Source organism: Athalia rosae, chromosome 4 (assembly GCF_917208135.1).
Source record: "Athalia rosae chromosome 4, iyAthRosa1.1, whole genome shotgun sequence".
Classification (NCBI taxonomy): Eukaryota; Metazoa; Arthropoda; class Insecta; order Hymenoptera; family Athaliidae; genus Athalia; species Athalia rosae.
The window spans coordinates 3,651,818-3,795,996 of NC_064029.1; the positions used below are offsets into that span (position 1 = coordinate 3,651,818).

The window sequence follows — 144,179 nt, forward strand, 5'->3', positions numbered from 1 at the left end:
TCGTGAATTATAAACGAGAGAATAAATTTAATGATTAGGAAACTTAATGAGTATCGATGACCCCAAACAGGCACATGTAAGAATCGGAATAGTTCGGATGTCGGACCGTGGACCGATCGAAGATGTTGAAAAAATTATTAATCCCGTGAGGTTGTCAAACTTGTAATTCGAAAATTTTTCGATATACTTCTCGTCTATCAAACTTTGAGAGAAGATGAATGAACGGACTCGACGACGGTCATTGTACGGAATATCGCCTTAGAACTGTCGAATGGACTAAAAAATGTCGTCAATTCTGTAATTCTGTCGCAGTGGGTCAATGAGCGCTCAGAGTAATGAGGTGTATGAGGTGTAATAGGTGACACTAGAACAATGAACGGAGATTAACCGGCACACGCGATGAGACTAATGCTTCTGATAAAGAAATCTCTAACGGGTGTGAGTAATGCAATTCGAAGGTTTAAAAATCACTTTATCGAGAAAGGCTTCAGATATCAATCTGGATTTAGAATTTTTTTATTTTTTTTCTAATGGATTATTTAAATACCCCATATTGCCCCGCGTTCTGCATATACTTCAGTCGCGAAAACTTCGCGTTAATGCTGTCCTAGATTTCTTTATCAGTGGCACGGATGAAATGACCACCTGTGGTTATAAAACTGTATTAAACAAATTCTATTATTTGCCAATTAGAATCATAGTGAATTCATTAATTGGAAATTCCGATAAAACAGTTAGCGAATCAACTGTGTGTCTCGGCAACGACGGTCTCGAGTCTTCCTTCATTGTCAGTCGACAACATCGCGTTCTGACTGAAAAATAATTATAACATCGAACAACAATTTATCAACGGATGTAAACGTTGCTCTGTAAACTCACATACATCTTGCACCTTCGACGAGATGAATCTCGATAGAGCGCAAAATAATACTTACCTATTGTTAGCAGAGATTTAGAAGCAGAGATAACGCAGAAGAATTAAGACATATCGATTGGTTTTAGTCGTAGACCAACTTTGATTCATTGCAATCCATGCATGGGTCGAAATATTCGAATTTCTCAATTCACCAGCGAACCCGAGCTTTGCTGGAGTTAGTGTAGCCAGCAGGGTAGCGCTTTGTTGTGAGATGTCACCTTCCGGGCTGAGCAGAGGTGACGCACCACAACAAACCGCGCGCCCGCGGCTACCTAACTCCAGTTGTAAGCTCGGACTCCCTCGTAGACCGAGAAATTCGAATATTTCGACCCATGCATGGATTGCAATGAATCAAAGTTGGTCTACGACTAAAACTAATCGACATGTCTTAATTTTTCTGCGTCCAACAGCAAATAATTGATGATTACTCGATCGATTGCATGAGTAGATGATTTTGTATTCGAGATTTGAATTTTGAAGCTGATTATGCGTGTAACAGAGCTGATTATACTCTTGAAAAATTGAAAAAAAAATTGATTTTTGAGCAAAAAATAAATCATTGTTTTAATTGGGTTTAATATGCTTTTCTGACGTATTTTGACCTCAGAAATCCAAATCTGGAAGAAAAATTGACCTATCTCTAAAATTGACCGAATTATCGCCAATTTTCAGCTTTTTGGGCTCAAAAATAAAAAATTGATTTTTTAATCTATCTTGATGTAATTTGAGCTCAGGAATTGGAATCCGGAGGAAAAATTGATCTATCTGCAAAAATGAACGAGTTATCCCCATTTTTTCGCATTTTTTACCATAAAAATGGAGATATCTCGAAGGGAAAAAATCGTAGCTCAATTTGGACAACGGATTCGTGTTTCTGAGGTCAAAATACATAAGAAAAGTGCCATACGATCAATTTTAAAAAATAAAAATTTTTGGTCAAAATTTGAAAAAATCGTAAGGGGTACCCCTTGGAAAAATCTCAAATTTTGGGCAAAAATTTTTATTTTTTAAAATTGATTGTATGGCACTTTTCTTACGTATTTTGACCTCAGGAACACGAATCCGTTGTCCAAATTGAGCTAAGATTTTTTCCCTTCGAGATATCCTCGAATTTGTACCAAAAAATGCAAAAAAATGAGGATAACTCGGTCATTTTTGAAGATAGATCAATTTTTCTTTCGGATTCGTATTCCTGGGCTCAATTTACATTAATAAAGACTAAAAAATCAATTTTTTATTTTTGACCCCAAAAAGCTGAAAATTAGCGATAACTCGGTCATTTTTGAAGATAGGTCAATTTTTGTTTTGGATTCGGATTCCTGAGGTCAAAATACGTCAGAAAAGTGTAATACAATCATTTTTTAAATTACTTTACTTTTGGCCCAAAAATCAATTTTTTTTTGGCTTCTCAAGGGTAATCTAACGTAAAATCAGCTCAGGAATTCAAATCTGAAAGCCAAAATCATCTGCTCGTGCAATCGATCGAGTATTCATTAGGTGGAAAAATTTGAGAAACGAAGAAACTTGAGAAACAAACTGTCAAATATTGAATCTTCGAAAACTTGAAACTTGGAAATATATGATTAAAGAATATTGATTGATTGAAAAATGGTATGATAATATCTATGATTACGATTATGCGCTATGAATGAGTATAATTTACGTATCCGCTTTCTGGTTTTTTTATATCAGCAGACAACCACGTCAATTATCTGTCAGAGCAGAACATCTGGGCGACGAAAATTGAATCTGTCAAAATAACGAAGTTCCCTTGTTATTACTGCGGCGAACTTCATACTAAAACAGATCGCTTTTCGTCATCGCGGCGAACTTTATGTTGTAACATTGTTATTTGAATCTGAACATTGAAAATCTCCTCCCTTGCATTTGTTTTTGGCACAAGATTTTTCGATTTATATAAAGGGACATAGAACATAAACAAAAAAAAAAACACACGTTCGAGTTGGGTGTCACGAGTAAAAGAGAATTTTTCAGGGATTATTTTTTTTTCATAGCAGATGGGATCTGGCAGAGTCTTCTTAAAGTACATACACGACTTGAAGTACAGAGGCTCTACTTGCTGGCGTTTTGTACGATGGAAAATGAAAGTGAAACGCCATGGGTCCGAGTTCCAGTTCCCCACTTTGACGCCCTCAATTTCTGGGCCTTATTCCCGCGTCGTTCCGATTTCACTTTCCCTCTCAGAAAACTGACCTGACCCAACTTCGATTTCTATCTGGCTCTCCTCACTGTCCTTCTTTTCCAGGCAGATCTCTCCTTGGAGGTTGATCGCGTCCTCAACGTCTGAGGTCAGGATCAGGCTCACTTTCGCTCTCGGTCGTTTTACCCATAGTAAAATCACTTTCGATTTCACTCTCGAACGATTTCTACTCACTTTGGCTCTTCGGCGTCATGAGCGAAGTCGAAGGTTCACTTGTGAGTTTCTGCGACTCGAATCACCGTTGGAATCATCTGGAGAATGAAAGCATTGGATTGTCCGTCGAAAAACAAATTCGTCGAAATATTTTCAAGTTCGGAACAGTTGACGAAGATGGTAATTTTTGGCACCGAAAACCAATCTGCACACGAGGGCAGTACGTGGTTCACCCTCCAACATAAATCAGCTGGACACAATTGGGACACTAAAACCATATCACTATCTAGGTTCAAATTTGGCTGGGTTGTATATTTATAATGTTAGTCTTCGCATTATGTTGAAGAAAAATATTTGTGTAGAGTCGTTCCATTATCTAACATTTTTCAATTACGACATTAATTAAGGTAATGCTCGTTAATTTAATTTAATAATACAAAGCATACAGTTTAAAATTTTTTGCCTCACCTTCGGTACTCTTTAATTACCAACCAGATAATGTAAGCCAGGAAATCTTGGAACTCCTGTTTATGACGACGCGGATACATCATTGCCGCTGTTAATTGCGGATTACCAACGAGTCAATGTATGATTGCGAATGATCACATCTTGAGTCAGATGTAAACCTCCTCCTCTAACTGAATACAAGGGGAAAATAATGAAACATCGATGTCACACTCACGCCCGTAAAATTGCATGAAAAAGGAATGTTGAATTATATTGCCCGATCATACGCGATAGATGAACCGTTTGCATCTGGTCGGAATTGAAGAGAAATTTCTATGGATTATTTGTAGGATCAACAACAACGCTGATTGTCAACCGTTCCATGATTCGATCATCTGGTAACAGCGTGAAGCGAAACAGCGTAATTTCGAACGGAGGTGATCGCACCACCTGTTCGAATAAACTTTTGCCACTGAATGAACCATCGCGGAACGATACGGTGGAAAACTACGGCTCACATGTTACGACAGTGAGTGATCATAAATAAAAAACTAGGATGGTGACGATAAGAAGCCCCACGCAAATATGCGTCGAAAATAAGAACGGTATCTTTTCGTTGACGTAATTGGTATCCTCATGCAAATCGGCATACCAATGGCGATTGATTGTGACGGTGGTGTACATCCGGGATATCTGAGCCGTCTCGTTGGTCTCATCCCCTTCTAGAAAATATCAAAGAGAATTATGAATTTTGCATCGTCCAGCATTTATGAATTTTCAGCATGTGATAGAAGACTTGATTGCATGTGCGATAGCATTGTCAGGCGACAATACCTCGAACAAAATAATTATTTCTAACGAATTTGATTTCATCATTCATCCCGGATATTTGCAACGAAGTTCATAAGAAAGTATTCTCAGTATGGTTACGGTTTGTATTTGATATGCAAAAGATGTGCGTCACTAAGGGATTATTCGATAAAGATCAACTGACTCACAACAAAAATAGCAATAAATTTTTTAAACAACCAAAAATCTACTAGGGTAAATATGATTTTAAGATACGAGATAACGACAATAGGTATATATAAGGCAGATGCGCGAATTCTGGAACATTGTGAGATCAAGATTTGCTACTGGTAGTAGTGAAACTAAGTGAAACGCACGCATGATAGTCACACAACGAATATGAAAGGTATAGTTTTACTTAGTAATGTGGATACTCGATTTCCAGATAGTTTGTTGAATCTTCATTTCGGTATTTTTATCGTCAATTCTAGTGCTTGGCGCCCTCGTCTTAGCGGTGCTGATCGGTGCCGCTTTTGCTGCTCCTCGTTGGGAGGAGATACAAGAAAAAATACAAAGAAAAATTGCCAGTGTAACGGACAGTGAAATCCAAGCATGGAAAGAAAATCCCTCTGCACTGAAAGAATTATACAAGAGTAAATATGCCGAGTTGCGAGAAGCCCATGAAAACCATAGCGACAAGGATGATGATGACGACGATGATGACGACGACGACGATGACGATAAAGAAAACCAGTCTCCGGAGCAATCTGACGATTCTAAGGAGAAACTGAACGCCTCTGAAATCCGACATTGGATCAAAAGCCAGTGGGAAATATCCCGGAAACAGGACTCTACCGAAGACTCTAAACAATCTGCTGAAAAAGAAGAACCAAAATCAATTGAGGAACCGGATACCGTGGAAGATGCGTCCGAAGAGCGAAGTCGAGAATTGCGGAAAGAAGTTGCATTGTCTAGACAGAATCCGATAGCTCATTGGCAAAGCCGTATTGAAGCTGCTAAACGTCATAGCGAGGCAGCGGCAAGAGCAGAAATCGCTCGACAACAAGCTCAACGTCCTGATGGGAGAACTGTAGCTGAGAACGGTCGGCTCAGAGCTATCAATGCCAGGGTGACGGAATTGAACAATGCAGCATCCCTCCTCAAATCGATTCCAACGACTCACTGGCAAGCTCGACCCCACGTAGTATCGACAGCTGTCTCAGCAAATGGTGACGGGTCCGTAGCAAATTCCGAACCAGCGATCACCAATCCGAAAAAATTAATCATATCTCAGTCGCAACCAACATCGAAAACACTAGAAAGCACCAGTGATTTTGTCCCTACATGGTCGAGTTGGAGGAAATCTTCGACAGGAAGGGATTCAACAAGTTTCGTTGCTGATTTAAGTGCCGCTACATCTTCAGCTGCATCACCAAGTAATGATGGGACCCCAACTTACGCATTTCGACCGATAAGTGCTGCAACAAATCTCGGATCTCCAGCTTCTTCATTTCCAGCTGGTTCCAAAAATAGAAGTTGGAGATTAGATGGAACAGCTTCACGATCTCCAACCGTAGTGACTGATGTACGCCCTACATTTTCTGCAACAAGAGTTACTCCTGGAGAATCTGCAAGTACAAGTTCCGGTGCCTCGGCAGCTCCATCTGCACTCGCAATCGCTAGTGCTGGATCTTCAGCGTCTGCATCACCAGTAATTCCTGTGCGATCTACCAGTTTAGATTTCGTTGCCTCCGAATCCCAATCTGCAACTGTAGTCGCTGATATTGGATCCGCATCTGCAGCACCAGCTCTCACCGTAGGATCAAGCTCGAATTCATTCGCCACTGCTTCTCCATCTGCATCTATAGTTGCTGATGTTGGATCCGCATCTGCATCGCCAGCTTTCACCGTGGGATCAAGTTCGAATTCATTCGCCACGGCTTCTCCATCTGCAACCGTGGTCGCTAATGTTGGATCCACATCTGCATCGCCAGCTCTGACCGTAGGATCTAGCTCGAATTCATTCGCTACTGCTTCTCCGTCTGCATCTATAGTTGCTGATGTTGGATCAGCATCTGCATCGCCAGCTTTCACCGTGAAATCAAGTTCGAATTCATTCGCCACGGCTTCTCCATCTGCAACCGTGGTCGCTAATGTTGGATCCGCCGCATCTGCGTCACCAGCTATCACGGGAGCATCAAGTTCAAATTCGGTTGCCGCTACTTCATCATCAGCAACCGTAGTCACTGGTATAAGATCTTCATCCGCATCCCCAGTTGTCATAGGAAAATCGAGTTCAAATTCATTCGCCACGGCTTCTCCATCTGCAACCGTAATCGCTAATGTTGGATCCGCATCTGCATCGCCAGCTCTGACCGTAGGATCAAACTCAAATTCATTCGCTACTGCTTCTCCATCTGCATCTATAGTTGCTGATGTTGGATCAGTATCTGCATCACCAGCTTTCACCGTGGGATCAAGTTCAAATTCATTCGCCACTGCTGCTCCATCTGCAACCGTGGTCGCTAATGTTGGATCCGCATCTGCATCACCAGCTTGGACCGTAGGATCGAGCTCAAATTCGTTTGCCATTGCTTCCCCATCTGCCACCGTAGTAGCTGATGTTGGATTCGGATCTGCATCACCAGCTCTGACCGTGGGATCAAGTTCAAATTCAGTTGCTGCTGCTTCTCCATCAGCGACTGTAGTAGCTGAAGTTGGATCCGCCTCTGCATCTCCAGCTGTTGCCGGAGAGTCTAGTTCGCATTCAATTGCTGCTGCTTCCCCATCTGCCACCGTAGTAGCTGATATTGCCTCTCCATCTGCAACTCCAGCTGTTGCCGGAGAGTCAAGTTCACAGTCGGTTGCTGCTGCTTCTCCATCAGCGACCGTAGTAGCTGAAGTTGGATCCGCCTCTGCATCTCCAGCTGTTGCCGGAGAATCAAGTTCGAATTCAGTTGCTGCTGCATCTCCATCAGCGACCGTAGTAGCTGAAGTTGGATCCGCATCCGCATCTCCAGCTGTTGCCGGAGAGTCCAGTTCGAATTCAGTTGCTGCTGCTTCCCCATCTGCCACCGTAGTAGCTGATGTTGCCTCTCCATCTGCAACTCCAGCTGTTGCCGGAGAGTCAAGTTCGAATTCAGTTGCTGCTGCTTCCCCATCTGCCACCGTAGTAGCTGATGTTGCCTCTCCATCTGCAACTCCAGCTGTTGCCGGAGAGTCAAGTTCAAATTCAGTTGCTGCTGCATCTCCATCAGCGACTGTAGTAGCTGAAGTTGGATCCGTCTCTGCATCTCCAGCTGTTGCCGGAGAATCAAGTTCGAATTCAGTTGCTGCTGCTTCCCCATCTGCCACCGTAGTAGCTGATGTTGCCTCTCCATCTGCAACTCCAGCTGTTGCCGGAGAATCAAGTTCGAATTCAGTTGCTGCTGCATCTCCATCAGCGACTGTAGTAGCTGAAATTGGATCCGCATCCGCATCTCCAGCTGTTGCCGGAGAGTCCAGTTCGAATTCAGTTGCTGCTGCATCTCCATCAGCGACTGTAGTAGCTGAAGTTGGATCCGTCTCTGCATCTCCAGCTGTTGCCGGAGAATCAAGTTCGAATTCAGTTGCTGCTGCTTCCCCATCTGCCACCGTAGTAGCTGAAATTGGATCCGCATCCGCATCTCCAGCTGTTGCCGGAGAATCAAGTTCGAATTCAGTTGCTGCTGCATCTCCATCAGCGACTGTAGTAGCTGAAGTTGGATCCGTCTCTGCATCTCCAGCTGTTGCCGGAGAATCAAGTTCGAATTCAGTTGCTGCTGCTTCCCCATCTGCCACCGTAGTAGCTGAAATTGGATCCGCATCCGCATCTCCAGCTGTTGCCGGAGAATCAAGTTCGAATTCAGTTGCTGCTGCATCTCCATCAGCGACCGTAGTAGCTGAAGTTGGATCCGCATCCGCATCTCCAGCTGTTGCCGGAGAGTCCAGTTCGAATTCAGTTGCTGCTGCTTCCCCATCTGCCACCGTAGTAGCTGATGTTGCCTCTCCATCTGCAACTCCAGCTGTTGCCGGAGAATCAAGTTCGAATTCAGTTGCTGCTGCATCTCCATCAGCGACTGTAGTAGCTGAAATTGGATCCGCATTCGCATCTCCAGCTGTTGCCGGAGAGTCCAGTTCGAATTCAGTTGCTGCTGCTTCCCCATCTGCCACCGTAGTAGCTGAAGTTGGATCCGCATCCGCATCTCCAGCTGTTGCCGGAGAGTCCAGTTCGAATTCAGTTGCTGCTGCTTCCCCATCTGCCACCGTAGTAGCTGATGTTGCCTCTCCATCTGCAACTCCAGCTGTTGCCGGAGAATCAAGTTCGAATTCAGTTGCTGCTGCTGCCCCATCTGCCACCGTAGTAGCTGAAGTTGGATCCGCCTCTGCATCTCCAGCTGTTGCCGGAGAATCAAGTTCGAATTCAGTTGCTGCTGCTTTCCCATCTGCCACCGTAGTAGCTGATGTTGCCTCTCCATCTGCAACTCCAGCTGTTGCCGGAGAGTCAAGTTCGAATTCAGTTGCTGCTGCATCTCCATCAGCGACTGTAGTAGCTGAAGTTGGATCCGTCTCTGCATCTCCAGCTGTTGCCGGAGAATCAAGTTCGAATTCAGTTGCTGCTGCTTCCCCATCTGCCACCGTAGTAGCTGAAATTGGATCCGCATCCGCATCTCCAGCTGTTGCCGGAGAATCAAGTTCGAATTCAGTTGCTGCTGCATCTCCATCAGCGACTGTAGTAGCTGAAGTTGGATCCGTCTCTGCATCTCCAGCTGTTGCCGGAGAATCAAGTTCGAATTCAGTTGCTGCTGCTTCCCCATCTGCCACCGTAGTAGCTGAAATTGGATCCGCATCCGCATCTCCAGCTGTTGCCGGAGAATCAAGTTCGAATTCAGTTGCTGCTGCATCTCCATCAGCGACCGTAGTAGCTGAAGTTGGATCCGCATCCGCATCTCCAGCTGTTGCCGGAGAGTCCAGTTCGAATTCAGTTGCTGCTGCTTCCCCATCTGCCACCGTAGTAGCTGATGTTGCCTCTCCATCTGCAACTCCAGCTGTTGCCGGAGAATCAAGTTCGAATTCAGTTGCTGCTGCATCTCCATCAGCGACTGTAGTAGCTGAAATTGGATCCGCATCCGCATCTCCAGCTGTTGCCGGAGAGTCCAGTTCGAATTCAGTTGCTGCTGCTTCCCCATCTGCCACCGTAGTAGCTGAAGTTGGATCCGCATCCGCATCTCCAGCTGTTGCCGGAGAGTCCAGTTCGAATTCAGTTGCTGCTGCTTCCCCATCTGCCACCGTAGTAGCTGATGTTGCCTCTCCATCTGCAACTCCAGCTGTTGCCGGAGAATCAAGTTCGAATTCAGTTGCTGCTGCTGCCCCATCTGCCACCGTAGTAGCTGAAGTTGGATCCGCCTCTGCATCTCCAGCTGTTGCCGGAGAATCAAGTTCGAATTCAGTTGCTGCTGCTTTCCCATCTGCCACCGTAGTAGCTGATGTTGCCTCTCCACCTGCAACTCCAGCTGTTGCCGGAGAGTCAAGTTCGAATTCAGTTGCTGCTGCATCTCCATCAGCGACCCTAGTAGCTGAAGTTGCCTCTCCATCCGCATCTCCAGCTGTTGCCGGAGAGTCAAGTTCGAATTCAGTTGCTGCTGCTTCCCCATCTGCCACCGTAGTAGCTGATGTTGCCTCTCCATCTGCAACTCCAGCTGTTGCCGAAGAGTCAAGTTCGAATTCAGTTGCTGCTGCTTCCCCATCTGCCACCGTAGTAGCTGATGTTGCCTCTCCATCTGCAACTCCAGCTGTTGCCGGAGAGTCAAGTTCAAATTCAGTTGCTGCTGCTTCCCCATCTGCCACCGTAGTAGCTGAAGTTGGATCCGCCTCTGCATCTCCAGCTGTTGCCGGAGAATCAAGTTCGAATTCAGTTGCTGCTGCTTCCCCATCTGCCACCGTAGTAGCTGATGTTGCCTCTCCATCTGCAACTCCAGCTGTTGCCGGAGAGTCCAGTTCGAATTCAGTTGCTGCTGCTTCCCCATCTGCCACCGTAGTAGCTGATGTTGCCTCTCCATCTGCAACTCCAGCTGTTGCCGGAGAGTCAAGTTCGAATTCAGTTGCTGCTGCATCTCCATCAGCGACCCTAGTAGCTGAAGTTGCCTCTCCATCTGCAACTCCAGCTGTTGCCGGAGAGTCAAGTTCGAATTCAGTTGCTGCTGCTTCCCCATCTGCCACCGTAGTAGCTGATGTTGCCTCTCCATCTGCAACTCCAGCTGTTGCCGGAGAGTCAAGTTCGAATTCAGTTGCTGCTGCTTCCCCATCTGCCACCGTAGTAGCTGAAGTTGCCTCTCCATCTGCAACTCCAGCTGTTGCCGGAGAGTCAAGTTCGAATTCAGTTGCTGCTGCTTCCCCATCTGCCACCGTAGTAGCTGATGTTGCCTCTCCATCTGCAACTCCAGCTGTTGCCGGAGAGTCAAGTTCGAATTCAGTTGCTGCTGCATCTCCATCAGCGACTGCAGTAACCGTCATTTCACCTGAACCAATCTCTGAATCCGTCTCTACTGTAGTCACTGTCGTTCCCGCTGAACCAATTGCTGACGCTGCCTCCACTGCAGTTGATGTCGTTGCCGCTGAACCAATTGCTGACGCTGCCTCCACTGGAATCACTGTCGTTGCCGCTGAACCAATTGCTGATGCCACCTCTACCGGTATCACTGTTGTCGCCGCTGAACCAATTGCTGACGCTGCCTCCACTGCAGTTGATGTCGTTGCCGCCGAACCAATTGCTGACGCTGCCTCTACTGCAGTTGATGTCGTTGCCGCTGAACCAATTGCTGACGCTGCCTCTACCGGTGTCACTGTCGTCGCCGCTGAACCAATTGCTGATGCTGCCTCCACTGGAGTCACTGTCGTAGCCGCTGAACCAATTGCTGACGCTGCCTCTACTGCAGTTGATGTCGTTGCTGCTGAACCAATTGCTGACGCTGCCTCCACTGGAGTCACTGTCGTTGCCGCTGAACCAATTGCTGACGCTGCCTCCGCTGGAGTCACTGTCGTAGCCGCTGAACCAATTGCTGACACTGCCTCCACTGGAATCACTGTCGTTGCCGCTGAACCAATTGCTGACGCTGCCTCCGCTGGAGTCACTGTCGTAGCCGCTGAACCAATTGCTGACGCTGCCTCCGCTGGAGTCACTGTCGTAGCCGCTGAACCAATTGCTGATGCCACCTCTACCGGTATCACTGTTGTCGCCGCTGAACCAATTGCTGACGCTGCCTCCACTGGAGTCACTGTCGTTGCCGCTGAACCAATTGCTGACACTGCCTCCACTGCAGTTGATGTCGTTGCCGCTGAACTAATTGCTGACGCTGCCTCCACTGGAGTCACTGTCGTTGCCCCTGAACCAATTGCTGATGCCACCTCTACCGGAGTCACTGTTGTCGCCGCTGAACCAATCGCGGAATCTGCCTCCACTGCAGTTGATGTCGTTGCCGCTGAACCAATTGCTGATGCCGCCTCTACCGGAGTCACTGTTGTCGCCGCTGAACCAACTGCTGACGCTGCCTCCACTGGAGTCACTGTCGTTGCTGCTGAACCAATCATTGAACCTGCCTCTACTGGAGTCACTGATATTGCCGCTGAACAAATCGCTGAACCTGCTTCCGCCGGAGTCACCGTTGCTGCCGTTGAACCAACTGTAGCACTTGTCACCCAGAATGCAGTAGAATCACTTCCCACTCCAGCCGCTGAAATCGCAGGAAATTCTGCAGCCAGCTCTAGCTCTTCCGTTGCTCAACCTGATATTCTCGGAATATCTTCTACGAACGTAAGTGTTCTCAGCTCCGGACTAACTATCGCTTTAGCCACAACCATTGCTAGTATACTAGATCCATTAATCACTGTTACGCTAACACCTGCGAGCATATTTGACCGTAAAAACGTTACAGCTGATAGTGTAACGGAAAGGATCCCTGAAGCCTCAGTACCAGCAGGTCAAGTCTCAGCTCCAGATACAAACAAGGCTAGCCTCGGAACAAGTCCATCTATGGCAGACTCCAAATCCACACCTGAGGCACCAAGATCAAACATCAATAGTCAGGACTCACAAAGAAATTACAACTTCACATGATATTGCATAGGTCAAGTTTGAACAAATAATTAAACTGAACCAAATATAATCAAATTTGTTCGTATCAATCCTGGACTATTTCCAATATCTGAAAACCCCCGACTTAACGACACCCGAAATACTCAGAATATTTCTTTTTCTTGTTCAATAGTAATTAAATATCATTTATAATTCCTGCTATTTATTTATCGGTTCTATCGTAATGTATATGTTGTATCAATTAGAATAATAAAAGCATGCTTCATGTTATTGCGTATAGTGTATCCCGATTAATCTCCACCGTAATACGTGAATATTTCTTTCCTATCCCTTGCATATTTTATCTAGTCGCAAAACTGGTCGGGTCCATCATTCCAAAAATTCATTTATGAGTGAAAAATGTTGGGTGGAATTGTGCTATTGAATATCGTGCTAGGGGCGTTCTAGGGGTGCCCTGTTGTTGTCACGATTCGAAATTTCCCACGTATGTTGGTTTGCCTTTGAAATACTAGAGTGCGGTACAGTCTCCAGAACCATCCCTGCTTACCGACGAAACAAATGGCAATGGTCCATCATGATCTACCTCAGTTCTCGTGTTTGCCGTCGTTTTAACATTGCGGCTGCTGGTGCAATTGAGTCTTGAGTTGCGATTGTGACTTCGTTTCTTTATCGTGTTCCCACACGAAGCACCGAGAGTGTGCATCGTAATTTCAGTACGTACCCATCCAGTTTCATATAAGGAATATGGTGCCGTGTCAGTCGTGGCACAAGAAGTAGCCGCAAATAAGCAGCCTGCAGCAACAGCAGTGACAGCAACAACCTAGCAACAACAAGATTTAAAGAAAGTTATTCAGAAAAAACGAAGGAAGGAAGCAACGGTTAATTTCGTGTCGCCGGGAACTTATCTGTAATATTATTCGTATTCAAGATAACAATATTCAGTCCACCTGAACTCTCGAAAGTTGGGTTTTTAATTTTGAGGAGTCTGAATTCTGATACAATTGGAGTCCTGTTTCGTAAATTCACAGTGGATATCTTTAACCAGTTTGCAACTAACGTCATCGATATGTCAAAATCCGCGATTCAGCCTCTCGCTCTTATTTTAGGTACTTAGCCAATAAACCGTGATTATTAAAAACCCATCGTCGTACACTTCATTCAAGGTAAGACGTAGAGCCGGATCGGTTAGACGAGCCCTTGACAAATAAACTGAACGAAATTAATTGAAAAAAAAAAATTACACCTATTCCCATAAGCATGCCCGATAACCTACTTAGTACGTTGACGATAAAACATAAGTATCAAGAAAAAAGATAAAAATCCATCAAGTGTATAATATCTGTGAGTCCGAAGTGAGGACAAGTGTTTGATTAATAAAAATTATTCATGAAAAAAAACAACAACCAAAACACAAATTTTCAAGCAAAAGATAAAAGGACGAGGTAAGAGAGCGGAGTCCAATTTTCTCATTTGTAAATCCTTATCAAGGTCGTTTTTTAACATTAAAAACTACGCTCATGTATTAATTCCATAAATTATCATTTTTATAGATTTTATAGAATTCTAGTTTACTTGCGCAACTTGGGTATATTTAAAGAGATTCTTACCATTGGTTTGTTTACAACCTTCAACCATACCCCTCTCCTTGTCCCTCATTTCTTGCCCATGACCTAGCTAGTCTTATTCATTAACCGTTGGATCAAAAATCACCGGATTCGGATTAAAATATTCGTCCTCGTTACAATCAACGTCCGCGCTAATGTATTCATTTACTGCAATTGCAATCCTTCGATCTTTCATATCATAGCCACGAAATGAATAACCCGAATTAACTTCAAACGGATGATATTACTTCTCCCCTGATCGAACTAATTATCAATTTATTGATCAATCTAATAATAATGTTTCTGTCTTTTCTTTAGTGATAACATATTTCAACGCTGCACGGTCCCTTCGATTCTCATACGTTGAACAACGATAAAATAAAAATATATAATTAAAAAAGTTATTATTAAACAATAAAGCAGAGAGATAGAAGGTAGACGTTTGTAGTGAGTGATATAACAGGGGATATAAAGTGACAATAATGTAAAATAAGCGAACCTCTCACAATTATACTCGTTTTACTCTTGCTCCTAATATTCGAAAAAAGTAACTGGTAAAAAGAAAAAAAAAATAATAAGAGACTTTCCTGTCGGTTAACAAGTGTACGTATATCGTTTCAAAAATGCCAATGGTTTTTTTGGACCGTCTGCCGGTGCCAAGCCTGCGTGTCTACACGTCAATAAGTGTCGCTATACTATCATGTTCGGTATATTACGCTGCTCAAATCGTCAAAGATCCTGGATGGCAAAATCATATGTCCAATACTTTGGTCGTTGGTGAAAATGTAACAGCCGATAACGCCTCCGTCGTGGACACCAGAAGCCTCGGTCTCTACATGAGGGAACTCGTGGCCTGCATGGTTCAGGAGCCAGGATGCATCTGGGTGAGTAATCGATCGGATCATTCCATCGAAATATTCGTCAACTTTATCCTGGACCGGTAATTCAACCTCTCCTTCGACGACGCCACGTGAGATTGCGCCTGCAAAAGTCGGCGGATTTCGACCGCTCGAATCTTTGGATTTTTGTCGCTTGTTCATTTTTTCAGTAATTCATTCGCTGAGCACAATTATGTCACATGACGTTACGCTGATTTTAACGATCATCATCGCCTGGCTTCGACAAAACACGCGATTAACTTCAGAATCTCCGATGACCCACGTCCACCTCCTCGAGCATTTCATTTTATCATTTTCTATCCTCTTCCAGCCTCCAATATGAGTACCAAAATTAAACATGAGTGGTCCACATCAATCGCAAATCAAATATCGCGTCTGTCGTGATTAAATGAAATACGACGTTAACGTTACGTATATTTGAAATCCGCAATCGAGCGAGAAAAATTCGAATTATTGCCACTCTCGAGTTGAATGCGGAATAGAGGCGGTAGGAGAATTGATAAAATAAACGAATGTATATCACCTTGCCGACGATTTCGTTCAATTTTCGCCCAGTTTTTTGTGCCAAAGAATAAAGCACATTTTGCACATAATTGCGTCACGCTGCAGCACAACGCGACGTATGCAGTTACAAACGTATACATATTCCAAATATTTCATTACGTAAATACGTTGAATCTTTGATTCTTCGCACATACAATGGACGAACATAGCTATCATATCTCGAAACGAAATTTCATGTTCACTGTACACGTATCTCTTCGATTATGTCTAGGCGCCCACCGCAGTGTAATGGTTATTAGTTATAGTTGACACCAGTTACCGTGTCACTGCAGATACGGTTTTTAACTGGTGTCAATTTATTCATATACGAGAATATTTGTTCACGCGATGACTTTTCGCATGTATATTCGCACCGCCGATTTTCTACGTACGATAAATATAAATAGTCATATCGTGTATACACGCCGAAACTGCGAGACGAAATTGAAACCACGTTTGTACGTAAATTATGGTTACAAATTATGCTAATGTACGAGTGCCTCGAAGAGAAAAAATAAAACGTGATGATAATAATTGAACAAAAAAAAAAAAAAAATATATAAAATAAAAAAACCTTCACATTATTTTAACAGTTGTATCAACTCTCGGTATGGAACGACTGAATAGAAAATACGATAATGATTGCAAAAACGGATGGGCGAAAAACACGCATCATATTGTACCGATTTATCTTCTTTTTGTTTTTCATTATAAGTACAAACCGGTCATATATGATTGATTTAAATTATCGTACAGGACGCAGGGTCAAATGTAACGCGATAGATGATAGCGGATTTCTTTCCATGGACGCATCTAGTATACGTACGCAGCATGTACGAGGCCGAGAAAACCATAGAAATCTGATTGTAAGGATCATGAGCCGACCCATATTCCATCCGCTACGTACCGTACTCTCGGTGAAAACCCGTTTGCGATAGAATATATACCGTGTGTATTAGTATATACGTGTAATATATACGTGTAGTATGTAGGGGATGTAAGCGGTAGGGGATCAGCCTTGGTCCAGTAATACACTTTCTGGCAAGCAAGCATTTTACCGTGTTTATATAGGTATACGGTATCCGTTAGGTACGTAGGTACATAGGTATATACACGCGATATGTATAATATCAAGTGTGGACATACTCTCGAGAATCGATGTTTGCAGATTCTTCGTATGATATATACCGACGGAGAATATGAAAACGACAATCTGAGGTCAAAAAAAAAGCGCAGGAATTCATTCAACTTTACGGACAGAATCGTTAGCGAACGAGTCACCTTACACGTCAGCGTCTCGATACATTCGTCACTGCGAATCTCAACTCACCGATTCCTCTGTATAGGAAGCACGGTCCGACAATCGAGAAAAAGAAACACCTGTGCTGGCGCCCAGATTCTAAAATTAATTAGTCCTCGGTAAATTTGATAAAAACCAAAAAAAAAAAACGATTCGAACGATTGTCGCAATTGCAGCACCTGCATAGGAGCTTCGATTTTTTCAGGATACGTATAATCGAATTTGGCCTTCTCGTTTGTGACTCATTTGTATGCCTATATATAATATCTGGCACAGTCCTTGCCCTGAATTTTGGATAATACAGCTTTTCTGCAGAAATTCTGCCCGGTATCCCACCGCACATTCCGTAGATGGAATCGCGCGGAGCCTGCGTGTACATTCCATCGACAACTTATGTTTCATTTAATTTTTTGACAACTTCGTTGATTGTCCGTATATTATAGCTAAACGATGGAATCGAAAAACGGAATCGAACGTATCGCAAATGTTTATCAAAACGTCGGCGCTGTGAACTTGGCGTGAGAATTGCAGCGCTTTGATACCAGAGCTAAGAATAGAGCCGAATGACATGACTGGACGCAATTTATACAAGTGCAAATTAACTATTGCCATACGTATCACCGGCTGCAGTGCGTAATTACGACCTACCTACTTATTATAACATTACATGTAGATAATGTGACCGTACTATGTACATTTTAGTGCAGTAATGAAGTATAATTTATACATATACATCAAACGTTGAATTATTCCATCGTTGCGTAGCGTTATCCAGGATTTTCAAACATAATATACCCGCTACACCGCAAGAAAATTGTTCAGCGTTACCAAACAAAAAAAAAAGAAAAAAAAAAGAAGGAAAATCAAATCCCAATCACTGATCAGTAGTTGCTCCGATCATTTTCATAAGAAAAAAAATGCACGTTTTTGAAGTAGATCTGTCGGCTCCATTGATGCTGACCTATAGACTGCGATATGACCAGAATCAACGCAGATTATAGTATGCAAGTTTTTGCGATGCATTTTTTCTATACATATATGGAGCGATAACGTCTGTTAATTATCATTCAATAACGTACTCGATGACGTTTTCTTTCATTACATTTTTCCTCGATTATTAATTGTCAGACAATTAATTTTCTATTCTTTGTCTCCCTATCTTTCAATCGACTAATGAATACCTGCCACGGCAAAAGCGGCGCGCTGGTTTAACGATTACAGGAACGTTATTGTCGTCAAGTTTGATAAAAAATGCGATATAATATACACATGAAGAATGAGAAAAAAAGTGATGAATAAAAAGGAATCGACAAAATCTGGTGAAAAACAACGTATAAAGTGCGAGGGCAATGAATTCAGGTGGGAAGGTGAATGGCATCGGTAATTGAGCTTAAACGATGCGCAATGTTCACCGTATCTGTACTATATACCTTATGCATCCCCGACCTCCGCAACGTTGATATTTTACCTGCTATTATACAGGCAGCAACCTCCTCCTCGTTTCATCGTATGGAATTTATAATACCGGACGACACTGCATGCACGGCGCAGCTCGTACGTTTAATTCGATGGTTACTCCATTCTCGGAACATTCGCATCGCATGTAACGCGTGTGTCAACGGCACCGTGTACATCGTAAATGAATAACATTATTATACTTTTTATCGTTGCTCGAATCGCGTACATAATTCAAATCAATCGTACACGCTATTTAAGTAAGTACACAACTTTTTCGCATATCTTTTCTCATTTATAACCGAGCATTTTCGCAATGAAACGTAGTATATTGTATAAAAATGTGTCGTATATCCAAGCATATACAATAAGTATTGCGCTCGGTATTTTTGCGATTCGTATTCTACGTGTGTGAAAAAATGAAAATAACTGGCTGAAAAAAAAAAAAATTAATTGCATCCGCGTTATGTTATTCATACGTGAGAAAACCGCGTTGAGGAATACGCGTTAATAATATAGGTAATCACGCGAAACCCCCTTCGGTATATAATGCAAACGATGTATAATTTTTCTGTAATCAAGTCTCTGATACTAATTGAATAAATTTTAATTCAATTATAATAATTGTAGTTACCGCAGCCGGGGCACATGTGCCGATTTTTATGAACTTTATTGCCCGTGCATATTATGCGGCGATATTGCCGGTCAGAAGCCCCACGTTTATTGAATCACGTATAGACGGGGTGTCGCTTGAATTTCGTACGTCACGTTGCCCTGATGCGTTATACTTGGAGATATTTTTTTCGAACGGTACACCCTGTACACCGCATCGTACGTTACGTAAAAATTATATTCGACTTTTCGATTCACGTACACGCATCAAGTAGCTCGATTGTAAAATATCATCGATCCAATTTCATTGCCGGGCTAAAAGTGAATATCGAGAATTATTTTTGGATAAGAAAAAAAAAAAAAAAGAGAGAAAAAGAACAGAAATACTCCGATTGACAATGTCACGTCTGATTCAAGCGCTCGGATCGAGTTTCGGTCGCTGAATATTTGATCTTGTCCGCGAGTCGACGTCGAGCCCTTGGAAGCTGAGAAAAGTAAAATTTCTGAATGGCCTTGGCCGCTCGCCTTTCGTACACACGTCGCGGTTCCGCTCGTATCAATCATACATTACGCGGTTAGATTCGCGCGTTATTTATATACTTTTTCATTATATCAGCCGCAGTGTCCCCCCGACGAAATTTCAAGTGCAATTTATAACTGCACACGTATAACTGGGTTCAAGCGAGTACTACGACGGAACGGACGGAATGACGCAGATTATCTTACACACGGCAGCCACATCGATTACTGCATATACACGTGCCGTGCGATCACATGCATAAATTCAAGCTCTAATACCGTTCGTGGATAACAATAAGATCGGTCAGGTTAAAGAAAGGCACATCGATCCGTTCTGCACGCATTTGAATATGGTCATGCGACGTGTACCTCGATAGAGGTCATGTGTTGCGCGGTGAAATAAAAATGAGATCAATTTTTTTTCCTCCTTTTTCACGTTCAATTTTTTAGTTTTTTCCCCCAATTGTCGACAATATGTGCGGTCTGATGTCACGCGATGAGTGTGACAAGAGGATGCCGGATACGCGATTGAAATGACTCACGTGAGAAACGGATGAGAGGTATAAAATGAGAAAAGTGTTGGCCCAAGTTGCAAGCTCAGCGTTGTTCTAAATGCAACATTAGCAGAACTTCGATACGAAGTTCTTATCGCGATAATCCCTATCCTCCACAGAAGGTGCGAAATAAGCGTAAAAAAAGAAATAGGGATGAAAGCCCCAAAACTGCTGCCGGTCGTTGATTTTACTTTTACTGGGTTACACACGTTTCACGCGCGCTCTTTTGAATGATTCGATTTAAATAAAATTGGAAAAAAGAAAAAAAAAAAAAAAGAAGTGACGAGAAACTCAACGTGCAAAATGAGTTCAAGTTGCCGATAAATCGAAATGAAACGCGGAAGTACGTGTCTACGTATGTAAGTGTATAAATTCGGGTGGAGATATGAGCTAGCTGAAATTGATAAAGCAAGAAGAAATCTTTCACGTGTTATAATTATATGGCCGTGTGATTTATTTGGAGAAAGGAATCGCGAAGTGCAAGGGGACAAGATATTTTTCATCCGGAAGGCGATTATACGAGAATATAACTTGCAATTATAAAATAATGCTACTGCAGTTCGCTATGGGTGATGGTTGAATTTATCGCGACAGCCGCTTCTCTCGCAATGTTTTATAGACTTCGGCAAATCGAAAGTCACGCGGATTTGAAGTAGCAGAAGTGAAAAACATGCATATAAATTACTCGAAGGTGAAGATCTCCACCAACAATTATTTTACGTATTTACGTATAAACTCAACTGCAGTCACGCTGATGTAAAATTTTCACACAGCTATTCGAGTTTCGATTAACTTTCATAGACATTAAATTAAATACCTGTACAAAATTTTTTGTCCCTGCAGTTTTTAAATATCGAATAGCTAGACGTATTCGTATCGATCGATAAAATTCATAACTCGAATCAATTTGACGACGGTAATAAATTATACCCGTAGTTATTTTATTACATATCGAGTTCCGTTGTACGTTCTGCAGCAGGCAGGCGCTTAAACTTTCCGCATAACGTGCGCGTACAGCCCTGACCGAGGCGACGTACTATTATACACGTAATAATTCAATATCAACGAGTACGTGTGTATATGATGTACGTTCGCCGAAGTATACGCGATGATAAGGAGAAAAAAAAAAAAAATTCTTACGATTCATCCGATTCGAAATATGCGACAAAATCAATTTTTCATTATCCTCTTACGTTCGATTAATTTTATTTCTAATCTAAACTGATCGTAGGTGCAATGTTTTTTTTTTTTGTTCTCAGACGCGTAACACGGTTTGCACTGAATAACTTATCTATGATCGATATCGTCGTGAAGTTGAATCATCGCCAATGCGATCGCTGATGTAAATGATCTCTATGTTTGTTATTTGCGGTTGTGACGCCAAGAAATTCATATTTATGTATATATACAATCGGAAAATCGCTACCGTGATATCCTATCACCGATTGATTGCTCGGGATAGCGAATAAAATCAGTATACGAAGATCGCAGTGATTATGATGATCGCAGTTTTTGCAACATTATGTCTTTACGCCACTCGATTTTTCTTCTCTCTTACACAGACCCTGATAAACATGGCGTACTGCGTCCTGATACTAGTTGGAAAATCCATCCAAAAATTGGTGTTCGGAGAACTCCGAGTATCCGAAAGGCAACACCTGAAAGACAAATTCTGGAACTTTGTCTTCTACAAATTCATCTTCGTCTTCGGCGTACTCAACGTTCAATACATGGACGAGGTCGTTCTCTGGTGCGCCTGGTTCACTGCGCTCGGATTTCTGAGCCTCCTCAGCCAGCTTAGCAAAGATCGCTTCGAATACGTGAGTATATTAACAAAATAAGAACCAAACTTCGCTGGCCTTCGTATTGTAATTTTTTTTTTTTCTTCTCTTCTTCCATTCATTTGTACGACGAGATGTGCGTGCAATATTCATTTTTCTCTCACTCCAATTAACAGACTCGTGTATACCCGTAAAGTAAGAAATACATATGCATGTACCTCGTACACCTAATATTTATGTATAACGTGGTCCCCGACGCTGCGTATGTTTCGAAAAAATCTTTGCTCAAGAAAACACGTGTAACAAAAAATGAACAAAAATTCACCGAAACGAATATCTTCGCATTGTCTAGACCAGGAACGCCGGGTCGCAAATTTTTTTTTCTTCCATTCTGTCGTTTGCTTTTTTTTTTCTGCACTTCTAATTAGCGGGTTATGTACAGTGTTACGTGAATTCCCTCAGACATTTCGCGGCCGCTCAAGGTTAGATGAATTCACCTTGCCTACGTAAATCCCTTTAGCTACCACGATCCAATAAGAACTTCAGGGTTATAACGCGCCAACGACCAACCGCGGACGACAACGTATATTTAGCACGATTTGATGACGCGTGTTTATCGGACTTGCAATATACTTATCGCCGGTTATTTTATACCAATTGCAGGAATATTCTTTCAGTTTATTTTTCCTTTTTCTTTTTTTTCTATAGTCAAATTGGAATCATAATCGTACCTCTGTTTTCCAGAAAATTTACCTGTAATTTCGGTTCACCTATTCTCACACATGTTTTCAGACATCAACATACAGTATGTAACTTGAAACTTTATTGAAACTTTCTAGTTTCTAAGCTTACGTGTAAAGAAATTTTTATTTTCACTCACGTATGTATAAAGAATTGAATAAAAATCATCTTATTTTTGAAATATTTTTTCACTCACATTTTTAACGACAGGAAGAAAAATGAACAAAAATTTATACTTTCACTTTCTTTTTATACATGCATTTCTACATAAATATACACGTGAACCGTTTTGACTATTTTGAGAAAGGACGCGCTCTACGTTTAATGATATATGCAAAAAAAAAATGTTAACGATAACGTACCTGCATCAAAAATATTCGCTAAGATAAAAAACGAATGTATAGGTACATAATTGCGATGTACATTTGCAACCAACACTATATGATTCGTTTTATACTGCGCCAAACGTACAGCATCGTTGGTTGGTCGGTCGGTCGGTTGCTGAGACAGTTCTCTAGATATGAAATTCCGTTAATAAACGTGGTATAACTGCTTGCCAATTTTTGCGAGCGACTCGCAACAGCGATACGTGCATAATTCTATATGCAAACTTTGCAGCACATTTATCGACTGATTCGTAAAAATGAAAACAAATATTGCACGAACGTACAGTGCAAACGCTACCAATGTATGGAAAAAATTCAATTTTCAATGCGGAGATACGTACGGATTTTTTTCTAGAGGATCTTCGATCGAGCACCTCGTTTTAATTTTCAGCTCTCATTTTCTCCGACGACGCCTGGATGGAGTCATGTACGACTTCTGGGTCTCCTGACGGCTATCCTCGCGCTCTCGTCCTTCATGCTGTTGATGTGTGTTGCCGCTGGATTCTTTTTCGTCTCCTTCAACACCTTCGCTTTTATGGCGGCCGAGGTGAGCAGCTATACCTCTGATTTATTTCATCCACTTATACAGCAAACTACTGTCATATATTACAGATACAAGTATATAGATACAACCCACCGAACCGATGCTATACATATGGTATGTGTCTGTATCATATCTATTTCTGCAGCGCGTGTACCGCTATTTCACAGACCGCGAACAATGCTAGAAAAAGAAAAATGAAGGAGAAAAAAAAACGTTCCATTCGAGGATTGTATGCCGATCCGCGATCCCATTACGGATTGAATAGTCGCATTATATGTATAATGTATGTGGATGCATAATATAACGTACCTAGATTGAATACGTGATGAGTAACACCCCTAAACACCGCTAAATGATAATAATTGGACAATCCTTATGGCATCGTCTACCTATTTATCCAAACTCTACACAGGTGGGCGAAGGCTCGTTTTCTTCTTTCTCGATAGCCATGTTCGAATTTATCCGCGATTGTGTTGAACATAGGTATGAGGTGGAATTATTTTCCAAACTATGTATCATCAAGTTTCGTTGGTTTATTCGGAAGAATATTATTCTTGGTTAAAATTTTGGGATTTTTCAAATTCTCGGTACTTTATTATTTACCGCTGGTGACGAATATTTAGAAATTTTTTTTACACCACATGCTAGGATATGGTTGGTTTTTACCATCGATGTAACGGGGAACGCCCGGCGCTACACCGCGCGGTGTTTCCGAACATCTACGATGAGTAATGCACATGCGGTAAATGTCAGAACGTGATCTCAACATCTCGTAATTGATGATGGAATATATCAACGGATAAGGAAAATATAAATAAAAATTGCTACTTACGATTGGAGTTTCGGAAAACGCGATGATCGGTAATTCGATTGCAGTTTATGTACCGCTCTACGTACCTACATACAAAAATAGAGAAACAATCGAATCGGGGGTTTGCTTTTAAATTTTGGTCGGTGATTAGATCGCTTCGCTAATCAAATTTGAATTGTAATTTATTCAGGTTCAATCTGCGATCGATCGCGGGCGGCACAAATTCATAAATTCAGCCCGAATTCAATGACCAGGTTGAATCAATCGCGGTCCAAACGTACCGTGTCCAGCCTCGAATAAGAGCATTTATAAATACGCTGGTCTGAACGTTGACTAATAATACACGCGAATTTTACCTGTAATTAAAATTCAAATAATATCCCTTGATGTGGCGATTGAAGGTCGCGAGTTAAATTTATTCATAGTTTGAACGATTAAAATATTATAAACATCGCGAAAATATATTATTCCACCAAGCGCGGGGAAGAAAATTTAGAAGGTTGCGGCCTTGATACGCCGAATATATAACTCTGAAAAATCGAAAAGTTCCTCATGAGGCTGTTTTTACCATTTATTTCACGATAAATAAAAAGCATGAACGCCTATGTACATTATTCTCTCCGCGAGCGAAGAACAAAAAAAAAAAAAAATCGAACGTTATAACTCCGGAGTTTTAGATCGAATTTCAATGCACGCGACGTCGTTTCCTCTCTACTCCACGTACTCCCGGATAAGCTTCTCGCGATTTTACTGAACATAAATTTCTCGGAATAAAATAACTACCACCCGAAAATCGGTCACCGAAATAAGTAACGGGATAATAACGGTATGTTATGTCCGTGAACACGAACGTCATTATATGTATAGTAGAATGGAGCCAGAAGATACATATACTTTTCGTGTATCGAAGAAAGTAACGATAAAAAAAGTAGTAATTACCCGAAACAGTCTCAGCGACCATTGAAGAGGGAATTATTCGAGGGGTAATTGTCTCCGAATACCCGTTACGCGGTATCTTACAAGAAAGGATTGACTGTATAGATTTCCTTTCTAACGATTACAAGGAGCTGCGAATTAACGCGAAAGTCGTCTGGTTTTTCGTGCATAATAAATACGCGTTCCGTATCGATGTGCATATTTCATTTGACGCATTAAATTTTTATCGGTCACGGTATACCGATAGGCGCAAATGTGTTGCACGTATTAGAACGATAGGGTTTATAATTACACGTGACCGCGATAAACTCTCAATTTCTTCGTCGTTTCGCGCAAAATTCAAGATAAAAAAAAAATCCTCCAATTATACGACGCGACGACCGTGATCGCACAATAATTAGTCAACGTGATTTAGGCCGATAATTATTATTCAATGAACTGGAGATTACCGGCTCGTAATCTTGATCCATCATCGTCATATATGAATAAATTGTTTTATTCTGGTCGTAGTGACACATAAAACGTCTGTTGCAACGCAACCTTCGTCGTTATCTTATCAATCGCGTCTGAAAAATACCGTTGCAATAAATTATTATATTAAATGTACCTCACCGAATGGTGTTTGAATTTTTCTTCGTCTCAATTGATGATCTTGGTTCGGTAACTATACGTTTTACCCGTAAATTTTTGTGACGATTTCAGTGCATTTTACTTGGCGTTCGTACGATACACGTAATGCTGCGTTACGCTATTCACCTCTACGATACAAGAGGAGCGGGTAACACATCTCCACGTTCGTGGGATAAAAGAGGACCGTTGGCTTATTACACGGAATTGACATCGGAGTTGACTGTACTAGCGGTGGACTTCTTACACCACGTTCACATGCTACTTTGGAGTAATATATTCCTCAGTATGGCCTCCTTGGTAATCTGTATGCAGCTCAGGTATCTTTTCCACGAAATTCAACGCCGTATTACGAAGCATCGAAACTATCTCGCGGTTCTGAGCCACATGGAACAAAAGTAAGAAAATTTCTTTCATTCGTCGTTCAATGAAAGACACGAGGAATAAAAAGACACACGCCCCGACTTTATTATTCATTCGTCATTTTAAAACTCGTTATTTTCTTCTTCAGCTACCCTATGGCGTCGCAAGAAGAGTTAGCGGAAAATTCTGACAATTGCGCTATTTGCTGGGAGAAAATGGAAACCGCTCGCAAACTACCGTGTGGACATTTGTTTCATAATTCCTGTCTTCAATCTTGGCTCGAACAAGACACGTCGTGTCCAACTTGCAGATTGGCGCTTAGCATGCAAGCCAACCACAGAGAAAATGCTCCGGAAATACCGCAGGAGTCTGCAACGCCTGCCAGACGAAATGATAATCACTTTTTCCATTTCGATGGATCCAGATACGTCTCATGGCTACCGAGTTTCTCCGTCGAAGTAACACACAATAGAATACGGGGCGATATATCAACTCTGGCTCACACTAATTCGCAACTCGACGCGATGGCGAGACAGGTGAAAATGGCTCTGACTATGACTTACCTGAGCTGAGTATTTTCAAATATTCCGATTACTGACCACGATCGTTTCTCTCGTTTCAGGTCCAACAACTCTTCCCCTATTATCCCCGGAACGTGATTCTCGAGGACTTGAGGGTGACTCGATCCATCGAAATAACGATAGAAAATATTTTGGACAGCAGGCTTCTGCCTCCGCATCATGTGATCGAGGAACCCGAAGCCGAGCCGGCAACCCCAACGCAAATTACAACAGCTCATATCACGCCCTTCCCTTTGATACAGGAGGACTTGGATCCCAGATTTGACATACCGGCCGCGGATAGGTGAGCTAAATTAATCTGGACGATTTTTTCTTCTTCTACCATACAATACTGGTGCCGAAAATCAAAGCTTTGTCATTTCAGTGGAGAAGAGCCATCGAATCTTGGTGGCCGTTTTTCAAAATCGTCGATAGAGCGAGAGCGTATATTACTGCGTAGAAAAGAGCACATGCTGCTGATGGCGCGTCGAAAATATTTTGAAAAGCATCCTCAGAATGAAAAATCTCCAGAGGATTCGTCCGTGGTGAATTCCGCGAGTCTTACATCTGAAATCAGCGCTTCTAATAATTGAATTATTATTTATAGTTAGATCATGGATCATACTGTTCATGACTAATGGCTAGATTGTGAACGGTCAAGCTCAAAGATTGGTCAAACCGAATAAAATCGAGGCGAGTCAGCTCCCGTGACGCTGTTTTTGCCCGAAGTTTAAGAGAAACTGAGCTATGAAATGTCTCATTATGCGCAAGGGCTGTTCAACTGTGCAAAGTGCTTTTAACTTAAGCATAGAACGAGTAAAAACGTGTCACTTATTGTGCGTGACTGATACGATACCTAGCTTTATGTGATTCCCTGCTCACAGCATTTCGTGCAAAATTGCGAATCAAACGGAATTAATGATAAAATGAATGGCGTGAACGTCCACAGAGCGAATAACTTCTCTCTGAATTTGATTGAGATCGAATCCGTGAAAAACACGATTATCGCATCAGCGGCTTTATCATCATTTACTACTTTTCATTAGATTGCGATCACTGTTGTTTCTATTTCCTAGTTTTATTATTATCACCATTATTAATATTATTGTTATTTATTTCATATTGGTTCACGGTTGGCAAGAACAAAAGTCAATGAAAGGTCGTCTAAAATCCGCATTAAAGAGAAACTCTGCTGCGCTTTACTTTTCATGTTCGAACTGCATGATTACTGTGCTGCTGCTATTTGAACGGTGTTCCTGATTCGATATGATTAGTAGTGATAATCATGTGTCTTATGGGAGCGTTCGATATGCAGCGATGATGGTCGTCATTTTTCCGGCATTATTCTACGTTGAGAATTATTCGTTTCTGTAATATTTCCATGCATATCGAAGTAACGCGATAAAACCGCTCATTGATACTACAGTTGACAAAAAGATAACAAAAACCCAAACTACTCGTGTCGCGAATGAGCTGACTCTCGTAGATAATAGTACGTGGAAAAATGAATCATTAAATTGACAATATCTGTGCGAAAATTTAATTTTTGATGCAAGTTTGTTAAAGAAGAATGAACAAATAATTGAGGATGAACATGAATGGAAATAAATATATGATTAACTCCAAACAGTTCAGTCGCGCGAATAGAATAACTAATTACGTAAAGGTTTGAGATCGTGGAGTTTATATGATATAAAGCAAGATTATGTTACCCTATTCGTTCCTCGTAGTTTTAAGATGCGGACATGGTTACATGTAGTTGGGAGCTTTTCAGATATTCAAGAAATAATTTTGTCTCACTGCATTCGACTGCTTTAGCAAGTCATTTTTACAGCAGAGTTACGTCGAAAGCATGACCTTTGTTTTTGAGCGATAAATCTGCAATCGATAACTGTGTACCAGATATGAATGGGAACAGACGCATATCGTCTTTCCAAAAATTGATAACTATTGTAGAACACGGCGATGTAGTCCTGAGTAACATATTCCTTAGCTTTTTAGTATGCTATTTATTTTATTGACTAAGAGAGATTTTTAAATAAAATTAGGAGTTGTGTGAATATGTTTTTTTTTTTCAATGCTGGGGTTAGAGCTTTGAAGACTCCTAGCTTGTTTTTGTGATATAATTAAAATCTACTATAATAAAACGATCGTCTGTGCATAATTTTCGTCAAATATTTTAATCGGAGAAAATTAAATGTGACCCGGTAAATTTGAAAATAGATATTTTTTAATAGTGGAAACGTGTCTGGTAATTAAATAACCAATGTTATTTCCTGAACTAGTATAAAAATATTCTAACTATTTATTTTTAGACCTTGTAAGTGATGAATAACTTGAAAAGAAAAAATAGTACCTAATAACATTAACAATAATCATCATCAATGAAATGAAAGTGTAACTAATTGAGAACATGTTGTTAAAATACGACTGCTTGTGTATGGCTATAAGCCAATTTAAAAATTTGGCTCTATATGCCAATTTTTTAAGCAAACCCAATGTACTATTGTTGCTCGATATCTCTATGCGTATTACTTCACTCAAAGCTTTTAATTGGCAAAAGCTTCTCAACAACAAGGCGGTTCTCTTTCATTGTCAGATATTTGGTTCTAAGTGCTTGTTCTAATTACGAAATATATTTTTAACAATGTACCAAATTGTTTCTACCGCATCGTTGACATGAAGCTTCAAACGATCTGGTTGTCAACAAGTTTACTGATAAACTCACAACTTTACTCTGGTTATTGTACATCAATCCCTTTAAGGTGTGTTGTAAATATAAATTAATTTGAAAACTGTCAACATTTATTTACTCTGAATTTCCCAACTGGCAGACAATTCACAAAACTTTTCAGAAGGGAATCAAACAAAAAAAAGGTAGTGATGAAGAGTTACCAGTAAATATTAGGAAATTTTATTCATTCGGCGATTGTCATATTTGACAATTATTCGAATTGATGATGAGGATTACTGTTGAAGAATAGAATCATGTAAATTGAATAATTTTTTCACCCAATGAAGTTCATCACTACGATGTGCAGGATAATATGGGCAAATATGAAGTCTGCAAATCCTCTCTCCGGACTGATGCCATGGAATTGACTTTTGTTTTGTGGGTTTACTTGCAGCCGCAGGCAAACTGAAATAAAAAGGAACAATCTCTCAACACTTGCAATACGTACACAGGAGAAAACCTAGAGCGTTTAGGTTAACCTCAAAGTTAAGTAGACCGAAACAATAACCAGATTTTAGGGGTACAAGTGAATAAAAATAACATGAAATGAGGTTCATACCGCCAAGAACGAAGCTTGAAACACAGGAAATAAAACCGCTGAGAAAACTGTTGAACGGAAAAGTTCCGACAAGACAACAGTAGACGAATTGGATGACGCCAGTGAGGAATATATACAATAAATAGGCGTCGATGATCTTCAATTTCTTCGGCGTGTTCTTAGAATACTCTTGCCAGAATTTACCCAACACAGCGATTACGGACATTTTCAATTCTCTTTTTGAAACTTTGTGGAACAATATTTCTGAACTGACGCGTGGCAAGCCGGCACACAACTTGGAATCAGAAACCAATGATCAGGGCAGTGATCAGAGCCAACGAATTCAGACTATCAGAGCCCCCGGACTCTGTCTAGGTGGCGCAAGCGACAGCCAATCAGCTCATTGAGCATGCTTATGTGGGATAATTCAAATTCAACTTAAGAACACTCATTGTCAGGCCTTCAGCCAACACTTGGTCAGTTCCTGGTCACGAACCCATGGAAAGATTTCTCAAATGAGGCATAGATATCTAACACTCATAATTTCAGTAACGAAGGAACTAAATTGAATTGAAGGAACTGAAAGCCATAGTCTGAACTTTTGCGCTCTCTGAAGTCTGAAATTCAATCTGCTGAACAAGAACTAAATGTAGCTACATCTGAACCCCATCGAGATATCTTAATTTTTTTGGTTTGCAAAGCAATAACTCGATCATTTTGAAAGGACAATTCGATTGGCAGATTTGGTTTTCTCAGCTTGAAGTGCATATAGGAAAATATAACGGCATGTAGAGAATTCTATTGAAATCGATTTAATCAAACTACGAATGGATTTTTGTCGATTTTCGACCGAAAAAATATTTCATTTTATATGCTATTCTTATGTATTTTGACCCCCGGAACCCGAAGTCACAAGTAAAATTGATCTATCTATAAAATTAGAAAAGTTATCGCTGATTTTTCACTTTTTGGAGTAGAAAAATGGAGATATCTCGATGGAAAAAAAATCTTAGCTCAAATCCACTCAACTCCAGCTAAGCTCGGGCTCCCTCGTAGACCGAGAAATCCGAATATTTCGACCCAAGCATGGATTGCGATGAATCAAAGCGGGTCTACGACTAAAACCAATCGATATATCCTATAATATTTCTGCTCCCAACAGCGAATAATTGATGATTACTCGATCGATTGCATGAAAAGATAATTTTGGCTTTCAGATTTGGATTCCTGAGCTGTTAATACGTGAGATTACCCTTGAGAAGCAAAAAAAAAAATCGATTTTTGGGCCAAAAGTAAAGTAGTTTGAAAATTGATTGTATTACACTTTTCTGACGTATTTTGACCTCAGGAATCCGAATCCGAAAGAAAAATTGATCTATCCCTAAAATTGACCGAGTTATCGCCAATTTTCAGCTTTTTGGGGTCAAAAATAAAAAATTGATTTTTTAGTCTATCTTAATGTAATTTGAGCTCAGGAATCCAAATCCGAAAGAATAATTGATCTATCTTGAAAAATGACCGAGTTATCCCCATTTTTTCGCATTTTTTGGTACAAATTTGAGGATATCTCCAAGGGAAAAAATCGTAGCTCAATTTGGACAACGGATTCGTGTTTCTGGGGTCAAAATACGTAAGAAAAGTCTCATTCGATCAATTTTAAAAAATAAAAATTTTTGGTCAAAATTTGAAAAAATCGTAAGGGGTACCCCTTGGAAAAATCTCAAATTTTGGCCAAAAATTTTTATTTTTAAAAATTGATCGTATGGCACTTTTCTTATGTATTTTGACCTCAGGAACACGAATCCGTTGTCCAAATTGAGCTGCGATTTTTTCCCTTCGAGATATCTCAATTTTTTTGCTCCAAAAAGCGAAGAATCAGCCATAACTTTTTTAATTTTATAGATAGATCAATTTTACTTTTGAATTCGGGTTCCAGGGGTCAAAATACAAAAGAGTAGCATATAAAATGAAATATTTTTTTTTGGTCGAAAATCGACAAAATTCTAAGGGGTACCCCTTTGGATTTCTTCGATTTTTGGGCCAAAAATGAACTATTTTCAAAATCGATCGAATAGCGCTATTCTGAACTAGTTGGAGCCCATGAACACGAGTCTGTCAACTCCATTGAGCTACGAATTAATTCCATTCAAACATCTCTACTTTTCTGCTATAAAAAACAACAAATTGGCAAAGGCATTCTTCAATCAGAGCTCTCGTCTTTGAGTTACGGATTTTCGGAGAGTCACGATTTTTACAAAAACTAAAATTTTCTGATGTCTGTGTTTTTTTTTCCCATGTATCTGAATGCATATCATTTTTTGAACTTGATGAAACTTCGTCAATGCCTTGAAGGGTCTCATAAATTATGCTCAGTCCACTAATTCACGCCAAAAGTCAAGACTTTCAAGCTAGGATTTATAAACAAAATCCATGGCCACAAAAACGTCTTGAAAATTCGAGATTTCATCTTCTAGCGGGTTGCGCTCGAGCGCTCTCGATTTCGTTCGTACTGCAACCGCCGCGCGGCGTAACGCCTCACGCCCTGCGCTCGCACCACGCTCAGCTTTCTCGCACCAAAATCCACATCTATAAAACATTAGGGTAATGTACTCCGCACGGAGTTCGGTGTCGAGCTCCGGCTCACCCAATCAAAAGGAATGAAGACTTCACTTCTCCCACTACCCAATTTTTATACGTGCGACAGACGTCTTGACCGCCGGCACGTGCCAGAATTTAAACAAAATTTATGGCTTTTTAATAGGTGATGAAGTGTGAAATCACAGCTTTGATTTTTTTTCTGCTCCCATTGTGGGCAGGTGTCAGACGAGCTGTCAACACCTGACGAAGATGTTGTTCACACCTCGTAAATTACCCCTTTGATCCTCTCAAGTGGCGGCATTCCTTGCAGTGATTTTTCCGCGAATTTCTATATGACCGTTTAGGGAAGTAAATATGTACAAATGCTGTACATGCTTGTATAGTTCAGAGTACACTGAAAGAATTCATTACTGTCACGTATAGCCACACTAAAGCATACGTCTGTAGTTCAGAATCGGAGGCCCCAAGTGTACAGGATATAAAAAAAATTTAGAAATTTTTTTTTTCGTACATTACGCTATAGTACATCATGAGAGGGGGTGACAGACATCATTCGGTAATTTCCGAGCTCACGATAGTCAAAACAACTTTTTTGTTTCGAAATTATTAATATTTGAATTATATCTTCGTATTAAATTGAGCAGTTCATCACCAACACTTGTTGTTTCGCAACTAAAAAATGGAGATATCCTGATTGGTTCTAATCTCAGCCTAATTCAGTCAATTGGTTTAATTTTCGGCCTTAAAATCAAGAAACATTCCTTGGAGTACCCTTACGGATTTTTTCTTGGACATCAACTTTTTAGAATAGAAGCTGGAAGATATTAGAATTTCTACGATTTTGGAGCTCGAATTTACATCTTTTCCAAATCGTTTGCGTAACCCGTGTCCGTCGTATTTTAAATTAAGTGATCACTTTTTTCAGAAGAAAACTTTCCTATTTTTGAACTACGGATATAATTAAACTGTGTTTGGTAAAGTATTATATAATAGTTATTCATTGAATCACTGACGGATACAGGAACCATACATCGTTCTCTTGATCAGCCTATCGCTATGGTAAGTTACTAAGCGCCAGTGGGTAACTACATAGGTATTATATGTATGTATACTACCCTTAGTTCCCAAAGCTGATATACGTAGTATATAACACACAAATACAATTCATTCTTTGTACGTACGAGGATAGAACTAGATTAACCTACATGAAAAAAATGGATATTGGGATTTTTGCGAACTTGTACTCTCGTGTAAGCAGCGATTTACCATTTCAGAGTTACTATTTTAAAATTTGCTCAGCAATACTGAAAACGTCTCATGAAACCACGTTGTACATCAATGTTGACTGACTTCAATCGATTTCCTCATCTGTATGCTTACGTGAAATATGGAAAGTACAAGTGCTTCGTCAAAAAACGCCCGCCTCGTGATTCCTTGATTGATTTCGATATTTATGAAACTATTCTTCTATTTCATTGTAAAATTACTATTTGGTAAACCTAACATACGTTATACAATTAATAATGCAAAGTTTTTGTCTTTCACAGCTCACATGGCATCAACTTGACGCTCATCATTTTTCCTTATAATCGTCCAGTCCATTCACTCATCGCAGATTCTATAGTAGCAATTGATTGTTTGCTCGTAATCGTCAAGTCCGTTAAAGTCAAATGTCTCGTGGAACAGACTTTCGACGTGTTTAACATCAAATCGGGAACCACTCCCCCGCGATATCGGAAAACGACGTTTTAGAAACGTCGTTTAACTCGAGGTACTTGTTGTCGGCGGTGAGGCAGAGAAGCTTGTCCAATTGCTGTCGTAACACCGTAAAAGTTGGCCGATCCCTAGGCTTCTCGATCCAACAGGAAAGCATCAGATTGTATCTAGATTTGAGAAAAAGACAACGCGTCGTGGCGGCAAAATCGCTGTAGCGAAAAATCTATAAGTATTTCTAATTCATCGGACTGGAACTTACAGAGCAGCGCTGCAGTTTGGCGGCCGTTCCATCCTGTAACCGGATCGCAATCGCTTCAGAATTTCATTAGCTGGAATCCCCGGATATGGACTACTTCCCAGAGTGACGATTTCCCACAGGAGGATTCCAAAGGACCAACTGAAGCGGTTGATAAAATTATTGAGAATTAGAAAAATGATCCCTCAGAACGTACTCGAGATTCAGTACTCACACGTCACTGTACGTGCTGTAGACCTGATGTGTGAGCGCCTCAATGGCCAACCACTTCACGGGAAGTCGTCCGTTTCCCTGTTTTTTATATACATTCTCTTGATAGATATCCCTGCTCAGTCCAAAATCTGATATCTTGACGGTACGGTCCTCGCAAACGAGCACGTTTCTTGCCGCTAGATCACGGTGAACGACTCTATTCGACGAGAGAAACTCCTACAGCAAATCACACGTGAAATCTATCAATTGGTTCGATATAGGATGAGATGAAAGAAATCTCTTACCATTCCCGTGGCAATCTGACGACCGAAATTTAGAAGATCGGTTACCGTGACCGTCTCGGTGGCGTTGGAAGAATCTAAGCAAACAGAAAGAACGTGTAATGGAAATGTATATTTTGATTCGGCGGATCTTTAAGAATTTTTTTCCTCGCTCACCTTGATCGAGATCGTAGCCACGATTTGCTACAGAACTCGTAACGCGAACATCTTCGCTCACTGCTGTATGAAACGATATCGTGCAGATTGTAAGTTAAAATTATTATGGCAAAAAAAATTAAATGCATACGCATATATACGTACGAGACGAGGATAAATCCTTCTTTCGTTCATCTCCGACCGGAACTCCGTTGGGGCTAGAGGAAGGCGGGGTCGTTTCGTAGCGATTTCTCGATGTGATCACCGACACGGTGGCTTCTTCGTGTATCTGTAGACCACGATCTGGATCGTTAATACCGGGATATCGAGTTTCCACTCCCATGGTGTTTTTTCGAAGACTCACCGCACGCAAAAAAAAAAGTAAATCACCCTTTGAGCAGAATTCCACGATTAAAAAAGGCCGCGGTTTTATCGTGCAGCACCCCACCAAAGAAACGATGTTCGGATGCTGGCCGACTGACTTCATCATTCTTATCTCGCGTTCAAAATCTCTGAGATCCTCCGCGCTCGGATTTTCTGTGATAAAAATTGATGAATTAAAGAATACAAACGTATGATTGTAAAATCGATCATTCGTCACGGTGTACACTCGGGCAGACATACCTCGGAGCATTTTTACGGCCACATCCGTGTAGTGTCCACGATTATCTCTGAGACTTCCAAGCCTCACGATCCCGAAGGCACCCCTCCCGAGAACCCGTTTGATCTCCAATAGTTCCGGATCAATCTCATACTCGTCCATTGCGGTCAGCAGACTCTTGACTATATGGAGGGTGGAGGCATAGATATATTGAACTATACGCTGCTTTACTTACAGAATTACGTAATACCCCATGATTCGCTCAACAGGTCAATATATCTGTGGTGGAGACAAGGGGAGACGACTCGTGTGGGACTTTGAATATTTTAACCCTGAATTTCAAAAGTTTCTAAACATTAATTTTTCTTGGCGTTCTATTTCTACGCAGACGATTGCGTTTACTTTGAAAACGAATGTCCCCGATCATTTGAAAATCATGTTCGTCATTTGGAAAAAGACAGATGATTAATAATTGAGGGAAATTGATGAGCTATTCACTTGGCAGATATGTTTACTCATTTTCATTTTTGTTTCTTGAATTGACTTTAAACGATTTGGAAAATCGATTCGAGGATATTTGAATATTTGAGGAGGAAAAGTCCTGATTAATGTATAGATATCGTGTTTTCGCAGATATCGTTGACTGAAGATCAGATTTTCAGTCAACTGGAAAAACTATTTTCCAAACAATAAAATATCCACGAATCGATTTTCCAAATCGTTTAGAACCTCTACCCTCCATACTCTTAACTCCAACTACGAATGGCTCTGGATCTCCGACGTCCTTTATCATCTCCCGAGCCGCATCCTTCTGATCTGGACTCTGATAAGGAGCGATCAGATGTCCTTCCGTTATATTCTAATCGTGATGAAAATGTTTTGTTAGAAAGAAAAAAAATCATTACCATCTGTGGCGGGCGGGCGACTTGTGTAGGGAAAAGGCGTACAAAACGGCCTAGGCGGGTAAAACGATATCTATTCTTTTCAAAACCGTAAACAAAGATTCGATGATTGATTTTGTAACTAGTACATCATTTCGTGCGCCTCTCCTCTACATTATAACTAGGATCACCTTGAAATTATTCGATCTCGTTTCCCTAACATTCCGTCTCCCATGCCTGTGATAAGCGCAAGCTACGGTCCCGACAACGATTGCCACGATTGCCAGTAGGGTCATCACGATGGTCCCGGTTTTCGAGATGATCAGTTCTTTTGAATTACCACAATTAGATTATTTTCAATCTGCAGATACATCAGAGTAGTTTAATCTAATTCATTTCCTCCCCACACATAATTATATAAATAACCGATAGTTGGTATACCAATAATCTTTTATTTCGAACGATTACCTCTTGACACGTTCGTAGATTTTGGCTCCGCGCGAAAATTTGCCCTTACATATTTGCCGAGTCCGCCTGCGGACGAACCCCCGATGGCCACGTCATATTGCGACGGAATTTGGACCTCCGTAAAAATTGCTTCAGTCGAATTCTACGAGATGAAAATTTTTTGTGGACATTCGCACACGTACGCTCGACGATCGAACGAAAAGCAACAAAACAAATTGTGATTAACTTAAAAACTCACCCCGGAAACATTGCACGTCAAAAGATGTCCCGAAATAATGTCTATCGGGTGAAGATAGACCACGAAAAAATCGGGTATTAATTTTGGTTCGTCCCACGTCACGATAACGTTGTAAGTATTATTTCCCAATGGTATCGCCTCTGCGTTCAGACCCGTCACTTCAGGAGGTGCTAATCGCAGAGCACATGTATATTATTGTATAATTGCAGGTGACTTATGAGAACATAATTTATAACGTTTGATATCAGATATTGGGCTTACCGCACATGGTTAAATTCCCATAAATTTCTAAACACGTAGGTGTGCGTACGATCATCGACGTTTTGGTGCTGGTCGAACTACTCCGAGTCAGCGCCGCTGCCTGTATGGTATATTCGACGCCAAGTTCTAAGCCCTCGAAATTCGCTTCGAAGATCGTTGGCTGATTGACAAAAATTCACATATTCTTAACTCTAAGTTTTTCTTTTCATTAGAGATACGAAAATTACTCGGTTACCTCCTGCAGCGTTATCAATTTATTGATATTCACGACGGTTCGGCATATCACCTCGTAAACGCAGCTTCGTTCTTGAAACAGGAATAGAAAAAAAAATAAAAGATTTACATAAACGTACACCTTCGCGTTATATCTTATCCGTAACGTTTCTCGATTGGATAACTTACCTTTGTTCGGTGTAAAACTAACTACTAATCTCATACGCAGTGGATTTTCGGAATCGACTTCAAGGCTTTTTTGCGATACTTGTTCAACGCCGCTAGGTATGTAAGCGTCTGGAATTATACGAGCGTATTCATATAGATATAACGAGTCCGATACCGTCGACGAAAGCTTTTCAGAAAATGAGATATTATTTCAAGGATTATATTTGCGAGTGTGTTGCACGGGCACGGTATACCTATGTACCTTTCTTAGTCTCGATCCAGTCGGTTTCTTCGGGCTTAGAGAACCCGTCGATGAAGATGCGATGTAAACGAAATTGATAGCGTGTGCCTGGCGACAAGCCCGTGATCGATTCCTTGGTCAAGTTAGTCTATAAAAAGAAATATACGATCTCGTCTCCAGTCAATCTGACGAAATCCTTTCTTTTCTTTTTTTTTTTTTTTTCTTTCAAATCACTCTTAAGAAGCGAAAACGCGTAAAAAACACTCGATTTTTAAAATATGACGCTCTTTATGCGACTGACAAATGTACATTCATACTTACTATCAGCGGATCACTCCAGTTTCCAAATTTCATTCGTCGATCTATAATGAATAATCCAGGACTATGAGTGATAGCGATGTATTCCACGTCTTGACATACGAGGGTAAAATTTGCCTGTGCTTCTTCGTCGAGCGCTGACGACCGATCAAAAAATTAATATAAATATTAACTGCGCGTGATTTTTCGATCGTCGTAACAAAAAAAAAAAAAAAATTTCAAAAATCTTCTGGACGAGTGTAACCGACGGTATAAAACGAACGAAGAGAGGGAAACAACAAGAAATTCTTTTATTTCGAACTCTGCCTGTTTTTTGCCCACGAACGACAACATGGTTCAGATTCAGATCGCGACGACTCGCCATAAAAAGGAAACGGTTTAACAAAAAAATGCCGGTGGTGGGGCTTTTTAATACGACAGAACGATACGCTCTAAACTCGTAGAATGTAGGACATTTGTTAACTCGTCACGTAGAACCGCTTCCCGAAATATAAGTGAGTGCGCGAACGTCAAAAACTATGGCATATGATTAAACACGGTGACTGATTCTCAACCGAAAGTCCGACTCGTCTGATAAATCCCATTATGCTAATATTTCACGTCTACATAGGTATGTTTCAGGCCAGTCGCCCGATAATCCTTCCTTCCGAATACTTTGGTTCAACGTACCGCGCCTCTGTCCAAAGAATTTTCCAAGATTTGTTCGATATTTATTTTTTTCATTTCACCTGCACATTCAGCGATACGAAACGAGTGATTTTTTATACGAGGTAAATCGATAGACAGTTCTTACCTTTGATATTTTTTGGTTTCTGGGTACAATTCCTCATACACTCTATCTGAAAAATATTAGAAGTGCATTGGTTCGATTGAATAATTGTTTGGTTTGAAGGGAATGTTTTTTTTTTTTTTCCAGCGATTCCATTAAAACGCAAGGTAGTAAATTTTCCTTTCAGTATTGAATAAAATACACCGCATTCTTGTTGTTCAAATTAATGATGCGGACTTTAGATTCTATGGAAGCACGTGCTCCGCACAGAAATTGCTGTTAAAAGGTCGTTCAATTCGGTCATGGCGTGCGATAGGTATATATTCGTATAGTCCGATTATTCCGCTATATCCAAATAAGTAAGAGTTAACCACGTAAGATTTATAATAATGACGGCGGAATATCGGATAGGAATACAACTGCACCAAAACCGTTGATTATTTACGAACGAATATATGTTTATAAAATATAACTGAAGGGCGTCGTACAATAAACTATACATATAGTTTACTCACATCCGTTAAATACCCGTATACGCTATATAACTAGTGAGAAAACGTGCTACTACAGCGGCGTCTATTTTAATAACGCAACACCGAGTATAATATTTTATGTAGATGCGGATACATAGGTATTATATACCGTGTACATGTATTATTATACCATATAGGTACGCTATTCCTTAGCTCGCTCGTTCTTCGATTCATATTTATTCATCGAAATTCAATCCGTCTACGCTCCCATAGCCGACAGCGTCGCGCGAATTTTTATTATTATCACGATTATCATAATTTTCAGTATTTTTTTTTTTTCTTTCGATATTTCCTTTTTTTTACTCCTTTCATTTTGCTGTTCGATTTGGTTTAGTTATTTTCTATTTTACTTTGTTTTTAATTCTCTTAAATATCATTATGTAGGTACTTGGGCGGCGGTTGCTTCGAAATCTCGACTCGATGGTAAAGTACATTAGGGTATATAAATAAAGGGTATATATATATATAGATTAGAAAATTGTAATAAAATTTCTGATCCAATATACATATATTATAATATGGGCTCGTGATCGTCGTTCAACCTTGCTAAATTTTATTCACAGGGCGATATAATTCAACGCAGGGTCCGTGATGTATACGCATCAACATGTACACCTATTTAATACATATATATGTGTACAAATATCGTATAGCGTGTATTTGACTTTATCGATTTTGTATTCGTACGAGAAGCTGATCTGGATCGATATACGAAAGAGTCTGATATATTCTCAGGCTGTACAGAATAAATATATTGTTTTTTTTTCTTCTTCCTTTTTTTATATCCCCGTCGTTCATTCTTTCGTTCCCATGAACATACGTGTACGAGGCATTTCACGCCAAATCGACCGACCCGCTGCCACCCTCTGGGTAATTGTAATTTTTTTTCGTTCCTGCAGCTTTGTACATACATTGCAATGGTGCGAAAAAATGAACGATATTGAAAAATAAGAATTCGATAACTACTCTAGAAAAAGTTTCTTCATTAAAATGAGAATTTTTGTAACCATTTCGCGATTTCAAGTAAATCTAATATTTAGAGGTGAATTTAACATGGATTGCTCATTTGGGTTGAAAATAAGTAAGTCGAAGAACCACGTGCCCCTTTGTTCTCCGTATGGCAACCGCAAAAAATATGTATAGGATGTCCGCAGTGCCGTGATAAAATGCCGTAGTTTTTTACGTTCTATATTAAAGTCGCTGAGACAATAATTTTTCAAGATTTTACAGCTAGGGGATGAATTGTTGAAATTTTGCAAAGCACTGCACAAGATTTGCACAGGTATAAAGTACAGGTACACGATGAAGAACTATTCGTGAATGTATCAAAAGTCGGCTCAAAGTTGACTTGAAAAATATTTCATTCAGATCAAATATAGACGAGCAGCAGCAAGAACTGGCAGTCGATGATTTCCGATCTGCAATCGAATGGATCTATGTTCCCCCAAAGCCGTTGCGCGCGATAGCTACTCTCAAAAAAAAAACCGACGGTTATTTATGCGTGTGCGTTAAATCAGATTGTGTGCCTAAATGCCGCGTGCGAATGGGATCACCTCGGGCTAGGATGTGTGTGACATCCAAGAAAACGGCAGTGAAAACCGGGAAAAAACTGCATCGACCGACTCAGAATTTTTACCGTAGCTGCAGAGATTACATACACCTTGTTCAGTTTTATTCATCTCGTGTACAATGTGAATACAAAAATGTAAATAACCCGATATGGTGAACTCAGATAAGGCGATACATATGTAAAATGTTTGAAAACCGGTGAAATAACGCTGTCGGTCATACAATAAAATATCCTACAAACGACTCGAAAGAAACAAATCCACGTCACGAATTTATGGGATCGACGTCGGTTTCGATCTATGACATACAAGATGATCAATATTCTATACCGATCTCCACAGTTTGCGATAATCAAAAGACTCCGGAGTGCATCCTGTTTTCGTCTTTCAACGGTTGAAAGACCCTGCAGCAGAAACCAGGGTAAAGGGTTGTTGAACCGACGCCATTTTGAGGTCCCTGACTGCGATGTGCAGAGCACACAATAGAAGATCAACCGCTTACGGTGATGTAATCGAACGAGAAATGAGTTGAATTCTTTCAGGTATTATTACATAAGTCACAAATTTCTATTTCCTTTTTTTCCTCCCTCACAAACGATCCGTTGATCGAATGTATTCGGTGAGGTCCTCCGCGTCAAAATACGCGGATCTTCCGCCTCAACGGTTAATAGAAGATAACGATTTATTCTACATGCAGCAAAAATTCCAACTACCCGATACGATCGTTTCTTCTATCCGGCAACTGGAGCTTCAATTTCTTCTTCGACTCTATGAAATTTTTCATGTACAGAATTATTACCCTGGTAATTAATAAATCAGATTCAGCAGCTGCCCCTGCAGTGCGAGTGACAGTGACACGAGCAGCTTCTAATTGTCTCTTACGTGTCGTTACGAGCAGCTACGAGGTGGTAGTGAAAGTCCATTTGCAGAGGGGCGGAAATTCGCGTCCGTTGGAAATACAGACATAGTTATAACGGAGGTTTGAAAGCTCGAGCTTTCAGTCAGTGAGAAGTTTGTGAAAAAGTGCTCTGGATATATGTGTTGCATAACTTACGTCTTCACATTCCAGAATACACGTGGCGAGTAGCAAGGCGTCGTCAAAAGTCAATTCACAAAACGTAACGGCCACCCCCTGGAGAACGAGGAGAACGAATGTTGCGAACCAACTCATCGTCGTCGATTTAAAAGATTGCATTTAAAACGATAAAAATCGGTTCAGTTTCAGAGAGTCGAATTACGCGTGTATCGTACTCGGCGATGAAACCACAACCGGCTTCATAATGTTCGTAAGTCCCGAAATTGTCCTGCGCTTAACTTCTTCTTTTTTTATTGTGTGGTTAACGTCGTCCGAAGGACGATCAAAACTAATGATGTTTACAAACACTCGATAATCTACCACAGCCGATAGATAGATATAGATCCACGAATAAGTTTATTTCACGATGAAAACCGGCGATGGTTTCGAACCAACGTAAGATTACCCTCGATAACAGCGACTATGGAATATAAGCTCGGAGACGAGACGTTTTTCAATTCCGCTTATTCCGCACATTTCATTCGAGAATCAAAAAGTGTAAAACTGCAGCGGACGCGGTTTATTTGCGGCCGTCATCCGCAGGGTTTCATAACGAAAAAAAAAAAAAAATAGAATTGTGGGAAAATAGTTAAAAAAATTCAATAGCGGATCGGCTGCACACGCTAGTTATTCGATAGTACAGTTACTGCCGTCGTGATTGTGCGAATTCGAAATGGAAATAATTCACTGTTTGAGAAAAACGATCCGCAGCGGCGAAATGATCCGAGGTTTGAAATTATCTAACGAGAGAGGACCGCGGGAACTGCGCCACGCGTCGGTTGTTCTGATGTTGACAGTTGTAAAAATTGAATAAAAAGAACTGTTCCTCCTGCTGCAGAGACCAGGAAGAAGTTGGCGAAGCGACTGCGCGTAGCTGGTACCCAACGTTGGTGGTACCATACGATATGAATCCGAGATGGAAGTGGAAATGTGTGCCGTTTCAACAGGTCGCCGTAAGTCGCAGTTCGCCTTTTGTCGCATGTATAATCTCCCGACTCAATAACTCTTATAACTGACATGAGTCAACAACACCTATAGTTTCTGTAGGGTAATTGAAACTTGATTCGACTTTGCTTGTATTATTATCGCCTTTTAACGCGCCCCTTGTCACTGAACTCCGGATAATAATTCATGGCAAATAATATGCCGAATAAATCCCTCCAATTAAAATCAATCTGCTCGCGTAATATCGAGTCTAGTAATACCTATCTGAATTATTTCTACTCGGGAAGTTTTTCTCGATCCTTTTGCTTATTGTTCGATTCATTGATATAATCAGTGGGGAGGACTATCGTTCTCAAGTACAGGATACCGATTTTCGCGAGCTTCTGTAATCGCCAAGTTACTATTTTAATCTATCGCGCGCCTCTGCATTTTCTAAGTGAATTCGCGACCCGCATTTTTATGGCGTGTAAGAAACCAAGTCTGACCGTCTGGTTTTGCGTCTGACATTGGTAGAGGATCGAGCAAGGCTATGCGCGACGCGGGGTCTTTCTTTGGAGCTTCTGGCGGGGAATGCGGATGCCGGTTAGAGATTCGAAGGAAAAAAAATAGGACGCTATGGAAATAAAAAAAGGTCGACATAGTCTCGACGGTCTAGTAATTCTGACGTAACGGCCTTTCATGGTTTTGTATAGGGGAAACCGAAAAAAAAGAAAATCAACGGTGTGGCCAACGAAACGTTGTTACGACATCCGAACCGTTCCGAACGTCGGCCTTCAAACTCGTGCAAAAATCCTTCTGGGAACGATCGCGAAATTTAAAACTCTTGGGTCAAAACTTGATGAAAAAATTCATGAAAATTGCCAGGCTCTACAGAACCTTTTTGCCTATACATCGAAACAGGTTCTGGTAGACGATCTGTTGAACATTTATTGGGTTCATTTAAAAACCATACGTAGATTGTGAAACCTTCCCTCTTGAATTCGAATCAGCGGGAATTTCACTGTTCGAATAATTGAATGACATTTTCGCTGAAAAACCAACGACGAGTGAGAATTTCACTGGTTGGTTCGGTGACGAAATTTTTCGCTGAAAGAAACAGCGACTAGTCGCTGATTCTCAGTGGTGTACCTAGAGCTATTTGGATCAGCGAGTATTCGCTGATAATCAGCGCGATTTTGCTGTTTCGAATTTAGAGACTTAACAATCTTGTAGAAAACGAAGTATCAGTAGTTAACCGGTAGTTTGGTTGAATTGTTGTTTTGAACATCGGTGATTATCGATGGAATTTGATCAGCCCTTGAGAAATAGTAGGTTCTCCATTTTGCCGGTAACAAAATACGCGCGATACGTTGCATATTGCGTTGAGGATGGTGCATTAAAAAAATGAAAAAGCTTGTGGATTATGTATTTATGATTTATTTAGGGAATGATTTTTCCATAGTGTGTAAAAGTAATTCATCGGGAAGCCGACGAGCTGGTGTGGCGAATGCGGACTCTGCGACTCTTCATGAAGTCGATCCATGTTTGAGGTTACGTCCATATCTCCTTTCATCCTTGATCCGTGTGACGATTGATTATTTCGAGTAATTAGCGTTTATGTAATGGAATAATATTACTAGAAAGAACAAGGTAACCCCAAGGATGTTCGAAAAAACAGCCAACTGGACGTCGGTGATCATCTGAAAGCAAAAAGCCCTTACGGAATCACTTTTGGAAACGTGATAGTTAGAGACATTAAGATTGATGATTACGACATTCAAATACGCCGGATTTTTCGTCATCTTGAAAGGAATAAACCGGCAATAACTCCGATATCACAATTTCATACATACCTTGCGCTTTTCTTTGTTATTTGCAAAGTATTTCACAAAACGTCAAGAGCAAGACACGTTTTATTTACGTGGCATGCGTACATTCGTGGAACTTACGATATGCCCAAAAGCGCACTCACACGATTCATCTAGATACTCGCTGAGTGAATGAGAGCTTTTTTGCCCCGTCGATAAAGATGCGGGTGACTTAAACGCGAGACCAGAACGCGGTTTTCGCGGTTGATAAAACGAATAATGTTCCAAAGTTGCCTTAAACAACGATAGATGACAGTCAGAGTATGCCACGACAAGTAGATATTAATTAAAATGTTCCTTGTTTTTTTGCCGCTAATTAGACAATTTTCCAGACAAGAGAAGCTGGCGGAATAAACGACACGTGTTTAGACTCGTTATTACATCCTGTCTTGAAGATCGTCGCCTAACACTCTAATTTGATACCATTAAATTTACTTATGATAACGGAAAGTTAATATACCTATCTGTTGATGTCGAATTCGCGCGATAACAATTATTAAATTAGGTTCCTTCGATTGAGATAAATTAGTTGTTATCATCGCCAGAAAATCGTTTGAAATAACATAGAAATAGAAAATTTGTTCTTAATTCATTTTATCATTTCTCCGACCTGTTCGTAACGGAGATCGGTCAGTTCCGATAAAAGAAGGTCTTGTTATACGGTATTGGCCACCGCCTTCAAATAGCCTTAATGGGAAGATAATGTCTCACGGTGGACTGTGGATACATGAATTTAAAAATCCTCTACGTTTCACGTAACCCATTCGTACAGACTTATTCCACGTACTTATAAATATACCACATCAATGAAGCGATCATCGTTAGATATGCAAACGATTGTACGGCAGCCTATACCTAACATCGAGAATCATACGACCATCATCACTGCACGCTATCATTTATCTTTTATTTGCATAAAACAACGATTATATATATATATATCAGCTACATATGCGACGACTGTGGAGAACAATGCCGATGTTGTGAATCTCCTAGAATTTCACACGTCATGTTTGTGCAAACGCTAAAATTATACGCGATCGATGATCTTCTTCGACGATCCCATATCTATATGTATCAATCATCGTCGTTTTGAGGCAACGCGATCTTGATCTGCAGTAAAACAAGCCACCACATAGCCATCGACGAGATGAACTGGAAAAACCGATTATTATACCTTTGCAATAATGTGATCACCTCACTCGTTGCCCACCAATTATAGTTCCTCGCTCATCTGGCATGATACACGTAGGTATACCGTACGTTCGTAAACGGGGTGTATTTCACATTTTATGTTTTTAATTCCGAGTTCACAGTAATACCGATCGATCAACGATATTCCGTGAACGGAATTGAACTCTTTTTTATAACGACGTCTGCGGCGAGCCCCGGTGCACATTAATCACGTCGGATAATTCGGAACGAAGCATACGGTATACCTGTGATTTGGTTGTCGGCTGCCCAATGACAAATGACAGTTTTTAGAGGAGTTCGTACACGTTAACAAACTCGCACACTTAACGGATATCATTTTACCGCATCTACTTCGAAGCGAGCGATACAACTCGGAATATAATACCCTCATCAATATCCATACAACGAATTTATAAAACCGTTGCAGCTCAGTAATTAACCGCGAAACAATTACCGTGTGACTATTATTATCCTTGTTACAATACTCACGTCGCTCAGTGTTCTTCTTTCGATCGTGAAATTTCCCCCGACAACCAGTTCAACCTTCTTCACGTATATGGTATCGATGAATAAAAGTACCTTACGGATGTACAGATAAGCTTATGCATCGATCGTTTTCAAGAATATTCTTTCATCAATATATTACAAGATTTACCTCCCTAGCGTTGTCTTTCGATAATTTGTATGGCTGGAGTTCGAGGAGATCGTTTCTCAGGGCGTGCGTAAATTCCTCGATCATACGGTCAGCCGAATTGATAAATCCGTAGTAATGTATACCGAAGTATAGGATGCACACGATGAATCCGAGAAATTTTGGAGTCAGTACGGTGTGATGGGGACTCTGCATAGTCAGAAATAGGGAAACCGCGCAATAGCCGGATACGAAGAGGCAGAGGTAGTTGGCGGCGTTGTAAATACCGTACAGGTAGTAGACTGAAGATGAAAATTTCTCCATCATCGCGTAGACAGCGATCCATAATTTTCGGTAACTTTTGATGTCGACTCTCATCGGATTGGCCGCGAGTTCCTGAAAGGAGACTAACAAGATATCGAGAAACCGAAAGAACCGAAAGACCGAAACTTACCCTTTTCATGTTTTCTCGCAAGCTTCTCACCGCGCATGCAAATGCGTTACACTGAAGAGACCACCACACGGCAAAAACGGTGTACAGCGTGAGTTGGTGGTAAAAACCGACGGTTTCCTCGATCGTGAATGTTCCCAACAAAACCGTTTGAGCAATCGGTGTTACAACCGCCATCGTTATACCAAAACTCTGAATAACGATAAATTTAAGCCTGTAATCAAAGTTTATCGTTCTTCCGCTTGCGGATATGAAGTCTTCCTGCAAAATGAATATATCGTATTTTCATTTTTCCTCGTGTCTCGCGGCGCACGTACATGCAAATGGAAATAAATATTCGCTGTCGTGCGCTTTCCGAAGCTCCAAAAATAAGCACCGCCGATCATTCATCCGCAACTTACGTGCGATATATAAGTTATAAATTTCTAAAACCCGAGGGAAAATAGAAGAATAGAAAAATAGTTTACCTGATATCGAGTCCACATCGTAAGGTATTCCGCGATCCGTTCGCAGGACGGTCAACTGACCAGTTGAAAAAACCAGTGGAAAGACAGGGTGAATATGAAAATCAAATTGAAAAGGTACTGGTCGAACGGGAGCTCGGGATTCCAAAAGTCGACGATCTGAAACGGGAATACGTGGCGGGGAAATGCGGTCAACTCGAAAATAATCAGCGATTAAACTCGTGCGCACCTTGATACACATGGAATAAGTGACCCCACACGAGGTGACGAAGTAGACGAGAATCGAATAAAATGTACCGCCGGATATCCATCGAAATTTGTAGACTCCTGAAGAATATTATATGCAAAAAGTACATTACTCGCGCGTATACGCGGAGCCGGTCGGATGATCGAAGTAAATTTATTAATACATAATACGCTCGCTGACACACACACACACACAACCGAGTCGATTATACGTAGAGTTGAACCGCGAGTGCACATGCGGAGAACAATATAATCGTAAAAGCTTTGACGAAGTGCGTTGAAGCCGTTCGATTTCGTGACTCGAAGCAAAACATTTTTTAACCGTAACGTGTCTCGACGGCGCACACCGAGCTTACAGACGCTGCATTTTATTGCCGACTCTAATACATGTGTAAATATAATTAGGATCAGCTGACGATAATTTTATCAACGGAGAAAAATAAATGGGCTAATATAAAAGTGCGATCCACTTTGAAAACGGTGTTGTTAAAAACAACCGCGAAGTTACCACCGGCTACCGTACACGTACATCATAGATAAGCTATTTCAAATCGAACCTTGCGAATCTCTCGAGATCGGAAATACGCCGACGACGTATAAAATCATCAACAAAACTGCGGTCGATTTGTGATAGGCGTCCGTTGCGACCACCCGTTTCGACATCTTCATCGCGATTGTCGGATAAAGTTCGCGCCCGTCGTTGTGTCACCGTGCAGGAGGCGATGAACGACGTTAATATTTAATGATAGACCGATGCGCGATGTTCCTTAATTACGGGGCGCTTAAGCGCGGTATAGTTATAGTCCGCGACTTCTAGTTTGTGATTAAAAACTCGTCAGTGGATTATTACAGCCGCTGTCAAAACGTCTCAATTATTCGACTACCAGCTATAGGTATTATGTGCGCGCGATGAACGTCCGCGTAAAGTGTACTTTAAGTATCGAATTATTGGGCAAAACTCCCGTTCCACTAATTGCCGAAGCTATTAATAATTATTTTACCTTTACAACGAGCAGAAAGAGTAAAATTTTTCGACGGGTTCGAATCGCCGTATCAACCCCACTTCGCAGCCTCGTTTTTCCCCCCCTCCCCCCGTGTTCGGAGATGGAAGTTTCTTGTAACTTGTTTCGAAGAATTCAAGTTTATTCGCAGTTGCCTTCAAACGCAGATAACGTCTACATTTTGTGATATTATATTCCCGTCATAGAATGTAGCCGACAGGAAACGCGCGGTGCGTTCCGGTCAGGAAATGAATTTTCCTCGGAACCCCTGGGCTCTTGTGTGTGTTCCCGTTTTCCCATCGCGTAGTTCCCGATCGGCTAGTTTATTTCATTTGTTACCGCGGTATCGCAAATGAAAGTTTACGAAACCTACGCTATTTTACGATAGAATTTTGTCAGGTTCTCGTGGACTCGGACGCTGCTACTTTTGTCCAAGATAATTTCACACCTCTGCTGGAACGTTCGAAAAAAATTCGGGCGTATTGAAAAAATCTGAAAATTAATAAACGCCGGAGATATTTTTGGTACGAGCGGCAGTTCCTCTCTTCAAAGTTCTACCAGGCTTTCCGTCGTCGCCCCGCGTTGCGTCGGCTGTAAAACTAACAATACGGATGCAGCGGTGCAAGGGGTGTCACGGTGGGTGACGACGGGTCGGTCGGTCGACGGGCATTTTACATTTGCAATTTTTTTCTCTCTCGGTTTTTCTTCTTCTGGTTTGTTTTTTTTTTCTTTATTGCTTTCTTTTCGACTCTTGTTTCACGCTACATATAACTATATAGAACGCGACGTCCCGTTGCGTTGCTCCATAAGTTGCAGCGAGTCGCCCCTCCCCGGGTCTTTTTAGCCGGTCGCCTTTCGGGAACCCGACTTCCGTTCGCCTTTAAAATTTCAATTACCCCCCCCCCGACCTCCCCTGCCCGCGCTTTTTTACCTCCATATCCATGCGAAATTGATCATTACCGTAATTCGTTTTATCCATTAATTATTTAATTCGTTTACCTTTTTTATCGTAAAGTTTGAGGCGCGCACAGGTGTAGTAGCGGTACTAAAACCTGGAATTTTTGTGTCCGACGATTAAACAAACGTACCCGCGATGTGGATAAAACCGAGCGGGGTAATGTAACGTAATACGATTCTACCTGTATGTAAATCGTAGGTGTGTATCGCACCGCGGTTGTACACGCTGCGCCAGCCAGATTCCATCCGAACCGTGAAGAGTCTGAATATAAAAATGAAGAGTAGAAAAAAACTAAACGAAATAATAAAAGAAAATGAAAAAAAAAAAAAAAGGAAAAAAAAGGAACGAGTCATAAACTGGTAAATAGGTTGACCCATTTACCTTTGCTTATCGCACGGCACGGCGAGCAGCAACGAACGATGATGATTCACCGCCGCGAGTCGACGGTGCGGACGGTGGAGGCGGAGGCGGGTTGCTGACTAGTGAAAAAGGTATTAAAACGAGAACCTGAGTCAACTGAACTTGCGGACGGACGCGTTACAGTGGACCGTTTGTTGAAGCCCTCCGAAATTCCCTTCCCACCACCTCTCTTCACTTTCGTTATATCCCTTCGCATCATCCGCGCATCTCTTCTCTATTTTCTCCCCCTTTCGCGGAGGGTAACGACTGTTCCACGTCCATCTTTTGTCTCGGCACCTTCCCATACCTACTCCTAGTCGGTCCGTATCGACTTGTTTCTCTTTTTGCTCCAGCGTTATACATCTAATAACTATGAAATGAGCATTACGTACGAGCTCGTATACCTTCGGAAACTACGCGACCGACGAGAACGACCGGCAACCGATCTTACTCATCCGTGAGGAATTCATATATATACGTACGTATAATAGAGAATACGCTCGACAAATTTGTACATCGCATTCCTGACGTCCGACGGGTGGTTTGATCGATGTCCAAGGCCCCTCGTAAAGCTCTACGAAAGAGACCTACGAGGATACCCGAAAACACCCCAGGCAGGGCGTGGAGACGGTGCCCACGTCGTCCTTTGTACGACCATCGACAACGAGAAGACCCTGAAAATCGAAACGAAATCAATTCCCGATCCTTCACTCGAATCCGCCGCACGCGAATTTCACATCCGACGAGCCGACCCACGCCAGATATGAAAAATCAAAAACGAACGACGTACCATCCCCGGAAAAAATGGAAAACCATTTCGAGTCATCGTCGTGATGATTTTTTTTCCGTCCCTCCAGTTTCGCTGAAATTTTATTTCCGATTCACTACGGAGCGGTGTCGTCACGCCTACAGAATTTGTCACCGGTTCAGTGATCCCCCCTGTTAAATTATGCTGCAACGGGAGGATAACGCACAATACGTACGTAACGCATGCTATAGGTATATATCGCACGAAATGCACCAAACGTCCCGTGTGTATTGGAATTAATCTAAGCTTTACGACGCCAGAAAGTATCTATACGGTACAAATCGTAGGTATACCTAGGGGGTGACTCGTCGGCAATCGGTGAAAGATGACGGGGTAAATCGTTGTTACAAGCGTGAAAAATGACGGGGGTAGCCGCCCGGCGGCCCGCGGAGTCCCGGACGCGCCGAGGTGAGAGAAGAAACGAGGAGAGGGGGACGGTCGAGAGAGCGGAGAAGCGATGGAGTTCGAGCCGATATTGCGAGCAAAGGGCGCGCAACGCTCGACGAGGGTGTACCGCGGACCGTGCAGGCGCGGGGTGGCGCGAGGAGAGCAAATTTTCCCGTCCGATGATTATGAATAAAATATCCTAATGGATGAAGTTAACTCTGCAATTCCGCAGCGGCAGCGGATACGTCTAGAAAACTTTTTCCCATACACACACGCGGACACGTGCCTCCCTCCGTTCGACCACCCTTACGAATATGACGTACGCAAATGTGTACAAAGTTATCGACGATTATGAATTTTTTAAAAAAGACAAAGGAATCGATCATATCGAGTATTTATGGAGCGAAACGATACTCGTCGCGCAAGACGAACGGTAGGAATGACAGTATACATTATATGTGTCAACCGCAGCTGGAAACCTATTCTCGTTTAGGAGCGTTCGTTATCGCACGTTTTTATCGAGCGTCGAAGGTTGTAGATACAACGGGGAGGACGTAGTCCACAGAAATGGGTATCTTGTGGCGAAAAGGCGTGGCTTTGTCGAGAGGGAGAGTGGAGAAAATTTGTGAAAAATCACACGGGGGTATCGAACGTCTTCACGCGCCCATAAGTCGTCAATGTATACGGAGTTGACGGGGTTTCGAGTCGCGTGGGTCTTGTAGGGCCCGAGCACGGCGTGGAATATTTACGCTCTCTCGTCTCTATGTGTACATGTAACACCGCGACGATATCTCCGACGTATCATTCGTGTATAGGGTATATACGAAGCGCACTAATACGCGATACCTGCTTCATCCAGAGCGTTTCGTTACCCCATCCATATTAATGACGGTTCGGGTCCGCGTTCATTTCAATCTCGCATTCACGATGTGTAGTCAGCGCGTGGGTAACCGGACACACAACGTACGCACTTATACACACGACGTGCGATAACGTGCATCAGGTAGAGTGGACACACTGCATCATAACCCGGGAGCTCTGTACCTCGAAGAGTTCGGACACAGCGCGACTCTTCCCCCCGGAGCCGCACGGGGACTCGTGCGGCCCTAAGAATTCTAATGATCGAAAGATTGAAATCGATGCGGCTGAAACGTAGTGATTTTCAATATTGTCGCGAAGATTATTGAGAATGTTTCCGGTATCGTCGACTCCTTCATCACCGATTGAATTTCGTTAAAAAGAACATTTCAATTTTTTCTTGCTTTATTTTTTTCGATTAAGCGATCAATCGGAAGTACACCGTTGATCGTATATCATTAATTTATCTGCGGCATATAAAAGCGAGTTCTTATTGATAAAAATAATGATACGTTGTCTGCGCAGCTGCATGTAGCTGCTAAAGGATCACTGTATCGTGACCACGCGTTGGACTTGTTGCGCGCGTTTATCGGGAGCAGCGGCTGTTGCAGCAATTCATATAATTTTATATGTGTACGCGTTGTACACATGTGTGTCTCTAAATAATTTTTTTTTTTTTCTTTTTCTTTCACTTATTTTCCTACGACCGTATCTCCCCACCTATGTAGGAGTATATTCACGACCTATTCTCACCAACAATAGACGATTTATATATATACATATACATATATATATGTTATTATTATTTTAATTTAAACGCATCAGCAAACAATTAATCTCTCGCCTTTTATCCGTTCCGGCAAGATAATACAATGGAGGTCAACGCGTAGATTTTTACACGCAGCACCCACATCGTGTTTTATCTATTTAACTACGATTGTTGGTAACGCGATTCACGATCCGATTCCTCTAATCCCCTCGAATTTTTCTCCCCTGTATCATTTTTTTTTTTCATTCCTTTTTTTTTCTACTTATCCTACCGAGAATTAAAATTTACACCGATATATTTTACCGGTACCCACCGCGATCGGAACGTCTGGCATCCGTTCACCGGGGGCGACTGCGATATTCCACGCAGGTATTCGAAAGGAAATTTGAAAAAATAAAAGAAAATGGAATCCAAAGATCTCCGAATTACCGACTATGAACCGAAAAATTAATTTCACATGATTGAAAGAAAATAAGAAAAATTGAGTAAAAGAATTCCTTGTCCCGATCCCGTACGGACACACGTATCGGGTATATAACTATAATGTAAGATCGACGCATAAATCTTTGATCTTTTAGTTGTAAATCGTTGTGGGGCAGCGGAATTAACCGCAGGTATGCGTTGTCGAAGGTTGTCCCAATATACCTACCTACCTATCCATCCATCCGTTCGTTCGTTGGTTCGTTCGTTCGTATACTCCTGTGTATGTACATACATTATATAGACGCATACGCGGATAATACAATTATACATGGATTCGTGGGTACATAGAAAGATCCCGATGCATGCGGTCGGTCGCGGGTTTCGAGTCTCCCGCACGCGGTCTGATCGTGAGTCACGCACGTGTGAGGCTTATGACTCACTGCGAGATCGTATAGAGCACAAGGAACTAAAGAAACTATTATAATATATAACGTTCCGCGTAACCGTGTGCGTAAACTAGTCCATTAAAGTGTTGATATTGTATGGTTTATATGGTGTATTATACGGAGGAACGCTATTTAACTACCACATCCTTGCCGCTGCCGTTGCCGTTGCCGCCGCCGCTGCCGCTGCACTCTCATACGAACCGACAAAATGTTGGCGCTCCATGTAATACGGATATTTTATAATAACACGCGCCGATTTTACCCGCGTATTAGTGCGCTAGGTGACTAATAATTCCTCCAGCGATATCGCACCGCCACGTTCCCTTGGTTTAATACCGTGTCGCCAGTATATTATCCTTGCCGTATATTTTCACTGCAACTTATACCAAACATAAATTCACTCTCCTCCATAACCGAGACGACGAAGATGTTAACAATTTTTACTATCTTCTTTTTTCAGCGAAAAATGTCATTTTTGCTCGTCGGGGGATGACGCACCTGTTCTTGCGCAAAATGCGCGATTCCATAACACAGATCGGTGAGGAGGAACCGAAAAAAAATCCTTTCACCCCTCGGACGATGCGTGCGTCGTTGGTATTGGTATGTCCGATCTGGCGACGCAACTTTGGAGGGCCCGCAGTGTCCCGTTGAGTTTCGTCGAGCGTCCGAACCGTGACGATGACGATTAGGACGACGACGACGGCAAAGATAGCGATCTTTGTTCGAGGGTAAAAAAAAATCGCATCAGGGTACCAGCAGCGTACACCTGAGTATCAGCTTGCTAGGATCAACGCGGTGAAGATGTTCCTCCTCTGAATTCTAGCGACACACCAACACACATTCGTTGCGAATGAAAGACATGCGGGCAAGACGAGACTCGAGAGCAGCTTCTTGAATTAAAATGAACAAACAAAAAAAAAAAACTAAACACTAAATAAAATACACAACGATACGTGATGTAAATCGGTATGCTTCCGGTACAGGTACACATCTACCTGTACATACCGAGGTTAGTCATCGCCGAATTTCTATCGTAGAAAAGCCGTATCAAATCTGAATAACGTGAAGATCGACGAAATCTGTTCGAGGATGAATTGATCGGTGAATCAGCGATCGAGGGGTTTTTTTTTTTTTATTTCGGTGGCTCGGCCGGGAATTACGAGCGTGAAAGTGACCGCGGTCCGGCCGACGAGGTACGAGGGGGTTGGGTCGACGTCGATGTAAAAAAAGAGTTTAGCCGAGCGTCGATCGGCGCGATGATTTGCATAGGATACGGTGGTATTTTAATGATCGGGTCGTGTTTAGGATGTGCCCGCACACGCACAGTCGCGCACGCGCCGGATGTGACGTCACGGTGCGTGTGGTCTGAGGAGAGAAGATGCTTCGCGATAACTTACACTTCTGGCGATGATGGCGTTTGTTTTTACGCGTCAAAGACTCTTATGCTCTCGCGTGTATATACGCGCGGTACCTCACCACCACCCGCGTACGCACAAGTGCGTCTACGTATAAGCGATTCCACCGTGTATCGCATTTGTACCCTGCGTACATCATAATGCGAGTATAGCATCTTCACACGTGGTTGGACGATGATTATTTCTCCACTTTTTACCAGCGTGCGATACGTACGAACGACGCGCGTGTACAAAACCGCGGCATTGGCGCCGTGACGCCGCGAGAAGGGAGGAGAGGAACGATATGAGTGGAGAGAAGAAAAAAAAAAACAAGGCAGGAAAAAGAAACAACCGAAGAAAAGGAGGAGGTCAGGCTAGTCGACGACTGAGAAGTGTGAGGGAGTTTTTAATGATTTAAATGAATTTTTAATTGAGCTAGGAATTGAATATCAATAAACCGTCGCGCTTGTACCGATCGCGCGTCCAGAAGCTGTGACGAGACTAACAATTAATTTCGAGAGGAGAATATATTTGTTTTTTTTTTTCATCACGCACCGACGGGGGAGGGAGATCCATCAGCCTCGACGATGACGATGAAGTAGATTTTCCCGCCTCTACCCCGAAATTCGATGAATCGAAGTTTTTTGGGGCGAGACTGGATTTTCTCACGGGGCGAACGAGAGAGTGGCTCGGTTGCAGATTCGGCCGAGCGGGATTAAACTCGCCGGGATTTTCAGGTACGCTACTCGTGATCGTCGGTCAATTTATTACCCGGCAAAGTACACACAGTTTCGGGGTGACAAATTATGCGAATCGCGAATCGCGGATACGAATTATTACGCGTGTAATGTTTGCATAGAGTGTGTGGTTATAATAAACACGGCTATTCGAACCGTTGCAGCGATGTCCAGGTACCGCCCAGGCAGCCCGGGAGGCAGTCGATAATTCTACGGATAATTTAGACACGTCTCGAAGGTAATTAATTTCCAAGTTTCTCGGTTCCACATATACTATATATTTATCCGTCTGTCCGTTTTCTTTGTACCTCGACCAGCAACTCGATTAATTACACCCTCCCGAGCAGGTAAAGCTTCCTCCGCGAACTTCTTAGCCATCGTTCTTCATGTACGTTACAAGAAGATTTACACTGCGCTTCCGATTCCTTTTTAGTTCTCTCATCCTCTTTATTTTTCCCTCCTCTTTTTTTCCCCGACGAAAAACAACCACGCGCAACCTCGCGCACGATAAAACGCTTTCCCTTTCTATCCTCCGTTTCTACGTCTATCCGAGCGTAATAAAAATTAGTTAAATTCCACCGACAATTCGTACGGGGAAAATGAGTAAAAATAAACGAACGTCGATAAGGAATGTCGCGTTCGGGAGATTAGTGAGCGTTTAACGCGAAGGTAGATCGAACATCTTCGGTAAAATGTACGTGAGTGTGGAAAGAAATTAGGGAAAAAGATACGACTGACCGGACGGTACCCACCATAGCACGTGATAATGCGAGCAGGTGCGTCTCGACGTCCGCACCTGTCCACTTTTGCCCTGAACCCCCCCCCCCCCTTCGCTCTTCCTCCTTCTCTTTCTTCTCCTTCTTCTTCTTCTTCCTCCTCGTCTTCTTCTCTCGGGGCACAACCCACGGCTACCAGGACCTAAGACATTGCAGGTACCGTAATATATTTCGTCTATTTGTATGATTTTTATTTTTCTTCCGAGAAAGATATTGGTTTATAATGAATTCGATGCGATCGGTTGTTGCAAGTAATCGATATTATCGCTGGATTGAAAAAAAAATGATCAGTCGTACTCGTATTTCGATTTTCTCTCTTTTCTATTTTCTTTTTCTTTGTTTTTTTTTTTTTCTCTCGTGTAACTGCTTCATTTTTTTACACTCGCGTCGAATGACGACCGAAGTAAGACGTTGCAGTTCGTAATATACATATGCACTTGTAGTATAGAACATAAATTTTCAAGGATTTATTGTCGTTAACCGCAGGCGGCGCGAGTAAAACGAAAATGACAGGTACAAAATTAAGGTAACTTTGGGGAGGATTTACTTCGGGTATCGATCGGTACGTATATATACACGCGTTGTATCTCACCCGTACTGCACGTAGACGGCAACAATTGCACCGTAGCGACGTCGATCGACGGACAGGTGCGTTTGCCGGTGTACATTTTGGAAGGCGATCGCGCGGGTAGCTGATGGCTTGGCCCACTTGGGACTACCTTTAACTCGCTTCCGCGTAACGCCGAGGGCAAAATAAAGGAGGAGAGGCCGTCCACCGGTATCCGATTGGCAGTCGGTTTTACCCTGTGGGAGTTGTAAATCATTGCGAAGATCGAGTTGGATCAGAAAAACGACCGTACGAGAAGATCGCGGCGGCGGCGCTTCGCCGTCGATCGACCTTCGAGCTACGTTTTATTCGAAATCGTCCGAGACGACGACGACGACGACGAGAGAGTCCGACGATGCGAACGCGTTCGAAAACCGAAAATGAACAGCCAACGAAAAAACGGCGAGAAGTCTACTTCGAAGCGGTGTGCGAAATGAAATTTGGAAATCCAATTCTTCTCCTCCGTCTTATCTCCCTTCCCTCGACCCTCGGAATATCATATTTACATGCGTTTCTTCTGATCGCCGTTTCCGAATTTATAGCGTACGTAGAATTAATTAAATCACACGCTGCTTAACTCGATGTAAAATACCCATCCTCGTGATTAAATATACGTTAATAAAATTATAAGGAGTTATACCGGGTCCCCGTTTACTCGTACCGGTTAGTTAGTACCGATCAACGTAGTAATTATAGGTAACTCACAGTGCCTCCGTAAGATACGGAGGAGTAAATCTCGACGGAGTACGGGGTATACGTATACCTACACACCCGTATACCCCCGTGTACGCCCGTTTAAGCAGATAGACACCGGCGGACGTTGTGTACGTACCCACCTATAATACGTACGGGTATAGCGTACGAATGCGTGCGAGAAGACGGTTTAATCGCCGCGGCGTTTCGAGTTACAATCTCCGAGCATTTCCTATCTGGAATTCTACGCTCGGCGAAGATCTATCTTCCGTCTAATCGTCAACCTGCTCCACCCGACCGGAAGTCGTGCGAGATTTCCACATCGTCTCGGGTTTCAGCGACAGCGATTGCCAATAATTGGAGTACACGGTGAAATGCCACGAGAAGAAGATTATTACGGATTTTCTATTTATCATTCGGTGCGGGTACGTGCGACGTGCGAGCATAGCCAAATTAGTGGTTGCGCGAGAACCCCGTCCTCGCAAGTGCAACGTGTACGCGTGTATAGGTCGGTGGTGTGTGTACACACCTGTCAATCTTCGGACGACTGTAGGTCCCATGGTAAATCGGGTTTTCGATTTGTCTCTCTTTTTTTTCTACTTCAAAAGACTCTATGCGTACCTGCTTCGACTACCTGATTTAAACGATTTGTTAGAGGACCGAACGAAACTCCGCTTTAGGTTTTTGATCGAACAAACGAATTCCAGTTTCGTACGCACACCATGCCGAATACGTCCACCTACAGTCCCGCTGCAGGTAGTCAAACTTCGAAAAAGAGACGAGGACCCGACTGACGAAAAAAAAAAAAATAAAAAAAAAAAATCAAATAAAAAATGAATAAAAATACCTCGAGCCGAGTAACAGAATGTCTTCGGATACTTTGTGTATTTTCGGCGGTATTTTTTTGCTAGGAAAAATGATGAAACGAAACGGAAAAACCTTGTTCCTCGGGATATATCTCCTCAGCATCCGATCGCGCGTTGCTCAAACTACCGAGAAACTCCTTTTTCCTTTTTTTTTTTTTTTCTCCTTTCTCCTTTCTCTCTCTTATCGTCGGACAAAAATTTAGAGGAAACGATTAGTTTATGGACGTCTAATGGCAGTCGAAACACAGTTTTAAGTCCCATATAAAAGCCAAGTCCGAACCGAGGCCTCGCCATTGGCTCGAATAACCGATTCAATGATGAGAATCTGTGCGTAGAGCGCTGGCACCGCATCCACACAAATACGAACACCTATAGAGCCGCGCGCTTATGCACCGAGTATACACGCTCCAGGGTTTCCTGGATAGGATGCTGTTGCCGGTGGTTTCGTTTTTCGTTTTCATGCCGGTCAATACAGGTAGTTTTTCGAGCAGGTAGGCAGGGTCGGTCCAATCAAGGACCCAGCGTCGTTGACCGTATAGAAACACGACATCTGCGGCTAACAGGCCTATCCCCGACCGATCGGAGTTACATTTTTTAAATAACCGATATCGAATAAATATGCGATTCTATCGATAAATCTCATCGACGTATCCCCCCCTGCTCGCGCGTTTGATAGATCGGACGGGTATAAGTTTTACATGTTTCGTGTATGTTAATAACCGAAACGCGTTTAACCGATGAGACGTTAATTATCACCAGCGTAGTCGGAGGGAATCGAGAAGGATCGACCGACAGGTTCGAATCGCGAGGTGAAAAAGTGCGGCCCTTTCGAAGGAACGTAGGTAGAATCAGAATACCTAAACCCGGTCCAACTGGCCAGCTGTTACGTGAACCTTAAAGACCCGTGGATGACGAAGACCGATTTCTGGAGGTACCTCTGCGTCTGCATGAGAAAAAAAAGAAAAAGAAAAAAAAAGAAAAAACAGAACCAAACGAGTAACAATAATAATAAATCGCCCCCGAACTAAGAAAAAGCCCTTCGAACTATTTTCACTTTTATATCTCCGAGTCTCTTTCTTCGGTTACGAGACGTCGAAAAATGACGGGCGAGTGGAAGCGGACTCGTGACTCGGTTATCTGCGCGGGGATGAAACGCGAGGTGATTCCCGCAAGGGCTACGCGAGATAGGTATAATGTCGGCAAACGTGAATCGTACGTGCGGTGTGTGGAACGTCGTATACGTATATTCGTTGGTCCACAGGTCCGTAAAGATCGCTTTATTCCCTTCAATCCTGTTATAGAAAAGTGGCTCTGAATAGACGCGCAGTCGTAGAGAGGTATACCGGGGATAGTTTTTGCTCCCGATGCAGCGGGGTACCCGGAGGTAAATTGTGCCTCGCGCGCTACAACCGAAACCCGCTGCTGCAGGTTCGGGGTTCTCTATATAACCATTGAAGACACCTTCTCTCAGGTATTTCTTTTCGAACTTACTGCACGAGCCGTGACCTCCTTTTTGTGTCCCGTCAACCAACGTTATATACCTACCTACTGCCTATACCCACCGTCGTCCGGGCCGCCGCATCAATCCTTAGAAACCATACTAAGCTCCGTCTTTTCAAACTACGACGCGTTTGCTACGGTGGCCTTGGTTCTCTTCACGACTTACGTGTTCCTTTTCAGGTTCACGTTCAGGTTTCTTTGTCAGTTCTGGTGGTGGTGCTGCTTCTTCTTCTTCTTCTTCTTCTTCTTCTTCTTCTTCTTCTTCTGCTTCAGCTTCGGATTCAACTACCGCGCGGTACGCTACGTCCCGTTCACATAATGCGACCGAGATAGCTCTGTCTTCTGTATAAAATATAATACCATCTGTAGGAACACTTACCATACAAATGTATGTCATGATCTACGGAGGAGGATTATCGTCCAACTGCCGAAAATCAGTGGCGATGGGATATATTCTCGTGTTTCAGAAATACAAAAAACACCGAGGGTGGGTGAATAAAATTTTTCCGAATAAAAAAAATAATATCCAAACCATCGCAAGCGACGTGTCGTGTGCGGTCCTCTTCCTATACAATGATTGGATTATCCGGTGATATTCAACGGCGAGATACGGAGCCCTTCCGCGGTAATCCCGAGATCCGGACAACATCTCGTTGCACCCTGTCTCTTGTTCGTCTCACGCATGACCAACGAAATTAAATAAACCGTAGGTAAAGGTAATACCGCAGCGGCACGTTCTCACGTTCAAAAATCGCTTCGCGGCAGCGTGCGGAGCGTGAAAAGATAAAAACAAGAGAGAAAAAAAAAAACGAACGAATAAATAAACTAGCGCGATATCGGAGTCCGTCGAAAATTTTTCATCGTTCGAATCTTCGAGAGTAACGAGTAAAAAGAAATGAAAGAGAAAATATTCTTCGGACTTGAAATGGAAGAAACTCGATGAAAAAAGCAGAGGGAAAAACGAAGGCGTAACCGCGAGCGCGCGCGCGAACTCGGTACGCTATCAATTTCTGTACAGACGTAATATGCGGCCGATATCAAGGTACGTATCGCCACCCATAAATATATATATACGTACAACGCGCGCGCGGCTTGTCAGAGATCAGAATTTTCTCTTCCGAGTTGTGTGTGCAGCCTTTTATATAAACAGAGATATAACCGGTAAATATGTGTGCTGGAGGGAATTATATTTGTACAACTGCTCCTTCACCTCCCGCCACCTCGTCACATCCATACCTCCTTCTTCCTTCGGATTCCCGCGCTCCAACCCCCTTATCGGATACACGTGTACTACGCACGTTGGAAGTACGGATAGAGCCCCTCCGACGTGTGATTGTGAAAATCTTTCAAATTCAATAATTTTCACTTATGCTCGAAACGAGAGTTGTACTCGAGTGTTATTATTACGCGTACGACGAGTTTTATCTTCGAGACGTCGTTTCGCCGGTGATTATTTATTTCTATTTTCAAGAGGACCGGGAAACGCCGGTTCGCTCCGCGGAGCGGAGAAGGAGAAAAATAAGGAGAGAGAGAGAGAAAAAAAAATGACCTGGATGGTCCACTCGAGAGTGGAGATAGTCTATAAATTATTTAGTGTATGGGGTCGTTTGTCGTTCGAAGTACATGTAATATATACGTCTTCGGTGCTTCTTCTTCTCGTCGTCGGAAGACCAACGGCTGCACGCTACTACGGCTATGGGATACACCGTACGTTATACTCGTGAATTCAACAACACTCCGTAAATATCGAATCAAATCTAAACACGCGCCGCACTAGAAATAAGTTACATACCCCTCGCTCCGTGGCGGCCGCTCACACTTCGAATATTACAAACAACTGTACAACGTTAATTTGAAGAAGAAGAAAAAAAGAAAAAAAACAAAAACGAAGGAGGGAAAAACTGATCACCGATCCGTTCGGGTGTTTCGCCGGGATATCACAGATCCACCCGTGAGAAAAATATCTGTTCGGATAAGCGTACCGCGGAATTTCAATTACCGTACAACTCCCGCAAGTCTGGTGGGAAAGGTCACGGAGCAAGGTGAATAATGCGTGAACGACCCGCTCCAGACGTCGATGCAGAAGTTCTACAATTCACATAATCCAATGGGTTCGGTAAAGTCTCAACGCCTCCGCGTCGCCTCGTAAAACTACTCACGCACACGCGTGCCCGTATACATATAGAGACGAACCTCCTGTGTAAAATGAAATTTCGCAAAATTATTATCAAGCGCGACATTGCGACGTACTGCAGACGCGCTGCACGCACGTATGTTATATTTCATTGACCGTTACACTCTTCGTTTGAATACATCGGTACGAATATTATTTCACGGGTCCTCCTCACCCACGCCTCTGATATCCACACGCGCGTATGGCTTCCTAGAACACTTTTGTCGCACAACGAAAATTCCGACTTTTCATCCGAACCCCCTCGCCCCCCCGGGCCGAAGCTAATGCTGCCTGAGAAATCGAGGTCGTCGACCCCTACGGCTACGTCGTCGTCTTGAGGTCACGAAAAATTTGTCCGCGAATGAAACGTCCGTGTAATCCTATAACGCCCGGTTTTTATTCGTCGAAGAGAAAAAGAAATAAAACGTACGACGCTTTTTTCGCAGAGCTTCTCTTCTGTTTGTCGCTTGAAAATTTCTGTCAAATTTGAGTCGTGGAACGTTTGTGTTTGTCAAAAAAAAAAAACAAGGGCAACTGTTCGAAACTCGAAGAAAAAGGAGAGTGAAAAATCAAGGACTTTTTCTGATATTAGCCAGACGTCGAGTTTTGGACACGTCTACTTGATAATTTTGGGGATATCGTCTTGAGCCGGAGGGAAAGCTCTCAGGAATAGAAAGGAAAAAGGAACGAAGAGTGCGGAGATTTTCCTCTTCGAAGAGGAAGAATCGCCGGTTCTCCGGTAATTTTGGTCCATCAACGACGTTTCTTCTCTGTATACATAAAGTGCGAAGCGCGGAGTCTGTTGTGTATCTTTGTACTTTATTGCTGAAATTGGAGTCTCTGCGTTGGACGTGTATATGGGGTACCTAAATACTGCCGAGTGTACATAAACTATGTATAACATGCATACGGGGTGGATACATACCTATGTACACGGTTAGGTATGTACACACCCTGTGATATTAGTTACCCCCGAAAAGGACCGACGACGATGAAATACTCGCGAGTTGTAAACTCGGCAAGTTGAAATATATGTACATATTATTACATGTATCCAACGTTGTGTACACCCTACATATACATTCGCAATTCTACACGTATATATCTTACCCCAGCAATTGCAAGGCCTCTAATTTATCTCCGGTAATTAGGGTAAGCCCTAAATAATTACGTGGGGATTCCCCGACCCTCGAAAACCACGGTGACATATGTACACATCATTCGAGATCTTTACCACATGGATATACATGTAGATACACGTATACGTACCCATGTAAGGTATAAACGCACTTTTTTACACCGTGGCTAATGAAATTTTCGTGCGATTTCGCCGCTGAAGTTTTTGGTTTGGTTTTTCGACAAATTGAAAACTCATCAACTCCGTGAAGTTTCCACTGGGTAAGCCTTCTTACGAGGCTTTCTGTACGATTCTCGAATATTTTCGTCTCAGGAATTCGAAGTCACGAGTTAAATTGATCTATCTATAAAATTGATCGAGTTATTGCGAATTTTTTATTTTTTCGAGCAGAAAAATTTAGATATCTAGATGGGAGAAATTTGTAGCTTAATTTGACCAACGGATTCGTGTTCCTGAGGCCACGGGCGCGCGGTTTGTTGTGGGGCGTCACCTCTGCACAGCCCCCAAGGTGACGTCTCACAACAAAGCGCTACGCTGCTGGCTACGCTGACTCCAGCAAAGCTCGGGTTCGCTGGTAAATTGAAGAATTCGAATATTTCGACCCAAGCACGGATTGCAACGAATCAAACTGAGTTTACGACTAAAACCAATCGATATGTCTTAAAATTTTTCTGCTCCCAACAGCGAATAATAGCTGCTTACTCGATCGATTGCATGATTAGATGATTTTGACTTTCAGATTTGGATTTCGGAGCTGATAATATGTGGGATTACCCTTGAGAAGTCAAAAAAAAATCGATTTTCGGGTCAAAACTTAAGTATTGCGAAAATTGATTGTATTACACTTTTCTGACGTATTTTGACCTCAGAAATCCAAATCTTGAAGAAAAATTGATCTATCTCTAAAATTGACCGAGTTATCGCCAATTTTCAGCTTTTTGGGGTCAAAAATAAAAATTTGATTTTTTAGTCTATCTTGATGTAATTTGAGCTCAGGAATCCGAATCTGAAAGAAAAATGGGTCCATCTTGAAAAATGACCGAGTTATTCCCATTTTTTCGCATTTTTTGGCATAAATTTGAGGATATCTCGAAGGGAAAAAATCGTAGCTCAATTTGGACAACGGATTCGTGTTCCTGAGGTCAAAATACATAAGAAAAGTGCCATACGATCAATTTTGAAAAATAAAAAATTTTGGCCAAAATTTGAGATTTTTCCAAGGGGTACCCCTTACGATTTTTTCAAATTTTGGCCAAAAATTTTTATTTTTTAAAATTGATCGTATGGCACTTTTCATATGTATTTTGACCCCAGGAACACGAATCTGAAAGCCAAATTGAGCTACGATTTTTTCCCTTCGAGATATCCTCAAATTTGTACCAAAAAATGCGAAACAATGGGGATAACTCGGTCATTTTTCAAGATAGATCAATTTTTCTTCCGGATTCGGATTCCTGAACTCAAATTACGTTAAGATAGACTAAAAAATCAATTTTTTATTTTTGACCCCAGAAAGCTGAAAATTGGCGATAACTCGGTCAATTTTAGAGATAGCTCAATTTTTCTTTTAGATTTGGATTCCTGAGGTCAAAATACGTAAGAAAAGCGTATTAAACCTAATCAAAGCATTGATTTATTGTTTGCTCAAAAATCGATTTTTTTTTTTTGGTTCTTCAAGAGCAATCTCACATATAATCAGCTCAGGAATTCAAATCTGAAAGCCAAAATCATCTACTCATGCAATCGATCGAGTAATCATCAATTGTTCGCTTTTCGGAGCAGAAAAATTGAGATATCTCGATGGGTAAAATTCGTAGATCGACCAAAAAAACCTCCTTACACGTATGAAATACAAGGATGTGGAATTTAAGAAAAAATTACAAATGAAAAAATCAAATGACGAAAGAAATGAAAATGCAATGCATCGCAATGTAAATAATCGTCTTATTCGGTTTCCCTTTCTTAGTTAACGCTTTTGAACCGAAATAAGTCAGAGTTTGAAGTGGCGAGTGGCGAGCAATGAAGCAGGTGAAGCACACAGCTGCTGGACAGCTGGACCGATATCAGCTCGTGGATACAGCGAACGGAGAAAGAGGTGCCTAACACCGCGTTCGCGGCTGTATAACTTTATGTATTGATAACACGTGTCATTCTCAGTGTTACGTAACCGACCGATTCTCCGAGGCGTGTACACGGGTAACGTTATTCCCCACAAAACGTGCCCCGCCTTTTCGAATTGCCACCGTACAATTTCGCCGCTTTATAAGAAAGTCTGTAAACTATAATCATTACGCACACGTGCAGGTTAATTATTATCCCAGATCCGAGACCAGTTGTTAAATCTACACGTGTTTGATTCATACCATCTTCGATCGACGTAAAATTTTTTTTCATCCTTTCGCGTGTTCTTCACCTGTCCATAACTCGGTAATATCCCCTCCCTCCCTCCGCTTTCAACCTACGCAATCGATAACCTTGACAAATGCCCTAATCTATCGATACGTTGAACTCGAACTCGAACTCGAAACTCGAAACTCGAAACTCGAAACTCGGAACTCGAACTCGAACTCGAACTCGAACTCGAACTCGAACTCGAACTCGAACTCGAACTCGAACTCGAACTCGAAACTCGAAACTCGAAACTCGAAACTCGAATATCGAATATCGAATATCGAATATCGAATATCGAATATCGAATATCGAATATCGAATATCGAATATCGAATATCGAATATCGAATATCGAATATCGAATATCGAATATCGAATATCGAAACTCGAATATCGAATATCGAATATCGAATATCGAATATCGAATATCGAATATCGAATATCGAATATCGAATATCGAATATCGAATATCGAATATCGAATATCGAATATCGAATATCGAATATCGAATATCGAAACTCGAATATCGAATATCGAATATCGAATATCGAAACTCGAATATCGAATATCGAATATCGAAACTCGAATATCGAAACTCGAATATCGAATATCGAATATCGAATATCGAAACTCGAATATCGAAACTCGAATATCGAATATCGAATATCGAATATCGAATATCGAAACTCGAATATCGAATATCGAATATCGAAACTCGAATATCGAATATCGAATATCGAATATCGAATATCGAATATCGAATATCGAAAGTCGAATATCGAAACTCGAATATCGAAACTCGAATATCGAATATCGAATATCGAATATCGAATATCGAATATCGAATATCGAATATCGAAACTCGAATATCGAATATCGAATATCGAATATCGAATATCGAATATCGAATATCGAATATCGAATATCGAATATCGAAACTCGAATATCGAATATCGAATATCGAATATCGAATATCGAATATCGAAACTCGAATATCGAATATCGAATATCGAAACTCGAATATCGAATATCGAATATCGAATATCGAATATCGAATATCGAATATCGAATATCGAATATCGAATATCGAATATCGAATATCGAAACTCGAATATCGAATATCGAATATCGAATATCGAATATCGAATATCGAATATCGAAACTCGAATATCGAATATCGAATATCGAATATCGAATATCGAATATCGAATATCGAATATCGAATATCGAATATCGAATATCGAATATCGAATATCGAAACTCGAATATCGAATATCGAATATCGAATATCGAATATCGAATATTGAATATCGAATATCGAATATCGAATATCGAATATCGAAACTCGAATATCGAATATCCAATATCGAATATCGAAACTCGAATATCGAAACTCGAAACTCGAACTCGAACTGGAAACTCGAACTCGAACTCGAACGAATAAGGTCCTCGAAAAAGCACGGGGTAAAATGTTGCAAAGATGTCGACGACTCGCCTCGTAGCCGCTCGACGTTATTCCCTACGTACGAAATGATTACGCAAGATTTCACGGATTGCACAATTTCAGCTCACGGTTCACCTGTTCCCCGTAAATGAGTCGAATTTTTCGTTCACCTTCAAGCGGGTTCGCTTCTCCGCCGGCATGCCGCCTCCCGACCACATCCTTCATCCGGCACCCGGGCGCGGCGGCGGTGGTGCAACGCACACATGTTCCCCGTACCTGACCGCGTATAGGAAGAGAACGAGCGAAAAGTAAAAGCGAGAGATAGAAAGAGAGAACCGTTAACTCGACAAAGTTCCGTGCGACCACCGCGTCGTCCTCCCGTAGGATGAAGGAGGACGGCGAGTGAAAAAATATCAAGAGGGGAAGCTATACACACTCACGTGCAGATGATACCGGCGGCACCACTTGGTGGACATCGTACGAACGCGACGCCGGCCGACACTTTTCACACAAGAAAATACGCATCCAGGTAAATATACATATGTGCGCGGAGACGTACACGTACGCGCCGGTGGATATAATACACGAAAACGAGGGAGACACCTCGATCTTGGAGATCGGCTTTCATACCGTTCTCACAGGATCCGAAGCTCAGGGGTGATGACCTTACCGAATGGCGGTGCTCGCGGGGATCCCGGGAGCTCTTTAAACCAGCCAGAGACCGAATATACGTAAGCCGATGATGATGCGGCGACGTCGGCGGCGGAGGCGATGCCGGGGGGGGGTGGTTCTTCGAGTGGAAACATTTTTGAAAATTTATATCCCTTCTCGCACCGCCCCACCCATCCTCCCTCCCTCCCTCCTCCCTTCTCGCCCCTCGTCGGCCTAACGCGGACTACGTTAACTGATCATCGCGTGAAATTTTTCACAGCGATATACGAGTTTGAAACGCAGACGCCTTCGTTCTCTCAACCAGCTATCGCTACCCTCCTATACTTTAGCTTTTGCCGATCGTGCGATTTCGCCCCGTGAAACAGATGGTCGGTGATGTTGAAGAAAAAGAAAAAGCGAACAGGATCGACCGAGTAACAGGAACGTTTTTCGTCTCTTTGGCTCGGCTCGTCGGAGAAAAAAAAATTTCAGTTCGTCCGGGTGGCTTTTCGATATGGTTAAAAAGATGACTTCGAAAGCTTTATTTTTCCTCTCGTTTCGTGGCTATTTTCGTGGCGTGTCGTCTTTTCACATCATGCGAGAATATCAGTAGTTACATATAAATTAAAAGGACGAAATTAGGGGAGGCGCGATTTTGAAGCGATTCGGTACACGGAATCATCGACCTACGCCCGGATGAAAATAGTTCGAAAAAACCTACCCCCGGGGTGTTTACCGTTATTACGATTATCGTGTACAGCTACGTCGCAGTGTACGAGAGAATCGTTTTCCACTGTACTCGGTCAATATAAAAAAGTCCGATATTGTTCGTACGCCTCGATTCTTCGACGATAGTATTTTCATCCCTTCGTACGTGCGCGTGTCCGTACGCCGCGCGGTATGACGAAAAGTTTTTCATTTCCGAAGAAAAGAAAAGCAGCGGAGGGAAAAGAAAAGAAAATGATGAACGAAAAGAAGGGGATACGGTAGGAAAAAAAAAACCGTATAGAGTCCGGCTGCCTTGAACCGACGTACAATGCAATAAACGTTCTTATGGAGATGACGTGACATCCCCTTTTCCCTCAACTATATTTCCTGTCATTTTACGCACACACACACACACACACCACCTTGAAAAGTTTTTTTCCAACGAGTAAGAGATACGCGCGTAGAAACGAAAAAAAGGAAATCGAAATAAGTAGAGAATAAAAATAAAATGAAGAAGAAGAAAAAATAAAAAAAAGCCTATACATCATGCGGATAGATCGATAATGGAATAAATAATATTACTCGTGTACACATATACTACGATTCGATGGGAAAAGATGATAAAGCGATAAGAGAAGACAAGGAATGACTTCGGCGTGCGCGCGTATCGAGAAAACAGTGATAACCGATTTGTGTGAACCGTTTGGATTTTAGCAAAGAGAAGTAAGACGCAGATGGACGTCGGACGTGCGTCTTCTTATCGCTGTACATACAACAAATACTACACAGTGAGTCGCTGCTGCGTTCCTCACCCTCGTCTTTCCTCGGATCTTCTTCAGCTTCTTTATTTATCGCTCTCTCTCTCTTGTTCCGATTCGTTATTCGAACCTCCGTAGCGTTCTCCTCGTCGCTCTCTCTCGCTCGTAACCCTGATGGCGATGTCGCCTCTGATTGCGCGCCCGAGATCCTCCGCCACCCGCGTAATTAAGCCGAGCCAAGCCGTGCTTGAAACCAAGGCTTACGACGTGCCTGAGTAAACGCACCACCAGAAGCAACATCGCCAAACAACGACTCATTGTCGGAGACACGAATCGCCCTTCCATTACTACGGATATGGATATGGATATGGATATGGACATGAGTGCGTAAGCGTGTGCGCCCCGCACACGCGTACACTCGACGTAATGCGTAAACGCGTTGCATACGATGATATAACGTTCTTTTGTCTTTACTTAACCCAGTTACCGTTATATCGTTGACCAAAAAATGAGTGAAACATACGACGTGCTTCGAAGAATGAATCGGTATGACCCATTTCAGCGGATTCTATGGCGCAGGGTATCGAGTGCTGCTGCAAAGACGTGAAAATTACGTTCAAATGGAACTCCATGCGACCTTAGAACGGATTTGTTTTCCAAAACTCGAACAAACTAGAATGCTAGTTCTCCGATCCTCGCGGCAACGATTGAATTCGTCGTTGATAAACCGAAAGGTTTTTTTCTCGCCGTCTTTCGTTCCCGCACCACCTACACACAGCGGTGGCGGACGGTGTATTTTGATTGATACATTATTTCTTTTTTTTTTGTTTTTGTAAGAGGGTAATAGAATGGATGGTGGTGGTTAATAGGAAATTACGCGTGGTTCGAATGGGTAAATCGTACCTTCGTGGGCACATTACAGGTTCGGTCCTCGTATCCGTATACAGTTGGTACAACGCTAATTATATGCACCCGCTCGTGTTTGCGGCCGACTGCTACACCGAGTTGTTTTATAATCTGTTTGCGTGTATTTCCACACTCACCTGTCGTACAGGGAAGGGTGGGTTGCAGTGCGGTAGGTAGAATACGCATTTACTTACAAATGTATCGCTCCCGTGTTACGAGTCGAGCCGGCCTTTGTACAACTGCGCTGCTGCCGTTGCTGCCGCTAGATGTTATAATAACCATAGCCTCGCCTATGTTACATGAATAATTCGAATGGGGTAGCCGACGCGACGCGAAATTCTCCAAGTTTATATTATTTTCGTTAATTTTCTCTTTTTCGTTTCCCCCTTTTTCGACCGCCTACCGGCTTAAATTCCACGAGCGCAGCGGCGATTCCTCATTTTCTATGATCGCGCGTTTCGTTTTCGCGAGTTCTGGCTGGAATTTCGCTTCGACATCGACTGTCTCTATATTTTCGCCCAGCCGTTAACGTTCGTAATTTATGCGTAAAAATATAATTACGTGTAATTACGGGTAGCAGTTCGATCGCCGAAGGGCATCCGTCGGTTGGTTTCTCTCTCTCTCTTCTTCCTTCCTGTTTGTTATACATTTTGTACGGCATAATATAATATATATTTATGGCGGAACGTTACCGCTGCTGGAATCGGACGCGTGCGAATCCCGTAACGTGATATGGTATGTACGTGTATACGTATACGAACGGTAGGTAGGTACGGGTACGGGTACGTGTGGAACGACTAGGGCAGCTGAATGACCGGAACGTTCGTTCGAAATTCAGGGAATCGTCGAACGGCAGCTTTCCCGGAATCCGTTCTATGCGGGGTTCTAGACTCCTAGGGCCCTTTAAAAATCGAAATTCAACTTCAGGATGTCGGTTTCACGTTTCAAAGGAAGTCCATCGAAGATTACGCCCCCGCAAGACGACTACGTAATATTCGTAACGTTGTATAGCGCATCCAGTATCTTCGTACAACCTTAGTCCTACGTACATACACCTATGTACGTACGAACGGATCAATTTTCCAACTACGAAAAAACACCGTCCACTGTGTTTTCACTGAAATTTTCTACGACCAGAACTCGATAATTAACCTCCACGTAGAGAGAGAAAAAAAATAGAAGGGAAAAAGAGAGGAAGAGGGGCGGCTGGTTTCCGGGTGAGCAGGTGTAAATTAAGAACGACCTTTAAAGGTACGCGTACGTAGGATCAAGGTCCAACGTAGGATCTTTGGTCACAGGTGGTCAGTTTGCGGTCAGTCGATGCGCACTCCGACCCATTCCAACGGCTCGTTCGAATCACCTAGAAACATCCGTTCAAAATTCACTTACTCGATCCGACGAGATATACGGCACCTACCTAACGTACAAACCGATTCCGCAAAACAATATATAAGTATATATGTATATAATGTCACGTGTAATACGATATTGTTTCGCTGACGCGTGATATTTTTTTTATTCTCTTCGGTTTGGTTTTATTTATTTTTTTTCGCCGACACGTTGCACCGTATCACGGTGCGACTGATCACCGAGATAACCTACTCTCATTGTCGGTTGTACGTGTGCTCACGTATACGCCTCTTTGTTTAGCGATTAATTTTTCCCTTTTTTTTTTTGTTTTTCTTAAGAAGATTTTATTCATCTTTATATCCGAAGGACGACGCAACGAACGAGATATCGACGCACCGATGGATAACCGATCGCGAAAACTTTGGAATTCAAAGCGAACGAGATCGGGAAGAGGTACGAGGAGTAAACTAGGACGGAGCGCGAGGATAAGGGAAGTTGTCGAGTCGAGGGGCGAGTCGTTAACACGAGTCTAATAATAATATTGTCGGACCTCGGCGGTCGTCATGGGGGAAAACGTTATATATATACACGTTCCCGAAGGAGTTGAGCTCGGAGTTGGGTTTTACGCCCGTTCGTCGACGAAGTGGCACGCTGCGCAAGGGGCCAACGGAGTTAACGCGAGGCGAGGCGGCGAGGTATAGGTACGTGTACGAGGTAAGGGAGAAAGGTAATTGGTAAGGAGAGGTAAGGCTAACTGCCGCTTCCGTTCTCACGCGGTCTTACACACACTGCCTGCAGCCCCCGGATCCTTCCACTCGCGGTCGCATGCCCCAAATTGCGCAAACTGTTATATCCGATGGCGCGAAGGGAACAGTTTATTACTCGCCCAACTTTACACCGTATCCCCCCCCCCCCCTCCCCCCCTCGTCCTCGTCCTCTTCGCCGCCGGTCCTCGAATTATTTCGTCTCTTCCGCGTTCGGAAAATTTTCCATTTTTTCTCTGTTTTTTTTTTTCTCTCGTCGAAACTCGGAATTTCGAAAGGATCGGGGGACGATAGGCAGCGACGGAGCAAAGCTGCGCATTGTCGAGTAGTTCTTACAATGCAGGTTGAGCCTGTTATTCTCCGGTTTAGGTAGAGGAAAAATTTCTCCCAGTTTCCAAAAGTTTCGTATTTAGTAAGTCCGCAGGACGAAACGAAGCGAAAAGATGGTTTTTAGGTTTTCCAACTCCGAATCCGACACTTCACAATGTCAGATAAATACTGGCTGAGATCTCTTGAAAAGGATATTTTTAAACGCGTCCAAAGGACTCGGGTAAAACCAGACGGTCCACGGATCCGAGGAAATCCTGGAGATCTCAAACCTCGAAATGTGAACCACTCCCCCCGTTTTTTCAACATCGTTTTTTCACGAGCAATAGATACATATTTTCTTCGCTTTTGCGTACGTGTATACAACACGAGCTTTTCTTTTTACAGCGGGAGTCGAAGCTAAGCTCATCGGAAGATAGTAAAACGGAAATTGGAGGGGTAAAAATTTCCTGCTAGCGAATAACCGGGTATTATACGGTTAGAGGAATTTGGTCTGCTTTACTTTTTTATCTTTCATTTGATTCGATCCTAGTTTTTCCTCGTTGAGGGTTCTCGTTCGATCGAGGGAGGGAGGCCCGATGGTCGTGAGGCTTCAAAAACAGAAGTTTGATTTAGTTAAGGACTGACTGACTGCAACCCGCGTCAACCGAAGGGATGAAGAGTCTTCGCAAAAGTATTTGCTTACCATTAAACGAAACGACCGCGCTCGGAAGCGAGGAGGCCCTCCTCACTCGCCGTAGCTATGACTCGTGTAGAAACAACCAATGCGATCGTAAACTTCCACGTAGTTGTTTGCACAACTTTTATTATACTCTTTCGGAGCCGGGGCGCCGCGAACGCGTAACGGGGTTCCTATCGATTATCGATTGGTTTTTTTTTTTTTTTTTTTCCAAACTCGCTACCCAGGAATAGAAACATTTCCATTTTCTCCTTTCGAAAAATAAGGAAGTGCATCAAAACGTGCAAGAGTTCCGCCGGATACCGCGGTTTCTGTCGTTTAAATTTCCACAGTTCTTATTATTCCTCCTCTTCTTCTTCCCCTTATTTATTTGTTCTCTCTTTTTTTTTTGTTTTTTTTTTTTATTCTCCGACGTATATCGAGTTGCAGCACGGGTACAACGTCAACAATTAACTACATCCTGGACGACTCTCGAGGACCTGCAGCAACAGCCGCGCTCACCACCACCACCACCGCCACAGCTGATGTTTTCGCGTGTTCCTCGGGCAGATGCCCCCTTTCCCTCTACGCGGTTTGCACGAACCGTTCTCGAAGCTGCCGCGGACGACTTCGAATACTCGCGCACTCCTCCCTCCCCGTGGCACTTCTCCTCCGAACACCCTCGTAAACCACACCGCACTCGTTTGACGTTATACGCACACGTTTCGTACGTATACGTTTGGCCGGCATTCGCAACGATGCGAATACAAAATTCGAAAATGGAATGAAAACCAAAAAAAAAAAAGAACAGACATTTTCTCACCAATCGTTCCCTGAAATTCCCCTACAGATTTCTGTCCGGGGGAGGCCCCGGAGCTCGGAATTCTGGTTCCTGGATATTCCGGATCCTTCCTACGAGGTCTGGAAAGAGCGGATCGTCGCAGCGTGGAGGTTCTGGTGGAGCAGAAGGAGCAGCAGCAGCAGGATCGGCATATGGCGTTCGGGGGCCCGTCTTTTTCACTCACACAAACTGAAAACAGGCAGTCATCTCGTAATTACCGAGGCGCCAGTGACCAAACGGCCTTTGGCTTATCCCGTACCTCCTGCACATGGACCGGGAGGAGGTTCGAGTTCGAGACTGAAATCCAGACCCGAGAGCGATGCGAGCGGCGCAGAGAGAAGTCGAGCAATTTTTCTGCCGAGGGTAAACGAATCGGACGATTGTTCTCGATATTGAACAAGTGCGACAACTCTCGTCCCATTGAAGTTAGAAGAAAAAAAAAACCATCTGAAAACAAATTCAAGTTTTATCTGGAGAGAAAAAAAAAACGAACGAACGAACCAGTTGAAATAAAATGAAAGAAAATGAAAAACATTTCGTATATAATATTCTCTGCACGCACGGTTTTTTTTATTATAATACGCATGTGTGGAACGTAACACGTTTTATCTGCACGTTTCATATGTATATGCAAAATGTATGTGCGTCTTAATATAAACGGTATAAAGTGTCCGTAAACAATTATAAAATCCAGCTGATATAAATTCTGACTAACCCTATATTAAACGAGGATGTAAATCGCGGTCAGATCAGCGCAGTAGTCACGGTAGTCAGCGATAAGAGCGAAGGTGACACCGATTAGACTTCACTTCGCAGCGCTAACGATTCGACAACGTTTTTGCTGCGTGCGCGAATCGCGTCGTTGATATTATTGCGCGAATGAATATTGAGAGAAGGCAAGGAGAGAGAGGATCGTACGCGCTCGTAGCGCTGCCGCGGTGCCAATGATTTCCGATTAGTTTCGCCCGAATTCGATATTCCGGTGCAGGTAAATTATAAATACGAAGAGTCTGCAGGTGCCGAAGACGCGACTGTTGAATTTTATTGGACGTCACAGACCGGTGCACCCGCATAATTGACATTATCTCGTGACGATTCGCATGAGGGCTGATATATGTTCAAGGCCAAGGACGCGAATTACGCGCGATACATACCCGAACGCGGATCTTGAAATGTTCGCTCTATGTGGGTAAATGGAACTGGAGAAAAAAAAAAAAGAAAAAAAAAAAAAAAACGCAACATTTACATGAAATAACAGAGAATTGATATTCTTCCGCAATTTTTATTACTCGCGCGTACGTACGGCGTCCTCCCTTTTCATTCTGGGAATCGCTGTAATTGCGAACAATTAGTTTCGAAGGATTTAGCAATTATTTCGATGAAACAATACCTTATCAACGACTAGCTCTCATTGGTAGAGATAACGTCATTCGTGTGACACATGAAGTTTGTAATGACTAACGTTGCATTGCGTTGCTTCGGTTGCATTTAAATCGTTGGTAAGGTGAAAATCCGTCGATCGAATCGCGATCGAGTTATGGCCAATCTTTCGCTTTTCAGAGCGAAAAAATTCAGATATTTCGAACGGTTTCAGAGCCCCGAAAATCGCACGAATTCGAAGCCTAGAGCTTCGAGCTTTTCTCGATTTTGACCCGATCGTCGCACACGAAAAATTTTAGCTGTTGCAAAATGTTTCGTCGAATTTCTCGATAAGATACACGCACACCTCTTTATCGAAATCCGATTGAAAATGCAGCGTGAAAATCGACGGATAATTTCAAATATTTATAGTTCCAACATTTATCTGTTATTGAAAAAAAAAAAAAAAACTTGGCCGCGTCACCGCCGCGCCTTCCGTTAAGAATTTTTTCGCGAGATTCGTCACCTTGCCTTTTGTACGGCCTGGTGCAATAAAATAAGAATTCCGATAAGGCGATACATAAAATTAAATAGACGAGTAGCGATTAATATTCTGAGGGCATTCTTATCTGCTCACGTACACTTGCGTCCTCCGTACGATATTCGCGGGTGACTTCTCCGCTCATAGACACAAAGCGAGGCTTTTTCCTTCGATACTCGTTCCCGCTGATGCAGCGCTCTTCGATCACGCGGGTCGTGCGTTTGGGAGGGTGCCGAAAATATCGTACGCACGTACAGATATATGCGAACTCGGAGAGATGGATAGGTCCACGCGTACGAGAGTACGTCGCGCGGTAATCCGTTTACATTTGTATTTGCATTTGCTAATTGGTCGCGCACACGTGTACACCTCGTTCCGTAATTCTCTTTGTCTTTTGAGCGTAAATATATTGTATGTATTTACGTATATATATATATATATATTTTACGTCTAGGTGTACACATGACAGTCACATACGCGGACCGACCGACTGATTATGAGCGAGAGAGAGAGGAAGGGAGGGACCACAACCGGAAATGTACCTTGCCCTCTGGCTGCAGCATGCATATTAGCGGACGGTAAACGTTTATATTGCATATATACGGAAACGCTGATACACGAAACGTTCGTACACCCGTACGAGTATCTGGCTGAAAAAAATGAAACATGCATCGATCAAAGTGTAAAACGTACTCATCGGACAACGATTGGAAAAATGAAAACTGAATGAGACTGAAAAATTGCGCGGACTTTTGCGACACGAGTCGCGTCATGTGCGGGGTGTACGAAATCGACGATTGAAAAATTGCGAAATGATTCAATGAAGCGTAACGGATCAGAAACGGCTGTTCATCCGTCGTCTCTTGGATTAATTGGCTATCGCCACCGGAGCTTAACCAGCGGCTATTATATCGATAAGTGTGAATCGGAGGGATACGTACGTACGTACGTACATATGCGCATCGGTCGCATCGACTTCGAACACGGCTGCAGCTGATTAAAAGCGAAGCGAGACGTACCGTAGGTAACGTACGATTCGTACGTACGTATACAACGGGGGTGTACGTGTACGTGTAAAACTTGTATCCGTACACGTCGGTACGTAGAGTAGAGCATGTACTGTAAGAAACTTACAGCAGATCGGAGTTGGCGTCAGCCAGTCTGGCGGGTGCAGCCAGCAACGGCAACGGCAATATAGTCGGTGTATTACATGTACGCGAGTCGCGATTACGCAATTCGCAATTTCGCGCCGCTTTGGCTGCCGCTGGTCGTACATGGATCCTACGTGTATGTATATATGTACGTACGAATCGTACCTATACACGCCGCTATGTACCTCGAATAAACGTACGTGTGTACATCGCACGATCACGTTCGTGCGTCGAACGAAATTGTAAGCACGAAAAATAACACGCAATTAGCGCACCGACGAATTCATTTGAGAGTAGATTTTTGGTTTTTTTTTGCATCAAAGCGTACGTCGACCGGAAGCCATCGAACGTAATCCACATCTGGCATAGAGAGAAAAAAATTGAATCCCAATCTCTATGAGGATTCCTTCGAAATATTCGTTGTACCACAGTTAGACGGTTACCAGGTGGTTTGAGGAACCGGAAGAATTGGGTAGCCTTGCCAAGGCCATTCGCAAAAGTATTTTACCCACTTTCGAAGCACGGTAAGCGAGAGAATCCTTGTACAATTAGTTCGTTAGAAAAGTAAAAAAAGAAGCAATTTGCCGGTTACAGGTAACGCGCGTGTCTGAATACATTTGATACAGGTGCGTACGTATACACACTTATGCTCCATAACGCGAGGAGCGCGCGCGAACCGCGAGGAGCGCTTCTTTCTTATCTAGATGTGCGCGCGGTACATACGGGTGCCCGTATTGTGTGGATGCACACGTTGTGTATACCCAGGAATATGAGGTGGAGCATCGGGTTTAATTAGCATCGATTTCATAGGGCCTTGGATGAAATGCGGAGGAGGCAGCGTATCCACCGTGCGTAGAACGAGTGCGGGAAAAACAGCGAATATACAATAATGGACGGTGATCCGATGCGGCGGAACAATTTATTCGATTATTCCACTTTTATTTTCACCAGTCAACTCTCCAACCTGTCGATAATCATCCTTTTGGAATTAATGTCATAACGCGTTTATTCTATTTTATACTCGTATCATGGCGTAATATAACGTATCTCTCGTACACACGTACAACGTACATAGAAAACTCGACAATATAATATATAATACACATAACTGTAGAAATAATTATAATCATCGTCCTTGAATCGAATCTCCGCTATACTGTTGCAACCGCTGCAGTTTTTTTATTTATTATTTTAACGTAACTCAATTTTTCTTCTCTTTTCGCTTTTTCTTTCGGTATCAATTTTTTTCTATCTTTTTCTCTCGGTATATATATTGTACCGCACATCGCAGTTATTACGGCGCATTACGAACATCGTTGTCACGGTTGAAAACGCGGGAGAAATAAGGGGTTGAAATCGTCAACGATTGAAAAATATTTGAATTGAAACAGAACCGAAAGGAGAAAAATCTTTCACACTGTACTCGGAACGTTCACACCTTATAAAAAAAATCCACATTTCTTTACGCTCTGTATCAAATGTGCAGGTAAAATCACAACGAGGTATGATAGAAAATTGTCGGTCGTTCGATCGACGTACGTAAAAAGTTGAATCTTACGCGAGATTACATTAGGATGGGAAAATATACAGAGATCTGTTTGGACATCCGAATTATTTCAACGAAATAGATTTCGTCAGACGTCCGTTAGACTAAACGAAAATTTCGGAACGCGATTCGACGAAGATACAGTAATAGCGATAACGATCGTAGACTCAACATTTCCATCAAGAGATTTGACGGATTCTCCAACGCTTTATTTCGCAATAATTTTTCTTCAAAAAATTGATGATTCGCCTCTGTGAAAATCGATCGTTCGACGCCGCGTCGGGGGCTTCGTAGGAATTTTCGAATAATATTGTACCAATTAGAACGTAGCGGAATGAATTTGATTAATAAATTACACTCGATATTATTATCGAGGAATTGATTGGGTAAGACGAATAAATCGTATATTTCAAACGTTTTGCCCGCGCGTCTCCGTTCGCCTTATAAAGCTCGTTACAAAAATTATACGTTGATATGAAAATTATAATAATATACTTGTATAACGCTATTATGCAGAATTTTATTTGAAGTGAGACAGGAAATTAATTACCAGTTATCAATGGGGTCAGAGTTTACCAACTATTTATATTTACAATATGTACGTACGCGTCTTACATGCGATTCTACTCGCTGTATCTTTTTCACCGTATGTACACGCAATTATTACAACGTGTGTATATTAACCTCGCGAAAATCAACCGGATAAAACGAACATTTTCGAATAAATTGCGCTCGTTCGCTGACTACTCCTACAGGAAGTCCAGAAAAATATGGCTGCAATAAAATGCATCTTTTCTTTTTCGCTATTTTTCTTAATTTTTCGTTTCTTTGATTTTTTTTTTTTTTTTTTTTTTTCATCCCACACACACACACATGCGCACGCTTGATGAATCAAGACTCCGGCTAATTATAAGAATTTTAATTGATTTTCATTCTGATAATTTTATTTCATTCCGCATCTTTCGGATGGCGTAAGATATTTGCGAGCAATTAATTTCGCCGAGAGGGATCGGAGTTGCGTTTCGTTGACCCCCCTGAATTCGGCAGACGGGTACGAGACGCTGTAATCACGACGATGTTATTTCTCATGTTCCGCACGCAGTTATATGATACCATACAATAATTGGTGTAATTATACATGTACGCGAAATTTTATAATTGACTACGCCTTGTTTCGTTTTTTTTAATTATTCCACCCGATTGCTCCTTTTTGCTCTTTTTCGTCGCATTTTTTGCGTTCCTTCCTCCGAGTCCCGCTTATCGCGAGGTATCTGAAAAATTTTCCCTAACCGCGCAGCGCTCGCTTTGCCTGCACTTTCGCAGGTACGACGCGTACGACGCGACATCGAACGGGCGATACGAGTGGAAAAGTCGAATGGAAAAAATAAAAATGACGAATATCGTTCGTTCGTTCGTTGTGTGGTAGTCGCGAGTCGGGACGTTTAGTCACTTTAGGGAGGTTTACACGTATAATTATTTATCTTTTTTTTTTCCACACGACCGTCGCGTCGCCGTGTGCATATAATTACGATGGCTAGTTGGCGCGAAGGGCATCCTGAAAGACGTCAGGAATTGAGTTGGAAGTGCAGAGGCACGACGTGCGCTTGTATAGCGCGTCAGTACGCAAAATACAAGTTTAATACGTACGCGAGTCGAGCGTAAGCCTATAATTACCTTTATCAAAAACAGCTGAACTCGCGTAGGCGTAGGCGGCAGCGACGGGAACGGCGGATTCATGGAACGCTATTACATGTAAATGTCGTTTCGCATGGCGAATCATCTCAAAAAGCGATATATTAGTACAATGCTATATACCCAGTAGGTGTACCGGGCGTTATCCTTATATACGCAGGGTATGGAGGTATACGCGTACGTACGTATACACGTCGTGTGCGGCGTGCGCGGTGCAGATTAATTCGTTGAAAATTAACGAATAATTTAACACGCCCGCAGCACGTAATTTGATTTCAACATGAAAATAATATAATTAATATCGCTATTCGCGCATCGGGGACGCGTACGTTGCGCGCGAACTAAGAGTAAAACGAAGAATATTCGATAACAAACGAAAAAACAACGTCCAATCGTTCACCTAGCCGCTGTATAATTCATCGTTAGATTCTCTCCGTTCGTGTATCATGCACGTTATATATGAATGCAGCATGAATCGATTATATGGAACTGCATGAACCGTACGGGAAAGGGGATAAAATGGCAGGTGAAATATTCAGAGGTTTGTAGGTGTTATCGATTGATTCGCCGCAGGCTATAATCCATCCCCCGGTCCCTGCAGATATTACATGGAACTTCACGGTATAATCCGATACCTATGTATACCTCCCGTGTAATTTGCGGGTGATTATTATCGCGTCGATGAAAATGCGTGAATGACAGCCTGCGGCGCGTATCTACGCGATTCGTACGGTTTTGTTATACTTGTTAATGCGAAACGTGTACGTACGTATGTACGTACGTATACATATACGCGCCCGACGATTATATTAATATCGTATCGATGTACAAATTTTACACACATTTAATCTGTAATTGCGGAAACGTTAATGTCATCGCGTCTAATGTATACGCATGTGACGCGCGATGTGCGTACATATATTACATATGTTTCTATAAGGACGCGACATGTGATCTCAATCTCGAAGTTTTTCAAATCACTTATCTTCGCCGGGTTACAATATTTTTCATTTTTCTTCTCTTCTTGTTTTTATCGTTTCTGGTACGATATAAATGTGTAATTATTATCCATTCCGCAGATTCGGTACAAAATTACGACGTAAATTGATTTCGCAATTTATATACAATACCATCGTATAGTACGTTAAACGTTATAATAATTAATTTTTCATTTATAACATACTTACACGCGCCGTTTGAGCTCGTCTATATTATGTACGATATAGGTGAAGTGTGTATATACGTACGCTATACTTATTTACAGATATCGCGCGGTTAAACTGATAAAGCAATATTTTAATTCCGTCCGTTACATCTAAGTATACATACATACATTATTATGAACGTTATTATACTAATTATGAGCATATGGGATGCATCGTGGTATAATGTATATCACTGTGTAAATTTCATACCGTTTGATTTCTAGGAATTTTTATCGTATCCGAGTAAAGGTGTTTTCGAGACAAGGTGTCTCATCAATTACTCAGAACGCGAATATAACGAGGTGCGAATGATCGAGTTCCGAATAAAAATCGAAACATCCGACTCTGTGTCGCACAAAAAAGAAAACACTCATCTCCAAAATTTTTCCTTATTTTCTCATAAAATTTCTGACGTAAAATATTACACCAAATTCGTACCAACGTCACTTCTCACGAATTATAATCATTCCGGAATTCTTCTCGATATTACGCTATGCATTACACACGAAATCGCCGTTACGACTTTTTTTCTTTCTCTTTATTATTTCACGTATTGTTATATACCGTATCTGACGTAACGGATAGGAACTTTGATACGAGCATATTATAGGCAGGTATGTAGTTAAAAAATAAAATAAAATGAAAAAAAAAAACACCACCATGTCTGACGATACTCCCTCCAACCCCCTCCCACGAGCGAGACAAATGTCTGTCGGATATATCATCGCGTGAAAATAAATTTGATACAGAAATACGCGGCATTCCATTCTTCGCTACTCATCCAATTTTTTTTTTGCCCCCTTTTTTTCCCTCTTTTCTTTCATACCTTTTTTTGTTGGCCTTTTATATATACCTGTACGCATATATGTACATTATAACAACGGGTGTTACCTAGTTATTTGCATATTTACTTCACGAGAACCTGATAATTGCACAGTATAAATTAATCGCTCTTCTTATTATCTTCTCAGGTATGTTTTTTTTTTTTATTTCTTCTTTTTCATTTCTCTCTCTCTCTCTCTCTCCCTCTGCTTCTCCCTCTCTCTCTCTCACGCACACTCTCTTGGAATTTTAACGAATCATCAACAGCTGTTCAACTTGACTATTCGTGTACAAACAATTATATCACATTATACCATGCGATTACTATGCATTTATTTTTTTAAACTATACGTCTATACTCCTAGGAAATGTTTGGTAAATTGTAAAAATTTTTTTCGCCAATTATACAGATAAGTTCGTAATATACGCTTCGCTACGATTAAAGTTAAAGAGGAGAAAGAAAAAGAGAGGAAAAAAATGAAGTAGGATTCGTAGCAAACAAATGACACGTATGTGGAGGTATGTAATAGGTATTATTGCCGTAAATCGTTTGTCCGGTAAAAAGTCGTTGCCCGATATAATCCAGTTAGACGACAGGGAATTACGAGAGGAAGAAAGAAAAAACAAAGAGAATTATGACTAATTTTTTTTTCCATCGAATACGCGTTTCTCAATAAAAATAAAGGGGGAAAAAAAAAAGAAGAAGAAGTAAAAGAGATGCGCTCGCGTGGAACATGATTTTCGAACGACGTATCATAATTATTGCGAGACGCACGTGGGTGTAATAAGGGTACATAATGATAGTTTTCAGTTCGCATGTAATAATTGTTGGTAGTTTGCACGGGGGGAGAGAGAGAGAAACTGAGGTTCTTCAATTTCTATAGTTTAAAATCCTTGACGGTTTTATATGGAGAAGTCGGTTTTGAAATACAATCCATAACCCCCACAGGCACCACATGGACGGGTTTCCGGAGTTTACCAAGTAAACGATTATATTAGGTGCGTGTGCGTGCGTGTGTGTGTGTATATATCTATGTACCCTGTTCTTGAGAAGTTAAAACTGGTGTAGATTTTTCCTTTTATTACCCGGTAATTTTTTAAGTGTGAATTTTTATAATTACAAGCTAGGTATTGCCAGTAGTACACACGTTACACGTGCGTGTAAACGTTCATTTTGAACTGAACTATATGTGCGTGTACGTGCGACTTACGTTCCTCGGGTTTGTTGCGTGTGTTGTGTACGTGCAGTTAAAAACTGCATGAAAACTCGCCTCCGCATCATGAGGATGCAGGGACCGTAATTCGTAGAGTGACGCGAGGTCATTCTCAGAAGTCTGTCTGTGAACTCTGATGCAGGGGGTGTTGAGCCGAAGTAGCGACTGAAACGAACCGTCTCGCCGTCCGAGCAACACCGACGCGAAAATTCTTGAACTGCAGAAAATTTTCAACCTCTGCACGCGACGACGGGCGTCTCCCTCCCACTCGATTTATTTCGTCGGTTTTCTCGCGCACGGTCGTTCGTTATTTCGAGTAAATTTCCTCGGCCATTTTCCGAACTTCTATCCCTCGCTAACGGAGTGAGTAGCGACAGTGGCGTGGAATTATACGCGAAGCCTTGAAAGTTGAGGTTCTCTGCGATTGTCTTGATATTTCATCATCAATTCTCTTCAGTCCCGATGTAATTCACGCAGCGTAGAAGCATCGGTCTGGTCTCACTCTTGATTAGTCGGATAAAATTCACCTCGGAAATAAGTAGAGACCACCGGTTGTACGCTTGTACCTACCGTACCCAGTTGTACACCACCGCTATTGTCGTAAATCCAATTACGTCGCGGTATACGCAAATGTGCAAAACGTTGCAATCGAACAATTCACCGTAATGTGTACAAACAATCGTATGATTCCGATGATTTTTATTTAATAGATAACGAGTAACGACGAAACAACAAAAAAGAAAGAAATTTATTGAATCAGTTTCGATTATCAGTCCTTGCGATGAATTATCCGTTATTCTTTATTTTCATTTCTTTTTTTTTCATTACCTCTACGTAGAGCGATTTGTTTAATGATCACTTCGCTGATTTATCCAGCTGTTCAAACACGAGATCGTCATACGTTCAGGGGAAAGCGATAAAAAAAAGGTAACTGTGACCATAGAGAGAGAGAAAGAAAAAACATAATAACTGCGGCAAATTTAATATTAATTCAGACGCGCAATGAATGGTCGCTGACAAAGATTATCGATCTCAGGTTATATCGGTCCCGCGCAATTTCACCAAAGAAATATAATACCAATAACCTTAACGTGGTGTACCGTCAATAAAAATGTGCACACCGATAATCGCTCATTTTTGCAAATGTATCGCAAACATTCCAGTAGTTTTACATATTCTTATCTCGAATAGCTACATACGTAGCCGCACGTAGGTGTTAAAGAGTGACTCACCACAGGGATGCGATCGCTAGTTTTTTTTCGGAATTATTCGTCACTCCGATTCTGCTCGGGGTAATCCTTTGACATCGTCCGATCTCGAACCTCCCCACATATTTGCGTAAAGAAGAAGAGAAAAACAAAAAAAAACAAGAAAAAATAGAAGGAACGGTATCAACGAAATCAGGATACGGTATACTCGCGTCTCCTTCTTTCGAAAATTCTCATTTCCTGCGGGAGATCCTGCGTGACAGCAAGAGCTCACTTCCGGTAACGTTATTTACCGTTAAACTCCGTCGTGCAGCGGTAACAGGGAAGAAATTGGAGCGACGAAGTAGTGGCGTCGCACGCCGCTCGTTTTATTCCCCGGCTGTGCGGAGGCCCTCAGGAACGGCTACGGTGGGCCTACCGTCGAGGCGATGGGCATTTAAAAATTTAAAGGGACAGGACACGCCGGGTGACGGGTGAAGTACGACGAACGTACGTACGAAGGGAAAGAGAAGGGGGCGGGTGGGTTTCCAAAATCATAATACCTGACGCGGACTAGCAGGAGCGGCTACTACCGCATACTCCACTCCTGGAACACGTCCGTCCGTGTACGGGGAAGTTTTACACAAAGTAAATGGATGAATGCTCTGCCCGCCGGGAGGAAAAATACTGAATAGATGCGCGGACCCAGAAGGCTACGGGGAAAACAGGGTGGAGAATTTCGCCCGTTTTAACCCTCCAGCGAACGACTACACCCCCGTCATCCTGCTGCTGCTGTTGCTGCCGCTGCCGTTGCCTCCGCTACTTGGGTAGGGTCTGCCGAATCTACGGTGAAAAATGAACGAAAATTCAGCTCTTGGATTCACCCGGTTTTTCGCTAGAGAAAACCCCAGAGAAACGGTATCGACATAATGCAATGGTAGGTAGGGATGCCGTGAGCTTATTTTTACACACTTTCGTACGCACAGATGTTTCGAAATACAGTTATAATGGTGAAGCTTTTTCATTTCTATAAGGGGTAGGGAAAATTCTATACAGAGAATCGCGAATGTTACACGTGACACTGCATTTTTGTCTCTCTTTCCTTCTCTACTCGTTTCCCCGTAAAATCATCGAGTAGTTGACACTGGATATTCGTACATCGAATCTCTTTCATCTGCTGCAGTTACGTATGATCCGTGCATGGAAAAATGTATTTGGGAAATTTACCACACTAACATTGCACGCGCATTGCATTTCAATCTCAGATTATATGTCATACGCATGTTGAGAGTTTTTATTTCAATCTACGAATTTTACCCATCGAGATATCTTAATTTTTCTGACCTATGGAGTGAACCATTGGCTATAACTCGATCAATTTTAAAGAAAGATCAATTTGGCTTTCATATTCGGATTCCTGAGGTCAAAATACAGAAGAATAGCATCCAAACCCAATAAAAATAATATCGATTTTTGGCCAAAAATTGAAAATTTTCCAAGGGATTTTTTCAATTTTTGGGCCAAAAGTAAAGTAGTTTGAGAATTAATTGTATTACACTTTTCTGACGTATTTTGACCTCAGGAATCCAAATCTGAAAGAAAAATTGATCTATCTTAAAAATTTACCGAGTTATCGCCAATTTTCAGCTTTTTGGGGTCAAAAATAAAAAATTCATTTTTTAGTCTATCTCAATGTAACTTGAGCTCAGAAATCCGAATCCAGAAGAAAAATTGATCTATCTGCAAAAATGACCGAGTTATCCCCATTTTTTCGCATTTTTTGGTACAAATTTGAGGATATCTCGAAGGGAAAAAATCGTAGCTCAATTTGGCTTTCGGATTCGTGTTCCTGAGGTCAAAATACGTAAGAAAAGTGCCATACGATCAATTTTTAAAAATAAAAATTTTTGGTCAAAATTTGAGATTTTTCCAAGGGGTACCCCTTACGATTTTTTCAAATTTTGACCAAAATTTTTTATTTTTTAAAATTGATCGTATAGCACTTTTCTTACGTATTTTGACCTCAGGAACACGAATCCGTTGTCCAAATTGAGCTACGATTTTTTCCCTTCGAGATATCCTCAAATTTATGGGAAAAAATGCGAAAAAATGGGGATAACTCGGTCATTTTTGCAGATAGATCAATTTTTCTTCTGGATTCGGATTTCTGAGCTCAAGTTACATTGAGATAGACTAAAAAATGAATTTTTTATTTTTGACCCCAAAAAGCTGAAAATTGGCGATAACTCGGTAAATTTTAGAGATAGATCAATTTTTCTTTCAGATTTGGATTCCTGGGGTCAAAATACGCCAGAAAAGTGTAATACAATCAATTCTCAAACTACTTTACTTTCGGCCCAAAAATCGATTTTTTTTTTGGCTTCTCAAGGGTAATCTCACGTATAATAAGCTCCGAAATCCAAATCTGAAAGCCAAAATCATCTACTCATGCAATCGATCGAGTAATCATCAATTATTCGCTGTTGGGAGCAGAAAAATTATAAGACATATCGATTGGTTTTAGTCGTAGACTCACTTTGAATCTTTGCAATCCATGCATGGGTCGAAATATTCGAATTCTTCAATTTACCAACGAGCCCGAGCTTTACTGGAGTCAGCGTAGCCAGCAGCGTAGCGCTTTGTTGTGAGAAATCACCTTCAGGGCTGAGCAGAGGTGACGCCCCACAACAAACCGCGCGCCCGTGGCCTCAGAAACATGAATCCGTTGGTCAAATTGAGCTACAAATTTCTCCCATCTAGATATCTAAATTTTTCTGCTCCAAAGAATAAAAAATTGGCGATAACTCGATCAATTTCATGAATAGATCAATTTTGCTCTTAAATTCGGGTTCCATTTCCAATAAAAGCTGCTGTACATTTCTTGCTTCGGTTGTCCAGTTCATGGAAACTACGTATGCGATCGATCTTACGTAACGTATGTTGCAACCTATTCACAAAAACACAACGTGCACTTTTGACATCAATCGCGTGGGTATAGTGTTGGGTATTCGAAAAACTATCGAACAAAGAATTCGCGTGAAGAATGTGTCGCGAACGGGGACGATAAGAGATTCTGGCAAAACGGAGAGAGGACAGATAAAAGTATGCGATAAATCAAAATCAAAACTGATCTAAATTATTAGCCTACGTGCTAGCTCGCACAGATTTCGTTGGCTTTATTACCCAGAAACGATGACATGGGTATACATTTATACGTTTATAAATTCAAATGAGTTAGTCACGTATGTAAATTCAGTAGAAATTAGTAAGTCGATATCGTTATCGCTATTCAGATAGGGTAATTATAATTTTTTGTAATAATTAATTTTGCGAATCATGAAGTTGACTCCTGCTTTTTTTTTTTTCTCTCTTTCATTTTTTCTTCATTTTACTCACGACCCGCCTATACGGGGGGCAAATTGGGGTATACGTATAACTAGAACCACATACATTTACGACATGCATGGGTGCCGAGTGTACACGCACGTAAATGACGCATGTGTGTACAGCTACTGGGTCGTTTATCGTTTATCAATTTACTGCAAAGCGTCGGTAATAAACGAGCGTTCCGTGATATTCTGTAAACATTGATTGACATTAATTGGGTGATTTGATTAGAGCCGGGAATAAAGATATTTATGTACAACGTTATAATCGTCCTTCTTCTGTACACGCAATCAATTACGCGAAAACTCGGTGGAATAATAATTGTGTCGTGAAATGAGTTCTGTGAAATTTCCCAAAAAAAAAAAAAAAAATCCTAGAGGCTTTTGAAGAAAAAGAATGACGCGATGACGTGTATATCTATAAACGATACCGAAAAAGAATCGTCAGAAGTGATGAAGAATAATTTCTCCACTTATTTTCTTCTTCCAGAGAAACCGACGTTTCAGCTTATCGTATATAAAAATGGCGTATGGGTATAATAATAAGTATTTTACGTGCGTCCCTCGATCTCCATGGTAACAGATGGCTGGCAAGTGATCCGAAAACAGCTGATCCTTTTTCAAAGATGCCTCTCCTCTCATTCAGCTGTGACGTAGGTAGTCCTGCCTAATTGGCTTACGGACCTACAGCGAATAAAGAATAAATAAAAAAATAAATAAACAAATAAAACGAGCAAGTAGACGAAATGAGTTACAGTTACAGAGAAAGTTTCCCCGTTTTTTTTTTCTCAACCCACATATTCGTACATTACGTTACGTTATATGACAAATTGGAAAGGGCTTGAGGCGTGATTGAATATAGTTGAGACTGGCGTCGAGTCCCCTGGTAGCTGCAATCGTACAAGTTGGTATAATAAAGCGTTGGAATATTTTCATGTTTAACATCGGCTCATCGGCTTAAGTTAGTTAGTATTCTCTGGTTGCAGTTGAAGGCATCCGGTGAACCGCTGCAGCACTGCACCCGGCGTTACGACGGCCTTAGAGTCGTCGTTCTCGTCGTCCCGTCAAATACGCTGCCTTTTTTTTTTTATTTTTTTTTCTCTCTTACCTCCATCTCTTCTCTCTCTCTTTTCCTCTTTCTCGCTTCTTTTTCTCCTCTTTCCTCAACCATCCTCATAGATTATTTGTATTTTATTCCATCGATATGAGAAGCGGAGGCGTCCGTGAGACCTTGGTTAAAAAAGTATATAAGCGGTGTGCTGTTGCTGCTGCTGCAGCAGCAGCTGCAACGTTTCAAGAGACGCGCGGTGTGCCCGTTGTTTTTTTGGTATGGAGATTGCGGACGATTTTAACTTCAGATATATTTATATGTGTACGAAGTATTTTATTTTCATTTTTATTTATTTTGTTTTTTTTCATTTCGAGTTGATAAATGAAAACGGGGCGAAAGGGTGGAAGGGACGATTTTTCATCGGGAAACATCGCCGCACGGTTGATTTTTCTGGTAAAACTTGATTACGTATTTTTTACGAAAAAAGACGAGATAGAAAGACGTCGTTTTCTTTCATCCACGAATTTTTTCTTTTTTTTTTTTCTTCATTTCTCTCCCTTTTGAAAGAAGGTAGTAATTTTCACCGAGGCGCCCAGATCCAACGGAGGCAAAAGAAAGCTATTGAGGGTCGTTTCCAACAGAATTAAAATATTTGCTCAATTCCTTGGAACGAAATTAAACAATTAAGTCAATTTGACAGTGAAAAGGGTTGAAAATAGAGGAGGAAGAGACCTCCTCGCTCTATGGGTCTCGTCGTTCCGCGACTCAAAGGTTATGATTTCGGCGTAAAGTTGAAAGGAAAATTGAGGGAACGAGAAAAAAAAAAACATTAATGGTTTATTCATGAAAATGTTGAGAGAGAGAGAGAGAAAAAAAATCGAAATAATAAATAAAGAAAACGAAACTCCACGAAATCTTGCGACTGTGATTGAATAAGCAGTTCCCTTTTCAATTCGATAAATGAAAAAATTCAATTTTCACGTGTACGAAAAAAATAATAAATGTTTTTTTTTTCAACATCTTTCTCGACAAGGCCGAGCTCGTTTCGCTTTACCAATTGCATCTCGGGAGACGAAGTTTCTGGAACAATTTTCGGCGGGGTAGGGGATTTTTTTCCGGCAACCGGTCAAAAATCATAGAATTTCGCGTATTATAATATCGTCCAAGATTAGACGAGTCGTCGCTAGCGTCGGACGTATAGGTATCTACAACAAGATCTATTTCAAGAATCTTAATTCTCGGAGAAGGCTGCAAGGTAAAATTGACGCGGGTTTCGGCCGTGCTTTTCCTCCTACTCTTTTCTCCCTACGTTCTATCTTATTTCTCGTGCGAAAATTTTTGGCACAAGTATGTTTTGTTAACTTTTGTATAAAACGAATTATTTTTAGTGAGCGTTATGTACACACAAACGGAATACGTGTACGCCGATACGTACAACGCTCCGCGAGAGGGTAAATTTCAATTGCGAAATCATTCGCACGTCAACTTCCACGCGTATCAACACCTACAACACCTGATGGCCCGTTTGATTATATTCGATTCGAATTCGCTAAACCCCCCCGACCCCGTTGAATCGTAAAACAATTACATACACTCTCTCCGTTATACTCCTCTACGTCGCTTATCCCTATTAGTACCGTATAATGTATATTTAGCGATAATCGAATTATTCTATCTCATCACTCTATGCATACCATAGCAAATGACGATGGTGGTGGTGCTGCAGCAGCAACACCACCAACGAGATCGATGATTCATTCAATTGTAGGTCAATTGCACCGACCCATAGAGCAAAGACCATACGAACTCCATTATCAAACTTGAAGAGATTATTTACTCGTCGTTTCAAATTATACACGTACCTTATACACATACAATACATATATTACATATACAGTTTCAATATCGCTCCTAGATTTCAATATTTTATTGAGGTACCTCCGTACAGTATGATGCGCCGCACGTAGTTTTAGATAAAATGAGAAGACTCGTTAAATATTCCCGATTGTTACATACATACGCTCTTAATATTAGATACCCCGTCAGAGACGATAACAGAATTACGTAGTATAATCCATAGTTGTACCATCACGAACTTTGATTAAGGGGTTGCGAACGCATGAATAAATTATTAGCTACGGTACTGCACCTCCGTACCGGCGTTACATGCGAGTCGTACCGTAGGATGGGAGGGGAGGGGAAATGCAACGATGCAGTAATTCATCGCTTTTACGACATCGTATAGACCGAAGAAAGCTGCTGCAGCTGTACACACCGCGAGGGTCACGCGTTCGATGCGCGATACGCGCCGTGATCATTGATCTAATACACGTCTCCGATACGGCGATGAAAATTTTATCAAAAATCACATCGCGACGAGAGGGAGTGGAGTGAGGGAAAAAAAAAATCGAACGAACGCCGCAACGTGACGCCGAGTCCTGTGAGAGGAAAACGAGAGGCGAAAAAAAGAAAACAAACAACCAACTAGCTCCGTAAACGATGTTCTCTAGGCGTGAATGTTTTATGCCTAGGAACGTCGAGTACACCGAGTACCGTACGCATTTCCGAATCGTCAAATATTCGAGAATAACTGTATTCATTTATTTGATTATCCAGCTGCTCGGACGATCGACGATCGAATTCGATTAGTGCATGATTTTCTGGAGGAAATGAGCTAGAATCTGAGTCAATGGTAATCGAATTCGATCGCCTCGAGGAGCCGAAACGACGAGCGATGAGAGTGGAGAAGAAAAAAAAGGCCGCGCAGGTAACGCGAGGGGTCCTAAATTTGAAAATCAGGCAGGGCCAATTTATACATGAAAATGTTACAACGTAGTCGTTAAAAGAGAATTGATGCCCGGTGTTACATACAACCGTACGTACAGTACTTACGTCGACGAGGCAAGGGAGCGAATGCACCGATTGGTTCTCGACGTGCTGCGCGACCCGCTGTTCCAACACCGTCGACTGGTGGGGATAGAATGAGAGAGTTCGTTGCTTGACTGTGGCGAGTAAAGGGAGGGGGGAGGGGAGGGCGATATCGGTCTAGGTGGGGGGTGAGGGGCACGCGCAAGGGGGTGGCGAGGGAGGAGGGAAGCGGCTCACAGCTGATGCAGGTCTGAAGTATAGAGACGGGCGTTCGAGACGGCAGTCAAGTCAGTAGCTTATGTGCGCTCGTGCTGCGAGCATCGTCTCAGTTAAAAGCGGTAATAATGTCACCACATGTCAGTAGACAACAACAAGTAGTGAGAAGAATATCGTAGTTATTTTTATCCGTTGGTTTTCTTTTCTACGTTGTTTCCGAAAGATTTTCGAGGACGATTGCAATAAGATTGATAGAGAAAAATCCATAAAATATACGAGACAATTTGATTAATAATAAAGTTAAGTAAAACAATATAATCCAAAAAATTTCGGTCGCAGGCTGAAGTTTTCTTCGACTCATAGACACATGTTTTTTTTTTTTTTGTTTTTTTTTTGGGTTTTTATTCGATAGCAAAAGAGAAGAGGGTAACCTTCGAGGAGGTCCAACTTTGAGTACTAGTATACGACGATAAGAGTGCGAGCTTTTTTTTACATCGTATCAGACGACCGTTTGTTTCGTTAAAAGTTACTACATACTTTGGTTACGTTTGTACTTTATTTTTGTTCTGACGTTTGTTCGAACGTATCTTCTGTCGATCTCGTCGCTTTTCGAGCAAATCAATTTTTGGCTCGATCGTTGGATGAGAAAACGAAGAAAAGGAACGAAAAGATAAAAAAGTATAAAAAAGTAACGCCGAACAACGAATGTCGGTGTTCGATGATCGGACAATTTTTCACTAACGAAAGCTCATAACCGTCGTATAGAGTACAGCTGATTCGTAACGATCGATTTATGTGATTCCGACGTAGCAATACAATATCCGTATCCGCCGAAGTGAGGAATAAAGGAGAAAATGGACTTTTGATATTCGTACTCGTGGTAAAAAACGAAAAAAAAAACTGTACAGATACTTGCGGTGATTGAAAGATAAATAAATCAAAGTTGCTCAAACAAATCTCCAGTCGTCGTCTTCGTCGTCGTCGGAAGAAGAACCAAGAAAAATATCGAATCCCTTTCGAACACGATCGGTCCTAGCAAAAGGTCGTCGATGATTTTTTTGGTATTAACGCCAAACTGAACACAAACGGAATATTCGAATCGTCGGGTGGATCGACTCCATCGTTCGTTCGTTCGTTCGTTCGTGAAGTCGTCGTTCTGAAGTGTACGTGTGCAGGTGTGTTTTTTTTTTTTTTATAAAAAAAAATAAATATCTAAAGTGAAGTGACACACGCGACACGTAAGGCCCAAAAATGGTGCCGCAACAACAGGACAGCCCCTCAAGCTCGGGGATTCCCCTGTTCGGATCGCAACTTGTGGATAAAAATTCTCCTACACCCTACTCGGACGCCACACAGGTAATTGAACTCCCGTTACCTATTTATTATTAAAATCGAACGACACGCACCGTAAGCGGTGAGTAAACAATCGTAAATGACGAACGGTGCGAAATGTTTGCGTCTCGTTGGCGATTCCGCAGGCGTGCGGAAAGTGGAAAAACCTCCGGAGCAAGGTACCCTATGCGCGCACGTCTAGTATCGTCTCATCGTCAGCTGTTAAGTAGACTGACAATGAAACTAAAACAAACGGGATCAGCTGACTGACGGAGAAGACGGCGACGACGTGACTTACCGACGTTGACGACGTCGCGCCACTCCCCCCTCCTCGTCGTCGTCGTCGTCGTCGTTTTGTATCCGGAGGTTTTCGCCTTTTTTCCAACTGGAACTAGTTTGGAAAAAGAAGAAACGAGAAAAACTACGTTTCTCGTTCGTCGTCGATCTTCAAAATCGTGTACGGTAGAAAGATTTTGAGGATGATTAACCGCGACGTGCGAGGAATCGAATCAAACGCGAAGCTCCGATGACCGATGATCCGTTTTTCAGATCATCTGAAAAGTTCCGTTTCTTTTCTCTCTATACGTCGGATTTGTTTTCGTCTCTTCAAGTGTACGTTGTCTGGTCTTCTGTGTATCGTTTCGCTTCTTCTTATCATTGACACACATTCGACGTAGTCTCTCTGTCGTATCGTTTGGCTCTCCACTTTTCCTCTATCTCCCTCTCGCTATTTTGGTAGTCGTCGGTTTTCGTCCGATTGCTACTTTTTTCTCGTTCGTACTTTTTATCTCTTAAATAATGAATAGATAGTGGAGAAAAAGAAGCGGTTGAAAGAGAAAAAAAAACAATTTCTCCCTTTTTTTTTTTTTTCATCTCCATCCAACTTTGACGCAGAGAGAGAGCAGCAGCACAGATTGATGTACGTTGAATTCCGGAATAAAAAATCCCCCCGTCGATGGAAATTAGCGGCGCAGTCCTCTCGTCGGTGAATAATCCGAGTGATAGATAACAACGCGCGGTGCGTACGTACGGTACGGTACGGTACGGTTAAAATGAAATATCGGATGCGACACGGCGTTCGTTCGTCGACTTTGACTTCACTCGTGTCTCGCCTTGTCTCGACGCGTCTCATCTCATCTCATCTCTCGAATTTTTTAACGAACGAAGTTGGTACGTACGTATACCAGCGTGTATGGGTAGGAGAGACGCCGGCCGCGCGACACGGAATAGGCAGAGCGAGAGAGCGAGATCGTTTCGAGATGCACCGTGACGAATTCGGAATTAATATTCCAAGGGCCCCAGAGCTGATGCCCCGGTGCCTGCAGCTCGGTGGTTCCTCTTTACGAAGAACACGAGTAAAGAACCACGCGGCGCAGACCGTACGTAGGGGAAAAAGAGACGGAAAAGAGAGAAACTAATGGAGAGAAAGACGTATAAAAGAGAGGATGATTCCAGTCGAGTCGAGTCGTCGTCGTCGTCGTCGTCGCCGTCGAAGTCATCGTCCTGAAACTGGCTGATAATGTCTGCGCCAGCGGCCGCAACTTTTGGGTCGTTCCTGTTGGCTTTATTTTATTTTAGATTCTTTTTTGGTTTTTTTTTCCTTTTACTCTCCTCAAAATTTTGGTGGTGTTGGTGTCCTGGTCTATAATTATTTAAGGACCCAAAAATTTTTCTCACTCTTACGCTGTTTTCTCGGTAAATTGCCGGCCGCCTTCTCTCTACCGCTGTTTTGTACCAGCCATCCAGCCAGCCAGCATCAACCCGATGGGTCTTCTTCGTCTCTACACGTTTCTCTCATTTTAATTTTTTTCCTCTACTCTCTTCTCTCCCTTCGCGTCGCCAGGCAGACCAGCGTTGCAGCAGCAGCAGCAGCAGCAGCAGCAGTCTGTCTGCTGCTGCTAGCCAATTATCCCTCTACATTTTTAATGGTCCTCGAATCCCGATGCCTAATTCTAGAGTTTAGTTCTGGCGTATTGCCTTATGTGGCCCATGGACCAGGTATAACTCGCCGTGCGTACGTATACCCGGCGTATCCGAGTCCTCGTGAACAGAACCGTTCGCTTTGCTCTCCGACAAAATCTTGGGGAGAAACCTCCGCGATCGAGATAAAGGCAAAATGACGAAAAAGTGAAAAAGAGATTAAACGAAACGCGAAATATCACCCACGCAAAAAAATACGTAGCCATACGATACATTCGCACACGTACGCGGGCAAGAAAAATAAGGAAAGAATAAGAAAGAGGGGAAAAAAGTGTTCGCGAGTTACGCGATACCGCAGAGAGTACGTAATCAAAATCATACGTTACATACATACATTCGCGGAGGGAGTTACAGATGCATATATAAATTATATATTTGTATGTAGATGAATACGTAGGTTACGTAGGAAGGTGTAGGTAGGTAGGTAGGTAGGTAGGTAGGTAGATAGGTAGGTAGGTACGTATTATACATAAAACGTAAAGCGTGCTGTTGCTGCGTTCTATTTTTATATCGCGTACACTTTCGTCGTCCTGTGCGCCGCTTTGCTACCGCGCGAGTTGTTGCGATCGCGGTGCAACACGCGATATAAACGCTCGAGTTTCTCTCGTCGTCGTTGATTTTATGATATTACGCTCGCTCCCGTTCAAGTTTATAATGTCCGCTCCGGAGATGCATAATTTATATTATATTAAAAACGCCGTATCGCCGTTCAAACTTTACCTGTACGCCCCGTTCGTCTGCGCGAAGGTAGCGGAGTCCCTAACGCTCGCATCTACGTACCTACCTTCTTTTCATCGTCGTCGTCTTCTTCTTCTCCTCCTCCTTTCAATTCCTATTTCTATTTCCCTGACCTGGATATGACGTACGCGTCTCTCTTTTTGACGTTATACCATCGTCGTTTGTGTTCTACACTGCACGCGTGATTCCCGTCTAATCCTCGGGATTATACGGAGTACAGGGGCGCCCGGAACCTTGGGACTCTTCTCCAAACCGACGAGAAGTAATATCGTAAAAAGAAAAAGAAAAAAAAAAATTGACGAAGGATAATAAAAAAAATAGAATCTCAAATCGTGATCGTACGAGACTCGAGCGTATCTCTGTGCAGGTATTACGAGATGTGTAAAGAAATAAAAGAGATTGACGTGTAAAAACGTACGAGGAAAAGCGATGGAGAAAAAAAGTAAAAGGAGAAGGACCGTAAAATAGAAAATACCAGATACCCATGGGTTCTGCGGATACGTCTATAATATACTCAAATATATGCGCGGCCTACGCGCGACTATAACGAACAGGCGCCACTAATTTCCGGGCTACCGAATCTCGGTTGAATTTTTTGACCGTATATTAAGCGAGACTTAAATCCCGAGACTGGATATACGAGTATAGTGGATGCATGCCTACGTATACGTATGGGATGGTAACGATATATTAATGATCGATTATACACGCGCTTCATTTCGGGATTTAGAAAACGTTTAAACGTGCTACCTAATTTCGTAATTTTTTCTGTCCTCGCGTTCCCGTTCAGGTAAAAATATCTTTCATAATTTATATTTTTTTAAAATAGAGAGAGAAAATATACTTCAACTCAATCGTATCTTTCCAATTTTTCGTTCCCGTTTTCATTACATCTCCAATTTTCTACAAAGTCTATGCGGAAAAACACGAGTCAACGCGATTCGTGAGACGGAAAACTCATTAACGGAAAATAAAATAAAAAATGACCAGAATAATATCTTACGCAATTTCGATTCATTAACTGGGTAGGTACCGCTTGATCGATTTACATACATTATCATTACCCTGTAGTCGGAAACAAATTGTGTACGTAGGCACGTCGATATAAATCATCTACATTTTGCCGCTCCTATACCACACACGTACACGTACGGCGGTAATTTTCGTTGCATTTCTCATTATTTATTTAGTTATTTCTTTTCCCTTTTTTTCGTCGTCGTCGTCGTTTTTTTTTTTTTCTCTTTATTTTCGTCGTTCTTTTTTCGTACCGGATATATGTCTCTAATCTTCTTGCATCAAGCGAAATTGGTAACGCGTTGCTGCTGCCCGCTGCCTCCGTACGAGATGAGCGATTGCAGGAGCAGCGTAGTCAGTCGTAGCAGAGAAAGAGAAATAAACATCTCGCGGGCCCGACCCGATCTTTTCTTCTCCTTTTCATCTTTTTCTCTTTCCTTCTCTTTCCCATCATCGCCGAACTTTGCGCGATAGAAGAGGAGAGAGAGAGAGAGAGAGAGAGAGAGAGAGAGAGAGAGAGAGAGAGCAGGGTAGGATGGGGGCTCTCTTTGACCGGGTTCGGTGTTCCAACTTCCAACTTCCAACGCCTTCAGCCTCTGATACGTACAATCCCATCAAATTACCCACGATTACCTGCGTTATAGCCTTCTTGATTCTTTCGTCCTTTATATCCTTCCTTCGAAAAGAGAGAACGCCTTCTCTTATTCCCCGACTCGCGTATCACGTCGTAACAACACAAACGAACGACGAACCTCACCGACCAATCTTTCTTCCACTCACAATCAAAAAACACCGCGATGATCACTCGCCGATCGACCATCGTTCACTTTTCGAACGCTTCTCTCATTTTTCGCCGCTCACGAAATTTATCTCCAGTCTTTCGGTTTTTGTGAGTTTGGTTCTTTGAAAAATTTGTAACGAACACCAAGTGAGAGAGAGAGAGAGAGGAACAGGGTAAGAAAAAAGCTCGAAGATCGGTTGGAAAATAAAGGAACGAACGAACGAACGAACGGGTGTGCGGTAGGGTGCTAGAGAGACTCTGCGTTTAAATCCATCTTCGCAGTTCCCATCCGCTTTAAGGTAACCCTCCCCCGAGTATCAACAGAGTTGAGAACCGTTGATCAGCTGCTGCTCCGGCTGCTCTGGCTGCAACAGCCGTGCGATGCAACAACTTCTATTGCACTCTATAGCTAGGTTAGCCCTTTCTCTTTCGCTATGACAGCCGCGCGGATATAAGCTACTCGCTCGCCGTTTCCTCTCACTCTCTCGTTTCAGTTTTGCGAATATATATATATACAGTACGTATACGTACGTGTATACATGTATAATTCACCGAGGTATTCTCCGTACGCCTTGCCACATTATACGTACCTACTTACCAGTATGTAGGTTGCGCACTCCTAATAGCATAGGTTTAACTCGTGTATTAATGTCACACGTTTGCATTAACATACGCGATAGATTAGCTGCGAACTTCAAAATAGTTTGCATTGAAATCGTGTGTAACAAGCGCTGAATAAATCCACGTCCATTTTCGCACGGGGGAAGCTATATTTTCTGTGAAATTCATGGTGTGGGTTCGACGCGCGTATAACCATGCGAACGATGGATAAATTAATAATAATAGAGAGAAAAAAACGAAAAAAAAATCAGGAGAAGCAAACGCGGTTCTTGCGACACGTGGTAAAATTATACCGTAAAGTAATTATTTCACGAGCTTTTCCACTTCTCTGCAAATCATTCGTCTCAACGGCTGACCGCGTAAACGTGTACGTACGTCCGGCATTGTCGATCGCGTTGATTTTTTCCTTTCTTTCTAGCCCAGAGATCGTTGTTATATCGAAATCAATCCGCGATGCGAAAGAGGAGAAAAAAAAGATGGAATCAGATACCGATCTACTTTGATAAAGAGCGTATAAATTTCCGGTAAACATTCCGCGAACGCAGGTGCGGAATACCACGACATACGATACATACGTACCTAGGCTACGTTACACGCTGAAATCATCGGGTGCAGCGCCGATCATTTATCTATTTATCCCTCTGTATCATCTACCTGCATGCGCGGGTGCTGCTGCGGATATCGTCGTGCGATCGTTCGAACGCTGCCAGACATCGACGTTGCAGATATTAATGAAACTCTTCAATCTAAATCAACATTGAAGAGGCACGGCAATGTCACAGAGATTAGATCGCCTTGATTTTTTTTTTATTTTTTTTTTTTTTCAGTTTTTACTGATACCAAAAGTCTGCGGTACAGACGAACAATTAACGTTTTCTCTCTCTCTCTCTCTCTGTTTCATTTTACGATTGCAACCAGACGGCAAGAGATTTTGACAGACGTCGATACGACGCATCGTCATCAAAATTATCCACGCCTATCGGTATCTCAGAATTATATATCGATACACACTCGTACGTGAAACTCTTCGGACAGACGGTTGCTAATTTGCGAGATATAATTTGGCGAGCGCCTACAGCCAAGGAGGCACCAATGACGGGATAAAAAATAATTATAACAACGAAGCAATAAATATGAAGTGGGAAAAGGAAAAAAGATTAATAATCTTTCGGGTCGTTCCTTATCGGTCGTATCGGTCGTACCGGACGAACAAACTGATGTCATTATTATACGTATATTATATGTATATACGCATACCCACGCTGGAAATAACAGACTTGAAGGCGACCGAAAAGTGTTCCACTTATCGCCGCGATATTACGAATACCGTACGCGTTACATGCGTATGTACGTACCGACGTTGCATTCGCTGTAATTTTATGAATTTGTTTGTTTTATTTCCTTTTTTCCTTCTCTTCCTTTTCGATCGATCGTCGCACGTTTGGCGACTCTGGAATCGAACGCATCGACGGACGGACGATGGACGCAAGGACGATGAGGTAACGCGTTAATACAGGAAGTGCGGTGAATGTGTAATTATTATTGTTTCGTATCACATGCACGGCGAAATGAGAATCGATTTTTTTTTTCTTTTGGTCCGAGCAACTCTCGATCGGGTGAAATATTTTCACTCTCCACTGCAGCGCGACGTGGTTTCTCTTTCTTCCTTCTTATTTATTCTTGTTCCATTCGCGGTCGATTATCGCGATGATGTAAGCCGATTAAAATTAGCGAAGAAAAGCATAACAGGAAATCGCTGAACTAACGATTCACTCGACGTTTAATACACGTCCACGCCTTTTGTTGCAATGATTAATTTAATCGACGCATCGTAATAACGAATATTGTAATTAACGTGCAATCTTAAATGTTGCATATCGTACAGCGCATAGCGTAAGTGAACAAAAGTCATTTCAAATAATTGCGTATTTGCACCGCGCTCTGATCCTATTCAATTTGTTGTTCGCTTCGCCACGAACTGCCATGAACGTGACGTTTCTTCTTCGCTTGTCCCACATATCGGACGCATAACGACATTTTATTATCACGCCTCGGATTGACTTCTGCGGATGTCCAGCGATGTCAGCTGACCGTACGCGGACCTCTGTAACGCAGAGCGAGCATAACTGCCGATGAAAGTGTACCGAACGACCCAACGATACGCAGATACGACGACTACGATGATGATGACGATGACGATTCGCGACTCGATTCTCTCGACGCTCGCGGAAAATAAAACTAATCGTGTAAATCATTTTCTCTTCCTAAATTATTCTGCACGCACGTATACGACGTATTTGAAGATCGATCGTCGAGACACATTGATTGCCGCGAAACGAAAGACGTTTTGAGTTTAAAAATTCGATGCCTGGACAAACTACGTCGTCGATGTTCCGGTAACGAAGCGGACGAGAGTAAAAAATTTAGAAACTGGAAGAAAAAGAATCAATTTACGGGTTATCCGGTTGTCGGCGTAAACGAGAACGAGACGACGACGACGACGACGAGCCTCCAAAGCAATCGTACACGAACCGATAAGAGTCAGTCAATCGAAACACGATTCATTTATTTACGTATACTAATGAGGAGGAACACGCGAAGAGCAGTTAACCGTGCCCGATATACCAGAAAGAACTTTTTGCCTCTTATTCGTTTATAATCTGTTCCATTTTTCTTCTACTCCTAATTCCTTTTAGACGATACGTACACATATATACCTCATTCGATTTGGAAACAGTTGATCAGAATTTGTCAGCGATACGAACATCATCGAACGAACGAACGAACGAGTCCATCGGCGATCATCGATCAACGGAGTAGAGGCGAAGGGCGAGGGAAGCTCGCTTGAGGCGTGGGGGCAAATCGGTTGGGAATCGCCGGTTCCCACGATCTTCGCGAACTTACAAAGAACGCGGCGAATCAGATGTGGATCTTACGGTGTTCGCCGCGTTTCCTTTACATCGAAGTTCGGATGTACAGACACACCGGTACCACGTATATATACGTACAACAGGGACGTCTTTTTTTCCTACCCGCGCAGGGTTACGATATCCGAAGAGAGTTTGAATCTTTTTGTTGTTTTTTTTTTCTTTCTTCTCCTTTTTCGAGTCGTGATTTTCTCGGGACTCCGGGTAACCGTGTCTCTCGTAACCTACGAGGGAATAATCCATGGGTTGCGGTTTAGCGGTGTAGTTATTAAGAAAACTTATCCTTACCGCTGCAGTACGAGCACTCGCTCGACTACGCTAAATACGTTGGTCGAAGGCCAGCTACCTCATGGTACGCGGACCACCTCTCCCCTCGCTCTACTGTAGCGTACCTTCTCCCATGTTCCTTCTTCTTCTTCTTCCTTCAACTTCTCATCATCATCATCGTCGTCGTCGTCGTCGTCGTCGTCGTCATTATCGTCATCGTCCTTCTTTTACACCTTTTACACACCTACCCCCCTGGCTGTGCAATTACGCTCGCTACTCACTCGTTGCTCATCTCGCTTTTCTATCCGCCTACTATAAGTTTCGCGTTCCACTTCCACCGTGCGTTTCGAAGGAAGAGGATGAAACGGAAGGAGAAAGAAAAAATAGAAACAACATCTGATCTCCCACCTGCGTCAGCGTATTACTCGATATTAATCTCGCTCTCTCTCTCTCTCTCTCTCTTTCGCCGTTCTTCTTCTAATTCTACTATTTCTCTATCATTCCATACACCGACCTACATCCATCTTAGCCTAGTTTTCTCTGATATCATCGTCGTCGTCGTCCGGTCTGCGATCTTCTTCACAACGTTAATATGCACGCGTGTCTAATTGCGAGTTGCGAAAAACCAATCGCGAAGAACTGTAAGAAGAAGATAAGACTGGAATATTTGGAGTGAGAAAAAAATAAATATTTATGCACGCATTCGTGAATAAATGAATGAAAATAAAATGGGAGAAATAAAAAAAAATAAAAAAATAAAACAGCTAAAAAGTAAAGAAGAATAGCAGCTATTCTATGGTACGTTGATTATAAATTGTAATCTCGTATCTTATAAGGCATTAGCCGTGTTCTTTGAGCGGGAGAAGGTCTCCGCGTACGTATACAACGTAGCGCCTTCTAATAAGCTTTGCGCCCGAGCAAATTGCTGCAGCTATTCGCTGATCGGAATATATATACCGCAACGCGAACATTCGCCGACGCTTGCTTGCTTGCTGCTGCTGCTGCTGCTGCTGCTGCTGCTGCACTCTGAAACCCTTTCGCGAATGTATTCGTCTTACGTACGTACAGTACGTATATTCGCGCGTATACCTACAATGTACGCGTTTCTATCTATGCAAATATAATTGTAGAACATTGTTCATAAGCGCGCGCGCGAACGTATATTTAACCCTACAAGGATCTGTATCAAGGTTCGATGAATTAAATCCGACTACGTGTGCGGTACGTTCACACGCGCGTACGTTCGTACCACATCGTAGCGTAAGGTTGACACGTACGTACGTACAACGCGCGAAACGAACGACACGCGCCCACGCACGGATCGTGTTCGAATCTAAGAAAGAATAAAATCAGAGAGAAAAAATTTCGTTTCCGATCTACGAATCTCGATATCTCGATTATTCGCCCATACGTTTTTCGATCAATATTTAAACTTCGTCGATCCTTCCCGTGGAATTACACCTCCGGGGGGATCAACGTGATTCCGATTCGTACACGTATATAATTACCCGTAAGTTTTACCTGGTGTGTGTCACGCCGCTTCGTCACGCGTTACGTTCGTCGTTCGATCGTACGATTTTTCGTCAGTATTTTCAGTCTTAATAATGTCTCATCGTAAATACGATAAACCCGAACGGGCCTGTTACACACGTCAAACAACAAGAGACCAGAGGTGGTATATACGGTATTTTCCGCGTACGCGTTTAGCGGCTACGAGTTTCGTGCCAATTATTTGGTGGACGATTCGCGAATGGGGCAGTCCCGTTTGTCACCGCGTCACCGCAATTCGCGCTTACTCAATCGCGCGCAATATTCGGAACTCTGAAATAAAATTAACGCTTCGAAGAGGAAGGAGGAAAATTCGGGCGGACTTTTTCGTTCATCATCCTCGTGTTTCGACGTCCCGAAAGATATCGCGATTCCTGCGCCGATTTCTCTACGTACACGAGTTAATAGCTCCTCCCCCCCCCCCGCCGAGCATGATGCAAGTATAAAGTAATAGCCCGTAACATACGTGCTCGGCGAACACAGACGGAGAAAAAGGAATAGATTCGAAGCGAGAAATGGTGGTGGTTTTTTTTTTTTTTTTTTTCTTTTCTTCTTTTTTTTCTTCTTCTTCAAACAGGGAAGAGGGTGGGAGAGCGAAGGTCAGTCGTCCGGTGATCGCTGTGCGGTATATTATAGCGATTTACGATTAGCGCTGATTGCCGGCGATTAGTGGACGATTAGTGGGGAAAGTATATGTATAGATGTACGAATCGTTATAACGCGTGTGTGCGTGTGCATTAAATTTGAATCGAATCGTGCGTATTTCTCTTATTCGACCCGATGCATGTCGGTACTGTACGTAACGTTCATTTTTAAAGAAATATATATATATATATATATTGAAAATACGCGTTTCCACGTAAGAAATTAAAAATTGTTCGCTTGTTTTGTTGGATATTGCGAAGTATTATTTCAACGGCTGTATTATTACTCACGTCATCCCCAGATTACGGTAGCCACTCCCTGGATATCGATGTTGTGCGTCCGTTGCACGTTCAGCTTTAGAGAGACTCGCATAGCTGATCTACCCAACTATTGCAACTACCGCGGCAACGCACACATTCGTTACGTCCTTCCTGTCGCGCTCGCGGAGAGCTCAATTTATCACACCCACCTGATCCTGGATTTTCGCTTTTTTTCTTCTTCTAGTTTTAGTTTTAGTTTTAGTTTTAGTTTTGCCGACAGACCGTCATCGCGAACCGCGTAGGATAGCGGAGATAGATATTCGAACGAAGTCGCGTTATCCTGTCGGCGACGGTATAATATATGTGTGTGTATATCAAAGAATCGCGCGAAGGTTAATTTAACTGCGTTCACCGCTATGCGATGTCGAATGGAAAAAATGTAGCGTTTTGTTATTAACAATTCAAGGACTTTGTCGCAGAACAAATTATACCCGCACCAATACACAAGTATATTATTCGTACGAGCGTTCGTTTGTATTCCATGCATATATGGATACGTATCACGATCCCCATTAACGTCTAATCTTTTCTGTATCCCTGTGCAAATTTTTCTAGATCTTATTCATTTGAATTTTATCGTCGCTCCGGTTGTTACACGTAAGCGACGAAATGTCTTTGAACCTTCGCTGGTTGATATTAATATCATATCGTTCTACATGCGAGTAGGTAATTTTTTTCTTTCTGTTTTCTCTCATCATCTCGGATGTTCTTACCAAATTTCTTGTAAATAAAATTAACTAAATCGACTCGTCATCAAACGTGGATATTAGGCTATAATCAGCGTACGACAGGGAGGTGGGGGAGGTGTGTACAGTAATGGTACTCCTAGGTATACCTAATATGTCAGGAATTATTAAATAGCAGGAAGTGTTCCCTGTACATACGTCGATGGACTTTGCAGCCTTACATTTCTTGCTCTTGTAAGCGCAGGTCAGTACGGCGTCGGTTGGGATTTGGCATTTGAAAAGAGCACAGATAAGAAAATAAAACCAGAGAAAATAGATGGCTTAAAAACTAGGAAGAAGGAAAGAAGAAAAAGAAAAAAAACGAACGAACGGTGTACGTGTGCACGTACACGAAACGCGGAAATCGTCGCGCGTACACTATCAAGAGTCACATGTAGTTTGTTAGACGGATGTCGCTAGGTAGTTAGTTACGTCTTCTTCTTCTTCTCCTCCTTTTATTTATTCTTTTTTCTCTCTCTCTCTCTCTCTCTCTCTCTCCGCTTCTTTTTCTATTTTATTTTTATTTTCATTTTTATTCTCTCGTCTCGTCTCGAATTTCTCACGTACGCCGGGCTGTTTTTAAATGACTATTCCGTGTTCCTTGAGAGTTTAACGAACGCCGCGCGTTTTACCAGCCATGGAATATACGACAAGAAGGAGGAAGGAAGAAGGTACCTTACTCTACACATTACGCGGTGCGGTGGTGCAAGTATATTACGGCGGTCAATGCCAACGACCGTAGGAATAGCCGGCGTAGCCGCTACCACCGATGCTGACGTACACCCGTCATCGTCGTTCTCGGTAGATCTCTCCTCTACACCTCGTTTCATAACTCCTTACACACGTACGTGGGTATAGGTAAGAGAGGTACGTTACGTTACGTTACGTTACGTACACGATCGACTCACGGCGGGCGACAGAAAAATTTTTATTCGACGGTGCGTTACGTGTGTGTTGTTGTAGATCGTAGAGGAGTCGGCGGTATGTATGTACATGGTGTACAGTGTGTCCGTTCGTTAAACTTTAATCTCTCGCGATACAACGTGTGCACGTATATTACGCTTGTTGCGCGTGTACTACGTATAGGTGTATTCACTTAAGGACCTTTGCCTTATGAGTCACGAGAGTTCGACGATCTTAATGAGAATCTATAAATATAATTCATATATATATATATCCAGTTTCCTCTGTAACACCGTATCGCCGATCGAACTCGATCGACCGGATGGATTCCGTATCGTGGAATAATAATGATTTTTTGGTTTTTACAACGATTGTTCCATAGTCGCGATAAATCAGAGATAGGATTCACACGTTATTATTCATCGTTTGTATTCGTAAGGATGTGAGAGAGGATTGTGTAATGCAATGACAAGGGGAAAAAAGAAGAGGAGAACGAACAAAAAAAAAGAAAAAAAAAAAGAAACACAGAGGAGAAGAAAAAATACTCGCGCACGAATACGACGAGGATTAACGATCATTAAGGATCAGATGAAATCAGGATGAGATGAGGTATTATTTACTGTCAGATATTTTCAATCGATTGCGTAAGAATTACCGATAGTTGTAAATTATTACATTATTATACGCTATTCTTCTTCTTCTTCTTCTCGTGAGCCATTATATTTTTTATACACGTCCAACGATCATCGTCGGTTAATTATACGTAGGTATGTATACGTATTCGCATACATTCGTATACGTATAAATCGAAGATATTATTGCGGGTGGTTTATACCCGTAGGACGAATCTATCTGTGTCGATCGAACGATCAAATATATGCAGATCTAATTCACGCGCGTATTGCAGTAGCTGTATAAACTCCGCGTGTGTATATACGTAATCGATCGTCGGTACAAGATAGGAATGATTTTATTACCATAGGAGGTTTTTTTTTTTTTTTTTTTTTTTTAATTTAGATTTTTACACAGTCTTCGTTTGATTTATTTTTGTAAAACACAAATCTCATAAAATTACTGTTCTCTATCGCCGTGTGTATTATACGTTGTGTACACCACCGTTATACATATACTATAATATACTCTGCTCTGAGAGAGACACGAATTTCTTTATTTCCACGAATATGTAAACTATATATGTCCGCGGAAATTTTTTCCTGAATCATTCGTTTAATTAAAACGGTAGATGGACGGATGAATGTACGTATTTACCGAAAATAACGGGTTTACGTATGGATTTCATGGAATACGCGATATCGTCTACAACGTATGTCTCGCGTGTACAGTTTCGAAAATTTATCTTCCAAATTTTCTGATCCAGTTTCGAATATACATATACGTGCGTCGTGAATTCGCCGTACGAACGTTTCTCCGAGAACGAAAAATCACTCTCAAACCACCTTACAAAACTAATACGTCTTCCCGGAAAATCCCTGAAATCGAATCGCTGATTTCCGATAGATCGTTTATGTATGTATAATAATTTGTTCGGAACCCGGCAGTTCCGCATGCGGTCTCCGTAACTATCGCGTATGCTACCGGTCGTTCGTTCGGTATATCGCGCGTCCTATATGCCTGCCCGCTCGTTGTCACGGTAGTGGGAATGCGGAAAGCGAAAGAACGACGCCGTACACCAGTATCTACCCGCGACCTCATATTTTTACAACGCAAAGGTTCTCTTTTCGCCTTTACACACGACTTCGCTATCCGTAGCTCAACCTGTAAGACCGTACCCATACCCATTTCTGGAAGGTTTCAATAACGTTCGGTATATTTCTCCTCCCATTATCATTATTGCCATTATTACACATTTTTTTCATTCGTCGTTCCTTGTTATACGTGTCTGATACGTGCGCGCTGCGATACTTGGTTTTTTTTTTTTTCATTTTCTTTTTCCTCTTTTTTTATTGAGCTTAAAATTTTCAAAAACGGAGACGTCCGTCGACCGGAATACGCGAACAAGTATGAAATCTAACGTCGGACGTACAACCCAAGAACCGATCGACGGATAAACGGACGTCGGATCGCGCGGATCGTTAGGAGTAGTAGTAGTAGTATACCTATGGATAATAACCCGCGAGGTGCGGGCAGGACTCGCGCCGATCGAAGGCCGAAAGACCGCGTTGAGATGCAAGCCTGGCTATGGCGTGACCTTACGACTCACTTCCGTCAGCTGCAGGCTTAATAGTAAATATAAAATGTGTGTAGCTAACCAACAAACAGGCAGGTAGATATAGATATAGATATATAGATATGTAGGATATGGAAACAACTAGCTCGCACGTTGATATGGGTACATGTAGGCACACGCACGACTAACTAGAGTTACGTGTGTTCGATACACCCGGACTTTACGCCCGAGGAAGTGTGCGTCATTTTTATATTTCTCTCTATATATATATATCCATACACCACATATTTCGCAATTTGTCTATATGGACATTTTCAAGTGTCGGGTTACTCACGTCCGAGACTTATTTTCGCACGTGTTCCCGCGTTCGCGAGCAACGCGATTTCAGTTTTTTTTTGGGAAACTCCGCGCACGCGGATTATTCATTTCTCTTATTTTTTCCGACGTGAAAAACTTTTGCGGATGCGACGGAAGGGTATCTCGGGGTGCAGCTGCTGCCGCTGCTACAGTTCCCCAATTGGAAAGGATCGGTCGGTGTTTCGATGAAAATGAGAAAATGAAAGGGAAAGGGAGTAAAAAGTTCATCCATTATCCGGGAGGTCGGCCCTCCCGTCAGACCGAAGAAATATACCGGGGGCTCATTTAATTACCGAATAGTAGGAAAAAAACGGTGGAACGGAGTGTGGCTGTCGTTGATGTACCGCACATCGCGTAGACCTATATATTTTTCTAATTTCGTATCGGTCTTCTTCGGCAGGAATAATCACACGGATGTTATGAAAAAAGGAAGGTGAATAAAAAAAAAAAGAGTTAGGGTTGAGAAACGTGCGCGCGGGAGACAGGCGATGACTACCGAGTTTTATAAGTACGAGAAGATGAAAGAGGAGAAGGCAGGTGATACTCTTCGTTTAATCTCCTCCAAAGTGTTAAGTGTGTCAAGGTGAGGATAGCTAACGCGGCAGAACAACCCAACCTGCACGGTGCCCACGTTGATGAACGTTGTATTATACGTATGTTGTATGCAGACTGCGTAGTACCAGTTGAAACTCTAGGGTAAACAGCGATAGACGTTCGCCTGGTAGTAGTCGAATTAACGCCGTTCCTTCCATCGCGTACACCTCCAGCGATACTCCTCGGTTCGCTAAGGAAGGAAGGAAGGAAGGAAGGAAGGATGTACCGTGGCCTTTTGCGATCTCGCGATCTTAATCTGAACACGCGAGACACGACGAGCCGTGGCAGGCCCTTGAAAACTGGCGAATCGTGTCCCGCAGTAGGGCATCGTGTCTTACGAGTGTGTGCGCACGTTCAGAGTCCGAGTACATCGTGTACACAGGTGAAAAAGATTAGAGAACTTCGTTCCCATAGGTATCACCGACCAGGGTGACCGGGTGCGTGCGAGAAAATGACCGAGCGAAGGACCCCTTCGTGCTTAATTATCCGCCGCATGCACATCTATCATCCGTCGACGCCCCCTATCTCTCGGTTTCTTATTCCTCGGAAACCGCTGGCACCGCCGATACACACCGGCTCTCCCTGAAACCCACTCGCACGTGTCAGCTGCCGCCGTTCCGTTGCTGACGCCGTTCGAGGACGATTCCCATGTTTCACCTCAGAACGTATCGACCTCCGCGCCGCCGGCGTTGCCGTTGCGGGAAATCATCGCGATCGCTATCGTCCGACCTCCGGAAAAGCTTTCGTTTCCTTTATTTCAACGATACGTAGCGCCGAGTGATTCTCGGTGTGCGAAAGATCTTCGTATGATCCGGTCGAGGAGAGGACGTTGATTTTTTCGGGGGATTGTCGACCCCCGGCGTCAGGGGCAACGTGGACGCTCCACAGCTGTACGTGCCTTCGCCGCTACGTCTCCGACGAAGGGCTCTCGCCCCGTTCGCGTTCCCCCGCGCTCCGGTGATCGCCCACTTGTAAAACCGGTGTGCACCGTCCAAGACGCACCGGTGCACTTTCCCATCACCACTACCAACGGAGGAATCCGACCACTTGCACCGGCTCCGTCGACCGACAGACCGACAGACCGACTTAGTATTCTCTCCCCTTCCGGTGCTCCGGATCCGCCTATCCGTCCACCGCGCCGCATCTTTCCTTCCACGCTCTTAGCTCTTCGTCACGGTGAAACTCGCGATCGGGGATCTCGTAGAGAAGATCTTACCACCTAGTCACGTGTCCGTGGTCGTCATTCGTAATTCTAACTCCGTGTCGTACGGTTTTTTTTTCTGTTGCAGACCAAGAAGAACAATCCAAACCACATAAAACGTCCGATGAACGCGTTCATGGTTTGGTCCCAAATAGAGCGTAGAAAAATTTGCGAGGTACAGCCGGACATGCACAACGCCGAGATAAGCAAGAGGTTGGGCAGACGTTGGAAGACGTTGGACGAAGCGGAGAGGAAACCGTTCATAGAGGAGGCGGAGAACCTTAGACAGCTACACATGATGGAGTACCCACACTACAAGTACAGACCGCGAAAAAAGACCACTAAACCGGCGCCGGCGCCCAAAGTAAAGGAGACCAAGAAGTCGAAGAAACAGCAGCAACAGCTGTCCACGTCCTCGTCGCACCTCACTAAATTACAGAAAAATGATTCTAACAACAACAACAACAACAGCAACAATCAAACACCGGTGAAGAGGCTACAGTCGTCCCCGCCGACGACGAACTCCATTTCCAGGCTAAAGGCGAGATTGGCGTTGGAGAAAAAAACACCGGCTTACACACCGACGCCACCGATAATAACCGCCAAAGTACCGAACAGTCCGTCGTGCGACACAAGGTTCCCCGATTCACCGGAATCCGCGAGTTATTACGACGACACGTTCGCGGAGTGCGGGACGATAATGCAAACGTCGCAGATAAAGGAGGAAATGGACATGGACGACGACGTAGAATTCACGTCGGAGTTCACCAACGATCGCCTCCTGTCCTCTATAAGGCCATTCTCCGAACCGATATCGAGGAATTATCAGAGGAGCGCCAACAATTCCACCTCGTCGACGATATCCTCGTCGTCCGCGTCCGCCGCCTCGCCGTCACCCGCCACCGGCACCTCGTCCTCGTCCTCGTCCTCGTCCTCCTCACCGTCATCGACGTCGACGCCAACCAAAACCGGGTTCACGGTCAAGGAGGAACCGGTCGATCCCACGGGCACCGCGACCGCCACGGCGACCACCACGATTCCCGTCAAAATGGAAGAACCAACGAACAACACGAGTCTAGCGGACTTGGACTGTCTCACGGATCTACTCGAAATCCAACCCTGCGATTTCAAGCTCGATCTCGACATCGACACTATCACGACCGAGCTCGATTCATTTGAGACGGATAGCTCAAGTAGCGGGTCGCACTTTGAATTTTCATGTACACCCGACGTTACGGACATGTTCTCCGGCATCGGTGACGATAACAACGACTGGATAACATATTGAGGACAGATCGTTGAAAGACTGCCCTCGTAAGTCAAGTGAAAAGCTAATAGTTCTTATTATTTTATTTTTATTTTTTTTATTTTTTTTTTTTTTCTTCTCATTCTCTCTTAGAAAATAAGAAAGATCGGGGCGATGAAAGGAGCAAGAAAAACTCGGTATAATAAATATAACAAATAAATAGAAACATAAATATAATAATATAAAGATTTTTACACCAAGTATTTCGTTAGTCGCGAGATGCTCACGTCGATGATGATCTCTTGGTACATATGTAAGGTGTGTTTTTATCATTGCGATTGATTTTAAGTTTATTATCATTATTATTATTATTATCATTATTATTATTGTTATCACTATGATTTCCGTTTTGCTATTTACCGTCTGGTTCGTTCAGAATTTCGCGAGGTGTGCGACTCGGTCGCAACCGATATACGTGGAAACACGAAATGCCCGTAATTTAAAGGGACGGTCGAAGGAGGAGGAGGCATCCTGCAGGGACCGTTTCCGAATGCTCAAGAGGGTTTTTTTCTTTTCCTTTTCGTTTGGTTTTTTTTTTTTTTCGTTTTTTTTTTTTTTTTTCCTTCACGTCAACACATACGTAGTCGAATATACACACGTACGCACGTGTATATTGTACGTACGAAGTTTTTGCTCGAAGCAAAGGAGAAGAGGTGTTCTGTCTGGTGTCGCGGGCCGGAAGTGGTCCCAAACTACAGCTGTTTCCTGTTCATACTCTGATGGGTTTTCATTCACTGGTACACTTGCGTGCTTACCGTGCGTGTGTTATATTTATATTTATACACGTAAACCTATATTTTATACCTTCGTGTGCGCCGCAGAGGCTGCAGTTTCTCTTAGGCGTGGCACCCATCAGGGTTCCTGTGAACTTTAAAGTTTAAAGTACCTGTAGAGACGAGTCCTTTTACAGCAGCTGATTTTTCTTGCGGCGCTCGGGCGATTCAGCTGAGAAATGTAAAAGGTGAGGGAAAATGGAGAAAAAAATCAATTGAAATAAATTCATCGTACATCGTTAACATCTGCTGGAAGTTTTCTTTGCAACGTCACTTCGTAGTTTGGGACTTACGGAAAAGCTCGCGTTTAGTCTGTATATTTTGTTGAATAATATTATGCAATGACAAAATTAAAATCGGATAGATTCGGCATATGTGTTATGAGTATATTCTGACAGATGAGATTACAGTTTGTTCTTTTTTCGTTCTTCGTAATTTTTCAAATTTCAAACGTTGGAGAGAAATGAAATACAGAGATATCGAAGAACGAAAGAGGAAGGAATGAATGAATAAAAACCTGACAAAGTAATCACAAATGATCGATTATCGAAAATTTCGAAGATGTAATTTTTTCACTCATATATAAACCACTGTTAATTTTGATTATCGTTCTTACCATTATTTGTATCGATATTTTTTTTCTTCTCTTTCATTAGTCGGATTTCTTTTTTTCGTTTTCATATCGTTGGGTGTCTCGGTCACGCTACCGGGACACGATGATAAGGTAAAATAATACTTTGTAGATTATGGCGGAAATGAGACAGAGAGAAAAAAAGAGATACATGCGATGCATCGAGTTCTTTCGACATTTGAATCACGACGTATAATACGTATTGTACATTACACATAATTTAATGGTAAAAACAGTAAAGGAAAACAAAATTTTTTAAGTAAAAAGATATTTTCAAACGCTGTAAAATACTAATCTATATAATATATAAATATATATAAATATCTATACATATGAATATACCACCCTTATATAATCTAAGAAAAAATGATGCGATTATAGCTGTTTTTCGTTCATTCTCCATATTCCGATGCATTCTTTTCTTTCTTTCTTTTTTTATTTTTTTTTTTTCTAGTGGTTACTTTTTCTTACAACTTGTACATGTACTGTAGTATACCATACATACATGGATTCGATTCGTACGATCCGGGATGCCCGCACTTGGCAAAAATTTGAATGTTACAAATATTTTTACGAGATCTGTGAGAAAATGATAGATTCAAAGGAAAAAAAAAATGAGAAAAAAAATGATCGTGCCGCATTCGCATCCTGTGGTTTTCCAAAAAAATGAAGTGCAAAAGAAAATAAGAAATTCGGTCTTATCGATCAATGGCCATCGGGGACCTAATCCACCTACTGTATAAAATACGTACGATGTGTAATACCACAGTTTTTACTTTCTCATCGATTCGAAACAATGAGATGGAATGAAATGAAAAGCAATAATCGAAGAATATCGATCAAATAATTTGAAGGGAAACAGAGAAAAGAAAAGTGAAAACCAATGAGAAAGTGAAATGCGAAATTTTGTACATATACATTTTTTAAAGCCAGTGGCAAATGCGGTGATATATGCGTTACAGACATGCCAAAAAACAAGAAAAATAAAAAGCAAGTGGGTCATTCCTGTTTTTTCTTTTCATGTATATTGCGTTAGATGCATATAGTATACATACGATATAAATATATTATAAATATACATACATATTTAGTAATATATTATAACTGTTCTATAGATGATAAATATATTGTAGAAATAGAGAAAGCAATCTTACTGTGTAATAAAACGAGAGGAACAACGTTTAACAATTCATTATGTATGTATGTATATATATATAAAATATCTACGCTACACGACAAATTTATATACGTATATACATATATATACACATATATATAATTAAGAACCATCACGACAATTTATATTTGGATATATGTACTGCCAATCCGATGCGATATTGCAATTATTTAAATCAATTATTAATATAAACGATAAAATTTGTAGAATTAACAACATCGCTAACAAAAACAAGAACATAAATTAAAAGAAGTTATAATCTACATTGCGGATTTCGCGGCACACTTACAACATAACATTCTAAAACGTTACATACCTACGTGAAATACAGACATGGAATTATTTTGATAATTATCGTTTTTATTACAATTAATATTACTGCTATTATTACTATTATTATTGTCGTTATTATCATTATTATTGATTATCATTAAATACGGGATATTATGAATAATAAGTTGTTGCGCAGAGGTTGAATTGATGACTGCTTCGAACGAAAAATCACGACAATTTGCGTGAGGGTAAAATATTTTTCAATCATTTTCTTTTTCAGTTCACTATTTCTTTTTCTTATTCTTTCGTTCTTTCATAAAGTGTGCAAGTGGTTGTCATGCCGAATGTTTGATATAAAAATCAACAATCATCAAAATATTGATCTCATGGTTTCTCAATAATTAATTTAAATAATTGATATTATCTTATAGTTTTTTTTGTTCTATTTGTTGAATACAATCATCTAGTATCACGTACATATATTAATGATGTGTACAAAGGTGATGACAGAATGTTACACTTTCTTCTACACACGGACGAAATAAATAATTTGAAAAAACGAATGAACTAATGAACAAATAAATAAATACATAATTACATACTTGACGTATATAAAAAGTTGATGTGTGGGTAGGCACTTACTGTGCTTCGTCGGTAACGCTATTTGGAAATTGAAATGGAAATTGAAATTGAAATTGAAATTGAAATTGGTATTGGAATTGTAAGATGAGTAACAACACCGTTCTATATTTTACAAACGTAATTGTATTTACACGAAATCTTTAATACTGCGAAAGAAATGATCGATCGCAATACCGTATTTTACAAAGCACGCGATAATTATGTGTACGTCTATCGCTTGGAATTGAAGTTATAAACTTTTCTTCCCTAAATTTTTCCCTCTCTTGAAATAATCATTGGTCAATAAACGGGATGAAATTACTCGGGGCCCTCGGGGGTAAAGTGAGTAGCTTCGTTCTTTCCCCGATCTTCTACTCTTCGCATCGCGATAAAAGTGAAACGAGATTCACCTAACGAATAGAAGGAAAAATGTTTAAATTGAAAATAGTGCCTACCATCACCGACGTTCGTAACAGTTGGCGCAGATATTTTGATCAACAAAATAAATATATATATATATATGAATACATACAAGATATATGAACAGATAAAATTTAATTAAACAGAACAAAGAAAGAAAAAGGTGTGAAGAACCAATTAATAAACAATAATAACTTTGTACAAAATTAACTACAGGGCCAAAAGTAATATGACGATGAAACACAATTTAATTATATATATGAGATAAAAATAAAAAAGAACGATACAACAAATAAAAATAAAAATGAATATTTAGAAAATTATTTACACACGTTCGTACAATGAAATAAAATCCTTACAAAAGAAATGGACTAAAGAAAAAAGGAAAATCAAATAAAACGGTAAATTCGATCGTGGATAACGCAATACAGCGGGTCGTATTATACCCTCCCATAAAATATCATCCCTTTGTACAGTACGAAATGGAATGGAAAAGGATGAGTTGGTATAAAGCAGCGATTAGGAGCGAAAGAACGAGAGAATTCTAAAGTAATTAATTATACCTATTTATGATAAAAGCGGGCGAGAAAAAGACACATATATTATATGGAACTATAGCCGGATCATTATATAAAATATGAAAGAAATAAAATTAAAAACGAAAAACAAAAAGGAAAATAAGCTAAATTGTCAAACGAAGAATAAAAATAATATGAAGACACATTAACAAATTTTAATAACTATAATAGAAAAACAAAACCTCTGTAACATACTAACATTATACAGGCTGTGAATGTCTCTGGAATCAGATTAAACAAAAATGAAAATAGTGTGAAGCATGTAACCGAGAAAACGAGAGAGAAGAACAGGAAATAAAAAGACAAATATATACACATATATATACATATATTATATAAAATTGAATAAGAATAACAAAGAAGAAAAATAAAAATATAACGAACGTGGGAGTTCTCGTTTTTTTTTTTTTTTTTGGTTAATTTTTTGATTTTTCAAATTTTGTACAATTTTCTTCATTCACTTTACTTCGGTTTGATTTAATTTTTTTTTAGTTTTCTCATCATCGCGAGCTAAATAATGATGATTATTTCAATATCGTTTAAATCGACTCGATAAACAGTTACGAAAAAGTAATAAGTCCGTGATAAATTAACTAGACGGAGGGAAAACAAGAAGAGAAAAAATGGATGAATAAAATATGAAGCTTGAGGAAAAAAAGTAATAAAAAATTTCTCGAAACGAATTAATTAAATCAACGAATAACTGCCACTTTTTCTAGAACTTGTAAATTAAAGTTAAAGTATAATTAACGATATTCAATGTTAATCGATTGACACTGTTACGGAGTGTTATTATATTATTGGTATATATACGTATATTATGTGTATCACGTACGTAATATATAAACATATTATGTACGCTTACAACACATATCAAATTCATAATTTTCATGAAATCATCTATTAGTTATTCAAAACTATATCGTTACAGATCTTTTATTTTTCATTATTTTTTTGTTCAGTTCTCTTCTCTTTCAGCAGTAATCGAGTTGTGAAAAATGCCAAATAATAATTAATGAGACATAATTGGCCAGTAATCACGTTAACTTGCACGTGAAATGTTTTCATAAATTCTATTAAATTTCGCGTTGAAAATTGTTTAATAAATTTTACTATCTTTGCAAGCAACTGGAAAACACGAACAAAATGCATGAGAGTTCAAAGATCGAATCGAGTATAGAGAATTATCTCAGAAATGAAGCATCTAGTTTTTCGTTCACAGTTGTACAATTTTTTGAATCTTGTTTTCTGTTTACTATTCTCATATTTTCAATTTTCGAAAATACATTTTTGTCATATAATTTTGACTCTCATTACCATTATCGTTTTTATTGTTGGTATTATTGTTCGGTCTGATTTTCTCTAATTTCGTTAATTGCATTTATTTTTCGGTTGATCAACTTTTGAGGATGGTACAAAGATAAAAAAATTTGTGGTAATAAATTTTGGGCGGTACGGGTAAAGATGAGCTATTTATATGACGACTATTGGCAAAAGAAAGAATATTAAAAACAAAAAGACAACAAATCTGTAGCAAATTTTCGGTTTGCTCCAAATTTGTTGTAAAATGGAATAAAAATTTCGAATTGGGGCGCGGACAAAGGTAGAGGAATAAGAAAATTGGTCATGTGTACCGCGTATAAAAGGTACGTGATTTGCATGCGACAAAGTGAAGTAAAAAAAGCGGAATGAAAAATGGGAGAAAAAAAATGAGAAAAAAACGTAATAAAGCGTGTAAAATTCGAAAAAAAATGAAAATTAATAGAATTTAAAAATTCGTACACACACATTATACATTATACATATATTATATATGTATATATACACTCACACACACACGTACACATGATATACATATTTTCATCTCGTATATACCTATTTAAGGATATAAAGTTTTTCATTTCGTGGCTTATTAATCGTCAATGTGAAAGTGGTTATTATTGCGCAAATTGTGATTGGATAAACATAACTTATAATATTAAAAGTAAGACCGAAAAAGAATAAAAAAAAATTCAAAAACACAAAAAAAATACAGCAACACAATTAATTAGTTATCGATATATAGCTCATATAAAATATACAATTTTACTATATTCGTATATATTATTATACATAATATAAACGTGTAATGAACTTTCGGAGGCAAAAAAAAAAAATTGATATTTTAATATTAATAATAATAACGGTAGTAATAATAAATTGAAAGAACAAAAGAGAAAAATTGACAAAATTTGATACAAAAGAAAATTGAACAGAAAATGGGTCAGAAAAAAAACCGGAAAAAATGAAGAAAATGAAGAAAAAAATTGAAAATTGAATGTTAAAAATTATATTATATTAGACACTATTAACAAATTGCTAATACTGACGCTAAAGGTACTCCGGACAATTTGATCGTTAAACCAATATACATCCGTTTTCGTTCACCATTTTCTCAATGTTCTGAGAACATCGATATCCTCACTCTTCCATCAATAGGAGAAAGCAACGAAATGAGAATGATAAAGATCGAATGTTTCGTCTCACGATTAATCATCAATTTCATTTTTAATGATTGAGACAAAAAAGAACGATCGATCAAATTTCTTCATCCGGCGTTCCTTTCGCGTTGTATTTTCCATTATTATGGATGTTGTGGGTAAAATTTCTGCGGTGGTTATTCCGTATTTGATAGAAAAAAAATAAATAAATAAAAAAACTGGAAAAAAATTATTTTTTTTTATGAAAAGATTAGAAACGCTGTGAATGATGAAACGATGAATTCAGAAAATCAATGCTCAACGAAACAAACAAAAGGAAATGAAACAAAAAATACGTCTAAATAATATACACCTTACGTATATTTGGTATCACGGAAGTAAATTCATTAATGATAATGGTAATATATAGTAATAAAAATAACAACAATAATAATGATAATGATAATATTTGTAATAATAGTAATAATTAATGATCACGATAATGATAATAGTGTGTAATTTAAACAAGAGATACGAAAATTTTTGTCAAACCATATGGAAATTTTACACGCAACACTCGTGTGTTACAATTAGGATTTTCCAATTTTTAAAAACGTAAGATTGAAACATATATAAATATATATAAATATTATTATTATATATATCGAAAAAAACAAAAATGAAAACGGTAAAAAAAAATTATATTAATAATTATATAATAACAGATAGATGTGTAGTAGTTTTTAACAAATTTTAGCATGTATATATGTCCAATTGAAAAACGATGAAAAGCAAAACATAGTATATAACGATGAGAAGTGAAAAAAAAGAACGGAAAAAATGATAAAAAATTTTTATATGAAAATTACGATGACTTCATCATCTCGAGCAGTATTTTTTTCTTTTTTTTTTGTCTCCTCTAATTTCACGGTAATCTTTTTGTTCACTTTTAACACATGTGAGGGGGAACATGATCGATCTCAGTTTTATTGATCTTATTCAATTATACACAAGCAACACTCTTCGTTGGATTATACTGATTCTTGTGTGCGGTATTCATTTTTAGTAACTTGCATCTCAGTACATCTGTGTTGAAAATTAATTTTTCTATGTCTGTTTCTTTAACTCTGAATTTTTTGGGAATTTTCTTGACGAGCACAGTCGACGAAATCGTACATGATTCTAGAAATCCGAAATGAATACTTATTCACACGAATAACGTACACGAGATGCTATCAAAAAACAATGATTTCCGTAAGAAAAATGCAAAAAAGAAAGAGAAACGAAATAATTGATAAAAAGGTAAAAAAAAGACCGCTCTACAAATTATTCTATTTCGACCGCCGAAAAATTCTATTTTTGCCCAAGAAAAAAAAAAAAAAAGCAGTAAAGCAAAAAGAAACGATGAAATGTCATTGATTAAAAAAAAAATACAAAAAAATCTAATTAACAATAAGAATAATTACTGTAATGATTATAATGATAACGATAATTTATAATGAAAAAGAAAAAGAGAAAGAAACGAAAAAAAGAAGAACAAAAAAAGTTATAATAAAAATGTAGTAATATTTTTACAAGAAGTCAAATTTTCACTAATAAATGAACGCCTATCATTTCACACGATTAAATATATTATGGAACGTATTGCAAAGTATACCAATGACATCGCTATGGTTGATGAATAATTTGAAAATGGAAGAATCGGTACTTCTAATTTTCATATGTATTCATCTTACTACGATCGATTGATTGATTTCATACGAGAAGAGGAAAAATAAATCCTCGATCGATTTAATTTTATTTTTATTTTTATTATTTTTTCTTGTTACTCCATTCGCCGGCTCTCTTCATTTTCTCGATTATTATATTATTATATTATATCCGCATTATTATATTATTATATATTTATACATATGCATATATATATATACACACATATATATATATATATATAAAATACCCGTATTGTACATTTATTGTTTTTAGTCCGTAAAAAACGAACCTTGTAATTTTCTTCTTTTCTTTTTTACTCATTATCTATTTTTTATTTTACGGTGTTTTTTTTTTTCATTACTCGTTTCGTTTTGGCAAAAACTATCGCATGAATATATTCGCAATTTAAATGATAAATGAAATAAACGCAAACATTCAGATACAAAATGAAAAAAAAAAAAAATGTCAAGAAAAAAAGAAATATACGCAGGAAGCAAAAAAACATGCAAACGATATACATTTAAACTCATATGCATATATATATATATATCTACGATGATAACTACATCATTTTTACAGTGAAGAATCCAGTATATAATTATACGATACTTATTGTTAGTTATCTATTCTAGGTTTATTATTATTATTATTATATATATATAATTTTATATATATATATATATGTTATATATATATGAAAATTATTAATATCATTCTATTTTCTGTTTCGTTATTAAGTTACGGCTATACATATTAATAATAATAATTAATAACTAAAAAAAGGAAGTTAAACACTAACTAACTTTATTATATATAAAAAAAAGAAAAAAAACACAGAAAAAATGTACATTTTGTATTTAGTCCCCCCTTGTTTATAATACTTATTATCTTGTTATTAAGTACCCGATTTATATCATTTTTTATCAAAATTATTAAAAAATAATTGAAAAAAAAAACCACAAGGATATTGTATCGATAATTTTACTCTCCAACAACCCCACTCCTTGAGAAAGAAAAACAAATTTATCACCAAAAAGTTCGATTTAATAATCAAAAATACCGAAGTCTTTTTCGAAATTAGGTAAGTATAGGCGTACAAGGCATTTCAAGATGAAATGAAATTTTCGAGAGTATGTAAATAATTTAATTCAAAACTGTTTATTGACCGAAAGTCATAAAATCGGTTGACGTAGGTATAAAAATTGTTTGCAAATTGACCCGGAGAGAAAACAAGAAAACCAAAAGAAAAGAAGAAAAAAAAATCAGGAAAGAAGAATTCTGCAACGTTCATATCTATACACACCTGTATACTTTGCAACGAAATTATCGAGTTATTGCATTAACTTCTTGACTTTCACCAATAACCTTATATTTACGGTTGAAATTTTTATTTTTTTTTTCCTATTTATTTTTTACTCTCCAAATCTTCATATTTTGTTTTTCAAAAATTATCATCTAGTATAAAACGAGATGAATAAACCATTCGACGACTGTACCACGTATGCCGAACGTCTGTCGCATCGTATTATATATATATAAGAAGAAAAAACAATTTGAACGAATAAGAATAAATATAAAAAAAGAGACGAATAAATAAAATCCCGAGAAGAGTCATCGGAAAGTCGAAGACGAGGACGTTCCGACGTCGCGTCATGGGAAGGGTAATGAGTACGGGGGTGTGTATATATATTATTAATAATTTCGTCATATTTTTCAATACGCTCGTACTAGCAGGTACGTAAAAAAAGAAAAAGTAAAGAAAATTAACAAAACGAAAGAGAAAAAAATCGAGGAAAAAATTGAACATACTGTAGCCCCACTCTGCAGATGAGCAAATAAACTCCACCATCGGACGAACTTGGATTATTAATAACGTCTGCTGCACGTAGGTTTACGTATGTGGGGTTTTACGTATAATACACATGTCCGTGTAACGCATCATGCGATGCACCACCTCAATTTGCTGTTGAAAAAACTTAAGATTCGTCTGCAGCGGAAGAACGTTATGGAAGGCGCGTTCATCCTCCGATAATTAATTACACGTATCTACGTGAGTGAGTTTTATCGCAACGACGTTTTTGACGTCGATGAAAATTCATATTCAGATACCCGTTACGTGCATACGTATATACGTCCATGTATACATGTATAATGTACTGTACAACTTTTTTTTTTTTCACATTCGTAACGCACACATCGGTTGTTTGTACATAATTGCACGTACTAATTAGATGTTAAAATTTTTACCCGACGAAAAACCGTCGGCCGCACGCCGAAATTTTAATGTAATCTTAATTCAATTAAAAACCAGTTATTTCGAGAGAACGAAAAAAAAAAAAACGAAAACTATAACTAAATAAATAAGTAACAACCAAGAGCAAAAGAAAGAAAAAAAAAACAACTGTGAAATCGTCCGAACGATAATTATAGGGAACGATAATACAGTTTTACATATACGTAGGTATACGTGTGTACAGAATAATAACAGATTGATCAATTTTTTTTCTTCGTCATTCTCATTATCATACAGTCGAGAGCAAAAAAAAATTTCAGAAAAGTAGGTGTCTGATAGAACAGATATTATTTCTTTTTTCCATCAATTTTCTGAACGAACGTAAGAATATAATCCGTACGCGGAGGTTGTTGAAATTTTTTGTTTATTTTGTTTTTTTTTCGTCGTTGTTCTTTCTAATTAAACTTCAAATATTTGAATACATAATTCGACGGGTGTTGAGACACGTGGGTTTCCCGTAATCGTTACGATGTTTATGCAGCCGTTCGTGTACGATGCGTTTCTTCAATTATAATTGCAGGAGGACACAATAGGGTACCGTACCGTCTGCTGGCCGTCTACCGTCGTTAATCCATAATGCATTATGATTAAAAGAAAAATAAAGAAAGGAAGGAGAAGGAAAGAAATGAGAGAAAATAGTAAAAACGGAATACGAACACGGTCGGACGACGCACAGACGTGTGCTTTTCCACCTGTAGCTCGTGTCGTTTATAAGGTACGTATAACACGTCCGCATAGGTGAAAAGCGCTTTTGTGGGACATGCATGTACGTTCGTTAATTTATACAACGCAAATAGTTGATTACGAATATTATACACTTGCGACGATAAGAGATATGTACATATATATCGTATAAGAAAATTTTCAAATATTACAATACACGTGTATAAACGTATACGTATACAGCTGCTGTAAATGGTTGAATTATGAATGCGCTTCGATATAATAACTCAATTGTTTTCTCTCATAAGTATACAGATGTGTAATATACGTATAATTATCAAATAGCGATACGCCCGTATAATATACGAGACATTTTATGGAATTTCAGAATTCTGACATTATCGAATGAAAACTTAATCGCCGTTGGACGGAATTGTTTCCTTCTTAAACGCGAGGAAATTCTAGCTCCGTAACGTCCACGTTCTAGATCCACGTGGACGTTTATTATTTCTCACTACGGAGTTTAGCGAAGCGCGTAGTTGTTATCTCGTACGGAATTAGCGATAGACCGACCCCCAACGCTTTAGCCGCACGTATTTGTATATAGAATCGCTCGTAATTCGCGTTACGGCGGATATTTGCGTATCTCGCGTATCTCGCGCCAACTGCACGAGCCGCATCATCTTTGAAATTTATAAACGGACACAATATCCCTCTTATCTAACGGCGACCACCTCTACCAACGTACAATTATAAGTGGCGTAGATTGTAGCGCGGCGCGGCGCGGCGCGTTGCCGCTTGTCGTCAGCTGTTCGTCAATTCCTAAGCTAGAAAAGCTGCCTCTCCGTTCCTCCTCCTCCTCCTCCTCCTCCTCGATTCTCTCCTCTGGCCGAACGAGAAAACATTGGACACGTGCCTGGGTGTGCGGTGTGCATAAAATACCTACGTCCTCGTTGCATATACCGTGCTCTGTACAGTTTCACCGCGCATAGGTACGTAACGTATCCACCTACGTTCGAAACCCATTACACGTGCTCTGGCGCGTTCATTTTTGTTTTTACAATAAAAGTTGCAGCGACGTAAAAAAGAAAAAAGAAAATAACTCACGATTAAACCCGGCCCGACGCGCACGCGTTACTTGTATTACGGATCCGACTGCATGCTGCTGCTGCTGATCCGAGTCGCTACTTAAAAAATTATTAGCATATATACGAGCGGAATCTATTTATTTGCATCCTATCCGTGCACGCCGATACGTGGCTCATGTATTCTCCTATGCGTTGGGAATTATGGACTGACAGAGGACGAACACGTGTCGAATTATTACACCGTTCAATCTATTATGCAGTTGATGCGGATCATCTATGTAGATAAGACCGCGCTGGTACGTACGGTCGTTCGAACGACCGAGGGCGCGATACCGGCGCGCCGATATATTTTTCATTTATTTATTTATTCACTTTCGGTAAATTTGATGAGAACAAACGCGCGCTCGCTCGCTCGCGTATACATATTATTAGGTATACGAATTGTATGCGCGCAAACATGATTAGACTGCAATAATCCGTCGGCAATTCACCGATGCCGCATACGCGAGGACTGAGATTATTACCGTTGAAAAACTTAATTCCTCGAATGTATATTTACCTTTTTAATTTTTGCACCGACGAGATTCATCCTCGAGGTACAGACGCCGCAGACGCGATATACGATACACGTAACTCCGACGTGTTTCGTGCAAACGGGCATATTGGTGCGTGTAATTAACGAAAAGCGAACTCCCGACAGAAATGCGCTATGGATCGTTTCTTTTTTCTTTTTCATGCGACCCGCGCACGTGTGGATCATATATGTACACGTACCCGTGTCGTGTATGCATACACACGAATGCATATGTGCACGTGTTTACATACATCACCGCGGTACGGAGTGTGCACCGCACGTATAAAAGCGTGTTTACCGCCGCAGCTAAGGTAAATATTTTCCAAGTCAGATTTTTTTTCGAGCTGCAATGATTGAAACAACACACGCACACGAACTCACACGCGTGCCTTTTTACCCCCTCGGTATCATTTTTCGATTCATTCCTTTTTTTTATTTTTATTTTTATTTTTTCTTTTTCGGGTTTTTTTTTTTTTTTTCATCACCTTCCCCCTCGCGCTCCGTCTCGCCTCCTGTTGTACACCGTGCGTTTGGAAAATTGTGCGCTTTTATATACGTCGATGTTGTACGCCGCGCGGATCGCACACGAATTTAAATAGGTCCAACAGCTGCGTACGCTTTTTTGGATAATAATAAGACCAAAGAATCCAACGAAATCGGGCGTTCTTATTTTTGGGGGAATTTTTATATTTGGCACAGGACGGTTACGTCATTGCAACGAGGGAGTCTCGTCTTCGATAACACCGACGCCCCAGTTTTTCGTTCGATTTTCACACCCTCGAATCGAGGGTGAATCGGGGGGAGGAAGCGAATCGCGCGCTAGTTAAAACCGATCGAAGATTTCTCAAGATTTCATTTTACCCAAGGTTCGACTTACAACAAAAACTCTTCCTCATGCCATCGTCGAAGCCGCACGGGCGGCGGGGTGGCTAGAGGAAATTTATACACACACGTCCGCTCCGCTCGCATTCCAGGCGTTCTTCCATTTTGGCAAGGATTCTGCGACTCTGCGTTGCATACGCTACTCGCAGATGCACGTAGATCGCGCACACGTACACGTTACCTACACACAACGCGAAGAAGTAAAGTGAGCAGATATTATTTTCCCACTTGAATTACGTCTCAAGAGATATTCCGCTAACGCAGATTGATTACCTGCCGCTCGATTTTCGGGCGGAAGGGAGGGATCCAAACGACACGCGCCTCACAAAGATCGTCGTCGTCGTCGTCGTCGTCGTCATCATCATCTGCAGCGGCTATGCAGTAATTACCGAATCAATCAACAATGTTGCCGTTACGGAATGACCGGCACACACACACACGGTGTTGATCTCTTAACCTCGTGCATAGGTGCGTTGCGTGTCCCCGCGTGTGCGGAGTGCACTTTTTAATCATTTCGCATGTGTTGTCGCCCGTCCGTGAAACTTATCCATCGGCTCCACGCGCCTCGCGAAGAACCGATATACATATATATATACTTAAACACGTATGTACGAGGATCGACGTTTGCACATGCAAGCGGCGTGCACACGGACGTTTATATAATGCAGATGTATTCGCATTAATATAGAAATTGCGAATATTCAACGGCGCGTGTAACAGAGTGGATGATTTTTTTTTCCCACTCGTGTGCGTGCGTACGAAACGAACGCACACCAGCGTCTTTGGAATTGCATACATTGTTTCGGTGGGTGGGGGGTCAGGGGGGGGGGGGGGGGGGAGCTGTGCAACTGCACCTACGTACGCTATTTCGCGCTTGTATTTTCGAGTCGAAGCCGAGAAGCGGAGAGACGCACGCGCGCACACACAGAGAAGTAGCGCGAGTTTTTAAGCTCGCGCGTGCAACGCGTCGTCGTCGCAGCGGTAAAATAATCGCTCAAGGTCCGTCGTGGCGTTGCTCCCGAGCCAATGGCTGCCAACAACCGCACTGTTTACATCGCATACAACGTATATATGCAAGTTATCCTCTCCACATGCACATGCACTTCATGCGCGACGTACGTGTACGTACGTGTACGTACGTACGGGTAACGTTGCATCGATACAGGCGTCGAGCGACGCCGCGACGCATCCGCGCACACGTGTATTTCATAGACGCGACGCACCGTTGCGCGTTCCTAGTCTTCGTCGGTCTCTATCGGACGTTGCGGTAGCTGGTAAAAACGGTGGAGGAGTAGAGACGTTGGGACGATTGAATAAAAACGTATAGAGAAACGGAGAAACCGACTTACTTGTTAGCAGCCCCACACGGATGGGATCAGCTGCCGCTGCCATTGCAGCGGCGAAAAGAGCCAGCCGAGTGCAGCAGCAGCATCAGCAGCTATACGGATCGTACGCGTTCATCGGCCAACGTCGCATAGAATATCGCAGTCGCATTAAGCGGTTGACTTTAGTAAATAGATCAGCGAGTAGACCAGAAGCGATTTTCTATATCCGTCAAGCTCGTAAATATCGCGGAATCGGAAAGGGGGTGCAGTAGGAAGAAACGGAAGACGATGCAGCGGATCCGATGAATTATTATAATGATTATAATCGGAGCTGATTTTTAGCGACGATTCGTACGTTACGGTGATACGTACGTGTAGACGAATGTGGCGAAAGAATCCCCTCAGCACACCTTTCAACGTTCGCGAGATAATCATCGTCGTCGTCGTCGTGGTGGTGGTGGTGGTGCGGTTCTTACGGTGGATAACCTAGGCCCCGTCGTCATCTCAACCGTAAAAAGTCCTTGATATCGCGAGCCGCGAAGTGCCCGCGATTCTCCCCCCACTATATTATTGCCCGTGCATACACAGATTTTGTACTTATATCTCGGTATGAAAAAGCCGCCGATGGAAAATCGCACGAGACTGCGCCACGTATAATATAACGCCGATAATGTTCGTTCGAAATTACGGATTCGGTGGAAAGATTTCGTCATACGTCCTTCCAGGCTTCTCCGTCTCCTCGCCCTCATCTCCGTTACGGCTCTTGAGCTTCGATCGAAGTGAGGACGTGTTTCAAAATTTTCGCGCGATCTACAACGCCACTTTTGTACGAATAGGATCAAACGAGGTGCGGTATCGAACCAACGTACATACGACTTTCAATATCTCAGGACAAGTTGCCTACGTTATTTGCTGTAATTAGTTATTCCGCTAGATATATATATTATATATATAACTGGGATAATGTATGCATCTGGGGTAATTAAAAATGATCTTGTTTCATTTTATTTTCATATTCCATGTCCACATGTTGTCGTTAATTATTATTATCACTATTTTTGCTTATCGCTTTGATTCTAAAATACTCTCTCACACTGCACACCACGTGTGTCATACGCGTTATACTTGACTATACATGAACAGAAACGTGAAGACGTATCCGACGTTTTTATACCGCGACTGCAAAAAATTTAGATCGGGATCCGTGATGTACGGTGATGTGGATGGTAGAAGTTTTATTTCCAACCAACGAAAAAAAAAAAGGAAAATAGGAAAAAATAAATATGATAATCGGATGAATCATACATCGATCATCGCTGTGCGGGAGGTTGTAAAATAGCTACAGTTTTTTTCCTCTCATTTTTTTTTCCCGGCTACAAAGTGGTGTCAGAAGTCTTTGGGGGGTTTTAAAACAGCTTTTCTGAGGTGGTATGAGGAAATAATACAGGCGGATGAGCGTGTACACCTATAACGCAATAGGTGGGACACGCGTGACTCGCGTCGTGACTCGTTTCGACCACCATTCGTTATCGTGACTCGTCGTCATCGCGTCGTCGTCGTCGTGGTCGTCGTCGTCGTTGTAGTAGTTACGACCGCAAGAGAGTTCACCGGATTCGATTCCGTTTAAAAGCGTAATTCACAAGCCAAACAACTCCAGCACGAGCAACGCTGAACGCAGTCGGAAAGTTATTTCTGTAAATCGCGAGCGGTGGATCAGAATTAACTGCCCCTTGGAGCAAGAAGAAAAAAAGGCGAAAACAAAAAAGGTATAAAATACACCACCACCCATACGCATGTATGTATATATATATACGCGCGACAGTCATCGTCGCAAAACCCTGCCTAAAATTAAAGTGTCCAATTTTGAGGTTGATGATCTTATTCGCAAATTCGCGGAAGCAATTCCCACTTGATATTACATTTAATTTATTCGTTTTTGTCAATGATGTTTTTCCCATTTTTTTATTTTCTTTTTTTTCTCTCTCGCTTCTCTTCAATCATTTATTTGCGATTTCGTATCTGGTTTTATTTATTCATTTCTTCGTTTTTTTTCAAATTCTATTTTTCGAACCTGTTATGTTCGTATAGAATTATACGGTACACCGGAACCGGCATACCTATACGTTGCGGGTAAAATTTAACATTTTCGTGCGTCGGCGTACACAAGTTAACCGGAAGTCAGAGATTGACGAAGGTTTCTGTTTATCTTTGTATTTCATACAAACTTCGAGGGAACGTAACTTGGATTATATTTCCGAGTAGATGTATACGTGTACGTACGTATACATCGGTGCGAGACTCTGCGGTCCCCGTAGAAGCGACGATGGTTAATGTCAGAATATTCAAATAGCCGTTCCTCATCTCCCCACATGTACGTGTCGCACGTACACGCGCACAGGTATACGATATGCGCCCGGATATTTTCGCAAGAGCCGATGCAAGGTCGCATATTTTCCCGTCAACGAGAGCGAGTGAGAGAGAGAGAGAGAGAGAGAGAGAGAACGAGAAATCGGCGAAGGACTTCTCCGATAGCAACGAAGGTCCAACGTACGTTTACGTATACGTTTGCGTTGCCGTCCGATTGCCGACGACGATCGTATCGTCATTTCTCGTCGCTATTAATTTATTCGATCGAATAAAATCGTCCGATTCACGAAATCGACGGCAGTAGTGGTAGTACCTCTCTACCTCTGCCGACGTTCGCATGCGACCGTAAATTAAGCCTGGGAAGTGCGTTATTACATTTCAATGAGCAGGCCAAGTTTTTGGCTTTCGGTCGCTTGGTCGCTCGGTCGCTCTACGTGCCACGCGCACTCGACTTTCGGACGTGGCGAGTTTTGGCAATTGGCGATCTCCCACGCGGACGTCCACCACCGCCGAGGGGCGGGAGGGCGAGAGACGTGGGCAGGAGGAGAGGGAGATCGAAAAGCGCCTCCGAGGAGGGCGGGGAGGGTATCTCGAGCATCGGGCACACGTCGCCGGTCGGCGTACACTTGACAGCGAGCAAAGTTGCGGGAGGTCAGGGCGTGATAGCTTTTTATAGGACCGGCTCTCTCTCTCTCTCTCTCCCTCTCGTCTTTTTATCTCTTTCTCGCTCCTCGATTCCTTTCCCCCCTCTCTCTCTCGCTCTCTCTCTCTCGCCCTCTCCCTCTCCCTCTCTCTCCGTCTTTTTTTTACCCTCGCATCGAGATGATCGCGCGCGTTGACGTCGCGAGTCTTCTCGATCGTCGCTCGTGTGCAGTTATATTGCTCTTCGGACTTACGAGCTCTTCTTCTTCTTCTTCTTTTTACTCGATTTTTGTTCTCTCTTATTTTTCCATTTCTTTCGGCTTCTTTCACTCCGCCGTTTACGCTCTTCCGAGCGGAATTACCCGCGCCTTACACCCGATCGAAGCGGATGCCGATTCGCTAATTAGACTTTTCGCGACGACGCGATGATTTGGCAAATTGTGTAAAAATTCGCGGTATCAGCATACGCTTGCGTAGATAAGCCGTACACTCGTCAGCTCATGCCTACCTCAACTTATATAACAAGCTCGAAAATTTGTTTTTAGATAACGATACTAATTCATTTAACTTCACCTTCTCTGACCTTTCGCTAATGAATTTCTTTCTTTCTTTCTTTCTTTTTTCGTTTCGTTTTTTTTTTTCTTTCTTCGTCTTTTTAACGCACGTACACCTAACGTTGCATGCACGTGTTATGGCTCTGCACCAGATAATAACGTCGCACCGATATTTATATTCTCGTAGGTATGTGTGCAACGAATTTGTTAAAAAATTATATGATTATTCATTTTATAATACGCATTGCGCACGTTGATACCCGATGAATTATTGTAATAACATCTATCCCTCGCTCCTCTATGTTAAATGAAGGTTGCAGAAATTAATCTCGCACGTTATACCATGTATATATGTATATGCATAAATTTACGCTTATGTATTTTAAACTTACATACTCACATACATACGAGTACATGAGTTATATGTATATATTTTCGCCCTCGCGCCGCACGGCCGGACCCTGCACCAGTCGAGCCAACAGGCGCGAGGTTTACGGCCTGGCGATCTAAACGAGGCGGCGAGGCTTTCAAGGTCGTCTTATCAAATCTTGTTTGCGGTCGTTACCGCGCGCTATATACTCTGCACTCGACGCGAAATTATTATCATCGTCATTATCGCCATTGTCATATTATTATTGTTTCACAATTAGCCGATTGATTTTTTTTTTTTCTTCTTTTCATTCCAATTTCTTCACCCCTCCCCCTCCCCCCCGTCATTTTCTTCGAACACCACCCGAATCATCTGGACGCCTGACCTCCGCGGAGGTTCCGTCGTGACTCACGACTCACGCCCGAATCGAAAAAGGCTCAACTTTCATTCCGTCGTATTCGAAATTTTCGTCGAGTCGACGTCGCCTACGGGGGGGGGGGGAGGTGGGGGACGGGGGTGGGGATCTCCGATAAGGAAATCCGCGTCGCAACTGCGTAGATTTTCGATAGCGCGTTTTGAGCCGTACGGTTCTCAAAAATTCGACGTGGTTCGTCGGGCGTTATCGAAACCGACGGATCTAGCTGGGATCCACCGGAGGTGTTGCGCGGGTCAGTTTTCAACGCCCACGCACACCTATACGCACGCAGAGGTGTTACGTACGTGTACGTTGATCCCGCGGATCTCGCGCGTTTCGAACGTATCGCGACGGTTGCGCGAAGTTTTCTCTGTGCGCAAAAACAGACGGACGGACGTACGGACAACTCTGCGCAAATGTTGTACGAACTGGCAACACACGTACAACGCAGAGAATATCGCAGACGGTATCGCACCACGACGGGGCAAATTACGGTGAGCCTTCAACTTTATTTTTATAGACCCGACGCTCGGACGAGTACGGTATACACTCGTGGAAGACCTGGCGCAATTTTTGCGCTTTATGGACGCTTTTTCTCCACCCTGGCTCTGCGTTTCCAACCGTCCCCGTCGCCAACGTTTAGGAATGAAAACCCCCCTCGTAATTACGAGTTCAGCGAGAGTCGTTATCGAGATTATTATTAATTGGGATTGTAAAATGCAGAGAAGAAAAAAGGAAGAGACAAATTAACGATGCACTCCTCGCCAGGGATTAGTAATTACACGTATATATATATATATATATATATATATATATACTTGGAACGAATCGTCTCTGAAACTCCGACTATAAACCTACTTCGAATCGGTGTTATTGAAATTTTTTAAATTTGAAGGTATTATGTTAATCATCGATTCGCAAATATTATACCGGTAAATATGTGGAAATGATCGTTCCTTTTTTCCTTTTTTTTTTTTTTGGGTAACGCTTTTTAACGTTTTTTTTCTTTTTTTTTCTATTTTCCTCCTCGTCGCCAGCTTTCGTGAAATTATATTTACCTTCCGTCTGTAGCATACTTTCGAAAAATACTATTTGAAGTTTTAACGCGCTAACTGGATTGCGACGAACATGGTCTGACTAAATTTGTGTGCGGTTCGAGTCGAGCAATCTAATTAAGCAAAAAAGAGAATAACAAAATTAAAAGAAGTTTAATTTTTCGACTCTAGGATCGGAAAAAGAACATCCAGTTTGAAGCGAAGCGGAGTACAAAAAAAAAGAAAAAAAAAACTTGAAACTTAAACTTCATTTATAATCGCACAAATAGGAGGGAGACTAGGGAATGAATTAGTTTAGTTCACGTTGAAGACTAGAGAGAACTGGCGAATAATTACAGGGGATGAGCAATGAACCGTAATTAAAATTACAACCGACTCTCGAGGGCTTCCATTGCAATTCTGGGGTATTGTATATACGCGAGGAGGTAGTCGTGACTCTCGCGTATACGTGTGAATATAAGATCCTGTTTCATACATATGTACAACCCATGTACGTACGAAGATACTTTAGCTTTACGTAGATATACACACGTACACGTATTCGAAGCTGCGATAGCCGGTGGTGCGCCTCGTAGCGCGAACCGGCCGTATATTCGCACCGCGCCCGATTGGGATTGAATGAAAAAAAAAAAAAAAAAAGAAGCCGCATTATTTCGCAAAGCGTAGAATTTCCCATCTCGAGAATACCCCCGGAGTCGTTGGACGGTGTCCTGAGACGGCGAGAAAAAATTGCGAGTGACGCGATAATAAAAAAAAGCTCCTTCTCAATTTACCGAAGCCATCGTGCGAATTCTTTGTAGCGATTTTTGAATTTTTATTTCGGATTGCGCTAGCGGACGGCGCAATTAACGTTTCGAATAAACTCGTCTTTCGATTCCCCTCAGATTTTCTCGATTTTATTTATTTTTTTTTCTTCCAACCGGTCGCCCCCGTCGCAAGCTCGGCTCGTCTTACCTCGCGCCCGCCCGCACTAACGTTTCTCCGCGAACATAGGCCAATATTTCGCGCAATTTACCCTACGAACGAGCCGTAAATTGGCGCGGGAATCACTCGGCGTCGCGTAGAACTCGGTGCGAGTTTACCCCGAGACGAGGAATCTCCGGGTATTAGCGACGAAACCGTAGACGCCGCGGGCTCGCGGACGGGCGTTTTCGCAGAGACGACGGGTCTCCTCCGGGCACTCGGACGAAGCTCCCGCGAGTGCCCTTGGATCCGCGGAGGTCGAAAGAAGAACCGGACAACTCGGCGATAGCCAGCCACGTACCGCTCCGCTGCAAATGCAGCTTCGCTTTTAACTCCACCGAGTTATAACCCCGCGCGGATCCACCGCTGGTTTGCTATGCGCGTACACCGCTTGTACCGTATAAAATATACTGTACGTATATAGACACAACGCGGTACTCGTGTGTGCGTGTGCGTGTGCGCGCAAGGTACGCGGAGACGTACCGCAGGTAGGATACGGCGGCAGGTTGTTGGCTTCCGTTGGTGATTTAAAATATCCTCGAGCGCCGCTGGAGTAAGATACTATGGTGTACGCCGTGTGCTGTTGGGATCATCAAAATTGGCACTTAAGAGTAAATATAGTAAAGAAGGAGGGAAAAATAAGTGAAAAGAGAAACAAATAAAATAGACGGAAATCGCGGTAGCTGCCGATGCAGTTTCCGAGGAGAAAAACCGTACGCGGTACACGACGCGTACGTATACTGTACACATCGTATCTTCGAGATTTCCTATCGAGTGAAAGTTGTTGTACGATGAAAGAAAATTTTTTTTTACGACCTACGGAGGGGATGGGGCGAGGCGGTGGTCGATGTGTACGCGTGAATTCAAATCGCGGAGGAAAATATATTTTCGCCGTACCATCTGCGGAGGCGAGAAACGGCGAAAAGAAGAAGAAGAAGAAAAAAAGAAGAAGAAAAAAGAAGAAATTCCGTCGGTGGATGGTGTAAATAAAAAATTTAACAGATTGAGAAGATATATATTTTTTTGATGCGCGAGGACAACAGGGTACTTGAACTTCCACGGTAATCGAGCCAACAAAAATACTTTATATTCCAGCACTCGAACGTCTGCGCCGCCTTATCCTCCCGTGGTCCCCGATGCAGTAGGGATAACTATTTACTGTTCGCCGACTGTTTCTACACCGCGGCAATTTTACGACGACTCTTCTTACACGTACGCGGACGGACGGGTGTATGCGAGCGTTTTATCCTACGCTCGGACGTCGCACACGCGAGCTAACTTTCAATAACATTTCAATTTGCGTAGAATTTATAATGGAACGAAAACGAAAACGAAAAAAGAAAAAAAAAGAAAAAAAATCCTACGCGTTTGACGGAGGGAACACCGGTACGATTTCGGGGATCTCGCGAAACGAGGTGAGAATCGAGGTACGCGGTTCCGCGTCGAAAAATTTTGAACGGCGCTCGAAGTTCCGCGGTGTGTGCGATTATTTGGTTCGCAACGTCGTTTATTCACGTTTTTTAGCGTTCGTTTTTGGTTCGCGGCGCGATCGACGTTCCTGAGGGTTCCCGGTTCTCGTTGGTCCGCGACTATTCTAGGAACGGAGGTTGTTGTTTGCGGGAGGAAGCGTTGCAGCGTGAACCGAGGCTTGAACCCGAGACCTTGGACTAACCATTGCCCTCGATCGCCGTTTTCCCCCCCCGTACTCTCCCCTCTTCAGCCCCGTTCTCCGCGCTCGGGCGAAGCCCCGGCCCTCTCACCAGGTCCCCGGGCGCAGTCGAGCAACTATTGCGTCCGCCAAACTCGGCGACGACGATACCGCGCGCAGCCGGGCAAAAGACCACGACCACGACCACGACGACCACGACGACCAAGACGACGTCGACGACTCTTAGAGGCGAGGGCGAACTCTCAAACGTTGAACGTTGAACGTTAACGCGAGAACGACGTAGGTAGGTATATATATGTATATACATTCTACTCGCGGCTTCCTTCAAGATTTTAAGCGCCGCTCTGGAAACCCATCGCTTAAGCCTCCGGGCGAGGTGCGAGAGAGAGACGCTGTTAAAAGGAGAGCAAAAAATCAACAAACAACGAACAAAATAAATAAAATAAATCAGAGAGAAAGAGGGGGAGTCGTCGAGGAGTCGAGAGGATGCGGCTGCTGAACCTCGATCGTCCTTCGACGTTCGCGGAGTCGCGGAGGACTACCACAGCGTTGCACACCTTCGCGTATTACCTGTACACGCTAGTAGGCGCAGCGTCGTGATTGGAAAATTTTCTTCAAATTCATTCCATTGCACAACCGATTCGACGTCAACCGGATTATCCCGGCGGTGTTGAAAATCGTCGAACCGCACCACGTTACGGCGTGAAATATGTATGGGATAAGGTCCCGAGCGGTTCCGAGTGGGCCCCCTCTGCACAACTGGCGATGATAAAATATATATATACACATATAGAGATATACATGTATACGCGACTTCTTCGATTATCTAGATATTCAGCAGCACACCGGTTATAGGTATATTCTCGAACACGCCCCAAGGACAGCGGAGCGAGCCGCTGCCGCTGGAAGTCGTTGGAGCGAGGAGAGGAGCCGGTGATCAGAAACGCATCTGCACCATAGAACGTGCATCTTGGGCTCCGCGCGTTCGAACCCGCGGGGCTCCGTATTTTCTGCACCGAACCGAACCGCACCGCACCGCGAATCCACATCCACATCGGGCATCTCGGGATCGTCGGCAACCTAACCGGCGCGCATCGGTATCGGGATCGAGAAATTTTACTCCGTCCGGACGTATTCCGGGGGCCCCTCGTACCTCGAGAACTCTCTCTTCTTTTCGTCGGTGTCGGAGCCGACGTTCGAAATATCGGCGTCCCCCCAGCGGTCGCACGTACCTACGTACGTACGTCCGACCGACTGTACGCTGCACGCGTTTTGTAACTCGTGTGAATCACGCGCTAACATCATAATTTAGCAATAAAATCTCTTCTCCCCGTGTTTTCTATAAACCCGCGTACACGTATGCACCGATCGTGTATACGTGCACGTTGCAAGCGTTGCTGAAGTTCGTACAGCGGCGGTGATTTATCTCCCCGTACACGGTACGTCTATATATGTGAACATATGTGTATGTGCGCGTGTTGTAAGGATGGATATGTGCAATATTACATACCACGTGAAATACTGCGACGATGAGCGCGAGCTTACATTATCCCATTGCCGATTTAAAATCGAGACACGCGACTCATCTCAACGCTTGTGTGTTATACACACACGGGGGGTTTTTTTTTTTTTTTTTCTGTTCTTTTTAAGGATGAATTATTATTTTATTTTCACGAAACGATGATCGCAAAAACAATTTTTATCCGCTTGCAACGCGCGACGTACACCGCGCGCGCGCGAGAGATGCGCATGCAAATTGTACGGTCAAATATTATGTTCGGCGGATGTATCGTTGTTCTGTATTATTTGTATTTGCGATAATTTTGAAATCTACAATCGCGAATTATCTTCAAATACGTGACGAATGATCACGCGGGTCATGTACACGTATACCTACGTACTCGTAAGTACGTACAATATGCAAACCGCATAACAAGCTTTTGTTTTCCGCCATAACATCCGTACAATAAGCCGCAAAGAATATACAGTATACCATACGCCTGTACTCGTCTCTTCCTTTCTCTCCTTCTCTCTAAGGTAATATAATAAGTGTTAAAAACCTGGCTAGCTTGTATTATATACGTGCGGAATATACACGGTGGATGCATATCGTCTTTACGATGGCGAAATCACCCGCTATAGTCGTTGGCTTATAACCGCAACTTCCGTCCCGCACTCGTTGCGATACGCACACCGTACGGAGGATGTCCTTCGTACACCCTATCGCCGATTGTATGTTACGTGTGCAAATATATAAGAGTTCCAAAAAGTTCCGGGGAAACGAATACCGTCGATATTACAATATATCACGGGTATACGCAACCGCGGACGCGAACATTCATTTATCGCCACCCTCGCGATTTTTTTTTCTTATTTTTTTTTCTTCCAAACACACGAACAGCTTTTATCATAATTTCGTAGCCCCGCGTACGATATTTTCTCTATCTATATTTATTTAGCGAAAATCTGCTTTGAAGGCCGCGCGTGTGGCCCGATCCGGTTGCCAAAATCCTCCTCCCTCCCTCCCTCCCTCTCCTCACTCGGTCTACTCCGCGCAGCTATTTTCGGCGTTGCAGAACTTTTGCTTGCACTTGAACGCTAGTTCGGTTTTCTACTCCATAATTCGTTCCGACGTTCTTTCAACGTATTCCGAACCGAACAACTTTTTCACAAACGGGTATGTCCTTGCCGGAGCCTTTAATCACACGCAAGTAAATTCCGCGGGTCATAAAACTCGCGTGGACGTCACGAACGACGCTGAAAAGACCAACGACCGAGGAACTCGATCCTCGAACACGGGGGTGCGGACGAAAAAACGGGAAATAAACTCGCGACGCCGATACGCGATTCCGTCGACTCCTATCCCGAATCTATCGGACGCCGCGGGATGACGATTTTTTTCTTTTTTTTTTCTTTTTTTGTCGTTCCTTTTTTCTATCCCGGTATACCTACTTCTGTACGTTTCATACGGTGCGAAACTAATTGCTAGCGAAAGCAAACGTGCTGCAGCGATTGAAGAAAAAAAAGAGAGAGAGAGAGGGAGAGGGAGAGAGGGAGAGAGGTAGTAGAGGGAGATGAGAGGAGGAGACGTATAGTCGGGTACGAATGCGAGGACGACGCGGTGCAGCGGCGTTGAGTCGAGGTTGAAAAATACTTTTAACTGGTCAATATTTTCCTTGCAACAGACAACTCTGGCAAGCACTTTATGCTCACCGGCGAACCCGAGATCACGGTAACATAACATTTGGTCAACGCCCAGACGATATATAAAAGGAAGGAAATAAAAACAGAAACGAAACGAAATGTGAAAATAAAATAATACCTACGCGTACGGCGCGCGTTGCGAACTTTTGAAATCGGAATGAGAAGACGCGGAGGAGAAAAAAAGAACAAAAAAACCGAAGGAGAGGAAGAGCCTCGGTGTCAAACGCTGAGGGGTAAAGGAACCCCGCGATTCGTTCGTACGGGTGAAAAAAAAATGTGGATCTTCGATGCTCCGAAGAGGTAGAAATCGAAGAGGTAGAAATCGAAGCTCAGCCACTCGGGACTAAATGAATATGACGACGCTAGATTTTAGGATCTTCTGATTCAGGTACCCGGTGCTGCAGGTCTTCGCCGGTAACTGCGGGTGTCCTTGGCGGGGGGCAGCGATCTCCTCAGCTCGGTGGCCGCCCACCAGACGGTCGACGAGTCCCGGAGACCGCACTTCTCCTCACCCCCGTTTCTGGTCCCTTGGGCTCCTCACCAACACCGATGTACGAGTCGGTCGGTACGCGCGTACGTCCCTCCTATACAATATCAACCGCCTATTCCACGGGCCCCGTAAGTATTATATTACCTGACCCCCGGTAGAACGGAGACGGGGGTCGAAAACTAAGACTTTTCAACGTTTTATCTCGTCGATATTACGCGTCCACGTCTTTATCATCGTCGTCCGACATCAACCTAGTGCAATCCTCGATACATCCCTCCGGTACTCCCGCTTCTCGCGTACGTTCTCTCCTTTTTTTTTTTTCTTCTTTCGTTTATAAATTAAACTTTTCTTTCTTATTTCCACGCTTCTATATACCGCCCGGGTTCTGCGGGTCTAATTAATGCGGGTCGAATCATGAAACCGGGACCTTTTTTTTTTTTTTTTCTTACCCCTCCCCCCGTTTTCTTTCCTCCTTTTTTTTTTCTTACCTTTTCTCTACGGACCAGCTCTCGGTGTGACGTATTACATACCTTATACCTGTGCGGTGATTTGGTCCGCCGGACTCGCCGGCAGCATCCCCGACGCAGAATCTCGCTTCCACCGACTCTCCTGCGAGGGAACTTATCTTTGAAAAAAAAGATGCGTCTACTCGAGCGTCGAGTCTGAATTTTTGCGATCGAATATTTTTCAAAACGACTCGTTAGGGCGTCAAACCGATCGAGATATCTGGGATCCCTTCGCGATTTCGCTATCGAATTTGCGGACAGCCGAGGAAACGTGGATCGACAGCTCGATCCGGCTGGTCTGAACGAATACCAAATAGATTTTTAGTTATTCGTTATTTTATTCACGATGTTTGTACGCCTTCGGAAAAATTAATCAGTTTATAGGCGCCCACAGGGTTAACGTCGGTAGTCCGCGTTGGTCGGCGAGTGACGCGGAAACCGGTAATAATTTATCGTCGTTCCGTTCGGCTCACGGTTTATTATATACTCGCTCGAGTCATAATCAACAGTTTTGTAGCTTCCACGACACCTCGGAGCAACGGCGCTCGCGGATAATTTCTTTCGTTTTTTTTTTCGAATCATTTCACGGTTTTTCTTCTTCTTCAAAAATTGTCCGACCGACGCCCGAACAATTGCGCGCGTTTAATTAACGAGGCGCGAATCGCGTTCGGTCCGTCGGAAATACGTCGAAGATCGCTGGATAAAGATCAAAGAGAATCAAGAGAAACGAATGAATTTCAAACGGAATTTATCGAGTCTAATATCGCGGATAATGTTAACCGTGGTGGTAATAAGCGTAATTAATAATAGTAGCCGAGTGGTTAACGGCCGTATATACACGGTGCTTTATTTAATTGCTCAATCATCTAACTAGCTAGTGTCAACGTCGAGTGCGGAGTGTAGGTATTATCTGGTATAGGGCGTATAACGTGCTTTCAACGCGTCTTGCGCCATGTGTGTGTGTAAATACGTGCTTAATGGAACTCTCTTCTGTATCTATCTATGTACGTAGGTATTATGCATGCACGTGCATACCCTTGCGTACGTATGGTGCAAGCAGCACGTTGGTGCACGTGCTATAGTTTTACCGGGGTTTATAACCGACGGGCGTGGGCAGAGAAAAGCTGATCCTTAAATGAAATTTATTAATTTATTGTACTAGCGACAAGTTAATGGGGATTCAGGGGCGGCGGAGATACGGGGACGACGACGTCTCGCTTCGGATTCGATCGAACGAGATCGGTGATAACGGACTATACCATGTATATATCGAAGGCGCGCGAAACGGAGGCGAAGAAAAAAGGAACACCGAAAATAAGTTGCCAATATTTTTTTTTTTTTTTTTTTCATCAATCGCGAGGCGTGCCCGCTGCGGAAAAAGATGACCGAGCGTGTGACGCACGTGCACAGGTACGTACGTACGGGTACACCAGATATGTGTACCCGTGTGTACCGCGGAATCTATCTGCGTAGATCCGAATGTCATTGCAGTGTACGAAAATAAAAAAAGAAGAAAAAAAAAAAACACGTTGAACTTGATCAACGTGTTTGCTTAACGGTTTGGAAGAGAATAAACAAAAATACACAAGTTTCGCGCCGGTGTGGGTGTTTTGTAATATACACCGGGTTGCAATTAGCCGCGTATTGCACACGTACGCGGCGATGCAGCGGCAGTTGTTGCTAATATGCAGCGATTAAGATCGCGTCGCTTCTGCCGTTGCAACGTCCTCGCGAGCGGACGATAAATAAAAAATCGTTGACCCGATCGCGGACGATTAGATTGTCCGAAGCGATCGTGTAAGCTGATTTGTAAATATGACGGGAGGGCAACGCGTTTTAATTTAATCTGACGAACAATCGCGACGTCGTCGCGGACGGCGAGGGGGGGGGGGGGGGGGGGTCGGTCGTCGTCTCCTATCTTTTCCAGCCGTTGTCAAAACATATTTTTCATCGGAAGGAAATTTCGTCCGATTATCTGCGCGCGTGTTTTTTTTTTTTACCTGGATCCGCGTTATCGCGGCGATTTCGACAAAGCGGACGACTCGCGCATCGTTTCACGAAACGACGATCGAAAGGAACCAGGTGGAAATCGTACGCTCGTCGCCGATCTCTTCGTCTCGTCTCGCTCCAACGGGTTCGTATTTTAAACTTGCGGATTCTCGGCGTCTTTTTATCGCGGTGTCTATATTATATGTACGTAAGTACGTGTATATAATAAACCTGTACGTGTACTATGTATACAGTTATCGCAGTTAGAGCGACTATTTTAGCGGCAATTTGCAATAAACGAGTAAGCTTGGACGTATACATGCGAATCGCGCGATATACACCGGTTGCGGTTTGAGAAAAAAATAAATAAGGAGAGTATCAAAAATAAAGAAATCCGAGCGAAACGGAACACGAGATGACACAACGGACGGATTCGGTTTTACATAATTCCGATGAAACTGTGTGCAGAAGCAGCAAAAAAAAAAAAAGAAGAGAAATTTTCAACTCCAACGAGGAACGAACGATTCATTCAACGTTCGTCAACAGCGGTTGCGTATTCTCCTCCGCTTTTTCTCCTCGTTTCTATTTTTACTTTTTGTTTTTTGGAATTTATTTCTCCGCTACTTTGTCGCCGTTTGAGACGATTCCGGTACACGTACAAAAAATCCACGGATACCTCTAGCTCGTGTTTTCGAAAATTTAAATCCCCTCGCGCGTCGCGAAGAGATATACAATCCGCGTATTATCGCGTCTCCGGTGGATTTGCGACGCGTTGCACCCGCCCGTCCTCGAACCGGCTGCGGGGGTCGACGGCTAATTAGTAATTACGAAATCCTACGTACGCAGGTACGCGTGCAGGGATATCCATATTTCGAACGAGCGAAAGACGTCACTTCGTATCGCGGCGATATCGTCGTCGCGGATATCGACGAGTCGACGAGTCGACTCTGCAGCGCTTCGTCGTATCGTAATGTAGTCGTCGGAGGTTCGAGTCGAGGAGGGTCGCGTTGGAAACAACGATTAAAGAATATTGACCCGAAATATACGAGTGCGCCGTCCCGCCTACGTGTCGGTACATAACGCGTCGTCGGGGCGATCTCCTCCTATTGCTGATCCCCGACGCTGTCAGGCTACACGGATCCGTAATTTCGTACGTTCTCTTCGCCCCGTGAGCGATCGCTCAATTAATGTGCCCCCTGACCGCCGCGTGCTGCTCGCGATCTCCGAGAAACTTCGTCGCATCCGAATCGATCGGTCCGAAACGGAAATGCCGACTGACCTCGCGATTTATGATCCATGAACTCCCTTCCTTACGCAATCGTTTTATCGTCATTTTTTTTCATCCCTCAAAAATCATCCCTCCGAATTTTCTAAAAATTTCCATCGGTGGATTCGTTCCTTTTTTACATTCGCGGAGCGACTCAATTATTTTCACTTCTTTTAATTCGTTCGCAGCGTGCGTGCGCGCTGAGGTATAAAAATTGCGGACGAGAAAAGATTGGGAGGGTGAGGGGGGTGAGGGGGGGTGAGGGGGGGTGAGGGGGGTGAGGGGGGGGGAGCGCGACCGGGTTTGTTAAAAGGTAGCCCGGGGTTCTGGAAGGATGTAAATCACTTAT

The 144,179-nt window shown here is 42.0% G+C and overlaps 7 protein-coding genes and 1 long non-coding RNA gene across 20 annotated transcripts; 3 read left to right on the forward strand and 5 right to left on the reverse strand.

Annotated features, from left to right (window-relative positions):
* Window positions 1-2,903: 2,903 nt before the first annotated feature.
* LOC125500760 lies at window positions 2,904-4,681 on the reverse strand. Of its 2 annotated transcripts, none has more exons than XR_007278222.1 (2): window positions 3,759-4,681; window positions 2,904-3,388 (listed from the first exon to the last, which is right to left on the reverse strand). It is a non-coding gene; the product is annotated as an uncharacterized LOC125500760 (long non-coding RNA). The 2 variants fall into 2 exon arrangements; XR_007278223.1 differs by having other exon boundaries at window positions 2,904-3,558.
* Window positions 4,682-4,817: 136 nt separating this feature from the next.
* Window positions 4,818-12,906, forward strand: LOC105689535 (pneumococcal serine-rich repeat protein-like). Its single transcript, XM_048654745.1, has 3 exons — window positions 4,818-4,932; window positions 5,018-12,354; window positions 12,476-12,906. The coding sequence occupies exons 1-3, from the start codon at window positions 4,926-4,928 to the stop codon at window positions 12,485-12,487; spliced, it is 7,356 nt and encodes a 2,451-aa protein (XP_048510702.1). The 5' UTR covers window positions 4,818-4,925; the 3' UTR covers window positions 12,488-12,906.
* Window positions 12,907-13,270: 364 nt separating this feature from the next.
* LOC105689564 (E3 ubiquitin-protein ligase AMFR-like) lies at window positions 13,271-29,673 on the forward strand. Of its 3 annotated transcripts, none has more exons than XM_012406657.4 (8): window positions 13,271-14,078; window positions 14,559-15,124; window positions 21,685-21,942; window positions 23,422-23,577; window positions 26,024-26,346; window positions 26,460-26,847; window positions 26,934-27,175; window positions 27,257-29,673. In XM_012406657.4, the coding sequence occupies exons 2-8, from the start codon at window positions 14,864-14,866 to the stop codon at window positions 27,462-27,464; spliced, it is 1,836 nt and encodes a 611-aa protein (XP_012262080.2). In that variant the 5' UTR covers window positions 13,271-14,078; window positions 14,559-14,863; the 3' UTR covers window positions 27,465-29,673. The 3 variants fall into 3 exon arrangements, with proteins under 3 accessions (XP_012262080.2, XP_012262081.2, XP_048510703.1); XM_012406658.4 differs by having other exon boundaries at window positions 13,271-13,799; XM_048654746.1 differs by having other exon boundaries at window positions 13,271-13,543.
* Window positions 29,674-29,762: 89 nt separating this feature from the next.
* LOC105689566 (dolichyl-diphosphooligosaccharide--protein glycosyltransferase subunit DAD1) lies at window positions 29,763-30,467 on the reverse strand. The gene is made up of 2 exons (XM_012406660.4): window positions 30,165-30,467; window positions 29,763-30,010 (listed from the first exon to the last, which is right to left on the reverse strand). Exons 1-2 carry the CDS (start codon window positions 30,367-30,369, stop codon window positions 29,880-29,882), a joined length of 336 nt encoding a protein of 111 aa, XP_012262083.1. The 5' UTR covers window positions 30,370-30,467; the 3' UTR covers window positions 29,763-29,879.
* A 3,249-nt stretch (window positions 30,468-33,716) lies between these two features.
* LOC105689540 (tyrosine-protein kinase receptor torso) lies at window positions 33,717-43,558 on the reverse strand. 8 transcript variants are annotated; one of them, XM_048653565.1, is made up of 19 exons: window positions 42,656-43,558; window positions 39,525-39,570; window positions 38,735-38,868; window positions 38,435-38,561; window positions 38,194-38,301; window positions 38,027-38,097; window positions 37,792-37,951; window positions 37,531-37,700; window positions 37,293-37,434; window positions 37,016-37,152; window positions 36,673-36,802; window positions 35,967-36,125; window positions 35,707-35,879; window positions 35,508-35,631; window positions 35,364-35,423; window positions 35,211-35,284; window positions 34,928-35,142; window positions 34,717-34,854; window positions 33,717-34,624 (listed from the first exon to the last, which is right to left on the reverse strand). In XM_048653565.1, the coding sequence occupies exons 1-19, from the start codon at window positions 42,794-42,796 to the stop codon at window positions 34,447-34,449; spliced, it is 2,487 nt and encodes an 828-aa protein (XP_048509522.1). In that variant the 5' UTR covers window positions 42,797-43,558; the 3' UTR covers window positions 33,717-34,446. The 8 variants fall into 8 exon arrangements, with proteins under 8 accessions (XP_048509522.1, XP_020710013.2, XP_048509523.1 ...); XM_020854354.2 differs by having other exon boundaries at window positions 35,364-35,426; XM_048653566.1 differs by having other exon boundaries at window positions 35,364-35,426; window positions 35,508-35,879; window positions 39,525-39,566.
* Window positions 43,559-45,021: 1,463 nt separating this feature from the next.
* Window positions 45,022-45,300, reverse strand: LOC105689554 (dolichyl-diphosphooligosaccharide--protein glycosyltransferase subunit 4). The gene has a single exon (XM_012406640.3). It carries the CDS (start codon window positions 45,298-45,300, stop codon window positions 45,196-45,198), a length of 105 nt encoding a protein of 34 aa, XP_012262063.1. The 3' UTR covers window positions 45,022-45,195.
* A 565-nt stretch (window positions 45,301-45,865) lies between these two features.
* On the reverse strand, window positions 45,866-53,994 carry LOC105689537 (gustatory and odorant receptor 22-like). Of its 3 annotated transcripts, XM_048653732.1 has the most exons (8): window positions 51,295-53,994; window positions 50,795-51,182; window positions 48,438-50,674; window positions 48,212-48,367; window positions 47,748-48,005; window positions 47,318-47,689; window positions 47,152-47,241; window positions 45,866-46,623 (listed from the first exon to the last, which is right to left on the reverse strand). In XM_048653732.1, exons 4-8 carry the CDS (start codon window positions 48,227-48,229, stop codon window positions 46,546-46,548), a joined length of 816 nt encoding a protein of 271 aa, XP_048509689.1. In that variant the 5' UTR covers window positions 48,230-48,367; window positions 48,438-50,674; window positions 50,795-51,182; window positions 51,295-53,994; the 3' UTR covers window positions 45,866-46,545. The 3 variants fall into 3 exon arrangements, with proteins under 3 accessions (XP_048509689.1, XP_048509692.1, XP_048509690.1); XM_048653735.1 differs by lacking the exon at window positions 50,795-51,182 and having other exon boundaries at window positions 48,438-48,535; XM_048653733.1 differs by lacking the exon at window positions 51,295-53,994 and having other exon boundaries at window positions 50,795-51,275.
* A 39,490-nt stretch (window positions 53,995-93,484) lies between these two features.
* LOC105688979 (transcription factor sem-2) lies at window positions 93,485-117,643 on the forward strand. The gene is made up of 2 exons (XM_020853996.3): window positions 93,485-94,778; window positions 111,652-117,643. The coding sequence occupies exons 1-2, from the start codon at window positions 94,674-94,676 to the stop codon at window positions 112,849-112,851; spliced, it is 1,305 nt and encodes a 434-aa protein (XP_020709655.2). The 5' UTR covers window positions 93,485-94,673; the 3' UTR covers window positions 112,852-117,643.
* The last annotated feature ends 26,536 nt before the right edge of the window (window positions 117,644-144,179 follow it).

What these genes read in the sequence shown, in the direction of transcription:
- LOC105689537 (XM_048653735.1), bottom strand. An exon ending in TGCGAGAAAACATGAAAAGG is followed by an intron (nt 47,690 to 47,747) that starts GTAAGTTTCGGT and finishes GTCTCCTTTCAG; the next exon opens with GAACTCGCGGCCAATCCGAT. An exon ending in CGAAAGACAACGCTAGGGAG is followed by an intron (nt 47,242 to 47,317) that starts GTAAATCTTGTA and finishes TACATCCGTAAG; the next exon opens with GTACTTTTATTCATCGATAC.
- LOC105689566 (XM_012406660.4), bottom strand. Translation starts at nt 30,369, where the DNA reads ATGTCCGTAATCGCTGTGTTGGGTAAATTCTGGCAAGAGTATTCTAAG. An exon ending in TTCAAGCTTCGTTCTTGGCG is followed by an intron (nt 30,011 to 30,164) that starts GTATGAACCTCA and finishes TTTTTATTTCAG; the next exon opens with TTTGCCTGCGGCTGCAAGTA.
- LOC105689540 (XM_048653562.1), bottom strand. Translation starts at nt 42,796, where the DNA reads ATGCAATCTTTTAAATCGACGACGATGAGTTGGTTCGCAACATTCGTT. An exon ending in CTGGATCGAGACTAAGAAAG is followed by an intron (nt 38,302 to 38,434) that starts GTACATAGGTAT and finishes GTATAATTCCAG; the next exon opens with ACGCTTACATACCTAGCGGC. An exon ending in TAGTTTTACACCGAACAAAG is followed by an intron (nt 38,098 to 38,193) that starts GTAAGTTATCCA and finishes TCCTGTTTCAAG; the next exon opens with AACGAAGCTGCGTTTACGAG.
- LOC105689554 (XM_012406640.3), bottom strand. Translation starts at nt 45,300, where the DNA reads ATGATCACCGACGTCCAGTTGGCTGTTTTTTCGAACATCCTTGGGGTT.
- LOC105689564 (XM_012406657.4), top strand. Translation starts at nt 14,864, where the DNA reads ATGCCAATGGTTTTTTTGGACCGTCTGCCGGTGCCAAGCCTGCGTGTC. An exon ending in AGGAGCCAGGATGCATCTGG is followed by an intron (nt 15,125 to 21,684) that starts GTGAGTAATCGA and finishes TCTCTTACACAG; the next exon opens with ACCCTGATAAACATGGCGTA. An exon ending in TCGCTTTTATGGCGGCCGAG is followed by an intron (nt 23,578 to 26,023) that starts GTGAGCAGCTAT and finishes TGACGATTTCAG; the next exon opens with TGCATTTTACTTGGCGTTCG.
- LOC105688979 (XM_020853996.3), top strand. Translation starts at nt 94,674, where the DNA reads ATGGTGCCGCAACAACAGGACAGCCCCTCAAGCTCGGGGATTCCCCTG. An exon ending in CCTACTCGGACGCCACACAG is followed by an intron (nt 94,779 to 111,651) that starts GTAATTGAACTC and finishes TTTCTGTTGCAG; the next exon opens with ACCAAGAAGAACAATCCAAA.